Raw genomic sequence first — 103,398 nt, 5'->3', positions numbered from 1 at the left:
CCGTTTTGATTAATTTTCAAATCAATAATGCACTATTTAGCAATGTGGTTTTATCTACCTAAGTAGATTTTCAGTCACAATAGTGGTATCTCAAGATAATCCGTTGTAATTATAATAGTCTAGAAATGTAAACTTTTCATTGTTCTTCAGAAATGACTGTTAATACAATAATAATCCTTGGAGCAAATAGATTACGGCTTTGTGATTTCATTTTGTTTCTTTAGATTATCCTAGAATTACATTTGTACCTATCATACCTGCGTCTTGCTCAAGCATATACAAGAGAATAACTTTAAAAAAACATTAATAAACTCTACAGGGTGACTTTGAAATCGATGGCATCCTTTTAAAATAAGACTACTCCTGATACATAGTACATTCCCCAAATAGGAGACAAATCCAATGAGTTAAAATTTCAATATTTAAAATCTTGTACAGACGACAGCACATCAAGCTTCTATTTGTCTATTAAGTGATATTTTGCAACAAAATTTAATGCTGGCTGATGTGCTGCTGACTGTACAATAGTTTTAAACTCTTTTTAAGAGCACACTACAAATACATAGTAAAAATAATAACAAAAAATCTCACATTTGGGGAATGCACTGTGTATCATGAGTAGAGTCTTATATTAAAAGGATGCCAACGATTTCAAAGTCACTCTATAAAGATTCTTGCGCTGTTTCTTCTCAGAACTGTCCCATATTATTGTCTCGAAGCCAGTGGTAGGGTTGGGACGTGTAAAAGTCTACTGACAGAAAATAAATAAATGAATATGATTGATAAATCCATAAACCTACCTAAATCTAATCAGTCAATTGACTAGTTTTGTCCTATTTAATGACTTTTGAAATAAACTCTCAATGCTGTTGATTGCCTTTACGACATTAATCAACTATTATTATCTAACTTCTTCATAGCAGGAAGGTCCTTGTTTAATGTAATATTTATTCATAGTTTTCAGGCGTAGCTGGAAATCACTTGATATAAAAATGTTAATAATCTTCAGGTTTTCTTATCAATAATAAAATTACTATTTCCTGTTAATAATATTTATAAGGGGCAGCACATGGTTACGGTTATAATATTAAATTAGCTATCGTTTCTTATAAGAAGTTTTATTTGGACTATGTCGTTGCCGATGTTTCAGTGGTTTCAGCAACCTTAGGCTGAGTTGCACCATCTTACTTCAACTTTGACAAACGTCAAAAATCTGTACAAAACTCCATACAAAAACCACCGGTTATCGATAACTATAAAGTTACCTACCGTTAAGTTTGTTGGCGCAACAGCCTACATTTTCATGTTTCTGTCATTATCGGAATATCTTCTATCGTTTGGAATACAACATTATGGCATGATGAATAATAATAAAATTAATAATACTAGTTATTACCTATTTCATTAAGCATTTTTAAAAACGTGCTTTGTTAATAACCTACTTAAGTGACTATGTACTTATTTCCGCATTTCTGATAAGGTTGATTGATACTTAATATTTAAATATGTATAGTTATTGCTGACCATCATAATTTGTACATTATGTATACTATTGATACAGTATGTACCTACCAAACTATAGTACTAGTTAGTAGGTACCTACCAAGTTTCATATGCCTTATTGAAAAATATGTTAACTTTGCTTAACCTTCCCATGTACTTTTATACATATTAACGTGAAAAATACTAAAGTATTTGTAACACAAATAATGTCATACCCTTATCGCCACATGTCCACATAAGTAAAATACAGAATTAATCTCTTATAAAACAAAACGCCGTCCGAAATGTGATTTCAGTACCATAGCCATGTTTGCCTCCAAGAGTTTTGTTTGTATTACTATGGAAAATGTTGAAAAGTAACTTGATAGGGTTCAACTTTAGGCTCAATTATAAGAAATTCTCTTTACAACTTGCAAATCTGCATACTGAAAATCAACTTATAATTAAGTGATTAGGTACGCTAAATTCTTAAATACTGAAAAAATCAACTGTCTCATGTGAGAATCGAACCCACGATCTTTCACTTACATTGACATTGGGTAAACCCGTCAAGGGAATCGATTTTGTAATTTTGTAAACAAAATAGTTTGAGAACTCGCTGAAAAAGGTTAAAAAACTATAAGATTATGATATTTCGAATAAGTCAGTACAATAGCACTAGAATAACTGTAGTTAGTTATAATAAAAATGTACGGAATCCAGTAAATCCCATTGTTTGTGTACGCCTAAGTGATAATTATAATATTTCCTTTAGTTATAATAATCTTGTTTTTAATGGCCTGTGTAAACATGATAAATGACATTTACTTTGCTCGCTATTTATCTTTTTGGGACAGACGTGCCTTCGTTAATTTGGTGGCGGCTACATTATAGCGGAGGCGGACTTTGAAAATTTTGTTGAAACTAACGCCCGTATTCACAAACATTACTATGAGGTCTCACAGTGCGTGTGGACGCACAAGGTGACACACGAACCAATCACAGAGCTCCATTCAACGCTGTGCATTCGATTTGCTGATTCACTTAAGCAAGCATCGTTTGTGAATACGGGCGTAAGATTTTATAAACAAGGTAATAAATAAATAAGCATACGTAATTTCAAGGATTATTTTCCTAAAAATTAATAAATTTTAAACATTTCATGCACCAATCATGTAAAGATTGATTCATTCAGTCTTTATAACCACTATAACTGTTAAATTCTTTGATAATATAATTTACATTTAGATTTTTATCCTATACATTTACCTACTGTCACTTTCCGTAGCTTTGGGACGTAATGAAGCGCTGAGGACCTGAAAACAGCTGAACAGTTAATTTCTTCTCAGCACCAGCCCATAATGTTTTCTCGAAGTGGTGGGAGAGCAAGCTGTATTTGGGATGATTATGATAACATACAAGTGGCCTGAAAAGGACATAAGTACTAAAATAAAATATATTTGTAATTGAATTGAAGATTTATGAATAACGGGTGTGACGATTTTCCACAACATTTTATAGTTTAATTCGCCTGTAGTAAAAATATCTACTGTGTAAAAATATTTCTGACCTCATAAATACTAAGTCCGTCTCCATATAAGCGAGTAAAAAGCGCCACACGCCAGGCGCATGACGCGTGCGCGTAGTGTGGTGTGTCAGTGCGCGCGCGCAGCCATTGGCCAACGCGCACGTGCCGTGACGTCACGCGGGCCGGGTCATCTTGTAGGATCCTATTCGGCAATGCTTTTTATTTAGGTTTGTTAGGTTCTAACCTAAAGATTCTAATGACCTTGTTTTATCAATTATTACCTGGCTAATCCGATAAGCAGACCTGACTCTATCAATTTACTGTAATTTTCGGTGATTACATTGTAAATCTTCCCATATAAAAAGCTTTGTTGGCTGTCACACTATCCAGTTTCTAAGTAGTTGGACTGAAGAAGGATCATTCTATTAGAGACCATACCAACTTAATCGTGAGTACATACCCTCGATTAAGCCCATAAGAGACGAAAAAAATAGTTGTTAACGTTTTTCCATTTTTGGAAATTGGTTCAGACATTCTCGAGTTTTACTCTTAACTAAGCAACACATTTTATTAAAACCTTGGAGGAGGCCTTTTTCCAGCAGTGGATGTCATTTGGCTGAAACGAACGAAGCAACACATTTAGCGAATCATTCTGTCAGACTATGAGTCCGGCCGAAAAAGAACACTAACATATTTTTTATGCCCTCATAGTTATTCTGCTCTAGAAATTGAATGAGATACAGAATATACCTATTAATAAAAAACAAAATTCACATATCAATTTTATTAAAATTTCTTTGTTTCATACCAAGCTTGTATAGTCATCTAGTTACATCGAATTTCTACCTTGCATACACATACATTTAACTTGACTTTATGTATAACATTTTTCACACACACAAATTCCATTATGACTCTATTTCACGAGGAATATCAGTACCAATATTATTATAGGGTTTGTCATACGTGAAATGGGTATACGAGTTTTCAATATTCATACTTTTATACATATAAGTATAATTTATTTTTATTAATGAAGTTTGTAAGTGGAATCGATCAATTAGAAATGTATCTTATGTAGTCGTTAAAGATGTGATTTTGCAGCAAAATATAAAGTTGTAATGGTCTGCTGTGCTTACAACAGTACAAATATCGAAAACCCTATACAGAGCAAAATGAAACATTGTTAACATTGATCTATTTAAAAATAATATTAAGCGGTTAATATTGTATGTCTCTCTCTATCACTTACAAAGCAACAATATCCGTGACATTATCAGTACAGTCACATAATAATATTATTAACATATACTACATAGTACAAGTAACGTACGTCAGCCCCAAAAAAGATAATATTAATTTTTTTTTATAAAATAAAAATAATATTTTATAACCTTGGTTCTATAAAGAAGTTTTTATATTATTGCATAATATTATAATTCAAATTCTAAGTATTTTTTTGAGACCGTACTTAATATTTTTTGACCCACAAGTTTGTCTACCAAATGCAATCATCCCGCCAATTAATGATTCGCGGGCAGTAAAAACCAGCTCCTTGATTTGTTCTAGTGTTTTTTCACGTCGAAAATCCTTTAAAGGATAGTTCTTTAATGGAAACTTTTTATGTCCAATTCTAAATTGCTCAATAACATTTTTTATCATTAGAAAATCTTATTATATCAGAATGGAAGAAAAATAAAAAATAAACTCTTACATGACTTTTTTTTTTGTAAAATTGCAATTATTATATTTTTTGCAACATAAATTTAAACTTTAATAGTTTATAATTTTCGCACAATTTAAAAATTACCGAATTGTTAATTCTAAATAGCATGAGGGACGTCTGTCTCAATGTACAATTTTTACAATTAGTTTTTATTCTATAACATAAAAAAAAAGAAAATTATAACTAAAAGTAGGTACAATCTAAGGTTACTACCTTGTTGGTTAAGATGATAATGCCTTATTCATTTAATTGGCAATTGAAAGTAGGTACTTTGAATATAGTAATTATTGCAATTTACATAGGCTAAAATATGTAACATTACTTTAACTTTTCGTCTAATTTATAATGAATTTTGGTCTCGTAAAAATGGATTCACGTTCATTTAAAAAAGTTCATACTTTTAAATATTTTTAACGACTGAAATATAATTAAGTATAATTTGATTATAAATAAGTCATAAATGTATTTCTCTTCAATAACATGTAATTAAAATATATCCTGTGTTTTTTAATAATAATTTGGTTTGTTATAGAGCATGATTTGTTTTGTAAATATCATCTTGAATAACAAGTAAATAATATATTTTTATTGCTTGTGATATGTGATGTTATAATTTCACAATAATAGTAAACTAATTCCTCTAATATATTTAAAATTCATTTAAAATATACAAATATAATTATTTTATATATTTTATTGTCGATCTATTGAACTGAGTGTTAAAAATCAAAACGAATCTATTGATGATATTTAAGAATATAATTTTGCATCACAATGATAAATGATTTATCATAAGGAAGCCCACAACTTCAAATGATCTTGGCATTTATACAGCAAATATAATAATAAAATGTAAGTACCTATATAATTGTTTGATTTTTTCTTAATGTTGGAAAAAATCCTGTCAGTTGAAATCAATAGCATGAAGTATTGTTTATTAACTCTATCTAATCATTTTGTTATTAGTACCGAACTAAAAGGCAACCAGATAATATTAAAAAAATTAACACAAGTTCACAGAATAATTGAAGTCCTTAATTTTTTCTTGCCATTTTCACATTCAAAAATTCAGATTTTTACATCTAACATTCCCTACAGTTCGAACAATTTTACATTAAATTCATAATGTTATGCCTCTACCTAGAGTGGCTTATACAAATCTTTCGCTTGGATTTCTCTACATATTTCAACACGAAATTATACAATTTATATCAATGGAAATATTTGGGTGACGAATAAAAACTCTACAATTAAAAACCTTAATTTCCATTACAACTTCTTAAGTCTTTAGCATAGCAAAATGTAGAAATTTCACTATTTTCGTTACAATAAAAAGTACCCTTTTCTTGTGCCTATATAAATTTTAAAACTCCATAGAATTTGAACCAATAAAATAATGATACCTTAACATTAATTTCACGACTAGCATTTTCATTTCTATAAATATAATTTTTCGATTCCTCGTAACTTTAATGAACTCCTGGTATCTTTGGCTCAACATTTTTCAGTCAACCTTCGCAAAATGGAAGACTAACGAAAACCTCCATTGAACATTTCGATTACACACAATTATCTAGAACTACACATATTCAAACAACGTGTATACGTACGGGTCTATAGTTATAATGTTACATTTACTGGATATAGTATGTTATGTTAATTGTTACAAAGAATGTAGACACAACCAAATTTTTTAACAGCTATTTTATTTATCTGTTGTAAGTTACTTATCTATTTGCAATTACTTCTAATGGTACACGGTTATCTAAAACCCAATATTGTTAAACATTTAACTGTTATGACCCATTTGACAGTGTCAAATTACGACAGAGTTAAAAATACGGTCATTACATATTTTATGCATAGGATCATGTTTTTATTATTATGTATTTAAAATGTATAACTACAATGACATCGATTTTTCACGTCTACAATTTCAATTTCACCGAAAACTAAATCTATTTTCAATTCTATTACAATCTCGGAGGTATAAGTTCTTTTGAATAATTATATAAAAAATTCTATACGACATACATTTAGGTATGTAATTTAACAGTTATTTACCGTATTTTCTAGTAAAAGTAATAGGCAAAAGAAAATGTTCTTGTATAAATATTTGAATATTTATACACACTTGAAATTATTAATGTTCAACTAAGTATGATAATATTCGTTGCCGACATTAACGTAAGAAAAAATAAATCAATACACCTATAATTTAGAAAAAACGGTCTGAAAGTATAATTCAAGTATTTATACAAGGATGGATGGCAGTCAACCCTGCTTTCCGTGGCATAAAATATAAAAAATGCTATCTAAAGCCCGGTTTTATTTACACCACATTACATTTTGTAACTATTCAGCAGTTTCTTGTTGACATTTAGAAATGACATACTTCATGTATCTATAAAAACAACCGGGCTGTATAAATACTTGAACATCCGTTGTTCTCTCTTTAAATGTGGTTCATTTATTTAAAGTTACTCTTAAATATTATTTAGTTCATTATTTCTAATTTTAGCTGTACTCAGCTAGAGCCCAAGACATTCTGTGAGGTCAATGCACTGTTTTTGCACACGTAGCAAAGTATAAAAATGTGTAAGTAAAAAGTTCGTGATAACATTTTTGCCAAAAAAGTGCCATTATAAAATGCAAAAGCATTAATACATTTTCTTGTGTTTATAGTGCGTGTTAAGCAGAGGTGTATAAAATTCCAATTTAAATAGTTCATTGGAATTTTGGGTAGTAGTTTTTTTTTGGAATTATTACGTATGTTTGTTTTAATTTATTTTGACTTTGTTGCTTTTAATGCATACTGTACATAAAGGTCATTAGGACAGTCATACAAATTGATACCTTTTTCTAATAATCTTTAGAATACATTTAATTTTCAATAGGTGTACGTTTATTCTTTGTTTCGTTGAGTTTTTATTGTTGAATTCTTGCGAAATTTTGTTGATAGAACTATCAAGTATCTACGAGTAGTAAATGAAAGATTAGGTATTAGATAAAGGTTTCAATTTGACAATACTTTTTGTTCTGATCGACATGCAAGGCTAAAAACAAAAGAACGCGCCGAACTTAAGAAGTTGGCGACGCACTATGGAGCGAAATTGAGATTTATGGACATAGCGATTTTTTTCACAATTTCTATTTGAAAAAAATACCTATCGATAGGTTACGTTATTCTGATGAATAAATGCTTCACAAGTTTTTCTCTAAAACCAATAGTTTGACTGGAAAAAAATATTTTCCATTTTCGTTGTATGGAATGAAACATAAAGTGGTCGATTTCGACTAAGCCTTAACAGATTTTGCTTTGAAACTACTTGAGCCTTGTTCTATGGCTTGTTGACTATAATCCTGCAAAAACAGCGCGCGCCCAAAGTTGCCCGTTCAGAAGTTATGAGGTTCCAAAAAATGAAAATTAAAGTAAGTAAAAGTATCTTTTTTTGGGTATAAATCTTTAAAGATTCAACTAAAACATGAAAATTATATACTTTAGTAATGTAATTAACCTTTCTCTTGTCGTCTTATCTAAAGAAAAGTCAATTTTACTTACTTTAATTTTCATTTTTCGGAACCTCATAACTTCTGAACGGGCAACTTTGTGCGCGCGCTGTTAGTCTAGGATTATAGTCAACAAGCCATAGAACAAGGCTCAAGTAGTTTCAAAGCAAAATCTGTCAAGGCTTAGTCGAAATCGACCACTTTATGTTTCATTCCATACAACGAAAATGGAAAATATTTTTTTCCAGCCAAACTATTGGTTTTAGAGAAAAACGTTCATAATATTTATTCATCAGAATAACATACCCTATCGACAGGTATTTTTTTTAAACAGAAATTGTGAAAAAAAAATCGCTGATTTAATTCCTTTTAAGTTTATTAAAATGTGTTTTTAGCAGTAATTTAAGGTTAATTTACATTATTAACGTATAAAATCTTTATGTTTTTGTTAAATCTTAAAAGATATTCCAAAAAAAAGTCACTTTTACTTACTTTTTTTTAATTTTTCAGAACCTCATAACTTGTGAACGGGCAACTTTGGATGCGCGCTGATAGCGTAGGATTACAGTCAACAAGCCATAGAACAAGGCTTAAGTAGTTTCAAAGCAAGATCTGTCAAGGCTTAGTCGAAATCGACCACTTTATGTTTCATTCCATACAACGAAAATGGAAAATATTTTTTTCCAGTCAAACTATTGGTTTTAGAGAAAAACTTGTGAAGCATTTATTCATCAGAATAACGTAACCTATCGATAGGTATTTTTTTCAAATAGAAATTGTGAAAAAAATCGCTATGTCCATAAATCTCAATTTCGCTCCATAGTGCGACGAGTTCAACGAAAACAAAAACACATCAAAAATCACATGTACGTATACACTGCCACCAAGCGTTATAAATAACGTTAACCGTTACCGTTGCGGTAGAGCATTAACACTTCAACTAGATAAGAGTTTCTTTCCCTCCGTACTTGTACAGGTCCTCCTGGAGGGGAGGTCGGGGCGCGGGAGGGGCTCTCTTGGGCCTTTTCTCTGCATACTAGTTTTTCGACGTCAGTATTGTTACGAACTCTGAAAAAAGAAAAATAGCTTGTTTTAATTAAAAAAAAGATTCTGATGTATAAATAAAAAAGATGAAAAAGAAACAAAAAAATAGAAAAGAAAGAAAAGACACTACTTCCTCCACTTTACCCTTCTAAAAGTATGGAGCTACTTTTTCCTGCTTCATCATCTTGCTTTGAATTGCCAAGCTCTGTCTTAGTCAAGACGCTGGGCCCCTCAAAAGTCGCCAAATTTGCTTGTTCACTCTTGAAAATAGGCCACCTCAGATGATTTGAAGATTGGCTGGTTGGAAGCGGCCTACATTAAACTACACTACATACCTTTCTGCAAGCTTTAGGTTCTATGCTGCGCTTACATTGCCTCTATTCCAGAAACTTCCAATCTTCATACCAAAAGAAAAATTTTAAGTATCTCATTGTTACTATCGAAGTTACCGATTTCTTGCAACCTTTTTAAGGTCACCTTGTGGGTGGAATCCCACGCTGCGTTTGCCGCACATTGTCCCCATTCCAGAACCTTCCTATCCTGCAAAAGTGTCTCATATAAGATCATGTTTACCGTTTAGGTCGGCCTCGCGGATCATGTCGTCCACCTCCTCCTCGCTCAGCCGCTCGCCCAGGTTGGTCATCACGTGCCGCAGCTCCACCGAGGAGATCAGACCGTCATTGTTATAGTCTGAAGTCACATTACATTTTACATTACATTTGCCGCTGCGTCACCTCGTTCTAGAACCTTCTAATCTTCATAGACCGTCATTGTTACGAGGCTATAGTCTGCATCATGTCAGAACAAATTACCGTCGTAGTGCAAATATCGTTGCTCCATCATACTTGAAGGTGTGACGTGATGTGTCAAGTTTTGCTAAGATACGAGACACTCTAGCACTCGCCAACCCTGTCTGTCATAAGCAATAAATGCAATCGACAAATACAATACCTTGCAACTCAGACTCTGAGCAAATTGTTCCCAAAATCTCAACTCCTAAGTTGTTTCATCTTGCTTGGAATCGTCAAGGTCTGCGTTCACCAAGACAAGGGGCACATAAGATATCCCAAAGACCAAAGATCTCCCACATCTAGCGCCTTCCTGCAACTTTTATAAGGTCACCTGGTGGCTGGATGTCCCACGCTGCATTTAGCCAGTATATTGCCTCAATTCTAGAACCTTCCAATCTACGTAATATAGTTACCGTCGTAGTTGACCATGCCGTCGCCGTCGAGGTCGGCCTCGCGGATCATGTCGTCCACCTCCTCCTCGCTCAGCCGCTCGCGCAGGTTGGTCATCACGTGCCGCAGCTCCACCGACGAGATCAGACCGTCATTGTTACGAGGCTATAGTCTGCATCATGTTAAAACAAGTCCCCACACAATTTGTTCCCAATTGCTTTTGTTGCTGCTCCTTCTATCTTGGAACTGCTAATCTCTGCAGCCGAAAGACGTGATTTACTCAAGACTCGCCAACCCATCCTATCATTGGTTCTAAAAAAGTATTTTTTAATACTGACCCTGCTATGAGTTTACCCTTGACCTTCCGTGTTGTTTGAGTTAACGTTGATGTTGCTTCTTTAGGATGTCCACAGCAGAATTTCCAGGTATTTCGGTTGGAAGCAGACCGTATTCAGCGCTTTCCTGCAGCTTTTATTAGGTCACCTTGTGGCTGAATGTTCCACGACCACGCTACGTTTGCCGCTGCGTCACCTCGTTCTAGAACCTTCTAATCTTCATGTCTATAGCAAAAGTATCTTATAGTTACCGTCGTAGTTGACCATGCCGTCGCCGTCGAGGTCGGCCTCGCGGATCATGTCGTCCACCTCCTCCTCGCTCAGCCGCTCGCCCAGGTTGGTCATCACGTGCCGCAGCTCCACCGACGAGATCAGACCGTCATTGTTACGAGGCTGTAGTCTGCATCATGTCACAACAAGTTACCGTCGTAGTGCAAATATCGTTGCTCCATCATACTTGACGATGATGCATCAAGTTTCGCCAAGATACAAGACTCGCCAACCCTGTCTATCATAAGATTTAAAGCAAATGCAATCGACAAATACATACTCTGAAACTAAAGTCCCTGAGCAAATTGTTCCCAAAATCTCAACTCCTAAGTTGCTTCATCTTGCTTGGAAGCGTCACGCTCTGCGTTCACCAAGACACGGGCCACTTAAGATATCCCAAAGACCAAAGATCTCCCCCAATGATTGCCAGACTGACCGGTTGGGAATGGGAAATTCCACGCTGCGTTTGCCTCCATTCTACAACCTTTCAATCTACGTAATATAGTTACCGTCGTAGTTGACCATGCCGTCGCCGTCGAGGTCGGCCTCGCGGATCATGTCGTCCACCTCCTCCTCGCTCAGCCGCTCGCCCAGGTTGGTCACCACGTGCCGCAGCTCCACCGAGGAGATCAGACCGTCATTGTTACGAGGCTGTAGTCTACATTATGCTAGAACAAGTTACCGTCGTAGTGCAAATATCGTTGATCCATCATACTTGATGGTGATGTGTCAAGTTTTGCTAAGATACGAGACACTCTAGCACTCGCCAACCCTGTCTGTCATAAGCAATAAATGCAATCGACAAATACAATACCTTGCAACTCAGACTCTGAGCAAATTGTTCCCAAAATCTCAACTCCTTCTAATTTACTTCATCTTGCTTGAAAGCGTCAAGCTCTGCGTTCACCAAGACACGGGCCACTTAAGATATCCCAAAGACCAAAGATCTCTCCCAGTAATTGCCAGACTGACCGGTTGGGAATGGGCCGCATCTAGCGCCTTCCTGCAACCTTTATAAGGTCACCTGGTGGCTGGATGTTCCACGCTGCGTTTGCCTCCATTCCAGAACCTTCAAATCTACATAATATAGTTACCGTCGTAGTTGACCATGCCGTCGCCGTCGAGGTCGGCCTCGCGGATCATGTCGTCCACCTCCTCCTCGCTCAGCCGCTCGCGCAGGTTGGTCATCACGTGCCGCAGCTCCACCGACGAGATCAGACCGTCATTGTTACGAGGCTGTAGTCTGCATCATGTCACAACAAGTTACCGTCGTAGTGCAAATATCGTTGATCCATCATACTTGATGGTGATGTATCAAGTTTTTCGAAGATACGAGACAGTCTAGCACTCGTCAACCCTGTCTGTCATAAGCAATTAATGCAATTGACAAAATAATACAATACCTTGCAACTCAAGACTCTGAGCAAATTGTTCCCAAAATTACAACTCCTTCTAATTTACTTCATCTTGCTTGGAAGCGTCAAGCTCTGCGTTCACCAAGACACGGGCCACTTAACATATCCCAAAGACCAAAGATCTCCCACATCTAGCGCCTTCCTGCAACCTTTATAAGGTTACCTGGTGGCTGGATGTCCCACGCTGCATTTAGCCAGTGCATTGCCTCCATTCTAGAACCTTTCAATCTACGTAATGTATGTATATTTACCGTCGTAGTTGACCATGCCGTCGCCGTCGAGGTCGGCCTCGCGGATCATGTCGTCCACCTCCTCCTCGCTCAGCCGCTCGCCCAGGTTGGTCATCACGTGCCGCAGCTCCACCGACGAGATCAGACCGTCATTGTTATAGTCTGCATCATGTTAGAACAAGTCCCCACACAATTTGTTTCCAATTGTTTTTGTTGTTGCTCCTTCTAGCTTGGAACTGCTAATCTCTGCAGCCGAAAGACGTGATTTACGCAAGACTCGCCAACCTCTCCTGTCATTGGTTCTAAAAAAGTATTTTTTAATATTGACCCTGCTATGATCTTACCCTTGACCTTCCGTGTTGTTTGAGTTAACGTTGATGTTGCTTCGTTAGGATGTCCACAGTAGGATTTTCAAGTATTTCGGTTGGAAGCGGACCGCAATCACCGCTTTCCTGTAGCTTTTATTAACCTTTATTAGGTCAGCTTGTAGCTGAATGTTCCACGCTACATTGCCGGTGCGTCTCCTCGTTCTAGAACCTTCTAATCTTTATATCTATAGCAAAAGTATCATAGTTACCGTCGTAGTTGACCATGCCGTCGCCGTCGAGGTCGGCCTCGCGGATCATGTCGTCCACCTCCTCCTCGCTCAGCCGCTCGCCCAGGTTGGTCATCACATGCCGCAGCTCCGCCGAGGAGATCAGACCGTCATTGTTACGAGGCTATAGTCTGCATCATGTCAGAACAATTACCGTCGTAGTGCAAATATCGTTGCTCCATCATACTTGATGGTGATGTGTCAAGTTTTGCTAAGATACGAGACACTCTAGCACTCGCCAACCCTGTCTGTCATAAGCAATTAATGCAATCGACAAATACAATACCTTGCAACTCAAGTCCCTGAGCAGTTTGTTCCCAAAATCTCAACTCCTAAGTTGTTTCATCTTGCTTGGAATCGTCAAGGTCTGCGTTCACCAAGACGCGGGCCACAAGATATCCCAACCTTTTACGTCTTACAGGACGTCTACTGCTAACCAAAGATACTCCCGCATGCAGTGCCCTAACTTGCAACTCGCTGCGTTTGCCGGTACGTTGCCTTAATTCCAGAACCTTCCAATCTACGTAATATAGTTACCGTCGTAGTTGACCATGCCGTCGCCGTCGAGGTCGGCCTCGCGGATCATGTCGTCCACCTCCTCCTCGCTCAGCCGCTCGCCCAGGTTGGTCATCACGTGCCGCAGCTCCACCGAGGAGATCAGACCGTCATTGCTACGAGTCTGCATCATGTTAAAACAAGTCCCCATACAATTTGTTCCCAATTGCTTTTGTTGCTGCTCCTTCTATCTTGGAACTGCTAATCTCTTCAGCCGAAAGACGTAATTTACACAAGATTCGCCAACCCCTCCTGTCATTGATTTTAAAAAACGTCTTTTTAATGCTGACCTTGCTATCATCTTACCCTTCCTTGACGTCTTCTGGACGTCTACTGCTGAATTTCCAGGTATTTCGGATGGAAACGGACCGCAATCAGCGCTTTCCTGTAGCTTTTATTAACCTTTATTAGGTCAGCTTGTAGCTGGATGTTCCACGCTACATCTGCCGCTGCGTCACCTCGTTCTAGAACCTTCTAATCTTCATATATATAGCAAAAGTATCTTATAGTTACCGTCGTAATTGACCATGCCGTCGCCGTCGAGGTCGGCTTCGCGGATCATGTCGTCCACCTAATGACTTCCAGATTACCCGGTTGGAAGTGGCCCGCATCTAGTGCCTTCTGGTAACCTTTATGAAGTTACCTGGCTTCAACTTATTTGGAAGTCTGACGCTGCGATTGCTGGCACGTCGCCTCCATTCCAGAACCATCCAATCTTTGCATCTAAAGGTGTATCATGCTATAGTTACCGTCGTAGTTGACCATGCCGTCGCCGTCGAGGTCGGCCTCGCGGATCATGTCGTCCACCTCCTCCTCGCTCAGCCGCTCGCCCAGGTTGGTCATCACGTGCCGCAGCTCCGCCGAGGAGATCAGACCATCATTGTTATAGTCTGCATATGTTAGAACAAGTCGCCATACAATTTGTTCCCAATTGCTTTTGTTGTTGCTCCTTCTAGCTTGGAACTGCTAATCTCTGCAGCCGAAAGACGTGATTTACTCAAGACTCGCCAACCCATCCTGTCATTGGTTCTAAAAAAGTATTTTTAATACTGACCCTGCTATGATCTTACCCTTGACCTTCCGTGTTGTTTGAGTTAACGTTGATGTTGCTTCTTTAGGATGTCCACTGCTGAATTTCCAGGTATTTCGAATGGAAACGGACCGCAATCACCGCTTTCCTGTAGCTTTTATTAACCTTTATTAGGTCAGCTTGTAGCTGAATGTTCCACGCTACATCTGCCGCTGCGTCACCTCGTTCTAGAACCTTCTAATCTTCATATCTATAGCAAAAGTATCTTATAGTTACCGTCGTAGTTGACCATGCCGTCGCCGTCGAGGTCGGCCTCGCGGATCATGTCGTCCACCTCCTCCTCGCTCAGCCGCTCGCGCAGGTTGGTCATCACGTGCCGCAGCTCCACCGAGGAGATCAGACCGTCATTGTTACGAGGCTATAGTCTGCATCATGTCAGAACAAATTACCGTCGTAGTGCAAATATCGTTGCTCCATAATACTTGATGGTGTGACGTGATGTGTCAAGTTTTGCTAAGATACGAGACACTCTAGCACTCGCCAACCCTGTCTGTCATAAGCAATTAATGCAATCGACAAATACAATACCTTGCAACTCGAGACTCTGGGAAAATTGTTCCCAAAATCTCAACTCCTTCTAATTTACTTCATCTTGCTTGGAAGCGTCAAGCTCTGCGTTCACCAAGACAAGGGTCACATAAGATATCCCAAAGACCAAAGATCTCCTACATCTAGCGCCTTCCTGTAACCTTTATAAGGTCACCTGGTGGCTGGATTCCCTCGCTGCGTTTGCCGGTACGTTGCCTTAATTCCAGAACCTTCCAATCTACGTAATATAGTTACCGTCGTAGTTGACCATGCCGTCGCCGTCGAGGTCGGCCTCGCGGATCATATCGTCCACCTCCTCCTCGCTCAGCCGCTCGCCCAGGTTGGTCATCACGTGCCGCAGCTCCACCGACGAGATCAGACCGTCATTGTTACGAGGCTATAGTCTGCATCATGTCAGAACAATTACCGTCGTAGTGCAAATATCGTTGATCCATCATACTTGATGGTGATGTGTCAAGTTTTGCTAAGATACGAGACACTCTAGCACTCGCCAACCCTGTCTGTCATAAGCAATAAATGCAATCGACAAATACAATACCTTGCAACTCAGACTCTGAGCAAATTGTTCCCGAAATCTCAACTCCTTCTAATTTACTTCATCTTGCTTGAAAGCGTCAAGCTCTGCGTTCACCAAGACACGGGCCACTTAAGATATCCCAAAGACCAAAGATCTCTCCCAGTAATTGCCAGACTGACCGGTTGGGAATGGGCCGCATCTAGCGCCTTCCTGCAACCTTTATAAGGTCACCTGGTGGCTGGATGTTCCACGCTGCGTTTGCCTCCATTCCAGAACCTTCAAATCTACATAATATAGTTACCGTCGTAGTTGACCATGCCGTCGCCGTCGAGGTCGGCCTCGCGGATCATGTCGTCCACCTCCTCCTCGCTCAGCCGCTCGCCCAGGTTGGTCATCACGTGCCGCAGCTCCACCGACGAGATCAGACCGTCATTGTTACGAGTCTGCATCATGTTAAAACAAGTCCCCATACAATTTGTTCCCAATTGCTTTTGTTGTTGCTCCTTCTAGCTTGGAACTGCTAATCTCTGCAGCCGAAAGACGTGATTTACGCAAGACTCGCCAACCTCTCCTGTCATTGGTTCTAAAAAAGTATTTTTTAATACTGACTGACCCTGCTATGATCTTACCCTTGACCTTCCGTGTTGTTTGAGTTAACGTTGATGTTGCTTCGTTAGGATGTCCACAGTAGGATTTTCAGGTATTTCGGTTGGAAGCAGACCGTATTCAGCGCTTTCCTGCAGCTTTTATTAGGTCACCTTGTGGCTGAATGTTCCACGCTACATTTGCCGCTGCGTCACTTCGTTCTAGAACCTTGTAATCTTCATATATCTATAGCAAAAGTATCTTATAGTTACCGTCGTAGTTGACCATGCCGTCGCCGTCGAGGTCGGCTTCGCGGATCATGTTGTCCACCTAATGACTTCCAGATTACCCGTTGGAAGTGGCCCTCATCCAGCGCCTTCTTGTAACCTTTATAAAGTCACCTGGCGTGAACTTATTTGGACGTCTCACGCTACGTATGCTGGCCCGTCGCCTCCATTCCAGAACCTTCAAATCTACATAATATAGTTACCGTCGTAGTTGACCATGCCGTCACCGTCGAGGTCGGCCTCGCGGATCATGTCGTCCACCTCTTCCTCGCTCAGCCGCTCGCCCAGGTTGGTCATCACGTGCCGCAGCTCCGCCGAGGAGATCAGACCGTCATTGTTACGAGGCTGTATCATGTTAAAACAAGTCCCCATACAATTTGTTCCCAATTGTTTTTGTTTTTGCTCATTCTAGCTTGGAACTGCTAATCTCTGCAGCCGAAAGACGTGATTTACTCAAGACTCGCCAACCCATCCTGTCATTGGTTCTAAAAGTGTTTTTTAATACTGACCCTGCTATGACCTTACCCTTCGTGTTGTTTGAGTTAACGTTGATGTTGCTTCTTTAGGATGTCCACAGCAGAATTTTCAGGTATTTCGGTTGGAAGCAGACCGTATTCAGCGCTTTCCTGCAGCTTTTATTAGGTCACCTTGTGGCTGAATGTTCCACGCTACATTTGCCGCTGCGTCACTTCGTTCTAGAACCTTGTAATCTTCATATCTATAGCAAAAGTATCATAGTTACCGTCGTAGTTGACCATGCCATCGCCGTCGAGGTCGGCCTCGCGGATCATGTCGTCCACCTCCTCCTCGCTCAGCCGCTCGCCCAGGTTGGTCATCACGTGCCGCAGCTCCACCGACGAGATCAGACCGTCATTGTTCTTGTCGAATACCCTGAAATTGATGACATTGGACTTAATGGCATTGTCTTAGAGTCCAGAAAACTCTACTAGTCTTTGGAAGTCTAGAAAACTCTACTAGTCTTTGGACTGCTCAAGAAAAATATTTTTAAATTGATATGCGGATCGGCTCGATTGACTGAAAGTGAAGGTTTTAGGTGCTAAGCGCAGTTCCACTTAAAAAGGTTGAATACTCTGCCATTTTCAAAAGAAACACAAAAATATTCTTTTCTGACTTCACATATGAGGAGACTTATCGCATCTGCAAATAAATGGTTACACCGGTTAAATTTATAGTTACGGTTACAGTTAAGATGGTGCAACTTATGTATTTGCCTGATTCCTCAACCTATTTCAGGCTTACCTGAATGCCTCTCTAAGCTCGTCTTCTCCATCAGACCCGCGCATCTTCTTGGACATCATTTGGAGGAACTCGTTGAACTCGATCGTGCCGTTGCCGTCCTGGTCCACCTCCTTCACCATATCTCGAAGTTCAGTCTCTGGAATTTCAAATATACCATTCGGTTACACATACAGGTTGTAAAAAAAATAGTTTTCGAGTTCGCGGAACATAAAATAATGGGGGTGTTTCGGATAGCCCTAGTGATACCTACACCTTGGTTTCGGCTTGACACTATTTTTATAGTGTATATTTATTTGGACAGTATTTTATGCAGTAATTTCCTACCAGGCTTCCTCGTTTACATTGTCCTTATTAAAACCCGTCGAGTTTTTGGCATTATAAGTATCCCCCGGCCTTTATCAAAATCGATTGAAATTCAAAATATCAAGGTAATGGGCCTATTTAAAAAGGCTTAACTTAAAATTTCGTTCAATTAAAAGTTCCTAATTACTTATTGGACCATCAGTGTTTTATGTCACATCGATGAGCTATAACAAACATTGTTTACATGTTTCATACGTGACTAACTTTTGTTTGTCGCACTACATTGTTAATTGAAATGGTTTAGTTCGTTAACCTTCTTAAGCATGATTTATCCTGCGGTCACTTATTAGGTAAAATAATTTTACAATTTCTCTTCTTTTTAAAACTACTTTTAAAAAAAATCATGACTCGAAATCTATCAAAGATTGCACATGGAGGTAATTCGGGTAGCCCAGTGATGCTCTACCTCTGGACTTCGTCTTGATACTAGTTTTTGAGACACCCTGTATAAAAAAGTTGTGTAGGTAGGTAGGTAGGTACTGATCAAAATCAGTTACGTTATCATGTTACACAGACTATTTTTAGCATCATCATCATCATCATTTCAGCCCTAGGACGTACAATGCTGATAGGCCTCCCCCAATGATTTTCATGTTAACCGGTTGATAGTGGCCTGCGTCCATAGTCATAAACTATTTTTGTTCGTCCGTTCGTTCGTTTCAGCCGAAAGACGCCCACTGCTGGACAAAGGCCTCCCCCAAGGATTTCCACAAAGACCGGTCCTGCGCCGCTCGCATCCAGGCGCCTCCCGCGACCTTCACCAAATCGTCGGTCCACCTAGTGGGAGGCCTGCCTACGCTACGTCTTCCGGCTCGTGGTCGCCACTCAAGAACTTTCCTGCCCCAGCGGCCATCAGCTCTACGAGCTATGTACCCTGCCGACTGCCACTTGATTTTAGCGATTCTGCGGGCTATGTCAGTTTGTCAGTCTCTCTGGTTCTCCTACGGATCTCCTCATTTCTGATTCGATCACGCAGGGAAACTCCGATCATAGCAATAGCAACTATTTTTGTACACAGTGTTAATTCTATCATTACCCTCTATGCAAACCCAGTCCACTACTAGACTAAATAATTTCGTAGGCGACTTAAATTCGTATGTAACAGACGATAAATTACTCCCAACGGAGTTGAGTCGGGCGTTTCATTTCACGGTTTTAGTAATAAAAATAAAAGACTACGGAGAAATTTTTATTTCACCTCTACAACATTTTTAGGGGGGAGACATTGTTTTCAACTAGCGACCCGAGTTTTTTGTAAAATAAATACTTGTTCTTCTCTTCTATAAAGTTAATGCAAAAATCGCAATGAAATTACAATTATTAGTTTTTCATGATTGGCAAAATAAACAAGTGATTATTGTCAACTACTAGATGTTTTACATATCGTTAGATATTTACTAGCTTTATTTAAATTATTTCTAGAATGTTAGTTAACATCATGAAGTTTTTAGTTACAGTTGCAAAATATCGAACAGTAGACGTAGAGAGAGACTAATAAATCAATGTTCAATACCCACATTTTACCGTTTATAAACTCCTGTTCATTTATATTAGCATTCTTTACAAAACTAGTTTGAACAGGTGTAATGAGGGCTATCGTTTTAGCGCTCACCAGTTAGCGCCACTGTAGAGTAAGGTCCTGTCACTTGCTAGTAGCGAAGACAGTGCACACCAACTGGTGAGCGCTAAAGTGGTAGGAGGACTATCGCATTTGCACTCATCAAGATGGCGCCACTGTAGAGTAAGGTCCTGTCAATCGCCAGGGGTGCCAACTGTTAAATATAAAAACGATAGCCCTCATTACCTAAGCAATCAAATTACTCCCTGTGAACCGTAACTTATAGCTCTAGCTTCTATTTGTATTATCAAATCAGGACTAAAAAATAGATAATAATATGAACATATTTATACTTCATTCATATTTTGTATTGCATTTCCATGAAAATTACGGGTAAATTCATTCCATCATACAAATGGACAAAGGGTTTCGTCCCCTAATAAAATCCCAAATCATTCGCAAAATATGTGTTGAATTATTTATTAGGAATCGCTTACAGGAGTGTTTGTTTGAATATCCAATGAATAAGTATGTGTAACCATACACATATGAATAAAATTACTCCATACACTGCACTGGTGGGTATCATTTATAGGAAAAATAAGAGTAAATGTTGCATGTAAAAACGCATTTTTTTTCCATAGAACACATTTTATTTTAGACGTCATTTGACAGAAACGAACGAACATTATAAATGTAGAGTCATAAAAAGTCGTAAATTATTCGAAAACACTCTATTATACCTCTTAGTGTCATTTTAACTCTACCAATGTTTCAAGACAAAAAGGCGAATGAGGTGTCTGTCTGTGCTAAATAATTCAATATGCACTTATTATAGTGTGTGCATGCCATTCACCTAAGCAAACCTACTTATCGTATGAAAATAAAAACAACAGGGTTTCGCTCGCATGGATTTAGATAAATATCTTTTATACTATTCTGAGGCAGTCCTATAATTTTCACATGAAGACAAACAAATATCCATTCATTTATCATCACATTCACATTGTAAATGAATTTTATTCCGGTGATAAAAATCACGATTTCATCATACACGTAAAAACCCACTCGCCCCGCCCTTTGTTGATATTAGTAAGCTAATTTCGTCACTCGCAGCAACGGCGCCGTGGCTTAGTTGGTTAAAGCGCCTGTCTAGTAAACAGGAGATCACGAGTTCGAATCTCGTCGGGGCCTAGCAAAGTTGAGTTGCAATTTTTTGCTTTTTATTTTTAATTTTTACCTTAGTTTTTCAACAGTATCTATTACTTTTTATCTTTAAAATTATGTTTTATGTGCCAATAGCAGTTTCTGTGAACTTGTATTTCTTTTATTTTTTTCCCAAGATTGATACGATTCTTACGCATGTAAATTGAGTTTTTGAATCAACTAAGACCTTCCTGTTGTCATGGCATGTTCTAGCTAAGGCAGCATAGAGCTCAAGCAAAAATTCAATAACTTTGTATCTTAGCATTTTATGCTATCAAACATTATTAAAAGAGTTATAAATTATAAACAACATGGCATATTTTTCCTTATCTAATAATACACTTTCTATAGTTCTGTAATATGCTTATTTTGAAAAGGGTAGTATTTAAACGAGTGACTGTAAATTTATGTTGTAAGTGTCAAAAATAATTAATGTGGGCTAAAGAATTACTAAGTGAGCGACTGAGTGCGAGTGACGAAAAATCAAAAGAACAGCAACTTACAAAAAAAAAAATGAGTTCCTTAAAATACAAAATGAGAAGCTTCATAATATTTGAGCGACCTAATATTTGATTGAGTGTCAACGTTAGGTCCTGCATTTTTTTCAATGTTTGGCAAATGCTTTTTTAATACTGAGCGGTATTTTTAACTATAATGAAGTGTTTCGAATGCAAAATCTACTTTGAAAAATACTATTATGAGCAGCGTATTATGAGCCCACATTTAAATAAAAAATGATCTTATGAAATAAATATTTGACGGAACACTATTCTAGTAGCGAAAAAAATAAATCATTAAAATTTAAGGGTAGGTAATCAAATGAAACAATGTATTACGAAAAATGAAATAAATTTGTATTTTCTTAAATCGAATCAACAAAAAAAAAAACAAAATAAAATAAGTCGCTTCTGTCCACCCAAAAAAAAGTAATCTTATTAATAAGGTTCATTGATTGGTACCTATGAGGATTGAGGAGCTCTACCTACTCATCGTCACTGTATGATAAGTGCTGGCTTGGACTTAGCGGGCCGGCCTCGTTTTCTTTTTTGTCCAATAGGTATCAGCTTTGCTTCCAGTGGCGGTGTTGTTAGTTTGAGCCGAATTGCTAGACCCAAAACGTGTTTGCATACATATTTTGTTAAAAATTCGGGACAGTCGCCCCGCCCCCATTCGAATTCGCGCGCTGTAACAATCTGCAGTTTTCATTAATAAAGCGTATCAAAATAAAAAACATGAGACCTCAAATATAATATCAGTAACCAATAATCATTAATAAAGCAGCTCACAAAACTTTGCTTAGAATTAACTTTTTTGTAGTTCGTTCAGTAAAACCTCAATTAGAAAAATCTAATGTATCTTCATATTAAAGTTGCCCTCTCTGTATTTCTAGTCGCTCACTTAGTAATTTCGTCGCCCGGATAGTATTTTTATGTCTGAAATGTAATAATCAAAACCCACATTTTGTAAGCTCGTTCTGGATTTTATTATTGATCAATATTCGTCGTTAGTTTGGTTAATTTTTCGCTTACTTAAATTCATACCGCTCAAGGTATTAAAACAGTCGGCCATCATCAGTCGCAAAGTTTTTTTTTAGTCGCACGTTTTATAATTCCCCTTTTGAAAATGAATAAGTAAAAGATTAAAGTGACCATTAAAAATCGCCCAAATTAAAAAAAAACAGCCCAACAACACCGTTTTACCTGTAGATTGACTTTATTCAATAGAAATAACAGTGTAAGACCTTTTTAGTTTTTACGAATAAGAGGTTACAAACAAGAGTGTTATTGTCTGTGGTATTTTTAGCTTATTGTTTCTGCTAATGTTAATGACGGCTCAGGAATTTGGCAACATTCTGTTGTGGACTCGGCCAATTTGTACCGAATCGCCTCGGACATTCATTTTAACTGAATCACCAAAATATGGCTTGACTTGGCTTGAATTTTAATTTCATGTTATTCCAATTTTACATAGGTATAGATTTTCAGTAGTAATTTTTTATACTGTTTTATTTAATTTATCATTTAAACTGATAAGTACACACACCGGCAGATTTAGCGGAACGCAAAAAAAAGTATGAAAATAAGGAAAATTACTACTGATCTATGAAATATTTATTATACAAAATAAAGAGATAATTAAAATAAAATAAAATAACATATATTTTTTAAATATTTAGTCGTTTTTATTTAATAAAAAATCATCGAAACGAAATTTCAATTTTTCAGTTTTGAACAAAAATTAGAAATTGTGGCCAGATTAAAAATTAGGGTAGCTTATCACTATCCAAATGAATGAATTAATGATGGGTATTTCCCCCTCTTGCTCTGATNTGTAAAAAACGGTCATCCCGTCGCGAAGTACGCCTTTTTCTGACTTGAACCCTCCTCCTAACGACAGAAATGATCAATCTGTACCGTTGGTTACTGCCATGGGTGGTCGATACTGATCAACGACGTCTTACGGCAGCCGATTTGTATGCATGGCCGTTACTTCTCATTTCATCTGCCTTAATGATTTCTGACGGTGCTAAGCTGGGCATAATAAACCCTTATAAGTAACTGAATGCTTACACAACAAAATTCTCAGAAAAAAACATCTTTCACGTAAAAGAAATCCAAATTAGCAAAAGCTTCATTCAATTCAAAACACTCAACGAAACTGTTGATGGGGTAATTTAAACAAAATAATTAAAAAAATATACTGTTGGCAATTATTTTTTTCATATTTAGAATTAAATTAAAAAATAATGTCATAATTAGGCATTTTTTTCCTAAAATAATGATGATATTGATGCTTTTTTTTCCGTTCCTCTAAATCTGCCGGTGTGTGTATTATTGATTTTGCTATGTAGAGTCAAAGGTGTAAGCGTTTTTAAAAGCAATGATCTTGGTTATTTTATGTCTTTAGTCTTCAGTTCAAGTAAAATTATTAAAATTAATGAAAATAGGCAAGAGAAACGTTTTATTTATGACACTGAAAAGATACGCTCAATTAACTAAAAAATATTTCTCATAAAGACTCAAAGATATGATTCCATTCATAATAATCATTTTGGATACAAAAGAAAAAGGTCTTACATTCATAATGATGGTAGAGTTCATAGATTATCATCTTTACGCTTCCCCTTCCATAATAATAATAGTAAAATAACTGCAAGTGCAATAAACTAGCCAGTTAGCGGCAGGCGTTGCCAAGATTTGGGTATAAATAATAGTTAAATGAAATATGGTAATCTGTTTTAATAAGTTATCTACTTTATTATCCTAATTTATAAAAACCTTGGACTACGTCCGAATTCCCAACCCGTCTGGCCAGCAGCGTGGTGATTGTACGCCAAATCCTCCATTCGCCTCCGGTAAATTTAATTTAACGGCAATTATTATTATTGATATACTCGTAGGTTTAATAATAATTGTATCTACTCTATCGCATTGAGAAAACGTGTAAAGTTAGAGATATGATTGTTAATGAAATAAATAATGAGCAGTTTTTCTGCTGTAGATATACTCAATAATATTTTGCCGAGGATGATGATTATCCGAATTTTCAGTAATAATCACATTGTGTGGTAATACTTTAGTTAACTATTAAAATAACACTTGGCAGCAGCAGACCTATGTAGACACGTCACACGCCTATTGTTTTAAAATTGTGTCTCGTTTTGATGTGTTCATTGTTCACCTCTTAGCTAGTAGAAATAAAGTCACGAAGTTAGAAATTTATTGTGTACCATGCATTTTCCTCTATAAGTCTTTATTGACTGGACTTGTTAAAACATTTTCATAAATGCTCTATCCAAAAAGTACGCTATTATTATTAACTAGCGGCCGCCCGCGACTTCGTACGCGTGGATCCCGTTTTACCCCCTTCCTCTATCTTACGCGGTTTAGATTTTTTCATACAAATGTTTTTTCCCGCTAACTCCCGTTCTCGTGGGAATTTTGCAATATCCTGTTGTAGCTAACTAAGCTTTAAGTTTACTAAGGTACCTGCGTGCCAAATTTCAAGCGTCTAACTTAAGCGGTTTAGATTTTTCATACAAAAGGATTTTCCCGCTAATTCCCGTTCCCGTGGGATTTTCGGGAATTCCTTTCTTAGTGCACCTCTAAGATACCTAAGCTACGTCCCTTCCAAATTTCAAGTGCCTACGTTTAGCCGGTTAGGCTGTGCGTTGATATGTCAGTCGGTCAAATATAAGTATAGATTTAAAATTACACTCTCCCATTCCCTAGTAATCAAATCATTAAAAGCTAACATCATTTTGGCTACAAACAATTTCGTCTAAAGATCCCAGACACATGAATCATGAACTTGCCCGTCTGTCGAAACCCGATATTGAGACGTTGAAACTAATACATCTTGCGGTCTCACTGTTTGTCTGTCTTAGTTTATTTATGTTCAATGTCTTCATCTTGACACGTAACTAGATAAGTATAGTCAGTCAATACTCGTAGATAATAGCAAGCTTGAAAACAAGCAAGGTCGACTAACATTGATCATGGTTTGGCATATTACAGCTTTTGTCATGAACATCATCATTTCAGTCATAGGACGTCTATTGCTGAACATAGGCCTCCCCCAATGATTTAGATCAGGGGTGGCCAACTTGATTTGACATACAATCTACTGTTTACTAACGAAACCCTGGCGATCTTAAATGAAACAGCATAGTTTAGTACACAATTATGTAGTATTTTTTGCCTTGTTACGATCGACTGGACTAATATTCGCAATCGACCGGTCGATCGTGATGACCCCTGATTTAGATGAACATTAGTTGATTGGAAGAGACCTGATAATGTCTTTCTGGCAAACTTATTTTATAAGTATTTGAAAAAAAAAAAAAAAAACATTTACTAGAACATAAAATATTATACACTTGCTTGTGAACGTCTTTCTTATTAATGTTCATGAGCCTATTTGGTGCCAGACAAGACAATCTTGAGATCATAGAGACACTCACTCGAGAAGAGCGAATTATAAAAAAACTTGTAAGGCTTTTGTATAAAAACTGCGACTATTGTATGCGTAGTTTTATAAAATGAGAAGTACCTGTAGTAATAATAATAATCAACAGTGCTATTATGCACGTCTCGTTGTGACAATGGAACTAACTATAAAAGTACGCTCATAAGAGAAATGTTTGGCATGAATGTGAACTCGTATTAAAAAGAGGTAAAGTTTGTGTGTTTGTATATTTGTTGATAAATTGTAAGGAGTAATCTGGGGATCTACTGAACCGATTTTAAAAATTCTTTAACCAATAGAAAGCAACATTATTGCTGAGTGTCATAGGTTATATAAAAAACCGGCGAAGCCGCGGGCGGAAAGCTAGTACTTAAATAAATAAAATAGTTACCTGAAGGTCTCTGTCCCAGGGAGCGCATCACCACCCCCAGCTCGGCCATGGTGATCGTCCCATCCTCGTCTTTGTCAAACAGCATGAAGGCCTCCTTGAATTCTGCAGGATAAGTTAATCTTTTTAAGCAGTATTTGAAAACTATTCCGCTGCATCGAACAGAAAAAGAATCACGTAAATAGGACCTAGGACTTGATAAATAGATAACAATATGATAGACTAGCTTTTGCCCGCGGCTTCACCCGCGTGAAATTTCGTTTGTCACAGATCGTCATAAATTATAGCCTATATGTTATTCTGGGTTATAACCAACGATACTGTAAAGTTTCATCAAAATCCGTTTAGTAGTTTTTGCGTGAAAGAGTAACAAACATCCAGACATCCAGACATCCAAATTTTCGCATTTATAATATTATAAGTAGGATTAGAATAGAAAATCAGAATAGAACCTTAATAATTGCTAACGAGATAACGTTTTCAATTTGAATTTGAAAAATTACAAACGGATCGATTGGGACGTGCAAAATAACCCATAACATAGACGTATATTTTAACGACCATGAACCCGTAACATCTAACTACATATTTTCACACTTTATCAACTCAAAAGAAATGTTCAAAAGATAATTTATGATAATTATCCTATTGACAAAAATTCATAAAAACTTTCATGGCAGTTAGTTTGATGCTTCAATTTTCATAAGATAAAGATAGAAACAGAAAATTATGCTTACCTGCAACTTGCTCCTCTGTAAGTCCATATTCTGACTGCAAACGAAAGAAACAAAACATTAGCTTTATTCAATAATTTATAAGAAACTTTGAAATTAAGATACCTACCGAAACTTGCCGTATAGCCAAATCACTAGTTAACCTCCGCAGTCTCCGGTACTCTTTGTTGTAAATATCATCTGTGGCCATGGTTTTAGCCATTTCAAAAGTTTAAAGTAACAAAATACCTCTAAAAACTTGGGTTTCTCCGAAGAATTCTCAAGTTACGACACTGGCAGTTAAAAACTTTACACTACACTACCACAAAACTTTATCATTGAACCTCTTTGCTCTTGTTTACAGCAAACAATGTAAAAAAAAGAAACGTCAATTTTCCCGCGCACTCAATCACGTACTAATAAAAAAGTTTTTATCGAGGAGTTTGTATAACACTGGTAATTAAAAGTTTGGACCAAGAAGGTCGTTCGCCACGTACGGTCAAAAGCGGTTTGATTTTTTTTTCACAGCCGGTAATCAAAACAAGCCAGCATTGACAGGCGAGCGCGACATTGTCAGCTGGGATGGTAGAACTCTATATTTAAATTATATTTTTGCACGATATATGCTAGCCGGGCGCTCTACATTGTCCGCGAAGTTCACGTAGCATTTAGCAGCTATATTTTAAGGAATAGTGTCACATAACAATAATTAATTATAAATTAGATCAGAGATGATTGCTTAAACCCGAAGCCCTCATTGCTTTAGTTGTTTCAGATTGTTTATTTTGTTATTTCAAAGGACAATTAATTTATTAACAAAATACTTTTAAACATAATTTTAGTTATAGGTTTATTGAATTTTTGTTGAATTTATTATACTTTTGTAAAATAGATGCTATCAAGAATATAATATCTCTTTTCTGCTTGGCCCAAAGGTTGACTAGTAGAGATATTGCCATATGGCATTAAGTTTGCCTTTTTTGAATAAATAAATATTTAATTCATAATTAAATGTGACCATTGTAGAACGAATTAATATTTTCTGTTATCTTGGCACGCGCGTGTGCGGAACGCGTTAATTTTGGCGGGAAAATTGTCTCAAATAGCCGGCGATTCTACAAATAAATCGTAAACACTGCATTTTGGTCGCCGTCCCAAATAAATAATATTGGAATATTATTATGGCGTGGCATTTGAATTTAACTAAAATTGAATCTGAAATGTTAAATTTACCACAATATTTTTATTGGCAGTCGCACTAAATTTATTGCTTTTGAAAATTGTTGAGTAGAAGAGTTTGTTCCCGGAATCTCAAGAATCAGATGAGATATACTTTAAGCGCCATCTATCGACATGCTTTATATTCAAATGTTTGTTATCAAAGCATTTGAAGATACGAGTAGTTTCTTGCAGTATGATGTAGAGTGCATTAAAGCCAAATTGTAAAATCTGTGTAAAATAATAATGTTTCCTGTCTGTCTGTGGATTACTAATCGACTACCTAGCCTGAGATAAGAAATTACCTTTTTGGCTTTCGTTTTTTACAGATTTCAACTCAACATGATCCGTATTCCGAAATTATATCTTAAAATGATGTTTTTTTATACGACGAACCATCGATCTTTAGGAAAAGAGTTTTCTAAATGCAAGGTCATAATATTATTAGCTTAATAATCTTTAGTATGGGTTCGACATCAAAGAAAAAAATCCTACAAGCAACTTAGAGTTTTCATTTCAATAATTGCAATTTTAATATCGATCGCATAATATCATGGTAATTTTGATGGTCATTTTCGCCCCCACATCATAAAAATACTTTTTTTAACGAGTTGTTGACTAAAACCAATCAAAGGCATAGTAATTAGACAGCCACGTTATTTATTTGTGGCGGCAACATTTTTGAAGGCAATAAAAAGCAAAACACAAGACAGTCGGCCGAAAGATGTAGCGGTGTAAAAATGCGAGCGGTTTTTAGAATCGAATGAGAGAGCTTAGGTTTGAACGTGTCACTATAGCAGATAGACGATTAGATAGAATACGCACTTTTATTTACATTGGATACAGTCTCTTAGATACAGCCCGTTGTCTCTATCAAAGCCTAATTAAACTAAACCGGTGTTAGATTTTCTTTTCTTTTGCTATTTTCTTTTATTTTATTAGTTTTGAACTAACTACTTTATTGAATTGCATGAGAAAAACTAATCACAGGTGGCAATTTTCTAAAAATGGAAATCTTGAAAACTAAGGTCAAAACTTAATATTATAGAGATCATGAGGAGGCCGATAGTTGCAGGGTTATCCATTGTTTTTGGAACACCCTGGATACTTATTATAAAATAAAAAAAAAATATCTAAATGTTCTTTCGGCTGTAAATATGATGCTATACAGATTAATGTAATAAACAATAGATTCAAACTAACATTCAGTTAAAATTCAACCTATTCACTACTTATGAAATCTTTTCGTTTGCATCGAGTTTCAAGCGTTGTTTCATAATACGTCTTAGTCACAACTCAAATTATTTCTTCCTCAACACATCGTAAAGCTATTTCAGTTGTTCAATGGGCACTTTTTACTGCTACTTTTGTTGACGTTTGAATCGTATAATTTATTCCGAGTTCTCGTAAAAGTTCGTGACTGATGTTAAATTCTATAATGACTGGTTCCGGGAAAATGAAAATAGTTGCAGTTATTTCAAACGTTTATTAATGAATGAAATTCAAATGAAATGTAGCCGAATACCTTTTAACTGACTAGTACTTTGTTGATAATAAATTATTGTTTTAGTCAACCTACAGAATACAGTTTTTTTTATTTTGTATTGTGAACTAAATACATTTTAGGATTTAACTAAGTATCCATAAACCACAATATTTTTCACAGGAACCGAGTAAAATTAGTAAAGAGCATAACACTATTATTTTGTGGAATCGACGATTGATACTGTTCGAAATTTAAAAAATTAAAAACATTTATTTTTTAAATTCTCAATCATTTATAATTTATTCAATGCTGCCAGCCTTTCCCGATGGTGTAATTAATATTTTATGTTTATTTTGAGCTTTACTTCAATTGTTTTTTGAGCAAACCTGTTCAATCATTTTGATTTTTCAACCTTACGTTGTTTTGTTACCTTGTTTTCCAAAAGAAGACGCTATTGTTGTATGGTAATAAACAGAAAAAAGTACCTTTAACATTAATATATTAAAAACCCTTATCGTTTGATATTACGGCACCCATTAGCCTACGACATGAATAAAAAGAAAACGTTTTAAAATATTAACCTACTTAATTACTCCGGTCATTAGTGAAATATTACTAAGTGGTCGGCCAAAAACTCATTGCCCATTTAGTCTCTACATTTTTAAGAGTAAAAGAGTTTCTTTGCACAAAACGGCTGCTTGAAACTTTGGTTCACTTTGTAGCCTTATTCACGTAACAAAACTTCAACGACAACAAATCACAGAGTTGCAATCCTATCAAGTAATCTTTCTATTGTAATAACCCTTATGAATACGGATTTAGAACTGTTTTTCAATAGGACGACTTCTAAACGTCAACGAGATTTTGACTTTAAGAAAATACGTGAATTAGGCCACTGGACTAATAAGCCAGAGGTTGTGGGTTCTATTCTCGCACAATACGGTGTTTTATAGTGTATTTAATGAAAACTAGATGGGCATATTACTTTTTCTTTTCAAAATATGGTGTAGCCTGGATGTTGAAAAGAAAAGGCAGTGCCTGAAAACTTTTGACATAATGAACTGAACCTCTTATAGATTAGAATGAAAGAACAGGCCGTTGAGACAAACTCTTACTTCGCTAAGTCATTTTTAACATACCTACGTATTTTTAATTAACGAATCTAAGATTACGATCATCATTTAGTACTAGCTTTCCGCCCGCGGCTTCGCCCGTGTGGAATTTTGTCTGTCACAGAAAAACTTTATCGCGCGAGTCCCTGTTTCAGAAACCGGGATAAAAAACTATCCTATGTCCTTTCCGGGACTCAAACTATCTCTATACCAAATTTTATCAAAATCGGTTCAGTGGTTTAAGCGTGAAAGCGAGATAGACAGACAGAGTTACTTTCGCAATTTATAATATTAGTATAGATTTATCACGAATGTTAATATAGGTGACAATGTTTTGTACAAGCCAGTGGCTCATTCCTGGAAATAACAATTTATTTATAAAAATGAATCATACTAAACTAGAATACAATTTTTGCATGTTCTAAAGTAATTACTCACTAAGTTCATTAACGATTTAATAATAAATGTATTTCAGCTTTCATTAGTCAAAGCATGCTATACTCTCACGAACTTCGTGATGGAATGCAATTCATTTTTCACGCGTAATTTTGGTAAGCAACACCTAAACTCTATCTAGCCGTCTCTTTCTGTTTACTACGACACTAACAGGTGTAAGAGAGAACCAGAAATCGTTTAGAGTATTTCATCTACTTTCAGGTAATATTCACAGAATCATTCAAGGTCATCGAACTGAAAATGGAAAATTACAGTGAAAACAGAATTTTCAGGTATGTCACACGAAAAAGGCTTAAAGGCACTTACGAGTAAGTCCTGTCCACCAGCGAAGTGGTGGCTAGAAAAAGTACATAAAGAACAATAATAATATGCCTACGCAAAGGTGCCCAGTGACACTTTTCTTTTGCTAAGATTTATAATTCTTGGCGTTATATCACAAACGATACTTTAAAATAAATAAACTGTTGGTATCTAAAGCTAAAATTCAGTAAATCTCTCTTATTCCGAAGTAAACGAGAAAGGACAGCCATTTGTAAACCCAAAAGGCTTTCAAATAAATTTATCAGCCATAGACAATTTCAGAGAGCATTATCATCTATCACAGATAAAATATCGCGAAAACGTAAATGCAAGACTAAATTTAGTTTGATAGTTCCAAAGTTGTTTCAAACTTTGTGATAAGGAAAGAAATAAAAAGACTGAGTTTTAGAGATAGCGAACAGTGCAGAATAGAATCTCTCTGCATATTGCCATACGTTTAAACTTCTCTAACGTTGACCATAAACTACTTTTACGTAGTTACTTAACGTTTATTTCTGCAAATAATACGACGGCATATTAATCATTCACTGTAGCGTGACTGTAGCGTCTTCTGTAATTGTAATAGACGCTAGTTCAGCAAAAATGTGTAAATATTTTGACTAGCTTTGCTCGCAACATCATAGGCAAAAAACGCGTGTAATTCGTTTAAATATTTTTTCCCGTTTTTTTCAAGAATTTTTTATTGATGATGCAGCATGATAGTTAAAATAATAACGTCTATAATAATAGATAGTGCCGTTTAAATTATTACATACTAGCTGACCCGGCGAACTTCGTACCGCCTTAGCGTAGAGATTTTCTTAATATTTTTTTCCGTAAGAACCATCCTTGGACTTCCACAAACATTTAAAAAAAAGAATTATCGAAATCGGTTCAGCCGTTCACACGTGATGCCGTGACAACGCGAAACGGGTTTCATTTTTAGGGTTCCGTAGCCAAAATGGCAAAAACGGAACCCTTATAGTTTCGTCATGTCCGTCTGTCCGTCTGTCCGTCTGTCCGTCTGTCCGTCTGTCCGTCTGTCCGTCTGTCCGTCTGTCCGTCTGTCCGTCTGTCACAGCCGATTTACTCGGAAACTATAAGTACTACAGTGATGAAATTTGATGGGAATATGTGTTGTATGAACCGCTACAAAATTATGACACTAAATAGTAAAAAAAAGAATTGGGGGTGGGGCCCCCCATACATGTAACTGAGGGATGAAAATTTTTTTTCGATGTACATACCCGTGTGGGGTATCAATGGAAAGGTCTTTTAAAATGATATAAAGTTTTCTAAAAAACATTTTTCTTAAAGTGAACGGTTTTTGAGATATCAGCTCTCAAAGTCGTAAAAAGTATGTCCCCCCCCCTCTATTTTTATAACTACGGGGTATAAAATTCTAAAAAAAATAGAGGTGATGCATGCTAATTAACTCTTTCAACGATTTTTGGTTTGATCAAAGTATCTCTTATAGTTTTTGAGATAGGTTGATTAAATTGACATAATAAGTTTATTATATTTGCTGCTACGGAACCCTTTGTGCGCGAGCCCGACTCGCACTTGGCCGGTTTTTTATATATATAGATTACTGTGACATATTTAGGTACTTACTAGGCAGAAGTCAGAAATATTGCTTATGAAAAAAATACTGTAGAGGTGTAAATTGTATTTTATTCTTTATAATAAATGCAAATACTTCTGCCTTGACGCTTGATGATAAAGGCGAACCATTGTCGTTAGGACCGTTTACACCATCCGATACGGATGCTTCCGGGCGAGATACCGTGTAAATGTATTTTTTATCGGAAATTGAATATCTATAAAACCAATCGGAGATATTTCTGAGTTGTTTATCGCTGTTGAAATGCCTTCTCAAAAATACTTTCCTTAGTGACTATTTATTGATTTAAAGGGAGTTAAAATTCTCATTTAGAGTAGGCGCACACCGTAGATTTTGTGTCAGCCGATAGTTTAGTCGGGCAGTTGATCAGTATGAGCATGTATGGGAGTGCGCACACTACGCCGATTCGATTTGGCCGATTCTTCATACAAATAATCATAAATGTAAAGAGCATAATTTTTATATTCCTAAAGTTTGTTTTTAATAAAATACAATAAACATAATGTAATTATGACCCAAATTAAAATCGGGCACAACTGTCGACCAACTAAAAATCAACGGTGTGCGCCTACTCTTAAAAGACCGTAGTGGCACTCACTGTCCAAAGACTTTATTTAGTCTTGAGACACTGAGGTAATTTGGAAGAGAAGATGTCGCGAAGTTTCTCGAACGCTGCCCAGCCGAGTTGGATTCGAGATTCACGGTTAGATTTCTTTATGTTGGACTTTCCTAATTGGACGGTTTGTCACTAAATTGAAAAGAAATTTGGGATATCAGTCAAACGATTTTAAACTATACTCGAACTTAGGACTTTGATCACTTTGAAAGCCCTAGGTCTGAGACAACTCAAAGACAAACGTCCTTTGTTCCTAAGAGCATGTTTGATAGTCCAATCAATGAAGAGACTACATGTCCATGGATTGTAACGACTGGTGGAAGACAGAGACGGGTATGAAGCTGATTATGTTAGGCAGAGACAGAGACAGAGTTTATTATTATGAGCAAATAAGATTCAATGATTATGTTTTGAGTTTTTTGAGTTATTTTATAATTTTCAAATTAAAAATAACAATGTTTTGAACGTTATTTTTTGCGAATATTTCAGTTTCAGTCTAATATGTATTTTTTATTTTCCCTAGGCAACGATTGACTCGCTATGCTTAGTACTCAATATTTACACAAGAATTTACAATTTTTCTTGCCAAACACAAAATATTTTAGCACCATAATAATGTATTCTGCAATTTAGAAATCAGGTTCACTATTTATTTATTTCACAAAACAAACCACTCACCAAATTGATAGTAACGATGAGTTCATACTGCTGATGTTTATGCCCCTTCTTCTTCTTGCCCTGGGGAGTTTTGACGGCCGCCGCCGCCGCCGCCTGTTTGGGTGGCGCTGTCTTCGCCTGCCCCTTCTGCGCTGATGGCTTGACCGGGGTTTTGGGGCCGCCTTTGGTGCCTGCAAGTGTGAAGTATCCATTAACGGGGAAGATGTGCTTGGAAAGGTCAAATCTTTGAGGAATAACTAGACATAAAAAAGTGTAAAAGTGTTGTACTAGTGAGTCGCTCAACGTTGTAAGGAAGATTTGGTAGTCTTACAATAGGATACTTAATGCCTGAGGATAGATTTTTTACCACTTCATTATGGTTTACAAATTATTTTTTTCAATTCGATTAAAATATGAGTTTGTTTCATTAAATCTTAAGAAAAGGAGTAGGTACTTACCTCCTCCTTACAAAGATATAATATGTAGAAGATGAAAATGTGGTATTTAATCTTACTTTTCTTTCTAATTTGCTTTGTACATTATTTCGTACATTATGGTATTTTGTATGGTGTCATCTGCCAGTTAGATCCAAGCTGCGATGAGCTTTTCATTTTTTGAGGTTGAGAGGTGAGGATGGTGTGTCATCAAAGATGTATAAAAGCTGAATAAAAATATCAAAATTAAAATACTATGTTACTTTAAGATTTCAAATTATCCCTGAATAATTTTACGGAATTGGCATGTTCTTATTTTTTTTTATTAATGTAAGCGTTTCATTTTAAATTTCTATCAGGACCACTTACTTGGCAACAATTTTGAAAACTATTTAATTTTCAGTGCTTACTAGAAATCCATTTATAGTCGAACAATGCAAAGAGTTTATTTTAATAATAATAATAATAAATAATAATAAAAGTTTATTTAACAACTTTAACATTTTTTACATTGCTTACATTGCATTGTTGTACATACATTTCCTTAAAGACCCGTTTAATGCTAAGGTTGTACCGACATACGCTTCAGTTCATAAAGTAACTGAGATTTCTACGCTAGGCTAAGCCTGTCATGTAGACAATCTTTTGTCACAAGTTAACAAAATTGTTTATATCATATGCGACCTCAACTGTCAGTCCACAACGAAAAAGAAAAATATGAAAATTATAATATTTATGCATGCATAATTGGACCGTGTTTGTGTGTGTGTGTGTGTGTGTGTGTGTGTGTGTGTGTGTGTGTGTGTGTGTGTGTGTGTGTGTGCGCGCGCGCGAACGTACTTTGTTGTATACATATAGGTAAGAAGGTAAGATAATATATTTAAGCCTATTAGCCCTACGAAGTCTAAGTCTTGGGATCGGAGTGTTCCACGTAATAGGCTTATTATACAGAAGTTTTTAGCAATTTTTCTATGTCCTCGTAAGAAAGTGTGCCCAGCCAGTCCGATACGGTTTTCTTTAATTCTATTTTGGAACAATGCTTGATACAGCATTGTGTCTGAACCTTGTTGTAGATATATGGGTGTAAGAAGTTGCTGTATTTTCTGATAAATGCGCTTTTGATAGTGGGGACCGGTACCTTAAATACTCGTTTTGAGAGCATAACTTTGTAATTATCAGATTTTACAACCGAAAAATGTACACTCATTACTGCTCTGAGCACAAACAGCCCACGAACAGTGAGAAACCCACTTTCTTGGTATAAGTCACGGGTAGGGTATCTTACAGGTTTACCAAGTAAAACCTTGATCACGGATCGCTGCGCTCTCTCTAGTGACATCATATTGGTCGATGTCGCCCCACCCCAAGTAGCAATGCAGTACGTTATTATGGACTGGCATAAGGCAACATAGACATTTTACCTCAAAAGGTCCATAAAACAAGTTACAGTCTACACCACACCAGTCTAAACATCTTTATTGCAAAAATAGCACCTACTACAACGCTACGAAGTACATTTTCATATACCTTTCTGACACGCCGGCTGCGACTTCTGGCCAGCTGCATTCTTCTGGTTGACATGACCACCACCGTCTGCTGGCTTGTTCCGCGCCTGGAAACAAAAGACAATCTTTAAACATACAAACATAACTTTCCTTCTGGCGCAGTCGGGTAAAATGCTGGATGTATATTGAGAATGACAGTAGAGACAAAAGACAAAGATACTGACGAGTAAGCGCAAAGCTCACGAAAGGCTAGAGTTAAAAATAAGAATAGAAAAATTCGCCAAATTCCAAAAAAAATGTAGATTTAGGATACTATATGATTTGGATTTCTATCATCTATCAGGTATGATTTGATTTATTCACATAAAATATCCTAAGATGAAAAATATGCAGTATACACAATATTCTGATTGTTTCACCAGCTCGACAGTCGTCACCATTTCCAATGTTGGAAAATAATCTAAATAAATGATAGAAGAACATACTCTAAAGCTGGCTTGCCCCATCTTACTTTAACTTTGACAAACGTCAAAAATCTGTCAAACTCCATACAAAATACACTGGTTATCGTCATAGTTACGGTCAAAGTTAGGTGGTGCAATTCACCCTAAGACTAATGCAATTAGGCCGAAAGTTCCAAAATCCAAGTGCAGCTTCTAATACAGAGCACAACGTGTTTTCAATTTGCTTCCAATATTTCCGAATTAAATGATAAAATAAGTAGTTCGTTTGACTTTGAAATTGCTGTACGACTTTCAACCTTAACCGCCTCTACATAGAGTTCATTACTGTAAACTTCTAGTGATGTGTATTTGATATTTGCAAAAGTACGCTGTCAACGCCTTCCGGCCAATTGCGCGGGAAACTTGTAAGTCATACTCCGTGCACCAGATGTCGCTGTCGGACACCAATTTCCGAACGTCGTCTGTGTTTCGATATTTGAGATAGAATTTGGTTGTAAAGTCTAGGAATTCCGGCGTTCTTCCTGCCAGATAGTTGGAAGCGAGCCTAGGCATTATATCTAGGTACAAAATTATGAGACACGATGGTGAAGTCAATATGTGATTGGAGTTTCTAATCGTATGTGAATAATTTTAAAATCCCATATTTATAAGTTCAATATGAGCTATGTTACATGGAAAACAAAATGGCATTTAGATTACCAATCATTTAGATTTTCTATTAATTACTTACAGGATTTCATTACAAGGATTCTATTAATATTTTGCCTGTAGATTTGAAGATCTTAATGTCTCACAAAGGCTACAAAAACAAAAGGATGAATAGACTAACTTTAGACATTAATAATAATCTGCACAGATGTAAAGCCTCATTGTTTTTCCGATTGGTATTTTTTCATGCCAAACATTTATCATGATTGCAGAACTTACTAAGACATGCGGTGAAGACAAAATCCCGCAAACTTTAGGGTATCCCCCAGGACTCTTCCAAAGTTTTACACTTCTGACAGGTAATAAACTTCATACACCTAGTTTTGTTCAGTAAAATTTTTCAGCGCCACGGTCTTCGGTCTTCTACAACCGCCATTTGCCTTAGCCTAGGCGCAGACCATCGATTTTTCGTCGGCCGATAGTTTAGTCGGGCAGTTGATCAATATGGGCATGTATGAAAGTGCGCACATTACACCGATTTGATTTGGCCGATTCTTCATACAATGTGAAATCGGGCCCAACTATCGGCCACATAAAATTCGATGGTCTGCGTTAAAAAGAATACTTTTCTACTTTAGCCGCTTGAGGCGCCACTGTATTCTCGTTTCTATTTTGTTCAAGTGGACTTCATTAACCCGCGTTTTAAATTATTTAACTTTCTTATTAGTACCTATACATTCATCAATAATATAAGAAGACAAACGTTTCCATGCCATCCACGCCACGTCTTTATATGAATACTAGCTTTCCGCCCGCGGCTTCGCCCGCGTGGATTTTTGTCTGTCACAGAAAAACTTTATCGCGCGCGTCCCTGTTTCAAAAACCGGGATAAAAACTATCCTATGTTCTTTCCCGGGACTCAAACTATCTCTATGCCAAATTTCATCAAAATCGGTTGCGAGGTTTAAGCGGGAAAGCGTAACAGACAGACAGACAGACAGACAGACAGAGTTACTTTCGCATTTATAATATTAGTTGGGATAACTAGGAGGAGTTCGAAGTTAAGATTCGACTTGCCTCCATGGGGTTGGCGGGTAATAGGTTAAGGCAAAATTTATCTTTTGGTTAGTTCTAATATTGTAGGCTCATAAGGGATAGACAGCATTTTCCAAAAGTTACGGAACTAATAACAGTTCGGGTTCCCTTTCATTATCTAAAAATAGGAGTTTGCGGCTTATTGGTTAAAGTTGAGATAGATGGAGGTTTAATTCTAAGCACGCTTTTTAGTTAGCCCGCTCTTTTCAGCGTCGGGATACGTGTATCCGGGTTCCGGATGGATATTTCCGGATCAAAGGGTTATCCGGATTTGATCCATTGATTACACAATCTAAGATTCCCGGCGCATACAATTAGCATACCTATTAGTACTACTTAAATCAAACTGTATCTCTACAAAGCGATTTAGATAAAAGATTTATAAATATAAAAACTTTGTGCGTAGTTGCAATTTTAGTAGAGCGCTTTCTTGAGACATCGTTTGATTTTTACCCGACTACGGCAAAGCAAAAGGAGGGGTAATGATTTTTCTCTTACTGAAAAATCTGCTACATAATGTCTTTTATCAGAGATCGTATTTTGTATTTTCGTTCTACCAACAATAACAAAGAATAATGAATGCAGCCTAATATTTTCGCGTCCAAATCACAGGTATAAAATGATAAATAATCGGCTGGCATTGTGTCCTTCAAGCTAAGGAAATTACTTCAATAAATCCCTGATTCTCGCGCCATTAGCGAAGAGGAAAACGATAAAAAAATACAATATTTTATATACTACTCCGGGCATAATTCACTTTCATAAAGTCTTTGAGATAATTTTGTTGCGACAAATAGGTTAAATTAAATTATGGATACAAAAGGTTAAGAGGGAGAGCTCTTGGCGGAAAAGTGAAGCGCCGTTCAGCAGTTTTGTTTTATTTTCTAAAATTTATATTTAGATGACTATTAACAGTGTTATAACGGTTTATTATTAACCATTAAATTGTCCGTGAATAGACATAAGTGTAGGCAAAAAAAAAACAAACCAGTGAACGTACATCATTTCAAGTTCTCTCAAGAAGTCCGCGTGAAGTCTCAGTAAAGTGCCACATCCTTACTGAAAATAAGGAACACTTTATAAGTAAGATTTTAAAAAATCTATATCTATAAAAGCGAAAGGTCTCCGACTCACTCACTCACTCACTCATCACGAAATCTCAGAATCTACAAGTGCTAAGAGTCTCAAATTTTGCATGGGGGTTCCTTTTAGAACGTAGGTGCTCACTAAGACGGGATCTTGCAACATTCAACCTCTAGTAAGGGAGTAAAACGGGACCCACGCGTACGAAGTCGCGGGCGACCGCTAGTAACTTGATAAAGTAAAAGCTAAATAACGTAACTACGTCACAAGAACCAAGTCCAATTCAAGATGACTTGTAACCTATTTATGTTTTTACTACAACTGTAGATACAGTTGTTTTTAGCCTCTATTTTCAACCGGAGCCCCCAAATACCGTGTGGTCACTAACTCAGTGATTCTAATGCGTGTTTCACTGTAAACACCTCAGTTTACAAAAACGCTTTTAACGAGGTATAAAGGCCCTAATAAACACTGTAGTAAAGGTTAGTCCACATGTGTAGAGAATTAGCTATTTTGTACAGTTTCGTGTGTCTATTTAGCGTCTACTACAGTCAATTAATGTCTTGGACTAAAACAATTTGTCTGATTAACAGGGCTTCTGATTAACTTTATTTAAAAAAAATTGCTTTTTGTGTCTGTAGGTACTTAGGCTGTACCTACCTACATATTTAGGTGACAGAAATTAGATTACTGCGTCTAAAGAGCCATTTTTGCTCGTTTTTACTCATATAGACACAGATATCATAATACTAGCCTTAACTTGACTTACTTGACTTCCCAATACTAGCTTAAAACTGATACCTAAATAATTAGAAGTCGCCATACCAAAACAATAAAGACAAAATGTATTCTAAAATAAACGATTATAAGGTTAACGGTGAAACAGACCAATTAATAAGTTATGAGTTGCTTGATTCAAGTGAAAACGGGCATTAGTCTACACGAGCCTTAACACCACTGGCCGCAACCATGGCTGTCTGAAACGGACTATATTCTTGGCGTATTACTATGCTACACACGCTGGCTTTGCACCGCGTGAATCGGCTTTCCGATTATGATTATTGAGGTGAATTTTGATATTCTCTCGAGCGTGAAGAGGAAAATGCTTTTATGGGATTTCGACGCGAATTTTGTTAGCGAAATTTCTTCAGAAAATGCGTGTTAAGTAGCAAAAATATTGGGTGAAATTGTTTTAGGTTTAAGATGTGATTTTCATGCCCGTTTTCACCATGAATTCTTCATTTTTATGTTACCCCTATGAAAACAAAATTCCTGTTATGTATTACTAAGGGTTACTTAAAAATAGGGATTGATGGTGAAAAAGGGCATAAGGTTCTATATTATTTCTCTCTTAATGTCTTACAATAAATATTTAAGTTAATTTAAATATGCAAATTACTTAAATATTTAAATTGACTGAAACAAAGTTGAACCCTTTATAATAAGACAATTCAAACAATAGTCGACCTTCTTCCTCTACACATAATGCCTATTTCACTATGGGACTGACTAAACTTTGAAACTTTAGGTGTGAGGTGACGAGGATCAACATCACTTGCGCGACGATGCATGAATTAACTGACTTACCCAAACTTCGTTGGGAATATCCCAAATGTCATGTTTTTGACGTGACATATCTTATTATAAGTCATAAGACTTTACTTTGGGTTGAATTTCAATTTATGATAGTAGGTACGTACAGATTGTGTTGTGTGCTTTAGCAAAATAGAGTGAGGACATGCAAATAAACTAATATTATTCCGGCAAGTAGGCAACTGACTAGAGGTCCTATTTTTGAAGAAATTGCGATCGAGGGCCCTGTCTTCTCAAAAAAAAAATCAATTTTGCTAGGACCTTTTAAGATGACATTTGGAGATACAAACTTTGATAAAAGGCCCATCAAGTACCTTTGTATTAGTTTGATCTTGACTTGTAAAAAGAAATTATGTTATCACTTTAAACTCTTTCAGGCAATAAAAATTACTTTTATCTCTAGTCTCTGGACCGTCTAACGAAAATATTTGGCTCTCAAAGTTAACAAATCTTTATTTATATCAGGAATCTGCTTTTGTTTTACATTTACATCACGCTCACAGGAGCGCTCTCGAATTCCCAGACTAGGTCCTTTTAGGTTGTCACTTTTACAAATAGATATTCTTTTGTCTAGCTAGTAAAAGCTTAAAACGTATTTTCAACAGTTCTAGCACAGTGAAAATAAGAACAGTAGACAAGGATTTATACGTAATAGTTACTAGTCAAGTAGATATAGTTCAGAAAGTTTTCAACAAGTAAGTATGAGAAAAGAAGGCCACGAGTCCCGTGAAGGTGGTAGTCGTCCAACTAATACTCTTAGAGCCTTGCCATACTGGCGGATTGCTAGCGGAGCGGCCGGAGGCCGTTTCTTCTATGTATACCTACTTCTAGATGAGCTATTCAAACTCAAAATTGTACACCCTCAAATCGTAACAAAACACATAAATAATTACGACAAGCCACTAGCATTTAGCAAGTGACAAGACCTTACTCGCCAGGGGCTCCAACTGGTGAGCGCAATTAAAAACCGTCATTCACCGTAACCTTGCGGGTGTCTTTTCTGTACCGCAAAGACTAAAAGCACAACTACAAGTCTAAGGGCTCCTTCAAATTAGAGGCTGAGGAAGCGCTGCAGTGGCGCCACTGTGGCGCGCTTACGGCACCACTGCTAGTTTTCATAGAATTTCTAAAAGTGCAGTTGCAGCGCCACTACCATTTGCGTTTATCACGGTAGCTAGTAGCGCTGCAACTGCGCTTTTAGAAATCATTAAATTGACTTGACCATAGACGAGCTTACTGATCAAACCTTCAGTGTGACTATAGTCTCGTGAGAAACCCGGCAGCTTCCCTCGTGTCTGCGATTGGATTACAGCAATAAAAGCCAACGGATTGGCCATTGCTCATCTGAAAGTTATAATTTCACCGCACACCCCGGGGAGTATGAGATTTGAGGTAACTGTGCAATAAAATACGGAATATCGGCTCGTACGAATATAAATCCGTACTAATATTATAAATGCGAAAGTAACTCTGTCTGTCTGTTACGCTTTCACGCGTACCCCTTCAAGTACCAGCGAATCGTACACTAAAAATCAATTGTAACTGCGGTCTCATGCGACTTAGGGTTCCTCTATCTATAAACCACTGAACTGATTTTTATCAGGAATAAGTAGTTTGAGTTCCACGAAAGAACATAGGATAGTTTTTATCTCGGTTTTTAAAGCTGGTACGCGCGCGATCAAGTTTTGCTGTGAAAGACTGAATTTCACGCGGACGAAGCCGTGGGCGGAAAGCTAGTATAGTATATATAGTAAACCACTGAACTGATTTTGATGGGTGTAGTGACGATGATAGTTTGAGTGATTTTTGGACCAGAGACGCGTGCCGACAGTTTTTCTGTGACAGTCAAATTTAGACGCGGGCGAAGCTGCGGGAAAAAACTAGTATAAAATAAATGATATTTTGATGTTCAAACTGAATAGTTAAAAGAATCGAAGCACTGATAATAAAGATTTTCTTGCTGATATTGACCAAAGTCGTCTCTACCGTTCCACGAAGACAATCGGAATACTAAATTGTTTCTTTTCTCCTTTAAATTGTGTTTGAAGACAAAATAGCTTTGTAAGAACTGCAATTTAAGCCACGTTAACCGACTATCAGGCAATCCCATTGCCTTTTTTGTCCATTAAGTAAATGGACGGACTTTCGGGCGGCGATGCTGGCAATTTTCTAGAGATTCTCTGAATTTTAATTCCTTTTTAAGGAATTTTATACTTGTAATGCCCCTTTAATTAATTTTATGGCCTGTACTTATTAGAGTAGCTAACCCAACCGATCGGACTGTTATTATAATCGATACAAAACATCATAGTAAAAAACAAAATTGTACACTCAGGGAAAAACAGGTTGGTTTTTTTTTCTCACACGCATGCGGTAAGTCTTCTTGTGCTGGAACAAAATTCGTGCGGGAGAAGCCGCGAGTAAAATCTAGTATAATCTTATACGATTGTAGTTTATATAATTTATGTCATCCGTAAATCATTCAAATGATTCAATTCACTACATCCTTTCCCCAATATACATTTAACTGCGGAAATTAAATCCTTAGCTATATCTCATCACGTCCCCCATCCCATAAATAATCCTCAGAAACCTCGGAATTGCAATATTATACGACATTGGGATCTTGCCATTTGTCCTGCAGTTGTTTACCTCAAGCATCCCTGACCTGGTCTGTCCTACATTTTAAATTGTGGAGAAAAGAAAATACACTCGCGAGCAAAAGTATGGAATCACTTACATGAAGTTGTTTCCACGCGATCTTGTGTACTAACGAATTTGTTAGTAACAAAAAAAGTAGCACCATTTTAAAGATTAAACTTTTAACTTTAAATTGATACTAAATTCGTTTTAATCACACCGGTATTTAAAAAGATATCCCGGCTGATGTGAGAAGTAAGAAAAAAGGCATGTACCAACTGTTTGATACGTCGCGAGTTACGGCCTATTTACCCCCTATAAAAGCACGTGTTTTCAGATTTTTGCGTTCACACGTTGATCCATACACATCTCGGCTTCTTTTGACACTTTACCTGGGATTCTACACCTACAGAAGCAGCACAAATCGTTGCACTGTTGCAAGAAGGGCTCAGCCAGCGGGCTGTCGCACGTCAGCTCCACATAAGCCAGTCCTGGGTTTCGAAAGTTTTAAGACGCTTTTGGGAGACTGGTGGCTCTATCCCGAGACCAAGTTCTGAACAGCGCCGGTGCACATCGCAGAAGGATGACCGTTTTTTCATGTCAAACTATCTATGAAATCGTCATTTGACTGGCATCGACGTCCAGCAAGAGCTCAGAAATGTTCGTAGGATAGCTGTTAGCGAGTGGACAGTTCATCTAAGATATGAGCAATAAAATTTGACTCCAAAAAGGCCTGCCACAGGCTGGAAACTGACGGCAGGTCACCGACAAGCACGCTTTCAATTAGCTCGCACTCGGAAGGCGAGTAATGGAGGCGAGTTTTGTTTTCCTATGAATGCAGACTGTTTTTGTAGTGCAGCAGTCGAAGAGGTCGGGTCTATAGACGGCCTAGGGAGCGATTTGTGCAGTGCTGGTTCGCTAAAACATTGGCTTATGGGGGTGGCTTGCTCGACTTCCCATCGAGATGTGTAGGAGCAAATTGAAAGCGTGCTTATCGGTGACCTGCCGTCAGTTTCAAGCCTGTGGCAGGCCTTTTTGGAGTCAAATTCTATTGTTTATATCTTAGACGAACTGTCCACTTGCTAACAGCTATCCTACGAACATTTCTGAGCTCTTGCTGGACGTCGATACCAGTCAAATGACGATTTCGTAGAGAAGTTGACATGAAAAAACGATTTTCCCTCTGCGATGTGCACCGGCAATGTTCAGAACTTGGTCTCGGGATAAAGCCACCAGTCTCCCGAAAGCGTCTTAAAACTTTCGAAACCCAGGACTGGCTTATGTGGAGCTGACGTGCGACAGCCCTCTGGCTGAGCCCTTCTTGCAATAGTGCAACGATTTGTGCTGCTTCTAAAGGTGTAGAATCCCAGGTAAAGTGTCAAAAGAAGCGGAGATGTGTATGGATCAACGTGTGAAAGCAAAAATCCGAAAACACGTGCTTTTATGGGGGGTACATAGGCCGCAACTCGCGACGTATCAAACAGTTGATACATGTCTTTTTCCTTACTTCTTCACATTAGCCGGGATATCTTTTTAAATACTGGTGTGATTTAAATGAATTTGGTATCAATTTAAAGCTAAAGGTTTAATCTTTAAAATGGTGCTACTTTTTTGTTACTAACAAATTGGTTAGTACACAAGATCGCGTGGAAACAACTTCATGTAAGTGATTCCATACTTTTGCTCGCAAGTGTAGGTTTCGTGGTCACCACTTTGGATGAGACATTGCAAGGCTGAATGTCTGTATCTGTAAATAAGATTTCAAGATTTAAAGGGTACATTACGATAAAAGATCTAGTTGACCTTAATACAGGGTGTTAGGTAAATGGGTATATTAGCCGACACTAACCCATGTTAACATGGGCATATAAATGGTATGGTGAAGTCAGAAAATTGATATCTTCATTTTAATTATTTTAATTTTCATACAAATCGGATTTTATAAAAAATATTTTGTATAAAAATTTAAAAAAATTAAANAGTCAGAAAATTGATATCTTCATTTTAATTATTTTAATTTTCATACAAATCGGATTTTATAAAAAATATTTTGTATAAAAATTTAAAAAAATTAAATGATGATATCGAATTTCTGACTTCACCATACCATTTATATGCCCATGTTAACATGGGCTAGTGTCGGCTCATATACCCATTTACCTAACACCCTGTATATAATATTACGTAAATAAGTAGCCTACCTAGGTTTCTATACCTATTACTAAGGAACAGAATGTAGAAGAAGAAATTATTGCGGCACAACGCGGCTGTGCACAGGTTGTAAATCTTCTATACTTATAATAAATCTGTAGAGAGGTCAATTCTGTACATGAAATATATTTCCAAAATAACTATCAGGGGGTGATTAGTGATCGATACTGATGCCAAAAATGCAATCGGTAAAATTTTTGTCTGTCTGTCTGTCTGTCTGTCTGTCTGTCTGTCTGTCTGTCTGTCTGTCTGTATGTTCCTTATAGAAACAAAAATTACTCGACAGATTTTAACGAAACTTGGTACAATTATTCTTCATACTCCTGGGCAGGTTATAGGATACTTAGGAATTCCCACGGGAACGGGAATTAGCGGGAAAATCCTTTTGTATGAAAAATCTAAACCGCGTAAGATAGACGCTTGAAATTTGGCATGCAGGTACTTTAGTAAACTTGAAGCTTAGTTACAACAGGATATTGCTAAATTCCCATGGGAACGGGAGTTAACGGGAAAAAACATTTGTGTGAAAAATCTAAACCGCTTAAGTTAGACGCTTGAAATTTGGCATGCAGGTACCTTAACAAACTTAAAGCTTAATTACAACAGGATATTGCAAAATTCCCACGGGAACGGGAGTTAGCGGGAAAAAAAAACATTTGTATGAAAAAATCTAAACCGCGTAAGATAGACGCTTGAAATTTGGCATGCAGGTACTTTAATAAACTTAAAGCTTAGTTACAACAGAATATTGCTAAATTCCCACGGGAACGGGAGTTAGCGGGAAAAAACATTTGTATGAAAAATCTAAACCGCTTAAGTTACACGCTTGAAATTTGGCATGCAGGTACCTTAGTAAACTTAAAGCTTAGTTACAACAGGATATTGCAAAATTCCCACGGGAACGGGAGTTAGCGGGAAGAAACATTTGTATGAAAAAAACTGAACCGCGTAAGATAGATGAAGGGGGGGTAAAACGAGATCCACGCGTACGAAGTCGCGGGCGGCCGCTAGTATAAAAAAAATGGATACCTACCTATCTAAATAAAATGCACACGAAAATTATCACGTGTGTTAATTTGTCCACTGCAATCTTCACGGGCCTAGAGGCAGAAGTTATTGATACTAATCACCAACAACTGAATGAGTATAATATTTAATTTGATAATTTAATGTTTATTTAATTTAATTTTAAATTGACAAATAATAAAATTCTATATTTTAATGTTATTTTTAAGTTTTTGCAACGCCTTCACTGGGCGTCACATGCAAAATTATGTTCTATCAACCCTTACCCATGTGACATGCAATAAATAATTTGAATTTAAAATTGAATAATTTAATTTTAAATTGACAAATAATAAAATTCTATATTTTAATGTTATTTTCAAGTTTTTGCAACGCCTTCACTGGGCGTCACATGCAAAATTATGTTCTATCAACCCTTACCCATGTGACATGCAATAAATAATTTGAATTTAAAATTGAATTAGAGCTCTTTGGGTGAACATTATGGTGCTTAACTATGATAGCTCATAAAGTCTAGCGCATTATGGTAACCATAGAAGTGGCCCTAGATATAATGTAAAAACTTTCGCAAATCAAAGGAATTCTTGAACTGAACTCTAAAGATAGTCACACAGCCGTAACCCATTTACAATTCACATATCCTAGGCCGTACATGAAGGAATCCATGAATAAATCCATTGTACCCGACGTTACAATAGCACTTATTCTAATATTTATGGTAATGGAACGTGTTTGTAGCGCTCTGACACCTGGAGGAAAACATACTTCGCAGTGTAAATAAATGATGTCAGATAGGTCATATTTCGCAATGAAAAATGCACGCGAAAATCTAGATGCTTGTACCTTATGGATCATTTCATCATAATTCATTATAAACGGAATCTGATGTCTCTTCTCAAACGAAATCTGATGAAAGGTTATGACAGTTGTTGATTTAATTTTGAAAAAACCTCAAAGACTTTATTTTACACTATCTAGGTATGTAATTGTGCAAGAAATATCCTGCGTACCACATCTTACTTTTGTATAAAACTTTATTTCCCTTTCTTTACTGAATTACAGATACTTCGACATAATTATTATTTACTTCGAATCTCTATATTTATGAACGAACAAAGCAAGCATTTAAGAATTTTTCAAAATACCTACTTATTGGACGTTATTTTAACTCAGAGTGAGTTTATTATGTATTTTTTTGTAATACATAAGTCATCTTTCTCTAACTGCTTTCAATTTACAGTCAATTTGCAAGTTTCACCTATAATTAAAACACCCCCGGGCAAAGTTAGACTGTCTGAAAATTCTTAACGTCAAAACTGTCCATTGTATCCGATTATGTCGAATTCCAGAATCTGGTTCAAATTTCGAAGCTCGTACGTGGCCAGTTCTTCTACGGACTCGGTGCGCGCGCAAGCATTTGACAAGCCCGCGTATTCTCAGGAACTTTCGAAATTCAAATTTTCAAAATGGTGTGTTTAATTTTTTTTCTATGGCTTTCGTGGCCAGTGTTAAGATATATGTTTTAGAAAATTTTAATGTCAATGATTGTTTTTTGTTTTTGTGTATATTTTAGAAGAAACATAATTCAGTGTGCTTTCGTTTGTTTTATTACAGCAAACCAATCAAATAGATGACGAACAAATCACAAGTAAGTTTTTCTATTACTCGTATTATCTAACAGTGAAAACTATTTAGTAAACCAAAAAGTATATCTAATACGTAGGTATTTTCTTGGTCAAATATTGTTGGTGCTCTATCACCGAAATAATAAGTAAGGCAATTTTTATTTCGTACTTAGGAGTAATGCCGAAAATGGATGGTTATTACTGAACACAAGGCACTTATGGCCACAATAAGCTGACCCTAGATTATTTATGTTCTAGAACGTAGTAGAAATAAACAAAAAAGACAAAGTAAGCTCTGGTTATTTATTGTACCAAAGTATTGCGTTAAAGACTTGTTACTATACAGAATAATAGTCGAAGTTTATGAAATTATTTGATTTATTACTTATGTACAGTAATGTACACTAAACGTAAGGCCGTAAGATAGAAAAAATGGTACATAATTAAAATATTTTTGTTTACTGTTTAGTACACAAAAAAGTGACTTTGGAAACTAACTTCTGTTAACTAAAACCAAACCAAGTTTAGCTCACTACAAAATTAGTAGTTAGTGTGTAACCTCCAGTTCGTTACTCACTTTTTTTGTGTGTATATGTTACAGGAAATGTATGAAATCCGTCATTGTATACAATTCCTAGGATTTGTGTATAAGTCCTAAAATCACCCGGAAATGTGTAATGTAAATTACATTAGACGCATTTCCTAGGAAATTTACACATTTCCTAAACAGCAATCGGAAATGTAATTAAGATTTTTTTTTCTCCGAAACTTAAATGGCGCTACCGCGCCGCGGGCGGGCCGCTGTGTATGTGTAAGGTCGCAAGTCTAACCTAACCTAACCGAGACTTTGTTATCCAGCTACAGGAGTACTAAAACCTTCATGCCAATAATAGTTTAATAAAAGAGATGTTAAAATTAGGGTTTTCCAATACTTCAGCGTAATATGCGTGATGCCGAAAGAAAGGTATGCCAATAGGCAAATATTTTTTCAGCCAAAGTATAATAGTGTGAAAACAACTTTCAGGCTAAACAATAATAGTTTTGAGTTAAAAGTACCTATCGGCCAATGTGGTTTGGCTAAATGAAATTTTAGGCGTACTGAGGGGCACCCGATCACACGACCGCGCTTGTGTCGCTTAGTTTTATACATTTCCTAATACAATATTGGAATTCTATAAAATTCCTAGGAAAAGTATACATGTCCTAGGATATGTGCGTATTAAAAAATCTCTGAAGCAATATTTTATACATTTCCTAAATAGCTTCGGAATTGTATACATTTCCTAGGAATAGTATACAATTCCTAGAATTCATACATTTCCTGTAACATATGCATTTACGAAAAAAATGTTTCAGTACATTAAAATGTGTTTCATTCTATAGATAACCATTTTCATTCGTTTCAGTCAAGTTATTAAATGCATAAAGATATTTTGATGAAATTGCAAGAAGATGCTTATTTGTAATTTATATAAAAACAACAGCAAAATAAAAGTTTTCATGGAAATGGGTTGCCGAAAACGGTGCCAAATTGAAAAATTAAAATATGTAAGTGAAATGAAAACGGTAGCAGACCGCACGGCGCCGCCGCGTCATTATCAATTTACATGAAATATAGGGGACATGTTGTGCAGTTACGTTTTAAAAACTAGCGATACTTATGAAAAGAAAATTAAAGAACCAGGGGTTTAAAAAACTGTTTGGTAACAGTTCACAAACAGTAATATAAAAAGAAAAGAATTGTTAAAAAGTCGGTATTTCACTCGTGAAAAAAGCAGCAGTTGAGTTTTGAAACTAATGGTTTTCAGACATTGTAGTACGTATTAGGTAAGCATTTTATTCCTCCTAACTTAAAAAATAAAAATGTAGCTAACTTTACTGAAACAGTATAAAAAAACATTGTCTTTTGAAACAAGTTTCAAGACTAAGTAATTTTATTGCGATATTTTTATTCATCATCTGATATAATATCTCGTAGTAATTGTCCACATACAAGTGTCATTTACTAAGCCTAAGTATTAATTTAGGCTTTATTTCATAACACAAAAACACGTCAATTAAAATCAAATTTGTTCTTTACGACACGAAGATGACTAAGTACGAGTATAAAACCTAAGTGAAATTAAATTTCAGCCTTCGGAATATCAGCACAAAGTTTTTATTACCATATTGTAACCGTTGTCTTCCACATGAACTTAGGAACATGAATAAATTGGGAAAATGTAGGCTTCAGGCAGAAAGCTCATAAAAAGCTCGACTTTGAGATAGGCTCAAGCTGTCGTGACTTCCAAACAACATTTGGGATATACATTATAATGAAGACTTTTTGATACTTAATCTAAACGACAGAGGCGCTAAAGAGAGACAATTACTATAAGAAGTGTGAACTTCCAAAATATATTTTTATGGTATGGTACACGTGTCTTTAATTTTCTCATAAACTTAAGGTGCCTCAGTGTTGATTGGTAGCTTGATGATGCTATAGAAGGCAAATGGTATTATAATCATTTGTTCACAATACCAAAAGGGATAGTTAAGCAACAACAGTATCTCTATTAATCCAAACATTGTAGTATTATACAATAGTTTTATATTTTGCAAAAAGATGTCTTGGTAGATTCTTAAATACAAACAAAAACCTAGTCTTGAAACTTAAAACCATTCGTCATAAAAATATCAATTATCATTTTGTATTTTGAATCACATTGTTACTTCAACTGCAAACGTAAGCCTTCAAACTGGGGATGAATGAAAACGCGTTTTCAGGAGCTGAACACGATTGAGTGATTTAATTCTTCCAACGTTTTGCGATGCGATTCAATTGAATTATACGGCTATTAATATAAGCTGCCGTAAAATATTTGTATTATTTTGGTAAAGATATTTATAAAGTATTTGAGGGTTGCGTAAGTTTGAAAAACTGCATTGAAAATATATCCATAATAAACAATTATTATCCATCATCTACAATTCAATAAAAGATAAATACTTCTAGATAATCTAGGCATTGTTTCAATAGATATCTTTACTTTGAAACTACTTGTTAAATGATTCCTACAGGAATATTGACAGTACAAGAACCTTCATTCCAGTTCGCATTCTTTTATTAATATTATAAACGCCCTTTTCAGGCCACTTACGTCCCTGATATACCTGACCGGGCGAACTTCATACCGTTGGTAGTGAAATAATTTTTCAAAGCAGTTCAGTAGTTTTGGAAAATATTCAGTACAAACTAAGAAACAATAAAATCTTTCCTCTAAATATTAGTGTACCCACGTAACATGCGACATTTCTTTCTACTTTCTGTTAGTTTTATTAAACTAATGGTAGAGTATGAAAAACAATGTTCCACACGCTGCAGCTAAAATGATTAAATTTCAAAATGTAAATGCAGGTAAGTGGTTTAATCCACTCCAACGAATTGTGATGCAATTCGAATGAATTATACGGCCATTAGCGCGAGCCGTGAATAATCGCGCGCTGCGCTTATGCGAGGATTGCACTGAAACGTTTATTATTTCGGTCCACCCACAGAATTTAATAAGCAAATGCATTTTAGATTTCCGTACAATTAGTACGGAATCATAATCATCAGTCATAATCAATGAAAAAACGAAACTTACATAAAAACTATTAGCGCGAGCCGTAAATAATCGCGCGCTGCGCTTATGCGAGGATTGCACTGAAACGTTTATTATTTTGTTCCACCCACGGATTTTAATAAGCAAATGCATTTTAGGGTTCCGTACCTACTGATTATGTAAAAACGAAACTTCTATTAAAACTATTAGCGCGAGCCGTAAATAATCGCCCGCTGCGCTTATGCGAGAATTGCACTGAAACGTTTATTATTTCGGTCCACCCACGGAATTTAATAAGCAAATGCATTTTAGGGTTCCGTACAATTAGTACGGAATCATAATCATCAGTCATAATCAATGTAAAAACGAAACTTCTATTAAAACTATTAGCGCGAGCCGTAAATAATCGCCCGCTGCGCTTATGCGAGAATTGCACTGAAACGTTTATTATTTCGGTCCACCCACGGAATTTAATAAGCAAATGCATTTTAGGGTTCCGTACAATTAGTACGGAATCATAATCATCAGTCATAATCAATGAAAAAACGAAACTTCTATTAAAACTATTATCGCGAGCCGTAAATAATGGCGCGCTGCGCTTATGCGAGGATTGCACTGAAACGTTTATTATTTCGGTCTACCCACGAAATTTAATAAGCAAATGCATTTTAGGGTTCCGTACTGATTATTAAGAGCAAAACTTCTATTAAAATCTAATCATATTAATATTTTAGCATTTAAAACTTCTCATCTCATTTTTTTTTTTCAAACTTGAAAAAATCGACGTTACTTTTGCCGGGTGATATAACTTGAAATGCAAGCTTGTAGCTTAGCGTTTAAAGCAGTCAACCGGCAACCGATATTTCGTTCGTTGGTTCGATTCCCACCTGAGGCAGTTGATTATTTCAAGTTTTCAATAACATAATGGAAATTGTATGAAAAAATATATCTATATTTTAGTATTAAGTAAGAATAGATACTAAAATTCTTCAGCAAGAGGTTCTAGTACGTAGCAATTAAACACAAAATTCCACGAATCGAGGCCGCGTGACTTTGAACATTTACACAAAGTATAGTATTCTAAAACCACCCGCACTTCGGAAAGTTAGAAGAGCTTTACTCGTAATTCAGTCCAGTGAGAACTGGCGCAATCCAGTGCGATCCAGTTTAAATTGTTTCGGCTTACGAACGCCAACTTTTCTGTTTGGACTGACAAACGGATTGACTGCGAGTTTTGAATGAGAGGAAAACAAAATGTAGCTTTGAAAGGGTATAAATGATAACATGTTATAGGTTTGAAATATAAAGCAAGAATGGAATACTGATATACATTTTGCTCTATATATTTATGATTATTTTATTCTAACTACCTACTAGCTTGTTTCATCCTCATTAATTAGATTCGATTTCCATGAAACGACACCTACTGTTAATATGTGAATACACCTGTATTCGCATTTTAACAGTAGGTGTTAAAAATGAAGTGCCTGTTATCTAAAAGGCACGTCATTTTTTAATATATCCCGTTTCTCTTAGAGGAGCAACGTAGTACTTTAACCGAAGGGCTAAAAAATATATCGGTAGTTAATTTTTTACTTTTAGATGAATATAAATTATAATCCTTACTATAACAGAATCGTTCTCATCATTTTTATTTTTAAAGAAAGGATCATATCGGTAGCTATTACTTTAATCATATTTTGTATCTTTAAATGAAACGTTAACTCTGCCTCTGTCTCTACCGAGGACATTTATTATCAGCTGCGTGGTTGTCACAACCGTTTCCGTTTCCGGTGTTAGTACTCAGCCTTACAGCGGTTTCCTGTAGCTAGATAAACAATAATATACGGTCTATAGTAAACCCTAGCCTTTGTTGAAGCTTGTAAATGAAGATGGAGTCCTCATTTCCCTTTTGTTAGTATCTTATTTTGTATAAAAATATTTTACAAAGAAACCATTGAATTTAACTTGGTGTAATAGATATGAAATTGTCTGGCTTTTGTCTGCCTGAGACTATGTCTATGTAACAAGCTATATCTTTATTAAATTGATGGATCAAAGCCTAGCTTGAAGCAGTTAAGTACTCAAACCATTTCTCCATTTCACTTATATTGTATTATAAAATAATACCATTTTATAAAAACTAAATGCTTAATGTAACTACTGACATTTACTCTTCCACAAATCAAAAGAAACTAGCCCATTCAGAGCCTAGAAACTTTCTTTGTTACATGACTAAAATGGCGGCTGAAGTCAGTCTCCAATAATGGAAAATCTGTTCAAATTAAACATTTCCAGAGAAAAATAGAAAAAAAGCCTACTTTTGATCGCACATCTGTATTTTGAGGCGGGTCGTGCTGACGCTTCGAAAGCGTTGGACCAACAGAACCGACGGTTTTTGTCAGGATTTTAGCCCTCGTATGTTTTTTTAGTTAACACATGGGCCGAGCCTGCTCGTATTACTCACATTGATAAGAATTTAGATGCAAACGGTACTTTTTTGCCACGATTGATCATAACCATTTTACTTCTTTGGAAATCCGTCTTATGAAAATATTACTTATCAGATTTGACAAAATGGCCGAACTTACAAAAGATTGGTTTGTTAGAACCAGAATTTGTGGTAGCTAAAATTATTATTGACCCAAAGAAATAAAGAGGTAGAGCAAACTAATTTTGATAGGAAATAGGAAACTTATGCCCGTTTTTACCATCAATCTTTAATTTTTAAGTTACACCTATGAAAACAAAATGCCTGTTATGTGTTACCATAGGGGTCACTTAAAAATTAGGGATTGATGGTGAAAACGGGCATTAGTTTAATAAAAGAAAATTTGTACCTCTTGTTTTTCCCACTAAAAGCTGTATCAACTTCTTGGTATACTCAATGAATAAACTAAAATAAAATGTATCCTTTTTCTGTTCTCAGCTAAAGCTCTATAAAATAAATATTTTTCTGTTCTCGGCTATAAAATAAAATAAAATAAATACAAAGTTGATAAAAAGAAGGAAATCAAAGCCTAGTTACAACCAATTCTTTTTTAACAGTGCTGCGGCGAGCCTTCAGCATGTTCGACTCGAGCAAGCAGGGCCGCATCGAGAAGGAGAAAGTGCGCACTATCCTCAACACCATGGTGCACAGCTTCGACGACCGCGAGCTGGACCAGATCCTGGACAGCGAGGATGTTGACGGTAAGTATCTGACTCAGTACAGAATAATAATAATAATAAATAAATATCCTTGGACATTTTTTACACTGCGCTTCTAGTCCCAAACTAAGCAAAGCTTGTACTATGGGTACTAGACAACGGATATAAACATACTTAAATACTTTTTTTTTGTAAATACATACATATTATACATAGAAAACACCCAGTCCAATACAAACAAATATGTTTATGCACACAAATGTTTGTACTGTGCGGGAATCAAACCCGCAACCTCAGGAATAGTAGTCCGTCTCGAACCACTACACCAAACGGCCGACAGTGTGACAAACCAAACGGTGCACAGCTTCGACGACCGCGAGCTGGACCAGAATATCCTGGACAGCGAGGACGTTGATGGTAAGCTTCTGTATAGCAAAAGATCCTTTCAATAGTTGACCCTTGGGACAGAAAAAATATCTAGTGGCAACCACGCCATAACGTAACTAAGGTGTAACTACACCTTCCACTCAGTGGATCAACGATTTGGTGAGAATCACGGGAAATGGCTGAATGTGTGCTGCGCAACACAGGAGTTATTTGAGACATTGGTCAGTATTGATTAGTGTCATATAACTCATCTTATAGTCTATAAGGATACCATACCATATTATACAAAATATTGAATTGTCTTGACTACTACTGAGAATTGAATCATCACGTGCTCTCAGTGAGACTGATAGTCATAGTGTGAATATACCTAATAGTTGATGTGAATTTTTAATGTCCGCACTTTTGAGTGGACACACCCTGTATCACTTGCAACAATAAACAGGCAACAACACTTACCGCGCCGCAGTAAATATGTCGTCACCATCTTCAAAGAGCATCAACCGAATCCCCACAGTCGCAGTGTCCGGTCATAAAACTGGCCACGAACAAAATTACAAAAATAAACTGCTCTTAATCTGTGTGGCGTCCTCTTTGCGGAAACTTTACGAGCGTGTCGCGACGCTTAAATTTTAGTATACAGGGTGTGTTGGTTTGTCTAGATTACTAACTCTTTGATAATGGAGCTAGGGAGTGGAATTAGATGTCTGCTAATATCTGTCCCGAAAAAAGACAGAGACTTTCATTGAGTTATAATGTACTACGTATTCTTCAATGGAGACTTTTGACTTCTGGCATGATTGTTATTGTCAAATAATTTATGGAAAAATATTGCTCATACAACATAATTTCTGCCTAAGTCACTTATGTAACTAACAAATAACTTACATAAATATATGAGATACTCGAAGTTATTTAATGTAATTTTATCTTTGTGAATATAACCTTCTTTGTACACAGAAAAATTCCCTTACAATCAATCTTTAAGAAATCTTTTAAAAGTTTAGATCTAACTTAAGCACAAAATTTTCTTTTCGCACCATCCTTAATCAAACAAAATTGACTACATAGTACACAACAGAACATCGTAACCAATTTATCTCCTTTAAAACTTGACGCAATATCAGATACTACAAGTGACAACTTTGACGTGTACTCAGCGTCGTGCCGTCAGCCCGTCATTCTGACGTTAATTGAGGAATGCTTTGGCTTGTCTCAAATTAGCGTGAATTTCAATATGCGCGGAATTGACGCCGTAAGGTAGACGTATTTAGTTCGAACGAACAGTATCGATAAAGCAGTATGTCAAGTTGACCTACTTTAGGGTATTTCTGTTTCAATTCGAAGCGTTGATTGACATCCCGCTGTTAATATTAAGGCCCATATACCTACACTAGTTAATGAAAAAATACACAAAATTGTATAATTACGTGATGCTGCAATGAGGGTTTTCGCGAATGAAAGATCCGCTAGATGGCGGGACGTGGATGTGGGGTCTGGCTGCTGCGTGATTGGTGGATTTTGACATATCTGTCAATGTCATGTCAAAAATAACCAATCATGCAGCATTTGGATTCCGTGGAGGGTAGTTGAACAGGAAGCATGGTCGATCTGTTTTAATGGTTTCAATTTATTATTTAATGGACTTTAGTGTACAAATTTGGTGTTATTTTGTGTTCTAAAGTGCAGTGAAGTGATAAATTATAAAAAACATTGAAATACTTCGAATTTGAGCGCGCATCGAGTGTCGAGTGGATTGTCGTATGAACAACCCGCTTTGGACCCGGTGGCGTCTCGAAACCTGCTTACGGGCATATTTAACTCCACGGAATCCATGAAAAATCAATAGAACTGAAACACCCACGTTCTATTGATAACTATGTCAATATTTTTCACTAGACATTGGCAGAAATAAACCTCCCAGAGAGGTTTGGTTGCCACAAATATAAAAAAAAAAATGCAGCATTTGGACCTCGCGTCTACGTATTGCCATCTGGCGAATTTTTCAATCGCTAAAACCCTCACTTATGAGACTCGCATGTTACAATTTTTTTAATGGAAAGCAAGTGCATTGGATCATTTGCGCTTTGAAATTCAACGTTGTTGAAAAGCGACACATTTCGTAACAAAATCACGCTCTATTATCTAAAGCTGTAACTATAAATCAACTCCATTCAAGGGCCATCAACAACCGATAGAACCGAAATGGAATACTATGTGATTATTGTCATAAGTTAATGACCGATAAGCATAGCAGTTATAAAAAATAAGTCATCGTAATCTCAGTCATATAGTAAAGTAGTCTTTATTATATTTAGATAATGCTTATGTCATGTTATCTAAATGGCAAACTTTCGATTTCAAACATGATTTTAAGTCCACGTTTGCACGAACTTGTGTTACTGCTTTAGTTACTGTACTGTGACGGAAACGGGACATGTCTGCGAAGTGTCTTTAGTACATTAATTAGGGAGTGCATTAGATTGTCGTAAATCTTACTCCAAATTATACAAAGTACTTATACGAGAGGAATGTGTTATATTTGGGGTCGTGCGACGGGAAATGGGTTAGAGGGATAATTTAATCAGTAATCACGGTCGAAGAGTAAGGGCTCGTTCCCACGGCTATTCCGTTTTACGGGATCCAGTAATGCGTAAAATGTTTTTTTGAGAACAAGCCCTAATATTTTCTTTCTTTCTAAGAGGTATACATATGTTTTCAATTGCTCTATAAAAGTGTTAGTTTAAGATTTAAAACTTTCGCGTTCCATTTCAACTAAAATAGTGAAACACGAAAAGTGCTAGTTGGTCAACAAAAGATCAAGTTATTTGACATTTCTTTTTGGTTTTGTCGAAAACCACACTGGTTTTTGGTAGCCAGGTATATTTCCCTTCTTTATATGACAGTTAGGTACCTGGATGAAATGTAAAACAGGCCCTAAAAAAGATACTGAGCTTTAAGTTTCCATATAATTACCTGTCTTCAAATCCAGGAGATTTTCTTAATTTGAATACAACGTTATTAACTACTTATGTTTTTAGTTTAAGCACGTTATTACATCTTGATTGCTAAGCAATCTCTCCAGTAGACCGCTGATGACAAAATAAAAAGACAATTAAAGCGATATGACAAGAGTGCCATCTCAACTGACACCAACAGCAATTAAGAAAGTAATTAGAGACGCTCGCAGATGTTCTGGCTTTGAATTCGGGTGAGTCCTCAGTTCGATCGGATAAATAAGTAAAAGCAAAATACTCAACTCAAAATTGCTAACAGTAATTATACATATTTATTAAACAGTGATCATAAAGTCAACATTAATCACTCTCTTAATTAACAAACTTAGAGTTAAATTGTAAAAATACAGTTTTTTCGATGAAAAAAGACCGGCAGATTTGTGTCTATTTACTTTTCGTTGTATTATTTTAGAGTACTTACTCCTACTCTACTACTAAAACTGTTAAGAAGGATTGCAATTTCATGTTTTCATTGCTATTTTTATCGCCCTCGATTATTTTGAGTCAGAAAATAAACAGCTTGAACCTGCTATCAACTTTATGAAAGGAAACTAAACTTGACAATTCCCGCTGCATCTCCCAACCCACCCGACTTCAAAAGCTGCCTCAGCCCCGACAAATGCCGGCCTCAGTGTCCAACTTCCACAATGCAGTCTGTCCTGACATCGACGACTTTGTTTGCGGAATATTACCGACAGTTCTGCACAATGTAAGTGAATGCTAGATTTTTAACAATGGTAGGTACCTATCAATTATTCAGTCATATTATGCTGAACAAATGTGCCATGAAACCATTGTTAAAGATGTTAGAAGATGATGGTAAATAAGGTCAAGACATCATTTAACAGTTTTTAATCTTTTCTAATAAAAAAAGTGATTATTTTGTATTTAAGGACACGTAAAAAATTTATAGCCATCAAAATGTAAATAAATCAATATTGATAGAGGTATGATTACAAAATACTCGTAGAAGGATTTGAATTTTCGAGCAAAACTTACATATAAACTAATCTTGCTTTCATTAGGTAGGTACCTACTTTACTTTTCCGTTATTGTAGGTAACTGTAACAGAGTTTTTATCTGAACATCTTGTATAGGTCTTCTGAGTAGTCTTCGCTGCTATCATATGTTTCGAATCGACCAGTCGACATTCACGTGACTTAAAAAAGCTAAATGAAAAATATACCTTGTCCTTTATCCTTAAAACCACAAACTGCTCCAAACAATTAGTACAAAACTACACCTCTAAAACTTCAAAGTTTCGTGTAGAGTCGACATCATCGTACATCCCAGAGGTATTGTCACAATTTGCATACAAACGGCGCCGCGTGTAACTGGAGTTAATACGTCTTAAGGAATGATCTAAAGTTAAGATTAAACTTGGGTACCATTAACGAGGGCCAGTGGTGAGCGTTAGAGGGTCACGGGATCGGTTCTTGAATATATCACCTGGTGTTTTAGTAGTGATCCACGACTAAAACACTTATGAGTATGGTAGTGGTTGTAGCTTGATAAGTTCGTGAAATTCGACCACAACTACACAAACGTAAATAATAAAATTCAAACTTTTGGAAATATTGTACCTATTTAACCTTATTGTGTCATTATTTGTTTAAAAATTATCAAATCTTACAATGATAATATGATATTATCATTTTTTTATATGCGAAAAACAAGTACAAAATAGTCAGATAGATTAAAGTCAATTCTACGATGCATGCAATCCTTTTTTTATGTGACAGGAGGCAAACGAACAGACGGATCACCTTTGTTTTAGATGTTCACTTTGCCTGAATAATTAGTTTTCCTATTACAATTTTTGGAAAGACAATAGTGACAAAAACTAAGCCTATTGGAGTGGTACCTACATAATTTGAAGCAATCCCTAAGCTATTTTTTGCCAAAATTGAGACGGCAATCTTCGATAGGAAAGCCACTAATACATCGGGAGAACCACTTTATCAAGTTTATTAGACTCAGAAAGGACATAAACTTGCCGTTTAAATTCTCGCAGTATTTCACCAGAATAAAACCGAAAAAAGCGGCAATAGTACCTACATGGAACACCTGTGTTCTAGCCCAATTCAACACAAAAAACTTGACTGGGAATTTATTGCGATTGCAGTAGAGTTTATTATTTTTATTAAAAACTAGCTTTCCGCCCGCGGCTTCGCCCGCGTGGAATTTTGTCTGTCACAGAAAAACAATATCGCGCGCGTATTTGCTCACCGTTTAGACCTACCCTGGACTACGACAAACATTTTAAAACCAAAATCAACTCAATCGGCCCAGCCGTTCTCGAGTTTTAATCAGACTAACGAACATCAATTCATTTTTATTTAGAAGAAGATTAGAAGTCACTAACAGAGTTTACGAGTAAAAATAAGTTCTTTTTAATTTGATTTGATTGTTACAATAAGATATCCTTTGCTGTTTTAACGTAGCTATTATACCATTTTGTTCTGATTATCAGTTTAATGTGGTTATAGTGTGTTTAGCAATCTATGAAATAATGCAAAAATAAGTTAAAGACATGTATTCATTAGGCAACATTTGTTGATAAACTGTTTATGATGTGGCTTAATTCCTAACTCAGTCCTAAACTTAACATAATTATATTGTAACTAGATCAGTAGACTAATACCTTGACCAAAATACCATGATGAAAAGTGAATAATCAGACCAAAAGCCAAGCTCTATTCAGGGATCAAAAACCTAATAATTTTATTCTGGAACTCTAACCACTTGACTTGTCTGTTGTTTTTATAATCTCAAACCATTTCCTATTTCATAGGCAGATTTATCGTCCCAAAGAATGGCAAAGAATAAACCGGGACTATCTCATAAATACGCAGTTCACCCTAAAGGACGAAACACACTTATCAACTCGGAAAAGGATAAACACCGTATCGCTTTCGCGAGCTGTCATCGCCTCTCACGCGCTGTCAATTGTGTGCTGAGGCGCTTACGTTACGGTGCGGATAAGTGTGCGTTGCAGTATGGAGTTTCATACAAAGAATACTACCGCCTCGAGTTGATACGGTGTTGATCCCTTTGCGGGTCGATAAGTGTGCTACGTCCTTTATAATACAAGAGGGGACAATCTAAGAGTTTGAGGCAGCTTTACAGCGGCCCTGACACAGTTCCGTGATATAACTGCCTCATCAAATCTCTGGTTTATTTGTCATATGCCAAGACTGGCAAAGAATAGAACACAGAACGGACAAGGGATTATCGGTGCCAAGTTTACTACCTACGACTAATGTTGGAATCGATTTTCAATAAATAAAATTGTTCAATATACGTCAGTTTATATTTATAGAATAGTCTGGTCTCTATGTGTGATAATACTATTCTTGTATCTTGTGTCAAAGCGTTCATTTATTTTAAGGGTAATTCCCCAATTTTCACACACATGGAAGGTTTTCATTTTTTTTACTAAAAATAGAGATTTATTTTTAGGTCGCTAGCTCACTTATGAGGATAAAGATAAGTATTCAACCTCGCGCTGATTCAGCCTTTAATTTTATTGTCCAAGAAGGGTCGAAACGGACTCATTATAACCTCACCGACCCGGGAGAATTTCTCTACGAAGCAGGAAATCTAGGTCATTATCTACCTGACCCTAAACGAATAAAAGATTATCACCAATTTTGGAAGGTGTTACAGAAGTTAGAAGCGAATGAAAAGAAAACTTGTTACTAGCGTCAATCGTTTGGTGTTATTTTGTTATAACGGGTTTTATTTGGTAAATAAATTAAAAAATAATAGCTAATTAATGTATCCTAGAAAATATGGAATTCCAATGCAGTTTTTTAAAGGTCTAAAACAATGAAGTAATAAGTAGAACATTACTGCGTTCTAAAAACGGTACAACGCCCTCTATTAGTCGCAGTCACTACTAAACTTACACTCTATGTATAGAAAATGTAGTTTTGTTCTAAAACTAAGAAGTCTTTAACGTGGATAATAAAGTCATGACTACCTCAAAAAATGGAATCTGTTTTTTTTTTGTACACAACTCCTTTGAAAATCTACATTGACAGCTATTATGGGCTCTAATTCTACTGGGAACAGAAATTATAAGCAAACTATTATGAGTACAACCGCTTATACGTGTATGCTAATGTACCTACAATCGTATTTATCTATGTATCATACATAATACATGAAATGTATTATACTCGTATTAAGTGCTGGCGCCAAAAACATTTCGCATTCCAAACAATATTTAATGCAATTCATTTTAGTAACACTGGCCAGTAAACACTTTGTTTGTTCACAAGTAAACCATTTGACACGGTTGTGTTTTGAAATCGTTCTAAAATAACACTGATTCACATAATGGGTGGAAATGTGAATTCGTAATAAAACAATAGTAATCTAAAAATCATATTAATGTTAAAAGTTCTTCTATTTAAGAGGAAAGTCCATCTATTTAAAAAGAGTTGCTCCTAGTTTTAACTTTTTTACTTGTGGTCACCTGCATTTTAGTTTGATTTTTGATTATGTAATAATTAAGGTTAAACCAACTGTTATTCAGTAAAAAATTGGTAGGTAAAGTGCGAGTGCAATGGGAGTATAATAATCACTGAATTTAATCGAGCGTCAACTGATATGAAAACCTGATTTATTTATCTACTCAAATTTTATCGAAATCGAACTAAAATTAAAATTTTATTGTTTATAGCCGAGACATTAACGTTTTATATCTTCGTATCTAATCAAGTCTAGAGAAAGCTGTAACTAAGTTTGGGTACTAGATTTTGATATCATATTTAGGACGATTTTACAACCGAAGTCAATCGTGATAAACCAAACTTGAGTCTAGTTACTAGACGCTACCAACCCTACTCGATCGAAGGAAAGTCGGTAGAGATGTACCTACCCTGTTTTTAGGGACTGACATTCAGATTATAATTTTTAATCTAGTAGTATCCTAAATTCTAAAGACCGCCAAGATTTAATCATAATCATAATCATTTAGTTATTGCTTCATAAGTGTACAAAGGTGGTGATCTTAAACTTAGTCTCAACTTATGACCCTGTAAGTATACAATAAGTAATTTTTATGATAATATTTTGTCCTGAAATGAAAAAAAAATACATTTTTCATAAATGATATTAAAATCATAAAAAATACAGTTGATACACTGCATGATCTCAAAGTAAGCCGTGTTTTTAAATTAAAATATCCACGAGCATAAATTACACTCTCATACCATCCACTTAATCCTTTACCCGTGCTACTTATAATATAACTCAATATCACCCATGATGTCGCTTAATGTAAATAGAACATGAACCCTTGATATAATAATGGTTCAACTCGACTGAAAATGGCGCTATATTTCCTAAATCAATCAAAAGTCAGCCCCACATTTTTATTCCAAATCACAATCCTCGTCCGTCAGTACCAGAAGATTCCAAAAGTTCACACATCCCTACTGTCCCACAACTTTTGAACTGTTCAAACTGTGGCAAAAACTCGTGGGTCGATTCCGTGATTAGATTTTTGTTTCCACACGTCAGGACTTCGGGGTTTCGCCATTGCTATACTTTAGGGATATTTTGTTCATATTTAAAAGTTTTTCTCTTATTAGAGTTGGATTTTTGAGTTGGTCGTTAGTTTTTTTAGTGCAAATTTTGTGTTTGGTACTTTAGGTATATTTTTTACTTTATGAAATTAACATTTGGCATCATTATTATCTTTTTTTTAGTGTTCACACAAAGCACCAAAAAGGTCTAAAAATACATTTTATTAGAAGTTATTAGACTTCTTTTTAGGTTTGTTGGCAATAATGAAAATACAACACTATTTTAAACATAATAAAATATTGTGAACGGAATTAATTTATAATAATTGAAATACAGTTGATTTCAGTGTAGTAATTGCTGAATTTTAATGAATCACCAAGTTTAATTTCATTTTGGACGGCTAAAGTTGGCGTTAAATAATATTTGTGTATTAATAATTTAAATGTAGTTTCAACATACAGAGAGTCAGAGAGTATTGACCTATATTCAGGTCATTTTATTTCTGTTATAATTAACAAATAATAACAAGCTATTTATGCCAATGTACGTACAAAGCATGTACAATATTAAAATCTATTGAAATATTTGAGGTTTGCTATGTTACAATTAACTAACTATAATTTGTACAAGCATTCTAACTTCATAATTAGGCATTAACTGTTAATCCAGTTTCCTGAATCTACAAAACAGCTTTAGTAACCGCCAACTTCATAAAACATTCAATTTTTTTTTTTATGCTAGCCAAGGCAGGTATTTGACCGCAATCGCAATTCAGTTCCCCTAGCGCAGTAAAATCATCAACACCACTCGTGATTATAACTGTGTGCTTACGATGAGTTTACGTTAAGTCTGCTCGCGAGTACGTCAAAAAACTCTATGAAGATTTTATTTCTTGAAAGTAGCCGGTAGGGGCGCTGCACAATATGTCATACATTTACGCAGAGGTCCCGGGTTCGATTCCCAGTGAGGGCAGATTTTTCTGTTCGGTTTTGGTTGGTGGTAGGGCTTGTTCTAAGTCCGCCTGGCTACCACCATCTTACCTAAGTCTGTCGCCATTACAACAATGTTAACAGTATTGTTGTGTTCCGGCAGTTAGAGGTAAGATAGCCAGTTGCTCCGTGGTTGAGGATTCCGGGTGAAGCTCGCTTCCACCTTCGGCCTGATCATCACTTACCATCAGGTGAGATACTGGCCAAGAGCTTCCTCGTTATGGATTTAAAAGAATGACTTTTTTACGCAGTCGCTGCGACCACGCCTAACGTAAACTCATGGTAAGCACACTGGTAACTATCACTAAGCGAGGCTCGTAATGTCACCACATCCGACTCTTATCTCTAGCGACAAGCGTAATGGCTGGAGATAAGTCCGTTACACTAATAAGCGACACAGCCAGAATATATGAGCCAGCTGCAGCAATTATGCTGGTCGCATGAGGCTGTGCTAAAAATTTTACATTTTAATTCTCACAAAAATTACGTTGTGAATATGATGTGTGCCTGTTTCATATAAAAAACTCCATCTTTTTCTTTCGTTAGCTGATTTAAATAAAAGAATCTGCATTAAGTATAGCACCGAACATTAAGAAGGATGGCACATCAGCTGAAATTACAGTCTTTCAGTAATATCAATACATCGTGGATGCGATAAACGGCCAAAGTTTGAAACCTGAGCTCGAAACTTAAATTGGAAAAATCCAGTGGTTGACTTCAACGAGTTTCTAAAACTATTTTTTTACAAAATATGACCTGCCTGTTCTATATTTGCTGTAAACTTGCAGAAACTCTTAATGCTAGCAGTTGAGTTAACAGCCCCAGTTAACTGGTGCGGTTAGTTAAGAGCACAGTTTATGCTTAGTTTTGAGTGCTGTAACACTTGACTCACTAAAAGATTAGTTTTAGTAAATTTTCAGTTGTCATAACTGTCTCTCACATTTAAATATTTCTGTGTTATAATAATATAGTTGATGTTGTTTACTTTTTAGTAGACTTTGTAACGTTACGTCAAAAAAAGACTCGCTTACTCCCAAAAGATCAGTCATGCGGTTAATGGTTTGAGGTAATCAATTAAATGTAGTTAGACTATTGTACCAAACAAAACTGACATTTTAAAGAAATACAAAATTGAAAGAAAATTCAGGCAATTATTTTTAAGAAATAAAAAAATATCGGGTTAAGGTTGTCCTTATGACTAGGCGCAGACCACCGATTTTTAGTTGGCCGATAGTTGTGCCCGATTTTAAATTGTATGAAGAATCGGCCAAATCAAATCGGGGTAATGTGCACTTCCATCATGCCCATACTGATCAACTGCCTGAATTAACTATCGGCCGACGAAAAATCGATGGTCTGCGCCCAGACTAAACTAACATCTTTCAAACTTTTTTGAGAAAGTAAATACCTACATATGTTTTTGTTTACTTTCAGGCAGTGGCAAGCTGAATTTCGACTCTTTCCTTCGCGTGGCCACCCATTTCCTGGACGAGGATGACGAAGCCTTACAGAAGGAGCTGAAGGAAGCCTTTAGACTCTACGATAAAGAAGGTCAGTGATAGAAACTATTCCTTAATAACAGCTTCCTCTTTACTTTATACTTTTAATGTTAAATAGCGCCTACAATCATAAATATAAGATGTCACGATGTCAGCTCCGTAAGTTGTCTGTGAGCCAGATAAAAACATATTGAGTAATGGTCACAAGTAAGTACGATGCAACATATTATTCTAAACATCTAGGGGAAAAAGTAATTATTCGTAATAGAGATAAGTCTATCCCTACAGTCCTACAGTTAAGACTGTTAATAGCTAAGTACTTATTTGTTTTATTTTTATTTTGCCGGAAAGACGTTGTTGCTGGCAGATTGGCCAGCAATCCTTTTTTGATAATATTTATGGTTTTTTACTTTTTTTAATTATTGTTTCTGGATTTTTGAAGTTGCTTTTTTACCGGCTCTTGCGCCGGTCTATTTTTTTGTCTTGAGCAAATACACTGTTTCGGTCCTTTTGTTTTTCCTTTGCTTCTTGCATTAATCACCACCAGCAAGCCTATCCCAGCAACATACAGTCCACTCCATCACCTTTTAACATACGTCATTAGGTTAACTCTCCAGTACCTACAGTGTAGTTTTATTTGTCAGTGTATTTCTCTTTCTAATCCTCCATTTACTTTATCTTGCAATTTCACTGACATACATCAAAAGGAAGCCCTAGCAGACCCTTGGAAGTCCTAATTTATGTCCTGTCCCATAAACTGTCCGAGGGCCACTCAGAATCAGTTCCGCTCACATGAAACGGTTCAACGCAGAGCATAATCGGCGTGAAATGGGATACAGTCGGTTTGGAGAAGCGCTATGATGTATAAATAACATAAGAGATTCTCGCCTTTATTCACAAACATTACAATGAGGTCTCACAGTGCGCGTGCACGCACGTTATGACACACGAACCAATCACCGAGCTTTATTCAACGCTGTGCGCTCGATTTGCTGCTTCACTTAACACCTTTGCTGCGGCAGTAACTTTCTAATACTTTCCATTCCTTCGGTACAAGGTCTGTAAACCTGGTATTAAAACTTACATTGTGGCGGCACAAGGCTTAAAGACCTTGTAATATTTAAAATATATTAATTTTATTTTTGGCTTCATGTTAATAGATATTGTGTTTTTTTCTTTGAATATTAATAATAATGCATTTATTGACATACACCTGAAGGCGTTCGTGAATAACTTGTTTAGTATAAAAATTATAGCTATATTCAAAATACAAGGCTTATGCACCCTGTGCCGCACTGAAGTAGGGAAGTCTGGTGGGTATTCTAGGGATGTGAAATACAAATATCGATAGTTTAAATTAAGTTTTAATAAAAATTTAAAAAAGTAACAAACAAAGATGTTTTAACAATTTAGTCTAAATATTTTACAAATAAGACATACGTGCATAAATACTTAAAAAAGCTATATTTAAAGAAAACATATTAGTTACAACTTCAAATGTTTGTCACGAAAAACATTATTTAAATTAGCAATAAATCGTGTAGCAAATTAAATTATAATCAATTTGCAGTTTTGATTTTGTTTGTTTCTCTTGACGCCATGTCGACATGTGCGTTTCTTACTAATGCGAGGCAACACTGGCTGCACGAAGCTAGCATGGGGTGCGGTACCAGGTGCGCAGAGTACAAGGTGCTTCGACCTGGTTTCGCATTGTGAAGACATTTTATTACTTCCGTGCGGTACCAGGTCTAAAAACCTGGTATTAAGGTAGGTACATTATTGGATTCTATTTTAAGAATACATCATAGATATATATTCATCACTTTCCTACACCGGACCCAATTGAAGTTATGCCTTTCGCACGACAAGGAAGACTATAATTTTCTTAGCCGCACGGTAAGCGAGACGTACACAAGGTCTATAGACCTGGTTTCGCACTCAACGTGTTAAGCAAGCAACGTTTGTGAATATAAGACAAACTTTTTATATTAAAAACAAAATCCCGAAAAAGATCTACATAAAACTTCTAAATTTTAATCTATAGCTGCTTCACTGAGGATCCAAGTCCTCAGTGTACCTACCATGAGTTTACGTTAGGTGTGCTCGCTAGCGATTACGTCAAAAATCTCTATGAAGATTTTGTTTCATGAAAGTAGCCGCTAGGGGCGCTGCACAATATGTCATACTAATTAATGTCATTTTTTTACGCAGTCGCTAGCGAGCACACCTATAAACGTAAACTCATGGTAAGCACAGAGTTCCATTCCAAATTTGAATTCGAACCGATGCCCCTCAGTTCCGCTCACATCAAACGCTCAGAGTGCCTAATCTGTGTGAAATGGAACGCAGTAAGCTTTGACTCCGCAGTTTTGAGGAAGCGATATGATTTGTGGGTATGACATGAAAGATTGCTATACGACTCGTTTTTCCCAAGGGGAAACATCTTTGTTTTTGCGGGAAAATAATATTATTGCCATCATAGTACGTTCGTTTCAGCCAAATCACGTCCACTGCTGGACAAAGGCCTCCCCCAAGGCTTTCCATAAGAACCGGTCCTGCGCTGCCCGCATCCGCATTGTCATCGTAGTACTCGTGAATAACTTGTAAGAAAGATGGTTAACTGGTAAACCATAGTTGGTGAGGGGTGTAAAATTAATTGAATTTATTTAATTTCTCCGTAAAAGCTAAACTTATTTTGATGGCCCTTTCAATATGATGCTGATGTTATACAGAAGAAAATTAGGCTAATTTTATAGAAAAACATCAACGGTTTTATTAAAAATGCTCATGAAAATGTGACTCAAACTCGTGACGGATCAAAATCCACGGGCGAAGCGTGGAAGCTAGTACCTATAAAATATGTTATTTTCAAACACGCGCTGAAAAGTTTTCCGATTTGCATTTTGTGAAGAGCTGGGAGCGTGTTGATAAACGACTGTCACAAACAGGTAGCCAGGAACACACGTGTATGGAAAATATGAGATTTTTTTCATAAAATGTAAAGGACAATAAAATTCATTTCATAAAATAATGTAAAGGCAAACGCCGCTTAGAGCCAGTAACTGGAATGTTGTTTGGTTTTTCCAAAATATGAGACTTACGAGTTTAAAGTCAAAATAAATTATATTTCACCTTAAAACCCCTTTACATTATAATTGATAACGAACCCTTTTAAAAAAGATAAAACGATCCATTTTAATGACCTGAGATTATCCCTCTTAATCATGAAAACATATATTATGAAACAGTGTTCTACTACCGTTCTAGCTAAATCTCTTAGCATGAGTAGGTCCTACTTGTTGACGTCTCTTCATCATCATCATCTCAGCCATAAGACGTCCACTGCTGAACATAGGCCTCCTCCAATTCGTTCTATGTTGCCCGGTTGGTAGCGGTCTGCGTCCAGCGCCTTCCTGCTACAACCTTTATGATGTCGTCAGTCCACCTTGTGGGTGGACGTCCCACGCTGCGTTTTCCGGTACGCAGCCTCTACTCCAGAACCTTGCTGCCCCATCGGCCGTCAGTTCCGCGTACTATGTGCCCTGTCCATTGCCACTTCAGCTTGCTAATCCGTCGGGCTATGTCAGCGACTTTAGTTCGTTTACGGATCTCCTCATTTCTGATTCGATCTCGTAACGTGTCTCTTAAAAAAACAAAATTAATGACTACTGAAAGCAACTAAACTGCCAATTTAAAGTGTATGTGCAACGAGTATACAAAGTTACGTAACGCCCTTGTACTCACTGATACCAGCTAAATTGGCCGACGGACATGAAAGCAGTTGCTGTTTGTCAACAAACAAACCGACGCCCGGGGGATTTGTTTGGCAAATTTTAGACTGGCCATAGTAAGCTAACGAAAAGTAGAGCCTAAATTATCCACTTAACCTTGGATTGGTGGGCTTAAAACTAGCTTTTTGGCCAGGGTGTGCTATCCTGTCATAAAAGGACTACCGTACTCGTACTACCGTAGTAAGGACCATAGCATGATAATGTAATTTTATTCGTGTATTGACGTAATTTTACCAAACAAAATATTTCCTTATTGTGCTCTCATCTCAAAAATTGTAAAGCTATGAAAAGCATCGCCTTCTAATCTATACTTATAATAAATCTGTAGAGAGGTCAATTCTGTACATGAAATATATTTTCAAAATAACTATCAGGGGTTGATTAGTGATCGATACTGATGCCAAAAATGCAATCAGTAAAATTTTTGTCTGTCTGTCTGTCTGTCTGTCTGTCTGTCTGTCTGTATGTTCCTTATAGAAACAAAAACTACTCGACGGATTTTAACGAAACTTGGTACAATTATTCTTCATACTCCTGGGCGGGTTATAGGATACTTAGGAATTCCCACGGGAACGGGAATTAGCGGGAAAACACTTTTGTATGAAAAATCTAAACCGCTTAAGTTAGACGCTTGAAATTCGGCATGGAGGTACCTTAGTAAACTTAAAGCTTAGTTACAACAGGATATTGGAAAATTCCCACGGGAACGGGAGTTAGTGGGAAAAAACATTTGTATGAAAAAATCTAAACCGCGTAAGATAGACTCTTGAAATTTGGCATGCAGGTACCTTAGTAAACTTAAAGCTTAGTTACAACAGGATATTGCAAAATTCCCACGGGAACGGGAGTTAGCGAGAAAAAACATTTGTATGAAAAAATCTGAACCGCGTAAGATAGATGAACCCCCTTCATCTATCTTACGCGGTTCAGATTTTTAGTAAAACGAGATCCACGCGTACGAAGTCGCGGGCGGACGCTAGTTAAAAATATTTGAGTATGACAATGAATTTAACTTCACAGCACTTGCCAAATGTTGGTCTCGAAGCGTTGGTAGGGTAAAAAGATTATGAGACATGTAGAGGCTTTTGAAGAGCAAAATATTTAAGGATTTGTAAGTACTATTTAAATAGTCTATACAAATAATGAAAGGACATTGTCAGAAACGGCCTCAGATTCCTGGGCACAGCAGTAAAGTATCAAAATTGATCTCTTACTTTTTGAATACATAAATATTAATTAGATTGTAATGGACACTTGAGGATTAGAAAATGAAATAATAAAAGTCTTTTATATGTATTCCATAATACTATGACGACATCCGGACATTTTAGGGCGTGGCCTGCTCCATATCCTATGAAGTTCCATAATTTGTGTCGATAAAATCTATGTAAAATCGGCACAAGGCAATGCCGTACTTCATTGTTAGAAATCCACGTAATAGTGATGTTGATTGCGGTCATCATAGACAATAAGATACCGATCTTGTAAATAAAATAAATCGTCCAAATTGCTACAGTATGACTAGATTTTAATTAAAAGTTAAAAATATATTGCACGATACTACAAGAAGCTATCTAATGTGTCCAACTGGTCTAAAAGGTCATGAATAAAATAAAAAGAATTGTGATCATAATACTGATATTGACAATGACATAAATATGGGATCATCTTTAATATATCTGTAACAGTTTCAAAATCCGATGAAAAATCCAATGCCGCTTAAAGTGAGAGAAATGTCTAATTATTTCAAAAAATATAGAGCGTTAATAACAAAAGGATTGGATACTATCTGCTTTACAGAAGTGCCACCAGCAAAAAATTATCAAATCATTTAGATTACGTTTTTATGTGATTACTTCTTTTGTTTTTTTAGGAATGCCGCCAAAAACCAATGCCGAAAGGCAAAAAGCTTACAGAGAACGACTCAAAATGGATAAACATGATGGAACAAAAATAATTTTATTAAAATAGTATGAATGATTACTCCCTTATTTTATTTCTAACCCTTTAATATTACCCCGTATTTGGGTGCATACTTACAAATATTTCGAATTGAATAAATGAAGAGCATTTACAATATTTCGCCAATGTATAACAAGCCTTATGGCCTTACTATTTCGTTACTACTGTTTCGTTACGTACATTTTTTTTGAGAAATACTCTCATGCTAGAGGTACTGAGATACTATACCTATACACAAGATAAGCGATATTTGTTAAGCTATTTCCCCACTTAGTAAGCAAGTCTACTGGCCCAAACTATAGTAACTAAACACGCTTTGTATTTCGATCGTGCTGATAGCACTCAGCAACACGGGTGTACAGCAACATGCTAGCTAAATCGTTTTAAAACCAACATGTCAGTTTATATGTCCGATACATTTTTAACCAGATCGTTTTAGTGATTTTTTGCGTTATAAGTTTTCATGTTGAAAACATGCTAAATAATGTGTATGTATGCTTGTATGACCTATTAATAGTTAAGCCAGCTGTTTGGTAGGTAAAATAACTACAGTCCCTACTCATAACGTTTCTTTTTTTTTTAAACTGATAAACTATTCCTGTAGATTTAATTGAACGCGCATCCGTTACTGAACATTTTTACTCAAATAAATTTTGCCTGAAAGAATACTCATGTCATTTGTTTTCACGCAAAGCTAGCAAGCAACTTGGTATAACGCTGTTTAAAAATAAATAAAATTTCAATGCAGTTGATTCTCTCTCATTAAATAACAATAAATATTGGGCCGCATGAAAACATAAGTAGTTTGATTAAACATTGAAACATAAATGGGCATCGTAAATCATGAGCGAGTGAATTGAATTGCTATTTAAAATGATATAAATTGTTAACGGGATGACTTTTGCATGAAATGTAATTAAAATGTTGAACTATAGGAATTGTAAATATTTTCTTTTTGAGAGAAAAATTGATAGAGCTTTAATTAAAAAAAAAAATATTTTTAAAATGCTGCCTAAGTCGTTCATCAATTCCATAATATTGATGATTGATGATCTTATTCTAAAGAAATATCTTGTAAAAGCATATTAAGTGGTATGAGACCACGGTACCTAACAATATTTCTTTTGTGTCTCGATTCGTTGAAAAACTACAATAATATTTATAGTGTTGTCACATTTATTCTTATTTGCTAATGACTAACTATTTGGAAGATCTAGATTTTTGCAAAGTTTTTGTTTAGTAACAAACTGTTTAATTATTTTCTTATAACTTTGAAAAAGTTGTTGAGATAGTTGCTGGTAGGACTTTGTTTGTATATCACTTCGTAGTTTTAAATCAATGTTGCCACACTACTGCCTACTGTAAACCGTTATTGTAATGCTGTTTCAATTTACGAGTACGAAAAAACAATGAATTTTGGCGATAATTGCTCGCATCGATTCGTTGGACGCTCTCCAAACGATGCCCGACTATTGATATGGGCGCGATTAAGGCTATAAAATGCTTGGCAAAATAACGATATGATGCTGTATATACAATGTATCTATAGAGCAAACAAATCGATTTGACAAAGACCATACTTGAACTGTATATTTCACGAAACTATTTTGTCTCTTATCGATGTTCAATTGTTTTGTAGAGCACTGCGAGCTATCTTTTGTTTACAAAATTATTCAAAAATTACTGAATGAATACCCAAGTATACATTTACTTAATAGAGGATTAAATAAAAGAGTTATAATTTAAGGTGTAACAGGTCACTGAATTCTGTTCTGATATAGTAGTAGGGTAAACCGACAGTCATTGGACGCTGCCAGTCATTGGACAAAACAACCCTTGAATTTTCTTAAAATGAATATTCCTTCAAATACAATGAATATTCCTTCAAAAAAACGCCCTTTTATCTCCATCAGTCGGAATTTCTCAGTTGTTGTAATATAAATGCTATTTTTAATTCAGTAAATAACTGTCCAATAACTTTCCTAAGTGTCCAATGACTGGCAGTTTACTTATAAATTGTCACAGTTCAAGCGATTTAGGAAGAAGAATATTTTGTGTCGCTCGTAACATAAAGTTACAGTAAAAACTAACGAAAGACGTATCTTTATTTTAAATTTTTAGTCGCTAAAGCGATTCAATTTGTCATTACGGTTTTGATTTGTTCTTTCAACCTACTCCTTCAGCTTCTATGGAACTTTTTGGTCAGTAGGGCAGCTATTTTTTTTTTTAATTTATTATCATTTTACAAAGGAAGTTTCATAAATATTAATACACTTATCTACTTACTACATTAACTGAAGTAGCCGTCTAACGCCCGTATTCAAACATTACTATGTGGTCTCGCAGTGCGCGTGGACGCACATGGTGACACACGAACCAATCACAGAGCTCTATTCAAGGCTGTGCGTTCGATTTGCTGCTTCACATAAGCAAGCATCGTTTGTGAATACGGGCGTAAGAAACTGTGGCCAATCCAGCGAAGCTTTCTAAGCAACTATTTGCCGTAGATTATTTGCGGGGTTCTCACCTGCTGTTTGTGGAGCTACTGGTCTAGTGGGTCCGTAAACAAGGATTATACTAAATAAATAGTTTTGACCTTGCTTTCTCCTTGGGATTGAGGGGTTGGAATCGTTTTGCTGTTGCTTGGTGTTGAGGATTTTTGAATGAAAGGGAAATTTTAATGAAATAAAGTTGGGTTTGTCGTGAAATAATCGTAATGTATTGTTATTTTATTCATGCGTTTGAAAGCTTATTGCCGTGTAAGAAGTATAAGCAATCAAGACAATTAATTCGATTATAACTAACTACAGTTATCAGGTTATCGTCTACTAAGTTACTCGTATATCGATTAAAATTAGATTACTAATCCTCTATACGACTGTCAAAATGTTAAAACGAAACACAAACACAATGCTCATTTCGATCTCCTCACTTCATGTTAACACTCTGCAGGAGAGTAATTCTACATGATAAAAGAGTATGTGAAAGCAGTATGCTCCTAAAAAGTTATGTAAATAAAAACATTTATTCACAGGAAACGGCTACATACCCACATCCAGCCTGCGCGAGATCCTCGCGGCACTGGATGACCAGCTGACTCCAGACCAGCTCAACGAAATGATTGCTGAGATCGATACTGACGACTCTGGGACCGTGGACTTTGATGGTAAGTGTAAGTACCCGCCTCTGTGGTCTAGTGGCAAGACCATCTGCTTCAGACACAGAGGTCCCGGGTTCGATTCCCAGTGGGGGCAGATTTTTCTGTTCGGTTTGGTTGGTGGTAGGGCTTGTTCTAAGTCCGCCTGGCTAGCTACCATCATCTTATCTAAGTCTGTCGCTATAACAACAATGTTAACAGCGTTGTTGTGTTCCAGCAGTTAGAGGTAAGATAGCCAGTTCCTCTGTGGTTGAAGATTCCGGGTGAAGCTCGCTTCCACCTTCGGCCTGATCGTCACTTACGATCAGGTGAGATACAGGCCAAAAGCTTCCTCGTTGTGGATTAAAAAAAAAGTACCTTGGAACCGCTGGTAAGCCCAGTGGCTAAATAGCGTAGAGGCAGCGGACTAAACTCTGCTATACTCGTGCTGGGAGTACTAGGTTTCTGACTCCAGCCAGACCAGCTCAACGAAATGATCGCCGAGATACTGACGACTCTGGAACTGTGGAATTTGATGGTATGTACCGTGGACTTATCCAGTAAGGGCAGTGGCTAAATATCTTAAAGGTGACGGAGTGATTCCAACTGCTCGACTCTGTCAGGTCTTCGCAGCGATGATCAGCTGACTCCGGACCAGCTCCACGAGATGATCGCTGAGATCGATACTGACGACTTTGGGTCTGTCGAATTTGATGGTACATACCTTGGACTTGGTGAGAAAATAGGTTCAGTGGCATATAGCCAATGGATTCAATCTTATTGTGAAACCACTACATCATTAGTGCTGGAACTACTAGATGACTTGAGACCAGTTCGACAAGATATCCTCAGAGATTGATACTAACTAATCTGGGTCTATAAATTCTAGACTTTAATGGTAGTTTCAGAGTGAGTGAGAAAGCCTAGTTGTTTTGCTTACAGCCTTAATTATAACTCTTTCCAGTCCAGTCTAGACTTTACTACATCATCGTAGCTAAAATAACCACCTGACACTGTAGCTCATTCAGTCCATTATCTGATTAAAGCACAAGACAAATTGAGTCCATTTCTGATTGATTACAGAAGAAAACTGTCACTGTCTCTTTAAAAATGAATGATTAGAATTCCAATCAAAATAATCAAGACCCTAATCCATAAAATACTGTTTCTGAAATTAAAATCTGTAATAATGATTCCAGTTTCCCCAGAATTTAGCTCGGGAAATAATAAATGAACCTTCTCGTTCCAGAGTTCATGGAGATGATGACTGGCGATTAACTGGAGCGATGGCGCCCTCACCGTCTAATTTACACATCCATCGCAATCGCTTTCAAATGGATAGCGATTATAATGGCAATAGCGACTTTTAAATGGTGCCGAAGCTTAATCTTGCACATTACATCTGTTTTTGATAGAATATTATCCTTAACTTTGTAACTACATATTTACAAAATGTGTGTGAATTCGGCATGCTTCATAATAGGCTAGTTCCCAAAAAAAAAAACTTTTAGGCTTTTTTTAAGGGTTTTTTGGACTTATAATTTTTTATTTTTTTATAACAAGCAATACGAATTTTATGATGCGTTGAAGTTTGAAAAAATGAAAAAATTAAGACCACGGTATAATAGTTTTTGTATTATTCTTCATTCACTAAATTGACATAAAAAAGGAATAAATTGAACGATGCAACTAATAAAGATATATCATTCAAAATAAATTGCTTTCAAAATAAAATCGCTATCAAAGACATCAGTAATGCCATTTAATTTCAAAGCGATTGCAATTGCGATGAATGATGTATTTACGCAATAACCCCGATCGTTGGTGATAAATAACACCTAAACGCAAAGATACTCTAGTCACTATAATAAACAGATATTTTTATTTTATGCCGCATATTTTTGTTTCGCTACCTTCGTGATGGAAGACGTTTTTTATTGGTGTGACAGATTATTAGTCATTGTTCGCTTTTCTTGCGGAAAATTAGGGTAACATTTTGGCTTTTCCTTAAGTACTAGTTTCTTAGGGAAAAATGATAATATTAAATTAATGATATCTTAAATGTTCTAGACTAGTTTGCATTCTTGGTTGACAAGTTAAGCTCTCTTAACTGAAAACGCCTAGTTTAACTATTGATACCGAGTATGTGGAAACTTAGAATACCTATAGCATAACAAGTCTATGAATTACTTCTTATTTGTTTATTGACCACGCGTAAGTATAAACTATTTAGAACATATTATACGTTATATAAACATAAAGTTTCTTACATCGTTTTGTATCAGCAAAACAGGAAAAATACTCAAAAAATAAACCTAACTTAGAGAAACTTGCGAAAGTCCAACCACTCGTACAAGCACGACAAAACTAGAGCTTAATTAACACAGGAAAGCTTCAAACGCGTCAAAGCGCCGTCCTGGAGCTTTGTGGTGTTTTCGCAGAGGACACTTCAGACCATGGCTGGAGGCAAATGTGCTTCTACTTTGTGTGTCTAAAGAAATGATGTTTACGTACACCATTTTGTAAGCTGCGGTAAGCTACAGAAATGTTACTGTGGTAGGTACATTGTTGAGATTAATTTTTGTCTGCGGGGTTGTGGGGAGAAAATTATACATNTATTAATATAGATTCTATTATTTGACAGAAGCTTTTGCGCTTGAGTTATGCGAAACTAACTTTATCTGTCAGTACTTTTACTACTAACTTACTAACTACTTTAACTTTAACTGGTAACTTTTGCTTCATTAACCTTTATTTTATTTTATTTTTACGTTTAAAATTCAAAGAAACAACTCCGAGCAATGATCATTCAATAAATAAATAACATGGCACATAGGTAATATTAAATTCTTCGTGTGTTTGAAGAACTACAATCAATAATAATAATACCTCAATTATCCTGAAATAATACACCTCTATGCAACTCTTCGTTCGACAGCAAATCAATCTACCACAAAAGGGCCAATATATTCTTTATAGCCTTAGAATAAAGTTCAAAATGAATTAAAGAAATGACTTGACAGCGTTAGCAATCGAACCTAGACCTACACTTATCACTGATTGCACCACTGAATTAAATATTATTTCATTAGATTGTCATTTTGTGTTCACTTACTGAATTACTGCTATTGACATAAGCAGTACGACTACCTACATTTTTTTAACTATCTTTTGAAGTTTTTGTCGAAGCAGTTTAGTCTAAAATCTAGCGATTTCGTTTAGTAGGTATTCCTTGTGTAAGTACTTCATCACAGTACAGTCAGCGTCAAATATCTCGTTACAAAACATTGTTGCAAATTTTTTGGCTACTTTGGCATAAAATTTTGACTGCTGGATTTAAAAAAAAAATACAGAGATTTGGTTTTGTTACAAAATTCATGTATTCGATACACATGTTTTTTTTTTTTTAATCTTATGTTTTATTTTTTATCAAATTCAGATACTTCTAAATTGAAAGACATGTGTTGTTTCAGCCAAATGACGTCCACTGCTGGACAAAGGCCTCCCCCAAGGTTGAAAGACATGTAACTGAAGTCAAATAATACAGTCATGCATTTACCTTAAAAAATTCATGTATGTACAAATTCTTACACCACATTAAATATTTATTATCACTGTAAGTATTACTTTCTTTGAAAGCTTAAGCGTCATATAAAATTTACAAAGCTATCATCGAAAATTCACTTAACCACATACTTGAGAGAATTTGAATTTACGTATAATGTATCGCAGGCCCCAATAAGATTCTTGAATTTCATGCATTTAAATAGAAAATGAAAACAGTGTAAAGGATCCGCTGAATAAAATTCTAGAGCCGCTTGGGAGAAATGTGAGACTGGAATTCAGTCGTTTGGGTAAATTCACAATTCTGGGGTGATCTGAAAATAACATGTAGTGTTGTGGTGTATAAACATTTGAAATGAACCACACATAAACATGGTGACTTATATTAGGTACATGGCGCAAAGGTATAAAACATGTTCACATTTTTTAGACCCCTACCTGCTTATCTAATTTTAGGAACCAATTCGTGAAAAAAAAATGTGTTAAAATGATTAAGAAAAATGCTGGAAAATTTCGTCTTGTTTAAATTTAAATGTATGGCCGGCCTCGTGAACTTTATTTTAAAAAAAAATCTGCTTATAACGGTTACCTATCTATATCGCTTATAACTCAAGAAGGGCTGAACCGATTTAGCTGAAAATTGACAGGGAGGTAGTTTAGAGCCAGGAGAAGGACATAGGATACTTTTTATCCCGTTATTTATTGCCATTAAGGCGGAACAAAGTTCGCCGGGTCAGCTAGTTTTTTGATATAAAAATATATCGCCTGCATAGTACCACATCAATATTTTCTGTGCCCGAAAAATAAATGCCGCGAATTCTTTGCTAACGTGACACAAGACAAATTGGGCGTAAAAGAAAAGTTTTCGAAAGAAATATGAGACTTTCTGCTTTGCTGAAACTTTTGTGATATCGAATCGGGGTAATCCGGCTAATTTGTGAACGTGTTTACAAATGACTGGTGACAACTTTGACACTTATCCTTATGTTGGCAGCACGTTTATACGATACGAAGCGCGAAGTTTAGAATAAAACTAGATAACGAATGTTAAGTAGGTAGCTCGGTTTCTAATAACGTGGATGTAAAGGTAAATAATTTACAACTTTATTGATCCTACATAGAATCAAAGAGCGCGCGTTAGAGTAAAACTTTTTGCGCTCTATCAGCTGGTACGGGACTATTCCCACCTCTCGTTCCCACCACTGCAACTCCTGTGTAGCCAGGATCTACAGCTTGACCACCAATAAAAACCCAACCAGTGAAGGCCAAGTGTGTCCCGGGAATCCCGGGGGAAAGTTAAACTGTCATTGGACCCGCAACGAAATTAATCAGAAGAACATAGGAGGAGTTTGAAGTTAAGGTTCGACTTCCCTCCATTGTAAAGCGGATTACCAGCTGGTAGTAAACAATTTTACGTTCACCTTCTCATCTTGATCAAATTCATTTCACTATTTTGAGACTCGGTCGCGTTTATAAAGCTGCAATTTATAGTGTAAAACACGTAAAAATACCTACACGATTTGCGACCGACAGTAGGGACAACAAATATACTATATCGTGCTTGTATTTCTGCAAAAAGTCGCATCATATAAAGGCCGAGCTCACGCATTAGATACTCGAATTAGTCAGGATTACTTAAATGAGATTACAAGAGTGAAACTAGGTTTCTGGAGCACTTGTCTACACGTGTTCGGAAAGGATTTAGTCCAGGCTTCGAATAAATTTCACGGGATCGAACTAAGCCAGCCCCAGTTTAAGCTGGAACTTAAGCCTTTTACACTTTAGCATGGAAATCACATAGTGCTTCGAAAGAGCTTCGGCTACTGCTAATTTTTTCGGATTTCGGATTATTTCTCTCAGCTAAGATTTGTAAATTAACTAGCACATTGATACAAAACTCGTTTTTGTAGGTACTGAAATTACTTAGTATAACGCTCTACAATTCTTAAAACAATACCAAAGGTATTGCATTTGCGAGTACTCTTACGTCCGAATATGACTTTGTTCCGGCGTTTCTTCTAAGCACTTAGTTACCATAGTATGTTTGTCTCGAAGCGCTGCTGATAGGGTCCAAAAGATAAGGAGACATGAAAAGGACTACCTTTTTTATTATCTTCGACGTTCATAAGTTCCAATATATAGGTAAAAATTTAATAAATATTTTTGTCTGATTTGCCATTTACACAAAGCAACTGAAAACTTCGTAAGTAAAAGTAGTTTATGAAGCTAGCAATAATCAATGATAATTCTATATTTATTAGTACCGTAGACAAATTATGTAATAAAAGAGCCTTTCCCGTTGTAACAAAAGCGCTGCTCATAACGGCTCCATTAAATCGTTGTTCATAACGGTCCCACTATTGGATCGTACCCCACCAATTGCTCATTAGTCTGGATGGGACTCGTGACCTAATTTCGGGATCGAGCAGAGTTCGAAGTACAAGCGATTGTTCGTTTTGCATTTGCTAACGAATCGAATTTCATTTTTGGAGAATGATTTATCACTTTTTCTTAATGAAGACACTAGACCTGTAGGTAGGTTCTGGGATAAAAACTAAGATAAAGTAGTTACAATGTACGTAATTTGTTAATAACTCAATACTTACGGTAAAAATCAAATCTCCTCACATAATGAAGTATTCGTAAGTAAATGATCAGGTACTGTACAATTTGTTCTGAAGAGCTATGAATTTTGATTAAAAGATAAAAAATAAAATTGATGCCTAAAATCCTGAATTTAGTCTAGTTTGTAATAGTAATGTAATTAAGTGTTCACGAAAATCTAAAGCTTTTTGCAATTCTGTAACCCTGTTTTAATCACTGGCTTGACCTAAAACCAAAAGTGTTAATACGTAATACGGTAACACCGTGTGTTTAAATTGTTTTAACTACTTAGCACTATTTCCAGTTTGTGGCTATTTGTATAATCAGCTTGTAATGTTGTTTGGTTTTGAAATCTGTTATTCCAAAATGAATATTAGTTCTTCAACTATCGAATTTCTACGATGAGATGTTTTGTCTGATTGTGTGTCGCCACTTACCGTCGCTGATTCTACGCCTGATGATGATGATTCTACTGCTACAGCTAAAACAAACTACAAAGGTAACGCGAATGACTCATGGGTCATGACAAAAATCATTTTGGCAATGACTTTTAATATTGTTCTGAGAAGTCATCTCTCTTACATAATATCACTTTCTGTAAATAGAGAATTTTAAACTGATAAGCTTACGTAGACTATAGCAGTTATTGAGGATACCATTGCAGCTGTCTTGGAACTTCATAAATTAATAATTAAGTTAAGACAAGTTTTTACACATAAAGTGCTAGTGACTGTAGTTAAAGTAAAAATCATTGCCGACCAAAACAACCAACCAAATCAAACAGACAATGTAAATGGAGAGGCGTGATGGATGGCGAGAAGCGTACTGCGTACTTCCATTACCTGGCTTACGCTCCTAAAGCTACTGGTGCTAGCGCTCCGAGCCTGTAAGAAGAAACATTCGTTCCTATACACTAGCACACACAGCTTTTGGCGACCAAGAAGATTCACATGCTAACATTTATCTATTTGGAGGTACAACGGTCTTCCATCAAATATAATTACAACATTGACACTAGAATCTAAATACATAAACAGTTATTTTGAATATTTATTTTACAACATTGAGTAACATTTGGATTCAGCAAAGCACCTCTACGCTATTTTTGAAAAAAATTGGGGACTTGACTTTCAATTTGAATTCCAGTCACTTACTTAGACGACATCATTGTTCTTAACACAAAAGAAATTGAAATAAGAAGACCTGGATAAAGTTCCTGTCATAAGAGAAAACATGTGACATATAAGAGAAAAAGGATAAAGACAAAGAAATTAGTATTAATACATTGGAAGCATAAAAGGTTAATTGCTAATAGTTGGTCGTAAAGTTTATTTTATGTAATTTAATCCATTAGTATTAGCAAAAGTCGTTTAGGATATTGACGTCGAGAAAGAAATGGGAAAAAAGAACTATTTAACGTTATTTTATTCTAAAGAAGATATAAAGCTACTGACCGCTTTAGTCGGACACTGAAATCTTTTCACTGACCCACAAACAGAGGTCGTTAAAAGTTTTCAAGGAAAAGTCTTGGCTGCGACCGTTTTACCATCTAAATAGTCGGTGCAATACGTGACAGAGCTCAGAAAGGAAGGAGATAGTACGTGCAGTGATCTTGTTGGTCGGGTACACAGAGAACAGTATAAATGTAATGCACAGTTAAATTGGAGCTACATTTGAATAGGTAAAAGAGCAGCAGCAGTTAAAGCCTGGTCCGTGAGCACGTAGAATTTTGTCCAATGACCCCAAGCTACCCATCCTTATCACGCACTGCGGGCGCCCGTCACACAGTCGCGACAGCAATATAATTACGCGCGAGCTATAGGATGGGTAGCTTTGGGTCATTGGACAAAATTCTACGTCCGTGACCAGGCTTTAGTTATATTGTGTTTTTGTCTTTTTGGACACGAATTGCATAAAATCTTTTAGTTCTTGTCATGACGTCTGACATGACACCAATTTACAAATAATTAATAATCATCATCATTAATGAAATTAAGGTTTTATTAGTCAAGTGTAGCTCCAAAACATAGAACAAATAATTTAATAAGGCAAGCAGTTATTCATCGTGTTAATAAATAGAAATCGAAAACAGTGAGTCAGGTATCCATAAGGATCGCCAGAGAGAAGCCAGATAGAGATTTGCAACCAACATCAAGTGACTCTTTACAAAATATAACTATTTTTCTCAAGAATAAGTTTTCATACTTCTTCAGCTTGAGTCCATTGTTGAATTTCATTTAGGTCTGGTTATTAAGTGAACTTAAAGTTATAGAATTCAATTCCCATTTGGGTACTTTCTTATTATTATCTTTTGAGACTTTGAATGTAATTAAACAACGAACTTGAACTGCTGTTTTTTTTTTTGAAAAATGTAAAGAGTCCTTTTAGAACATTTAAAGCATTTGCCAAGACATTCAGCGACACCAAATTATTTACAACAAATACATCTTGCGTAAACATATAAGTACACAATCAGCTGATGTCAGTGTGCAAATTGAGCGTTAAAGGTTTGTAGTTTGGTCGTTGTAGTGATTAGTGTCGCGTTCGTACCTGAAAGAAACTTGGGTGATAGCAAAGTTGGGAAGTGTCATACCAGTGGGTAGTAAATGGTAGAAGTTTCATACCTGTGGTAAAAATCGTCAATGTATATTCTAATACTGAAGAACTTTATTTTGTTTTAGACGCATAGTTCAGGCTAGATTAGGAAAGAAAACGTAAACATTTAAGGTGTAGATGCCTCAACTCATTATCTGTTCGCACCAAAATTCTCATTGAATATGTACAGGCAACAGCACATCAAACTACACATTTTTATTGCAAAATACCACCTATTACAATGACATAAGATGCCTTGGGTTTAGTTTGATGTGCCGCTATCTGTATAATATCGTGATGCGAGCAGGTTACGTCGTGAGTCAATATTCCTTCACAGAAAATAAGAAAGAAAGTAAACCTTCGAACGTTCGGAAGCTATCCCCATAACTCCAAAGTAACGTGACAGGAACTTCCACGAAAAACAATATATCATAATATTAAATTCTAATAAAGAATCTTTGCGAAGTAAATCCAGTTTTATCCGCCTGAAACCGGTTTAAAGCCTCCAATCTTTGAAGAATTTCTTTTTGTAAGGGGACCGTGTATTCTCCTCAATTTCTCGTTTAGATATGCGGGCACGTGCTGTATTTATTCATATTTTATGTAGGCCACAGTCCCCTTATAAAAAGGTAAGGTAATAATAATAAAATAGTGAACAACTTGTGTTGCTCTATTCGTAATAATAAAACGAAATTGCATTGATTCCAGTAGGTATTTATTTTTTGTCGTTCATGTTGTCAATATCATAATGAAAAATAAAAACGTCAGCCACAGATTACATAACTATTGATACTTTTTCATGCATAAAGTAAATACAGGATAATATCGTTGCCAACTCATCACAAATAAATAGTTTTAACATTTTTATATGTATTCTGTTCGTTTTGTTCAATATTTTTTAAAGTTACTGCTGTTTTAGTTATCTTTCTTACGGGATTTAAAATTGGTTAATTCGTTGTAAGTTTCAATAAATCAGACCCTGAAAATTCTCACTTTTTTGTAACAACCATTGAATCCTACGCGTCACGTAACATCAGAGGAATTCCTATAATCGTAAAACTTGCCTCTATTTTGAGCTTTATTCTTAGAACCGTAAGGTGTAACAATTGTTGTGTTACACGTTATGAGGCGTGAAAAGCGAAAACCAATGGAAAGAAAACTCCGAAAACGAAAATATTACCGTAATTTATTCCTTGCCAAACCGAACCGTGTGTAGGAAGCTAAATTGAAACTATAAGAAACAGTAAAAAATGTTTCAAAGAAGGTCAGGGCCGATTACAGATAGTAAGCGGGTCAGTAAAAATAAAATAAATAAAAATTTCAAAGTATTAAATCCTGGATTTGATACCCTATATTTTATTACACAGAACTGACGGCCATTATTTGTCATGTACTTATTTCACTATTTAATTTTCATTAAAAAAATTCCTCTTACAAACGTGAACATTCTTCAGTATTGTATTCTAATATTCTGAATGCAAACATTTTCATGTCATCGGTATTGCCAAGTGTATTAAGGAAACAGCGACGGTGGCGCCGCAATATCCGGTAGTACCGCCGCTTCCGGTGGCCATGTAGCGAAGCACCGAGCATAGATATCGAGTGTATTTACTGGGTAAAGAACAATATTGGCTAAGGTAAACAATATTAGGTATTTGGCATTGGTTTATTGAAGGCTTTTATTTCTCTACACAAAACTTTCAATTTTTTTTTTCAAATGTCATTTAAAAATTATCAATGTGAAAGCTTGTGAGGATAGCTGGATGGATGTTTGTGTAACTTTTCACGAAAATAGTACTGAAAATTTTTTAGACAGACCGAAATTCACACTTTATTAATGAAAGGCCGAACCACCGTTTCATGTTGAAGTTTGTTAAAAAAATTCGTGTAATTTAAAAAAGGCAAGTAAATAATTATTGACAACAACTTTAATGATCATTAAATTCCCCGCGTTTGAAGTACGATTATGTACAAACTACACTTCAAAATTACTTCATACATAATGTTTGGTTAGATCGAGGTGATTAATTAACAATTGATTAATGTTGGCCTGTAATTAGTTAATTACACTCGCACTGAATACAGCGTAATTACGAATACAAGTGTATTCGTGTCGTGGATGTACTTAGTATTAATGATAGATGTAATCATGGGATAAGCTTTTAAACCACAAGACAAGTCACGTTAACCGATTAGTATAAGTAGGTATTACCTAGATACGAAAGTAGCTCAGAATGTTTTTATTTCTACAACAGAATTAACTATAATCATGATTTTTTGTAGAGATAGAATAAGACTGTAGAAAAGGATTGATTGAATAAAAATAATAATTGAATTAAATAATTAATTCTCAGGTAATATTATGCATGTCATATTATACTTGTGCAACTTCTGTTCAACCCATGCATAACCTATGCATGTGCCATGGGCTGATTTATAATAAAATGTGTGTCGAGATAAATTGACATTGACGAATAGTATACTCGTATTATGTTAAAACTTTTTATTTGAATGAGAATGGTTTTCTATAAAAGACAACGTCCTACAAGAATCATCAAACAAAAGAAATCTTCGTATGAAAAGACTTCCTATTCCAAGAAAAAATCTTCATTCAATCTTTCAACTATTTTTTCTTTTCTCCAACGTAAAATCCAGAGTAAAAATTTCCAGCCAGCTCTGTAAAGAGCCCCATTTTCCCTTGAATGTTATTAGGTTAACAAAATCGACTTTATACTGAGTAAATAAGGATAATTTTCGCGTATAAGCTTTTATAGGGGGTGTGAATTCCTGTTGAACTGTAACGAGGGCCTTAATGAGTGCTTTAATCCGAGTGCATTTATCACTATCCACGTGAATAAATCTGTCTGGTAGAAGCTGTATAGATGGGCTGCATACATAGGGAAATTTCGTGGCACCCTAAATTAAGAGCTGAGCGGTGTAGGTTTATTGAATTTATTTTTCATCCATGAGGAAGCTCTTGGCCTGATGGAAAATGATGATCAGACCGAAGACGTAAGCGATCTTCAACGTTGAAGAACTGGCTATTTTACCTCCACCTGCCGGAACACAACAATGCTGTTAGCATTTATTTATTTATTTATTTATTTATTTATACTTCAGCACACAAAGTAACAAATGCACTGTGGCGGACTTAATGCCGGATGGCATTCTCTGCCAGTCAACCACGGGTCATGCAGAAAGAGTAAGGCGGTGCAAAAAATTTACATTTTTTGATAATAAACCTACTTACATAAGATTACATAAAATAAATAACATAATACAAATAAATATAATAGACATACACATAAATACATAAACATAATAATAATATAGATGTACACATCACTCATGTCTGAGATAGCGAGAAAATGGAGAAAAAAAGGTCATTCCTTGAAATGTTTGCGCAAAGCCTTTTTGAAAGTAAATTTGGAAGAAGGTTTGCGTAATTTGGCCGGAAGGCCGTTCCAGAGCCGTACAGCGGAGACTAAGAAAGAGTTGGACATGAAGCCAGTGCTATGATGAGGGGTGGCAAGCTGAAGAGACTGACTAGAGCGAAGATTTCTATTGTGAGTGGAGTGGAGGTACTGAAATTTATCTTTTAAATAAGATGGAGAGTCGGGATTGAAAAGAATTGAATGAAGCATACAAAGTGAACGAAGATATCTACGCTGTCTGATGGGAAGCCAACCAAGCTGCGAGCGAAAAGGTGAGATGTGGTCAAACTTGCGGAGACCGAAGATAAATCTGATGCAGTTGTTCAAAAGGCGGTCCAGCTTGTTTAAAAGTTCCTGTGAGATGTACAGCATACATCACCATAGTCGAGGATAGGCAGGATCAGAGACTGAGCAAGTAAGATCTTAGTGCTGGAAGGGAGGAAATTTTTAAAGCGGTAGAGTGCCCGCATTGAGCCGATCACCTTCCTACTGACTTCCCTGACATGCTGGGACCAACTCAGAGTGCTGTCAATGAAGAGTCCGAGATTTTTTACGTATGGAGAGAAGTTAACGACAACTCCGTCAAAGACAACACTAGGGACCGATCCCAGATCCAGTTTAGCCAGTTGCCTGGAGCTCCCCAGCACTATCGCCTGACACTTGCCAGGATTGACCCTCACACCGAACTTCCCGGACCAATCGGCGATATTGTGTAGATCAGCATTTAGCCGCGAAACCGCATCAGATATCTCAGAAGGGTCAGCCTGCACGTAGAGTTGGAGGTCGTCAGCGTAGAGATGAAAGGATGAAGAAAGGTGAGAAGTAAGAATGTTGATGAAGACGGAAAAAAGGATAGGTGAGAGTATGCCCCCTTGAGGTACGCCGGTAGCAAGGTCCTTCCACTCCGAGTATGCTCGACCGAATCGCACCGCCTGTCTCCGACCGCGTAGATTAGCATTGCCATTGTCATAGTGACAGACTTAGATAATAATATGGTGGTAGTCAGGCAGATATAGAAAAAGCCCTACCACCGACCTAACTGAGCAGAGAATTAAACCCAGGATCTATGGGTCTGAAACAGGTGGTCTTGCCACTAGACCACAGAGGGCGGTTCAATGATATTACAGCCTTATCTTTGGCCCCGTTTGGATGGGTGACCGTTTTGAAAATTTAATATTTAATATCATTACACACCTATTACAGAGGAATTTGGGAAACAATAATATCGTGTCTTCAAAGGGACAATAATAAAAGGAAGATAAATTGCCACGGGCGCAGCGTTTTCTACAGGACTTAGGGCGAGCTTTACCAAGCTTTCAACTGGAAATTGCTATTTCTATTGTGATGAAAAGCGGTCCGTTTACATAATAAGTAATCATTAAAAACGTTATTCAAATAATTCAGTAAGACTGATATCAGGTAATACTTGTAGATCTAAGCCAGGGCCAAAAGCATTGAATCATTTTTGAGGCCTGGCATGATTTCTACACAAATTTCTCTCTGCTTAATTTTCTCTGGGTCCTAGGTATATGAACTTTAGCGAGAAAAGCCGTGACAAAAAAGTCTTTGATTGCTATTGTTTACTGTTCTGTGTGTTAGAAAGAGCGTTCGTACTTCTTGGATTATTAGATCAGAATCACGTATTAATCCAGCCTTCAATGGGAGTTTGGCAGACAAAGCGCGTGGTAATACACTCTACGGCAACTCATTAAGGCGCTCCGTGACTGACTGGTGAACGCTGATCGTTACACCGAAGCGAGCGATTATCGTAAAATAAAACAGATTTATTATACCAGTGATAGATAACGACAATCAAATAGAAAATTTAACCATCTTACTTTAACTTTCCCGTGTAATGGCTATGCTCACGTGAAAACACAATAGCCATAGAGGAGAAGAAGAAGAAGAACTTTGACAAACGTCAAAAATCTGTCAAACTAAATACCATAATCAGCGGTTATCGTTAAAGTTACGGTCAAAGCTAGATGGTGCAACTCAGCCTAACAAAATGTAAGAAAACTTGGTCTGCATAAGCCGCTGAATTATGTTGATTTTGGCTAAAAAGACACAAGAAGGATAATTTAGACTCTAAAATTAATCAGAGGTCACAGTATAAAAGTTTCAAAAGACCTGTTGATTCTCATTGTTAATTTCTTACATTTCTTTTGCTTTTTTGATGATAAATCAAATGTTATTAATAGGTACTATATGGACGCAATATTGACTTTCTGTGTAAAGCTGAAATCCTCGCTAACAAAAGTGGGCTAAACTTTATGAGCAAAGTTCGTGTGTGCGGTTCGATGTGACAGACGCCTTTTTATCCATCGCCTGTCAGCCTAATGAGCAATTTCCGACCGATTCTAATGAAGTATTGTGGACTCTGAAGGCTTTTTAATTACGAGGGCAACTCTCACTGGCGAATAATTTTATTTCAATAAATTCAAACCGTTTGTTACTAAAATAGAGGATTAAAAAAGGTGCTGTATTATGTGCATTAAAAATACTTCAATTTATAACAGAACTAAGTTTCTTTATGAAATGACTAGTACATTTAGACATAATTAATTTTATTAAGCTGCAAGCTTATTCATCTTTTTTTTTAATATTTGTAACTAGAGCAAACTAGATGTTGGCAAACGATTTTATCCCGTACTTCATTAATAAATAATTAATACATTTTATGTGACGTTTAACCCTAGCCCTAGACGATGTTCGCGGTTGTTCGCGGATGTTCCAGTTATCTATTAGATAAAATAGGCTTTTTAGATGAACATTTTCTACTAGTACCTAATTCTGTGGCTGACGGATTTTGATATTGAAAAATATGTATTATTTTTATTCCTGATCTCAAAAATAAACCTTCTATTGACATTAAAAATACAGAAATATTAAAATCTGCGGTTAACAAATGGGATACAACTTTTTACATTTATTTTAAAGTTAAAAAAAATATATGTTTGGGAGAAACATCGCTTTTAAATCCCACGAATTCATTATCAAATTAGTTATCATTGGGTTAATAAATGAGAAAAAAAAATACCTTGCTTCTGTTCCGTGTATCCCTGAAGTCCTCTTTAGAAGCCTTCCTCCTCTTATCCTTCAGGATCATCCGGGCTGCTGCGAACGCCATCTTGATGCTGAGAAGCGTCCTCGACTCGTATGCCACTGTTCACTTTCTACCCAACACTTCACTGGAGTCTAAAGCACGTTAGTCCCAGAACCACTTATAGGTCCAAAACACTTTAGTTCCAGAAACACTTGAGTCCCAAAATTCAGTCCACAAACTTGACTTTAACTTTCAATTGAACCAAATCACAGATTTAAAATTTAGAATTGACTTAAAATTGCTTTTCTTTAATATTTAGAATTATTCGCTAAAACTACTCCGCACTAACACTCGAGTAACACTTATTCGATATCGCGAAGAAACTTAACAAATTATTGCCGTTTTCGTTGTTTCAATATAACAATTGATTCGAACAACAATATCACTTTAATTGAACTTGCTAATTGAACTCGCTATTTCACTAAAATCTGCAAAAAAATAATTGGTTTTAGAATCGTTTCGCTGTTGATTACATTGAATATCGCAGAGACTGTTCAAACATTTTAAATGTTGAAAAATAACGTAAAGCTTGCAGAGGAGAATTTAATGTAAACCATACATTTGCCAGTGAAGCAAATATATTAGGGGCTGAGTGGAAATAATTAGAAAATTCAAAAGAGAACGTTACACACAAAAGCGGCAGCTTTGAAAGGAGCTTTCTAATTAGTTCACTGGCTTGTGAGCTCAATATTACGAAGTATGTACGTTCTTTATACAAGCAGTTGTTGAGAAGCTGAAGCGGTGGCGGTAGCGGGCTACGTTACCATTTTAAATGATAATATCTTGAATTAGAAAGAAATCAAACTACGAAAATACGTGATTCTAAATAAATTACAAAGCCTGTAAGGTTCATAAAATATTTATTTTAGTCAAGATACCTAACATTTTAGCAGGTTTTACGTCATAATAAAGTAAAAAAAAATGTTTTCTTTTAATTTAAATGGAAGATTCAATTTTCTCTTTTCTGATAGGCTGCATTATTTACGAGTTACTAATGTTCGATAATGTGGTTCTACTTAAAACCTAATTTTTCAGTTGTTACTCTCTATACATACCTACCTAAGTCATTTTAGAATGAATTACATTCAACTTTTTCTCTTCCATTTCTTATTCTCGAGGCTTCTTGTATTAAGAACCGTATTTTACTTCTATTTTACAATAATTCCATCATCAAAAAATCCATTTATTTTATAATTTTTGACAGGCTAAAAACCACTCTCTTTAATTCCCATCCGCCCCGTTTATTAATGTAATTTGACCCCAATACTCTCCGGGGTTTCTCATTACGCTAAGGACCTTATTTCTTCAAATACACATTTTAATTTGGAAAATAAGGTTTTTCCCGAACCCTGTTATTATAACGGTTGAGTGTTTCTGTAACACGATTTTGAGGACGTTTGACCAATTAGTGTCAATTATATAAATAATTGGAGATAATAGTGTCGAAGATGTTTAAGTAATTAGGGACTGTTATTATAATTTAAACGTAATTGGTTCAACTTTTTTTTTAAATATTGATATTTATTGTATAGCAATTACTAATATTATGCCCAACCCGTAGGATATTAATTATAATCATAAATTAATGTATAGCGGATCTAATGAGTGTCCTAGTAAAAATAGTATTAATGCCCGTTTTCACCATCAGTCCCTAATTTTTAAGTGACCCCTATGGTAACACATAACAGGAATTTTGATTTCATAGGGGTCACTTAAAAATTATGAATTGATGGTGAAAACGGGCATTAGCATCGCAAAAGATTTAAGATTTTTTTGTATTCACCTAAATGAAAAGTACCTCTCATGTAGGTACACCATATGTTTAGCTTATAATGATGACGAAGACTTCTTTTATTTGGTTCTGGATTTGTCTCAAAAAAGTGAAATTGGAAATGGTAAAACCCCATTTGAATAATTAAGACTTAACAAACACAACAGTCATCGGTTGCATCAGTTCATCGGGTCACGGCCGGATCGATAACTCGTGTATGCTTTGGTCGATATGCCAACGCATCAAACTTGAACAAATGAACAATGTAGGTTGCAAATGAGGCCTATAATTAATAGATTTTTTCTGCTTTGTCATGTTTAGGTGAAGTGTTAACCCTTTACTAACCTTAGATCTTTGATGATTTTATCAGAATTAGTCATCCAACCATTTTCATCTTTTTTTTGAGGTCGTCGGTCTATGGAACAGGTAAGTGGCTATTCGAAGGTCTGACAACTCCAACAAAATTGGTTGTAAGAAACAGCACAAAATTTGTGCTGTTTCTTACAACCAATAGTGGATTGGCAGAATAACAATGATGATGTAGATTATAATATCCTTAGGACAGGTTTCTGAATTAAGATTTTTGGCTCGACCGTGCTCTACTAATCCAGTATGGACTTTTATGATTAAATTCATCCTTATTTAGAAGATGATCACGCTCAAGCTGGTAACCTCAATTTAGGAATCGGGCCTTAGACACTTTATGCAATACCTCCCAAGGAAAAACTTGTACTTCGGGGACCGTAGACCGTTCGATTACAACGTACACAAACTCAAATTACGATTGATATTGCAACTTGAAATTCTGGAATTGCTATGAATTACTAAATTTAATAAACATCGCCATAATTTTACGAGCTTGGATAAAGTAAGCACCCCTTACAAAGATAAAGCTTACTGAAGTGACTATTATTAAAATATTAACACCTTGCCACAAAAAACGAAACATTCTTTTCATTTCATTTTCCACGGATTCCACAGGTTTTTCGTGTTTAGTTATGAAGGGGTAGAGTTGAAATTCCCTCGTGTTTGTTCCCTCCGGTTCGGAGTGACGTGGAGGACCTCACTCCAGGCCCTCCAAGACTTTGTTACTCTCAACAAATGTAGGGTTAGGCATAAGAGCTCTCCTCGGTGACAATTGTGTGAATTATTTATAGATTTCTTGCAAAACGTTTGTATTTGATTTGTATACAGACATGCTTGAGAGTTTTGAAGGGTCTGAGGGCTTTAGACTCAAAAGTTATACAAAATTAAGCATTTCACTCGGATAAGTCAAGGATCTTGAGTACCATCATCGGTCGATTAAATATGAGTATTTTTGCTTTACTTTCGCCTGCTTTAAAACAAAAGTGATATATGAGGTGTAGGCTATTTTATTAAAATAGCTCGAGAGATTTTAAATTACGAGTTGTCAAGTCAAACGTAAAATTTCAATAATTTTGTAGCTGCACTATTTAAGTGAGTGTGTGATACTAAATGCAGTCTCATAGCGAGTGTTCTGACCGCTAAGCAAGCATTGTTTAGGCATGGTAGAGACTAGTGTTATGGACCCTCTTGGGCACGAAAATTAGGGGCTAGAAAAGAGGGGGCTCTAACAGCTCTTGAGACTGTGACAAATATTGGAAAGAGAGACATTTAGTAAGCGACTAACTGTGAAGGTGATATATGACGTGAAGGTTATTTTATGAAAATAAGTCATCAACGCTGATACTTATGATGATCCATGCAAAGTATTATGGTCCTGTCTATGTATCAAAATAACGTAGGTACCTGGAAAGTTTTCCGGGAGTTTTGAAAATTAATAATTTTAGAGATTGCGATGAGCTCATTGAAATCTATACGAGTAGAATCACCAATTTTCAGAACTCCCAGATAACATTCAAGGTAAAAGTACTAAATGACTGGACTATTAGTCCATGCAGTTAATTTCCACTGAACTTGACAACGTCTTAATAGTCAGACCCCAAGACTGACATGGTGGTAAATGCCAAGTAACCGCCATCATCCGTAAGGGCAACCACTTTAGTATGCTTGCAATGTTACAAGATCTAACAGTAGGCCTAATCACATACAAACATGTCTATGTTAAACGTATACGCCATTATACAGGGTGGAATTTTGTAATGCCACCTGGAGGTAAAGTACTCTTAATACTGTAGATAGAACATTTTACTGAAAGTAAACATTCCTTTATTTTTGAAAGAAAGAGAACGGCATTCAAAGATTTTCGAAAATTTTTAGAAAATTCACTACCATACCAAACAATTTTCTGTACATAATTAAAATAATTTAAGATTTCATGGTTTTCCTTTCATTTGATTTATCAAGTTTGTTAGAGAGATTTCATCCTTATACTTAACCCTAACGATCGATGTAATAAAAACACAGGGTGTCATTTTTAACAGATTTTAGTTGGTTCGATTCCCGGGTGTGGCTAGCAAATTTTTGGAAATCTTTGAATGCAGTTCTATTTCTTTTCAAAAATAAAGGAATGTTTTCTTTGAGAATTTTTTCTATCTACAATATTAAGAGTACTTTCCCTCCAGGTGGCATTACAAAATTCCACCCTGTATTTTATTAATGAGACACATAGTATTTATTCTGGGAGCTATAAGTATTATTGTAATTACCTTAATTAACACCTAACACTAATATTATAAACGTGAAAGTTTGTGAGTGTGTACATTCACACGTTACTTCTTCACGTGTAAATAGCTGGAGCGATTTTAATAAAATTTGGTATGGAGTTAGCTGACACCCTGGATTACCACATAGGCTACGTTTTACCGTGGGTAACGCCGCGGGGCACAGCTAGTTTTAAATAATGGACGCATGGATTGGTAGATCGTATCGAGTATCAAACACTATTAATTACGTTTATGTGCTAGTTTATCTCGCTAGGAGTAAATTCTAAAGGGATGAGATATAGATTTTCGCCGTTCTCAGCTAACAAGAAGGGTAAGGGATGGTCGAAAAACCCTAAGGACGGGGCCTTCAAAACTCCAAATATAAACTAAACTCGAGAGATTTTAAAGTAGGAGTCAAGTCAAACGTTAAGTTTGATATTTTTGTCACTGCACTATTTAAGTGAGTGTATGATAATAAATGTAGTCATAGCGAGTGCTCTGACCGCTAAGCAAGCATTTTTGAAGCATTGAGACCAGTATTAAGAACTCTCATGGGCACGAAAATTAGGGGTTAGGAGAGAGGGGGCTCTAACAGTTCTTGTGACTTTGAAAGTGTGTATCTAACCTTTAATTTATTTTAATCTAAAACTGTCACGTGATCTACGTCTATTTATTGTACTTTTCACGCACAAGAAAGTAGTTAGTAAGTAGACAGTTATCCGCTTCTTAGTCAGCGCTTGGACTAGAGTCTTCTGTTGATTCGTGCACTGTGTAGCAGGAACTATGTTATGCAGTAACAATGCACGGATATTACAAGCCTCGTTCGCCAATTGCTCAATAACGTATGAACCTATTCTCGTGTGCGATCAATATCGATCGATATAGTTAAGCCATGCTTGTATAGTCGATTATGGTAGTTACTGTTTGATTATATGGTAGAGAAGCTGCACACAAATTGTATAGTCCTAAGCCTGTATTGTAAGACGACACTTAGGAATTGTAAATTAAAGAATATTTTTTTAAACCATCTAGATAGAATATGCTAAAGTACGGCCAACTAGCAGCGATACAAAAGGTCGATACGACTGTCGAGTTGACAATATATTCTGTCTCTTCCCATCTTGTGTATTTGTCGTAATGTCTCGTTCTCCCGCCAAAATATGTCAAAGTCAGACGAGTTCACCCATGACATTGGGTTTGTTTACATTTGGTATCGCTTCTCGTTGGCCGTACTTTAAAGTTTCAGATGTGTCTTTTACATTCGTAGCAGTATAGGTATATTTTCTATCAGTGTTAAATAACTGAACATTTAATTAAATCGTGCTGATTGAGACTTTTAGAGTAAAAATTTGCGAATAAAATAAAAAAACAATTAAATCTTTCAAAAATTAACAAAATGTTCCATGATAAAACAAGTCTCATGCTGTGACATAAGACTCAAGCCAAAATATTAAATTAAGGGTAGGTTAATTCGCTGATCTAAACTGATTCACTAATTTACTTGCTCATCTAGCCTACCCAAATGTTACGTCAGCTGGTATTTCATCAAACCTAAGAACTATTCATGAGACCAAACTGCCCAAATACATTACTTATGCATATTCCCCGGCCGCGACTGTCAGAGGGTTACCCCAAAAATGGGGTAGCGTACCCACAATTTCATCATAGGCGAGATTCGGGCTCGAAGTTATCCAATTACGGTACGCGGTCACCCGGCCGTCTATGCAGGCATAAGATAAATACATACAGAAGCGTATCTCCCATAGAGACATAGAGAGATGCCAACTAATGCGCTGAGTTCGAAACTCAGTGTTACATTAGAAATTGACACAAAGTAATCAAAATATGTGCTCATTATCCACTGCGGTATGAGAACTCAACGTTCGAATAATCTTTAGTTCTACGCAAGTAATGTAAACTGTTTACATTATGACGTCTGCAGCAATGTGTTCTGTTTTTGGGCATATTGCTGCGACACCGGCCCCGCCCCCTTTTCAAATCTCCCTTTAGTTTCTGTGATCTGTGACTTCAGCTCGATATTGACAACTGAAACCTCCACTGTCGTAGGGGATAATAAATATATTTTTTTTGTCAGTTTTTTTCCGCGTTTTCCCAGCTACCAAAGCCGGTTTTCACGACATTGGACATAAACGTACCTAATACAAACAATCCATAAATACTTATTTACGAAGACCTGCCTCATAACTCCCATATAGCCAGGTTCTACAGCTTGGTTGTAAAGAAAACCCAACCAAAGAAAGTGGTGGAGATCCCTGGTGGGACTAACCCAACAAGGAAAAAAAGAGTTAAAAGTTCTCACACACTCAAAAAAATATTGAAAAGAAAATAGATATTATTAAGCATTAAAGAAAGCAGTATGAGAGTTAAGTTACTGTTTCTTACTCTATTTTGGTGAGTCCGTCAACGCAGTCGGTTTGAATAAATTATTTGGCTGGATTGGCTTAACAAAATGTGGTTTTCTTGTTATAACCCTTTAGGTGATAAGATAAAGCAGGATTAACGTTAAGTGACGTTAAGAGGTACCCAGATTTACATTAAATTGTATTAAGGTTCAAAATTTACTCGTAAGGTACTTATTTGATGTACTTTTACCTCACTACAGATGTACTTTAAGATGCTACAGATGTATTATGTAAATAAGTGTGTGTATGACTATTAATGATGGATAAATAATTAAATTGAAATTCTTCTGTAGCAGTGTAGCCACACTTGTACTTATTGTATACAATTTACAAATTCATGCCATGATGCAGCATCACATAACTTACAATGACAAAAGCATGTCACAAAGACTCTTGGCATGAAAACAACTTACAAGATATCACAGCAAAAAATTTAAAAGGAAGCTACAACTTAGTTTCTTTTACAACAAATGACACTATCAAACATCGTGCAATACATATATCACTTTTGTAGAAAGATCACGTTGTTTTGCAAAACAAAACAGAAATGTATGTAAAACAAGCTACAAAGGTATCACTAGACGGTGAAATAAATTGCTTCATCGCGATAATACTAACTTTATTAGACGCTACGACGCTTATCACTGCTACGAGCTACGAAAAGGAAAACAGTTTCGTAGCTGAAAAGTTGAATAAAGATGGAGAGACATTTCGTATTGGGTTGCCTATTTTATTTTTGTTACAATGCAGTTCAAAATATCATTGGACTTAAAGTAGATGTAGTACTAAATATTTTCTGAATAAAAAGCAAGTTTAATACTAAAAGATGGTTTACTTATTAAAAGGTAAAACATTACTTTAGTTAACTTCGTAAGAAACTAAAAAGAATTATTTACCAAAATATGAGCAGCAATTTCGTTCAGTTGGTACACAGTAGATAAATCAAACAGTACGGAAGCTTCATACAAACGCTCGAAATCAGACTCACGCACACAGACGCACGCTTTACACGAACTCTAAGCGAACCTCGCAGTCCATCCGTCGCGAGTGTCGCGCGCGCTGTGTTTTTAATAATAATTTTATTGCATGCGCTGTCCGCTGTATTTTTAAAAAACATGCCACGAGTGTATTATGTAGTATACGGCTGCTTGAACTCAGCATCTGAACTTTCATTTTTTAAACTTCGTAATAATTCTGAATTGCAAAAATGATTAAATACTTATTACTTTTTAAATAAAGTGCTTACATCTGATTTTGTATAGTTCTTTTTAAATTACGTAATTACGCTTTTTAACAATTTATGTGTTCTATTTGATAAAGTAATTTGCTCCGCGCACTTTTGTACTAAGTGCATGATAAACTGTATTTAAAATGAGGCAATAGCTATGTGAAAGTAAGTATCCGGTATTTTATTTATGAGAATAGAATATCTTCTACCGGCCTCAATAGTACTTAATCAATTTATTCGATTATGACATTCGATCATTAAACCTAATTAACGTTTTATTTTTTTGTTAACTTCTTAGTCAATTAATTTATTCCATTAGGTATTTGATACTTAAAAAACCTAATTAAACATTTTAATAAATAAGTAAGTCAGAACCTTATTAATTTTATAAAGATTAAGAGTGCCAACCCTAACACTCAGTTGAAGTGTAGGTATTTAACTCGCCGAAAGGGCTAAGTTTCCGTACTGCTTTAGCTCATATATCTACTGTGGTTGGTATGTCATTAAAATATTTCTTACTAGATTCACATCACATGCCACCAATACTCCACAATTTATTGCACATGAAATCAAACTTGAGATAAAGTATTTTATTTGAATTCATCCAATAACACTCTACACTTCCAAAAACAAGCAAGAGAATATCCAAATACGTTCAACCTCATGATGCTCGTAACCAGCACATTCCGGAAACACATTCGCTCGTAACGACCTAATCTACAGGCACCTTAGCCATGAAAAACGCCATAAAGCAAGTCGCCTCCAAGTCTACCGCGGACATATATAAAGGAGCCTCGAGCGACTCCAAGATATCGCCCTGGACATCTGCCAGCCGGATATGAAGTGCATCCGAAAATATTATTGTGGAGCGAACCACGGATCAAATGCAACGTTGAATTATTTTATAACGAGCTCTAAAATGTAGAGTATTATGCCGTGCTCTCCTGCCGGTTGTATTTTATTAACATTCATTCCGCAATTTTTAGCCAAATAAAGATTTGGTTTGACTTTGTTCTTCTTTTCTCAGTTTTCTCTAGGATTTTTTTTATTTTATTTGTCTTTATCTTCTTTTTCTTATTCACAGGTTGGGTCAGTGATTTTAATATTGTTTTAAGTATTAAAATGCACTTGATTCAGTTTAATTAATTGTTTACGCACGTTACAATTTTTATTGGTACAGTCAGCGTCCAATAGTTTGTGATACCTAAAGTAGTCAAAATTTTACAAATGGAATAAGATTGTGTTGTCAACTTTTTGGCCACTTTGGATGCTAACTGTACATACTGTATGTAGTGCGCAGTTGATCCACAGTTAAAAGAGAAAAACTGGGTATTACTTTTAAAATCGATGGTGTTATCGGTCCAGCCCGTCCGAGTCGATATCTCGGTCAGTACAACGCGAAAGCAAAAAGTTTCGAGTTTCAAACAGTTATAGAACAATAAAATCAGTCAGTTCACCCTCTCTCTCACTCTCTATTTAATTTATTACTTTCTCCTCTTTTCTGGTTCGTTCCTGCGATCAAATTCCGATGGGACACACGGATTAAAACTTATTACTTTGGATACTAGGTATTTAGATCTAATTACGTATCCAAAAAATTTTATTTTTTATTCTATCATTTGCTTAGAGGATAAGTGAAGCCGTTTAGTATAAAAGGCTTTTTTACAAAGTATATGCATGAAAGATTCAAATGATAAAAAGTTAATACAATTGCCCATCAGAGTAGTCATTAGGTTAGCTAGCTTTCTGAACTTGGAAATTTAAATAAGTAACAGTAAGTTTGTGGTTAACACGAGACACATCAATAAATAATAAATGTAAGCTGTAGTGTAGATTAGTATTAGTAGATAAATCGTTTTATAATAATTAACCTCACTAATAATAAATGTAGTGGAGACACCGTCAGTGAATAATTTAAATAAGATTGAGTGGAACAATAAACGAAGGAAACTTTACATTCACACTGTTCCAAAATAGTGTTTCAAAGTAAAGACATCAAACAGGATCTTAAATGGTTTTAAAAGGTACCATTGTGCAATAAGAATATTAGATAGTGTAATTTATTGCTAACTACATCACGCTTAGCCTTACAAATAGCAAATCAAAGTACTTTATAATCTCACTTATGTGTTTGTTTCTGCTACTCCTGTGTTTGTTACTCATTTAACGTTTTGTTTATTGTGTGTCAATATATTTTCAAATAAACCTTTAGGTTATCATCTATCTATCTATTGTAATGATAACGAAAGTCAGTCTCACAGTTTCACAGTTTTTTCATGTGAATGGGCTGACTGCTGTGTTTGAGCTACGTCACCAGCGCGTGAGATGGTATCGCACATCGAATCTTTGCCTCTGACACAAGCGAATTGGAAAAACTCGGCTGAATTGTGAATGCAATTTCTAGTTAAAGTAGTTAAAGGGAACTTTTGTAAAGGAACTCTTTCGGTGGACAGCTTTTTATCAGATAAACTTGATTAATTTTACAGTAAATTTATATAATTTAAATAACGCATATCTATGTAAAATGATACTAGGAAGTGCTGTGATTATGACGTATTTTATTTTATGAAAACCTGAAAAACCTAACTACATCAAAAGTTACACGTTAACTAGAGCATTTAGACTGATATTTTTAAAAAATGAAATTCATTTGATACCAAGATTTGAAGACTTGGCACATAAGATTGAATGGCGACCATCCACTAGTTTTCATACGAGTAAACAATACTTTTTTTTCTAAATTCTGTTTTAAAGAGTCCTCTAAAAATATGAACGCAGGTAAAAGGACAATAAAAAGTAAGCGCCGATTGAAAAAGACAAACACAAAAGTGTTTGCATCTTATCTACAGGCCCAAAGCATAAATAACAAATTGCTTACTGGAAACGCGAATAGAACTATATTTCAAAGGCTGACAACTCATTTGGGAGCTGGATCGCTGGGTAAGCTCAGGAAGGCGGGTATTTTGGCAGCGCTCTTATTGTTGTCGAGCGATTTTAATCTTTGTATTTTATGACTTTCAATTCAATTTCCTCCTTGAAAGCTGAGATGTTTTTCAATCATAATAAAAAAAAATATATACTCATAGGTAAATTCATGTATAGTAACTGTTTGAACCACTAGCGATGTAACAATTAAGGCCACACTGGAATCATGTTTTTTTAAAGTCAAACTTGCAATATTCTAACCAAACTAGGAAATAATACAAAAATTCGAGAGACTCCATTTCGTTTCGACTCAGTTCGTTTCGTTTTAGATTGTTCGCTTCCCGGGTGTGGCAAGCAAATTTTCGGAAATCTTTGAATGCAGTTCTCTTTCTTTTCAAAAATAAAGGAATGTATTCTTTGACTAAAATTTTCTATATACAGTATTAAGAGTACTTTCACTTCAGGTGGCATTACAAAATTCCACCCTGTATATTTCATGGCAGCTAAAATAATGCTACAAGCCGTTAAATCAGAAGTTACGGGTTATTCTAACAAGCTCCCCGATATTTCGCTTCTAACGAAACCAAACTAGCTTCGACGTTAGAAATTGTTGGTGAATTTCTAGTGGATGCAGTTCCGCCAATTGGCAGGCGTCGGGAGCACCTGTAACACCAAATACCGATACCACTAAGCCAAATACTTCGAAGGCTTTGGAATCGGATTCAATGCAATTTAGCACCTTGTGAACTAGAGAGGAATACTAATAAGAAGTTATGGATATGTTAAAAGCGTGTATTGTTTGTGTAGATTGCAACATTGGCTAATAGTCCAGTCAATGAATGCTTTAACGACGGTGTAGAGAGAAATCCCTGGAACACAATTTCTGACCTCGGGACTTTATTTAGACTAGTTAGGAGGTG

At 36.0% G+C, this 103,398-nt stretch overlaps 2 protein-coding genes and 1 non-coding gene across 3 annotated transcripts; 2 read left to right on the top strand and 1 right to left on the bottom strand.

Moving 5' to 3' along the window:
• Positions 1 to 9,076: 9,076 nt before the first annotated feature.
• On the bottom strand, positions 9,077 to 27,926 carry LOC114355035 (calmodulin-A). Its single transcript, XM_028307690.1, has 6 exons — positions 27,486 to 27,926; positions 27,380 to 27,413; positions 26,646 to 26,747; positions 18,160 to 18,295; positions 17,642 to 17,790; positions 9,077 to 9,314 (listed from the first exon to the last, which is right to left on the bottom strand). Exons 1-6 carry the CDS (start codon positions 27,576 to 27,578, stop codon positions 9,283 to 9,285), a joined length of 546 nt encoding a protein of 181 aa, XP_028163491.1. The 5' UTR covers positions 27,579 to 27,926; the 3' UTR covers positions 9,077 to 9,282.
• On the top strand, positions 21,201 to 21,274 carry TRNAT-AGU (transfer RNA threonine (anticodon AGU)). Its single transcript has one exon. It is a non-coding gene; the product is annotated as a tRNA-Thr (tRNA).
• Positions 27,927 to 48,874: 20,948 nt separating the features above from the next.
• Positions 48,875 to 78,357, top strand: LOC114355036 (troponin C). The gene is made up of 6 exons (XM_028307691.1): positions 48,875 to 48,992; positions 49,138 to 49,171; positions 55,781 to 55,924; positions 67,248 to 67,364; positions 76,100 to 76,231; positions 77,451 to 78,357. Exons 1-6 carry the CDS (start codon positions 48,990 to 48,992, stop codon positions 77,477 to 77,479), a joined length of 459 nt encoding a protein of 152 aa, XP_028163492.1. The 5' UTR covers positions 48,875 to 48,989; the 3' UTR covers positions 77,480 to 78,357.
• The last annotated feature ends 25,041 nt before the right edge of the window (positions 78,358 to 103,398 follow it).

The sequence above is a fragment of the Ostrinia furnacalis genome, unplaced genomic scaffold, assembly GCF_004193835.3.
Source record: "Ostrinia furnacalis isolate ACB-3 unplaced genomic scaffold, ASM419383v2 OfSCF2311, whole genome shotgun sequence".
Lineage (NCBI taxonomy): Eukaryota > Metazoa > Arthropoda > Insecta > Lepidoptera > Crambidae > Ostrinia > Ostrinia furnacalis.
This window is presented reverse-complemented; position numbering and strand designations above follow the sequence as displayed.

Excerpts from the sequence above, each read along its gene's own strand:
- LOC114355035 (XM_028307690.1), bottom strand. The coding sequence starts at position 27,578 with ATGGCTAAAACCATGGCCACAGATGATATTTACAACAAAGAGTACCGG. Across the intron at positions 17,791-18,159 it reads GAGCTTAGAGAGGCATTCAG|GGTATTCGACAAGAACAATG; the intron begins GTAAGCCTGAAA and ends CATCAATTTCAG. Across the intron at positions 9,315-17,641 it reads TGGCATGGTCAACTACGACG|AGTTCGTAACAATACTGACG; the intron begins GTAACTATGATA and ends TTCTTTTTTCAG.
- LOC114355036 (XM_028307691.1), top strand. Across the intron at positions 49,172-55,780 it reads AGATGACGAACAAATCACAA|TGCTGCGGCGAGCCTTCAGC; the intron begins GTAAGTTTTTCT and ends CTTTTTTAACAG. Across the intron at positions 67,365-76,099 it reads TAGACTCTACGATAAAGAAG|GAAACGGCTACATACCCACA; the intron begins GTCAGTGATAGA and ends ATTTATTCACAG.